This window comes from Bubalus bubalis, chromosome 6, assembly GCF_019923935.1.
Source record: "Bubalus bubalis isolate 160015118507 breed Murrah chromosome 6, NDDB_SH_1, whole genome shotgun sequence".
NCBI lineage: Eukaryota > Metazoa > Chordata > Mammalia > Artiodactyla > Bovidae > Bubalus > Bubalus bubalis.
In genome coordinates, this window is record NC_059162.1 from 32,002,045 (window position 1) to 32,145,458 (window position 143,414).

Sequence of the window (143,414 nt, forward strand, 5' to 3'; positions counted from 1 at the left end):
TATTCTGCCTGTCCAGCAGATTAATACCTTGTGGTAGGAACTTTTTATCTCTGTGTGACCATTGTAGGATAGTGCTTAGCAATTTTTCATTTAATGAATAATTTGGAACACCTACTGACCCTAGTAAACTCTCCTTTACGTAACATCTTAATAATGATGTCAATCTGATTTCTATAGAAGATGAATATATTAGTCATCAATACTGACCTAAATGATTGTTTTATCCATTTGTTCACAAGTAAATCCTTATAAAAGTATGAGAATTAAATGCAGACAAAGCTATGGAAAGGCAGAATTTTCTATCTGTTGGATTCTTGAGAGTAATTTTACGACACATTTGAGTCCATAGTATTTTCTGCAGAAATACTACTAAAGCAAAAATAAAGTCAATGATATATGATTTCCTTTAGCCATTTTAAGAATACTGAAAAGCTTTAGATTCCCCATAACCCAGCAGCAAGAAATAGCTTACCATTAATAATTATATAAATAAGATTATCAGTTCAGTGACATCTTTAATTTTTACCAATAAATGTTGAAATAATATTTCAGAAAATTATACATCTTGAAAAACTTTGTTTCAGTTGTCACTTTATTGTTAAGATGGCTGAATTAATTACAAATTTAAACTATAACTTGGACAATTTTTAGCCAGGTACCAAATTTTATTCAAACAAACTGCTTATTTAAAAGTGGTCACAGGACAACTCAAAATGTACAGCAAGATGAATTAGAGAAAGATCTTACTGGCCAATAGATTGTTTCAATTCTCTCATTGTATCAGACTCAAAACTTTTCATTTATAGGAAAGGTAAACTGTAACTTCAGTAGATAGCAATACAGAAAGATTTATCACATTGACTGGTTTCCATTTAGTCAGTCAACTGCTTCTAGCTGTCTTAATAGGGATAGATGTGTTTACATAACTGGCTGAGCTTGAGCCTTCTTTGCGAGCAGCTTTAGATCTGCAATACACTTGGCGATTGTTTCCTTCTCCTGTGATAAGGAAAGAGAAAGCTGGTTAGATCTTGTCTAATAACAGTCATTCTAAAAGATACCTCCTATAAGACACTAAGGTTACTACAGAATCTCAAGATGAATTACTGGCTTAAAGATCATCCTCTGTCGCCCCCTTCACCTCCTGCCTTCAATCTTTCCCAGCATCAGGGTCTTTTCTAATCAATCAGTTCTTTGTATCAGGTGGCCAAAATACTTGAGCTTCAGCTTCAGTCCTTACAGGGAATAATCAGGACTGATTTCCTTTAGGATTGACTGGTTTGGTCTCTTCGCAGTCCAAGGGACTCTAGAGAGTTGGATTCTCCAACATCACAGTTCAAAATCATCAATTCTTCGGCGCTCAGCTTCTTTTACAGTCCAACTCTCAAATCCAAACATAACTACTGGGAAAACAACAGCTTTGACTATATGGACCTTTGTTGGCAAAGTAATGTCTCTGTTTTTTAATATGCTGTCTAGGTTTGTCATTGCTTTTCTTCCAAGGAGCAAGCGTCTTTTAATTTCATGGCTACAGTCACCATCTGAGGTGATTCTGGAGCCCAAGAATATAAAGTCTGTCACTGTTTTCATTGCTTCCCTATCTATTTGCCATGAAGTGACGGGACCGGATGCCATGATCTTCGTTTTATGAATGTTGAGAGTTTTAAGCCAACTTTTTTACTCTCCTCTTTCACTTTCATCAAGAGGCTCTTTAGTTCCTCTTCGTTTTCTGCCATAAGGGTGGTGTCATCTGTATATGTGAAGTTATTGGTATTTCTCCAGAAATCTTGATTCCAGCTTTACAAAGGGGATAATCAATTATTTAATAAAGCAAAACCAGGGAATAGTTAAAGTGCCCTGGCTCATAGCTTTTATGAGTGAAACCTGTCTAGAGGTTGAAGCTAGATAATCCTGTAATCATGTGCCACTGATGTTATATTTTACAGCTAACAGTTGCTTAAAAAGGACCAACCTAACAAACATCAGTAATAAACAATGTTAAGAATAAAAATAATTCTTGTCTCTTTTGTACTTTCCAAATTTCTTAAACAAGTATATCACTTCCATATAAAAGCATATAATTTAAAAAAACAATTCATTAAATATTGATAGACCCTGTTTTTCTCCAGCCCTGCATGGTTATGCTGAAAGTGACCAGAAATGCCTAAGTATACTCTTTATTTGGGAAAGAAGAAATCAAGTGATAAACAAGTAAATAAAAATAAATAGATGAAAATAGAAAACATTCTGTTCAAGTTCAATGAATTTAGCAGCTGAGGAGAGGAAATGGAATGGACATCACAGAATTAGAAAATGGAAGAGGCTCAGAAATAGACTTGTCCAGTTTTTGTTTCACAGAGAAGTATGTTGGTCAGATATGCAGATGACACCACCCTTATGGCAGAAAGTGAAGAAGAACTAAAAAGCCTCTTGATGAAAGTGAAAGAGGAGAATGAAAAAGTTGGCTTAAAGCTCAACATTCAGAAAACTAAGACCATGGCATTTGGTCCCATCACTTCATGGGAAATGGATGGGGAGACAGTGGAAACATTGGCTGACTTTATTTTTTTGGGCTTCCAAATCACTGCAGATGGTGACTGAAGCCATGAAATTAAAAGATGCTTGCTCCTTGGAAGAAAAGTTAAGACCAACCTAGATAGCATATTGAAAAGCTGAGATACTACTTTGCCAACAAAGGTCCATCTAGTCAAGGCTATGGTTTTTCCAGTGCTCATGTATGGATGTTGAGAGTTGGACTGTGAAGAAAGCTGAGCGCTGAAGAATTGATTGCTTCTGAACTGCGGTGCTGGAGATGACTCTTGAGAGTCCCTTGGACTGCAAGGAGATCCAACCAGTCCATCCTAAAGGAGATCAGTCCTGGGTGTTGAATGGAAGGCCTGATGCTAAAGCTGAAACTCTAATACTTTGGCCACCTCACTGGAAAAGACCCTGATGCTGGGAGGGACTGGGGGCAGGAGAAGGGGACGACAGAGGATGAGATGGCTGGAAGGTATCACCGACTCGATGGACGTGAGTCTGAGTGAACTCCGGGAGTTGGTGACAGACAGGGAGGCCTGGCGTGCTGTGATTCATGGGGTCGCAAAGAGTCGGACATGACTGAGCGATTTAACTGAACTGATGTTGGTTAATGTTTCCCAGATGATGGAACCTGAACATAAGTGGGCCATAACGAGTGTTCTCAATGATCTTTCCACTATGAGTGAGAGTTCTTTTGGTAACCAAACTCTGAGGAAGGAGGAAACCTACCATGGCAGTTGTGCAGCACTTTCTAGGTTACCACTAACCAGAAAAATGAACCAGGGCTATCCCATTATTGCTAGGCTAAAGACTCCCTGCCAGCTATCCCTATACTATCAAAGTTATCAATACAACTCCAGAAGCTTTGAAATATCATGTACCTGCTGTGCAGAGATGCTCTGCACCACATGCTTCTCCACCCAGTTTATCATGTGCTCTTGTTCCTTCTGACGCATCATATTCTGCACAGAGATGTGATAGTCCAGGCGATTCTTTACCTCCCTGTATACTCTATGCAGCCGTTCCCGGTACGTAACCTCCAAGGCCATAGCAATGTTATTCTGAAGCAAAATTAGGAAGTGATGAAAACTGCTTACACAAAGGATTACTTCCATTCTGAGGATTCTGCCTCTTAGAACAGCTACCACTTAACTGTATTTTATGCAAAGTTCATTTGTTTAATATGAACAGGTAATACATGCATCTGGTTAAAAGAAAATCTAACAGCATATAGTAAAAATATATTTAAAAGTATACATAGTAAAAAATTAAGCCCTCTCCAGCCCCCTCATAGGCTATCATCTTCCTATATTTCTTGTTATTTTCTCCCAGAAATACTTAATAAACAAACATACATATATGTACACACATAAACATCACTTTTACTGGTTATGACATATTGACCCATCTCAGTTTTAAAACTTATATTGGATTCTACTATTTTTGTGTCTCACAACACATAATTTATTTAACTAAGCTCTATTAACAGATTAGGTTGCTTCTAATTCTTTCAACTACATATTACAGTTTACATCTTTGCATTTATGTCTGAATATCTGCTGGGTCAAATAATAGCTAACATCTGTTGAGTATCTACTATCTGCTAAACACTGTGTCAATTCAATTAAATCTTAAAATCACACCATAGGATAGTTACTATATTCATTTTACAGTGAGGAAAACTGAGGCAGAAACCAAGGAAATCTGTCTAAGGTTACAGGGTCACTGAATTATGAAGCCAAGGCCTGAATATGAGGGGTCAGGCTACAAAACCCATGCTCTTAAAGATCCATTTTAAATTGTGATTAACATTGTCAAATTCTACAGAAAAGTTGTATTGCTCCATTCTTTCATCAGCAACACAAACAGCCTGATCAACAGTGTTTATAAAACTTTTACTTTCTGCTATTCTGATAGGCAGAAAAAAATTATCAATTTTAATTGTTGTTATATAAGAAGAAAATTTATATACTTAGAAGTCATTTACATTTACTTATATCTTTATAAATTGTTCATGTCCTATGCCTAGTTTTCTACTGGAATGTTGGTCTATCCTAAGGTAACTACCCTTTTGTGTCACATGGAATGCAAGTGTCCTTTTATCTCTAACTTTGGTTTATGGTAATTTCTACATGCAAAATTTAAATTTTTAAAAATGAGATTAACTTAACAATTTTTCCTCCTATAGTTTCCTGGGTTTTTGAAAACTGAGGTATAATTGATATACAATATTATATTAATTTCAGGTATACAAACACAATGATTTGGTATTTGTATATATTGTGAAAGATCACCAGAATGAGTTTAGTTAACATCCATCACTACCCAAGTTTCTGGATTTTGTTGTCTTATTGGAAACATCTTGTCTTTCCAAAGGTATTGTATTGTTTTTCATGTTGTCTTTTTCTTCTCTTAAGGTTTCAATTTCTAGTTTTTATACCTCTTATTTCTTTTTCTTCTCTAATATTAGCTACTGTCTCCAGAATAATAATCAATAAAGTGACAGGGATATTGTCATTTTCTAGCTTGTAATGAGAATCCTTATACATCTCCCTGTTAAGTATAAAGGTTTGAGATATTAAGCTCAAGTAGGCCCTATCTCCTTTCTCCTCAAATCTCAAATACTGCCTTGACTACTTTCCTGTTCAGCAAATGACCTAACTTCCTATTTCACTGAGAAAAAGGAAACAAAGAACTTCACAAACTTGTACCACTCTATCAGCTAATCTACCTCAACCCATACATACTTTGCCTTCCTTTAACTATGGAACTGTTGATGCTCTTGAAGCCAACCCTTCCACCTGCGTACGCCAAGCCCTCTAGCCCTACCGAAGGACACTGCTCTAGCAAATTCCTCCCTATGCATACCCCTTTCTTGCATCAAATTTTCTCTCTACTAATTTCTATCAGATACTAACATGTAATTATACTTTCTATTGTTTAAAAAATCTCTTTTGGTTACTAAATCCTCTCCTCCGAGCTACTAATGTCTTTGCCCAACAATATTCTAACTCCTTCACAATTCTGACAGTGATTTACACCCAGACTCCAATTCTCCTCTTCCATTTTTTTCCTTTAATTTACTCCAACCACTTCACTGAAACAGCCCTTAACCAAGGTCTCCAACCTTCATACTGCTAAATCCAATGCCAAATTCTTAGGCCCTTTATTACTTGACCATTAAGCAGGGCAACTACAAATTAATCCTTGTTTCCACCAGTTATTTTCCTTCTTGTTCTGGTCTTACAGCTGTTAAGTGTCACTTGTAAGCTCATGATTTCCAAATTCTCGCTGGTGATTCCAGACTCTTGTATCTAATAACTCTTATCTGGCTAACTCACAGGCATTTCAAACCAACACACGCAAGACTGAAGGCTATTTACAACCAGGCCATCAGAGTGACTCTTTAAAACACCAGTGAGATCATATCACTCCTCTGCCTAAAAGATTCAATGACTTTCTCTCATCCTAAGTACAAGTCAAAGTTCTCACAGAAGCCTATGAGACTTCATATGATCCAGCCCTTGGCCACTCTCTGCCTTGCTTCCTCTTACCTTCCTCCTCACCCATTCTACTTCAGCTACGTTGGCCTTCTTACTTTCCTTGTCTATATCAAGCAAGCTTCCAGGGTTAGGGCCCTTGTGATTGTTCTTCCCTCTGTCTGCAATACTATTTCCTCAGACATCAGGTTCAAATATCACATCAGAAGCCTTTCTAAACTGCTGAAGAAAACAGTTTACTCCCTCCTTCTAAAATTTCTTTTCCTTTAACATAAGTTCATTATTCTACAGGTACTTCACACAAGTTGACATTCATATCTGCTTAATTTTTTTTCTTTTCCTTCTCTCAACCCTTGGCTAAGTAGGCACCAAGAAAGCAGACTTGGTTTTGTTCTCTGCTGTAATCCTAGCACCCTGCCTTGACCAGTGTCCACACTTAAAATATACCTATTAAGTATTTCATGAATAAATAAAAATTTTAATCACTATCATTTGATTCTTACAAAAAGCTACATCTTCAAAAGCCAGGTTTTGTGTGACGTATTAGTTATGATGCAGGAAGAATTCTCCGGCTATAACCTATGCATGAAGAGATTTCTGAGGATTTCAAACATAATGTGCCAAATATCTTTAGGGATCCTGTTATAAGACTTTCTTATAACATGCATGTTTGAAATGCATAGCATGTATTTCACCTACTGTATTTTACAGTGAATGTCATTTTCAAATTGGCTTTCTGTGTGGATTTAAAAATATGTTCTTTTATACTTTTTATTCTCTCTAGTTTTAGGGTAATAATTCTAATTATTTATCCACTTGAGGAGTCTTAGATATCTAAATAGCTTTAACAGTCAATCCCCACCCAAATATTCCTTTTTCCAAGTAAAATATGCTCAAATTATACAACCTTCATATGATTGTAAATTTTTGTTTTAAATATACACAAATGAGTAATTTCACTCCTCTGAGAAAGTTCTGAAACCTACCCTTTGAACATCAAAAAGGTAATGGCGCTTTTGAACCAGTGCCTGCTGTGACTTCTCCGTATCAATAGCATCCTGGATTTGTTTGATGGATGCCTGTTTCACCTCTTCCAGTTGGGCAATTTTTTGCTGCAATTATGATATTTACAACAAAGATCAGTGAAGGTATCAAGGGTAATAAAAAGATTCATTTTATACTTCTTCACATGTGAAAATACCCACACACAAGAACTGCACAAATACTTAGCAAGAGTTGCTCACAGTATCTATGCAGTATCTTGCTGAATGAACAAAACTACGGAAAAGCTGGAGAAAGTCTGGTAAAAAATTTATCTCAAATTAGTAATTGACTAACATTTATATTGAAATCATTATAATCAGATTCATTTTTATATCCTTTGTTCCTATCACTTGATATCTTTGATGTTTCTAGTACTGTCTAAAACAGGAAGTAAGATTTATGGTTCTTACCTCATTGAGTTTATCAGCAAATTCCCCAACAGAAGCACCATATTTTTTAACTATATAGACAAGGAATCCTATTGTTGATATGGCAGAGAAGGTCTCTGGAGTTATCACGTATATTTCCTTGGAGAGTAAATATAAGATAAGCCCAGTTCCAAGCACATAGGGTCCTAAAAGGAAGAAAAAATTATTTTATGATAGATATGCTATATCTAAAAGGTAAGACAGAGAGATATTTCTGCATTTAATTAGTTGAAGGCAAAGGTTTTTTTTTCCTATTTTATTCTTTTTTTAAACTTTTTATTTTGTATTGGGGTATAGGAAGAAGCACAAGCTGGAATCAAGATTGCCAGGAGAAATATCAATACCCTCAGATATGCAGATGACACCACCCTTATGGCAGAAAGTGAAGAGGAACTAAAAAGCCTCTTGATGAAAGTGAAAGGAGAGTGAAAAAGTTGGCTTAAACTTAGCTCAACATTCAGAAAACTAAGATCATGGCATCTGGTCCCATCACTTCATGGGAAATGGATGGGGAAACAGTGGAAACGGTGTCAGACTTTATTTTTTTGGGCTCCAAAATCACTGCAGATGGTGACTGAAGCCATGAAATTAAAAGACGCTTACTCCTTGGAAGAAAAGTTATGACCAACCTAGATAGCATATTGAAAAGCAGAGACATTACTTTGCCAACAAAGGTCGATCTAGTCAAGGCTATGGTTTTTCCAGTGGTCATGTATGGATGAGAGTTGGACTGTGAAGAAAGCTGAGCACCGAAGAATTGATGCATTTGAACTGTGGTGCTGGAGAAGACTCTTCAGAGTCCCTTGGACTGCAAGGAGATGCAACCAGTCCATTCTGAAGGAGATCAGTCCTGGGTATTCATTGGAAGGCCTGATGCTAAAGCTGAAACTCCAATACTTTGGCCACCTCACACGAAGAGTTGACTCATTGGAAAAGACTCTGATGCTTGGAGGGATTGGGGGCAAGAGGAGAAGGGGACAACAGAGCATGAGATGGCTGGATGGCATCACCGACTCAATGGACATGAATTTGAGTGAACTCCAGGAGCTGGTGATGGACAGGGAGGCCTTGCGTGCTGTGATTAATGGGGTTGCAAAGAGTTGGACACAACTGAGAGACTGAACTGAACTGATAGTCAATTAACAACAGCGTAATAGTTTCAAGTGAACAGAGAAGGGAATCGGCCATATACATACATGTATCCAGATAAGCAAAGTTAATAATGATTTTAAATAATCAGATTCAAAGATCAAAGCCTAGATGAGAACCAGTAAGGTACAACTGAAAGGACAATAATCTGGACTTAGGGAAATCTGACTTTGCAATTTAACAATGCTGGACAATACAGAAGATCTCTGAGCTTAGTTTCCTGAACTGTAAAGTGGGAATAGTACCTTCTTCACAGAATTGATGTAACTGAAAAACAATGTATATAGTGTCTAGTACAACTGCTTAACAAACAGGAAGTAGTTTATAAAAATGTCAAGTTACTTTGAGAATAATGTGTGTAGCAAAATACACTATTTATTAAGTGGGGGACACTCGTCAGAATAAAATTTATCCACTCTTGCCTATTTACTCAATGTGAATCTGACACTGGAAATAAACAATTAAAACAAAAGAGACAAAATTATAAAGCAGCATATAAGTAAAAGAACTAAGTAACAGGACTTTCACTTCCTGTAGCACCTTATTATAATGCTTCTATTATGGCCATCTTTTTCTTTAACCAGGTCATGAATTCTGAAAGGATACAAACCATCATGTACCTTTCTTTAGGATTTTCCTCTGTGACTCACAAGATGCCATGCAGGATTTAAGACAGGTCTTTAGGGGAAGCAGTTTACAGTGTTTCTATGCAATACAAGTACCAAAGGATGTTAGGACATACTATAAGAATAAAAGGGTTACATTCTTAAATGTGTTTTACCCAGTTTCCCACACAAAGTTTACACAGTTCACTTAAAAAAAAATCTGCCTTCAGTGTATACATTTTAAATGTGAATTTATTTAAAAAAAAAAAAAAAAAAAAAAAGGCCTATCACATGTAGCATTTTTATCACCTATGGAGATCTGATGTTTCTCACAATTTTAATTATGGAAAAGCTATTTTAGGTCATTCCTTGGAGAGATTAAAAAAAAAATCTTTGATATCCAGTGTTTCACAGTCATAGCTATATTTGGATACAGCAAGAGAAGGATACAGAAGAAAAGCAGCGTGTGTAATAAAAGTACACTAAACTTGACTGGAGGACCCATGTTTAAGTACTACTCAGTCACTAAAGAGAGAATAAACCTCAGCAAGTTGTCTTCTAGTTCTTCTGGGTAATAAAAATGTCTTCATAGAACTGTTATACGGATTAAATAAGGTGAAAGCATATGGCATTACAAAAATGAAAGACTTCAGGACAGTTTAGGCCTTTTTAAAAGGAAAAAACTGATAAGTCCGGTCCAGTTCTTTTTTCATAATTACACACACAATTATACAGTACATAGTCCCTATTGCCTTACCTGGCTTTATTTTTATCCATAGTTCTTTCCATCACTACCTGAAAGTATATTTTATGGTTATTCTTTTTGGGGGGGGGGGGGCACTCCACATGGCTTGAGGGATCTTAGTTGTCCAATCAGGGATTGAAACTGGGCCCCTGCTGTGAAAGCACAAGTTCTAACCACCGGATTGCCAAAAATTCCCCAGTTACTCTCATTTCTTTATTGTCTATCCTACAAAAGAAATGTTCCATGATGGCAGGCACTTTAGTTCACCACTGTATGCCTAGAACAGTGCCTAGGATAGGGCAGGCATTCAATAAATTTGGTGTATTACCAAATAGAGACTATGCTATAAAATCAAGTTAAAATCCCCAACAAAATTACTCCAAAGACAAGTTAAAGCAATCAAATCAATTGTTACACTGAATCACTCCCACATTTTACTTTTGAAAACAGCTGACTTGATTTTTCTGGTGTATGTGGAAAAGGTAAGAAGCCACTAAAATTCTAGATTAACATAAACCAGAGCATCCAAACATACTATCAAACACTGGGCAAATGCTCACCTGTTACACCAGTTTTAGGATAAAGGAACTGGAAGAATTCCTCAGGGATCAGCCCAAAACGAACTTTTCCTCCATGTTCAGGAAGAGGTGGTACAGGGGCAAGACTTGGCTGCCCTGTGTGAAAGATCCTCGTTGCCTGCAATACCCTATAGGTAGGAATTATACAAATTTAAAGCTTATTCTTTAAAGAGAACACAACATATGAACAACATATGTAGAAAGAATGGATAGGGATGAGGATAAGGTAGTTTCCCACTGTCCTGATGGAGAGAGAACAAACCAAGAATAGGAAGGCCAGGGTCCAATAATTAGCTGTGACAAGGGGAAACAACTTACTTAAAGCTTTATGTAATCCTCTACCCAATACTAGAATTCCTCTGTTAAATCTCATAGATAATCTGTCTAGCACCTTATACATCTATTACCAGCACTATAATATGTAAGAACACAGACTCTGCAGCCAGACTATTTGGGTTCAAATTCTAATTTACGCTTTTGTAATCTGTGATTTCTATAAGTAAAGTAAAACAAAGAATATGACCTTAGAAGGTTGTTTGTGAGGATTAACTGAGTTAAAAATGTAAAGTATATTGAATGGTGCTCAGCATATGTTAAGTTTTATGTAAATGGTTAGATATTACATAGCTACCATGTTGTGAGCTCCCTGATGGCAAGAACTTGGACCATTCTGAATATTCTGTGACGGGGTGCTAAACCACCACTAAGTGAAACAGGCTTTTGCATTGTTGGATATCTCTATGTTCATCCTTTGAACTGCTACGTACATCCTTAAAACTTCTATTGATTAGTTCTAATTTTATTCATTTATTATGTAAGATAACACCCATGTATCTGGGTTAAATAAACATCTCAGTTCTTTCACAAACCTGATTGTCCATTACAAGGAGCAATCTGGTTTTGTTTAAAAAAATGAAGTATACAGAACTGAACATGATACTCTAAGTACAATTTGACCAATCCATTCATTCTACAAACACATACTGAGAACTTGCTATTGCTGTTATTGGGCTTTAACTACTGTACTGTTATCATGAATTTGCAAACTATTCCAGTCTTAAAGTAACTTAAGATTAACAGTTACAGCATACTGGTGTCTTATTAAGATTCTAATGAAATAAAACCCTCCAGTCTTTTCATATCTGCTGTCAAGTTTAGTCTCTTTCAGATTATCAGTATGATTTTGTTCCTCACCTCCCCATTCTATCTCTTGTCTCCTTGCAATGTAAGAGTTTATATTATTTCACTGATTATGGTTCATTGCTTGTCTTCCAAATATTATTGCTGCTTCCTAATGTATTATGAGCTACCATACTGACTTTCGGAATCCTAGAGTCATGCTCGAGATTCTTAGGAAAATCAGGGTTTCTCAACCTCAGCATTATCAACATTTTGGACAACTGACAATTCTTTGCTGTGGAGAGCTGTTCTGTGCACTGGAATTAGCAGCATCCTTTATATGCCAGGTGCCAGTAGCATCCTTCCTCCTACCCAGTGCTGACAACCAAACACATCCCTAGACACTGTCAGAAGTCCCCTGGAGAGCAAAACTGCCCCCGGCTGAGTACAGACTTAAATCACAGCACTAAAGAACTTGCTTTATTGTGAATTTTACCTTTTATCATGAAAATATTCATCTTTTGTTTCATTTAAAAATAAACAATTTTTTTTAAAAAGAACTTGCTTTCAGTTCAGTTCAGTTGCTCGGTCATGTCCGACTCTTTGCGACCCCATGAAGCACAAAACATCAGGTCTCCCTGTCCATCACCAACTCCCGGAGTCTATCCAAACCCATGTCCATCGAGTCGGTGATGCCATCCAAACATCTCATCCTCTGTCGTCCCCTTCTCCTCCTGCCCTCAATCTTTCCCAGCATCAGGGTCTTTTCAAATGAGTCAGCTCTTTGCATCAGGTGGCCAAAGTACTGGAGCTTCAACTTCAACATTAGTCCTTCCATTGCACACCCAGGACTGATCTCCTTTAGGATGTACTGGTTGGATCTCCTTGCAGCCCAAGGGACTCTCAAGAGTCTTCTCCATCACCACAGTTCAAGAGCATCAATTCTTCAGCGCTCAGCTTTCTTTATAGTTCAACTCTCACATCCCTACATGACCTCTGGAAAAACCATAGCCTTGACTAGACGGACCTTTGTTGGCAAAGTAATGTCTCTGCTTTTTAATATGCCGTCTAGGTTGGTCTTAACTTTTCTTCCAAGGAGTAAGCGTCTTTTAATTTCATGGCTGCAGTCACCATCTGCAGTGATTTTGGAGCCCAGAAAAATAAAGTCTGACACCGTTTCCACAGTTTCCCCATCTACCTCCCATGAAGTGATGGGACCAGATGCCATGATCTTAGTCTTCTGAATGTTGAGCTTTAAGCCAACTTTTTCACTGTCCTCTTTCACTTTCATCAAGAGGCTCTTTAGTTCTTCTTCACTTTCTGCCATAAGGGTGGTGTCATCTGCATATCTGAGGTTATTGATATTTCTCCCGGCAATCTTGATTCCAGCTTGTGCTTCATCCAGCCCAGTGTTTCTCATGATGTACTCTGCACAGAAGTTAAATAAGCAGGGTGACAATATACCACCTTGATGTACTCCTTTTCCTATTTGGAACCAGTCTGTTGTTCCATGTCCAGTTCTAACTGTTGCTTCTTGACCTGCATACAGGTTTCTCAAGAGGCAGGTCAGGTGGTCTGGTATGCCCATCTCTTTCAGAATTTTCCACAGTTTATTGTGATCCACACAGTCAAAGGCTTTAGTCAATAAAGTCAATAAAGCAGAAACAGATGTTTTTCAGGAACTCTCTTGCTTTTTTGATGATCCACCAGATATTGGCAATTTGATCTCTGGTTCCTCTGCCTTTTCTAAATCCAGCTTGAACATCTCGAAGTTCATGGTTCACGTATTGCTAAAGCCTGGCTTGGAGAATTTTGAGCATTACTTTACTAGCGTGTGAGATGAGTGCAACTGTGTGGTAGTTTGAGTGTTCTTTGGCATTGCCTTTCTTTGGGACTGGAATGAAAACTGACCTTTTCCAGTCCTGTGGCCACTGCTGAGTATTCCAAATTTGCTGGCATATTGAGTGCAGCACTTTCACAGCGTCATCTTTCAGGATTTGAAATAGCTCAACTGGAATTCCATCACCTCCAGTAGCTTTGTTCATAGTGATGCTTCCTAAGGCCCACTTGACTTCACATTAGTTGGACACAAATCCTCTCCCTAACTGGCTGCCTTAGTTCAAGCCCTCAGCTACTCTTGCCTAAGAAAGCTAACAATCAAAACCTGGTCTCTTGGCTTCTCCTCAAATACCCCTTCAACCCAGTCCCTCACTGCTGCTTTTAAAGTTTTTAAAATACAAATGTGACTTTAAAACTCTCCAACAGGCTCTCTTCTGGCCATAGTAAACAAAGTACTTAATATAGTATACATGATTCAGCACCTGTTAAGTTTTATAGCCTCCTCTCCCTTCATTCTCCTACTTTCCAGCCATATGCAACTACTTACAGCTTTCCCAGATGTTCAACCTGGTTTTAGAAAAGGAACAAAGATCAAATTGCCAACATCTGCTTGATCATTGAAAAAGCAAGAGAGTTCCAGAAAAACATCTATTTCTGCTTTATTGACTATGCCAGAGCCTTTGACTGTGTGGATCACCAAAAACTGTGGAAAATTTTGAAGGAGATGGGAATACAGGATCACCTGATCTGCCTCTTGAGAAATTTGTATGCAGGTCATGAAGCAACAGTTAGAAATGGACATGGAACAACAGATTGGTTCCAAATAGGAAAAGGAGTAAGTCAAGGTTGTATATTGTCACCTTGCTTATTTAACTTCTATGCAGAGTACATCATGAGAAACACTGGGCTGGATGAAGCACAAGCTGGAATCAAGATTGCCAGGAGAAGTATCAATAACCTCAGATATGCAGATGACACCACCCTTATGGCAGAAAGTGAAGAAGAACTAAAGAGCCTCTTGATCAAAGTGAAAGAGGACAGTGAAAAAGTTGGCCTAAAGCTCAACATTCAGAAGACTAAGATCATGACATCTGGTCCCATCACTTCATAGCAAATAGATGGGGAAACATTGGCTGACTTTATTTTTCTGGGCTCCAAAATCATGCAGATGGTGACTGCAGCCATGAAATTAAAAGATGCTTACTCCTTGGAAGGAAAGTTATGATCAACCTAGACAGCATATTAAAAAGCAGAGACATTACTTTGCCAACAAAGGTCCGTCTAGTCAAGGTTATGGTTTTTCCAGTGGTCATGTAGGGATGTGAGAGTTGGACTATAAAGAAAGCTGAGTGCCAAAGAATTGATGCTTTTAAACTGTGGTGATGGAGAAGACTCTTGAGAGTCCCTTGGACTGCATGGAGATCCAACCAGTCCATCCTAAAGGAAATCAGTCCTGAATATTCATTGGAAGGATTGATGTTGAAGCTGAAACTCCCATACTTTGGCCACCTGATGCGAAGAACTGACTCATTTAAAGACCGTGATGCTGGGAAAGATTGAGAGCAGAAGGGAATGACAGAGAACTAGATAGTTGGATGGGACCACCGACTCGAGACATGAGTTTGAGTAAACTCTGGGAGTTGGTGATGGACAGGGAGGCCTGGCGTGCTGCAGTCCATGGCAAAGAGTCGGACATGACTGAGCAACTGAACTGAACTGACAGCTTTCTTTGGTGGCTCAGATGGTAATGAATCTGCCTGCAGTGCAGGAGACCTAGGTGTGATCCCTGGGTCAGGAAGGTCCCCTGAAGGAGGGAACAGCAACCGACTCCAGTATTCTTGCCTGGACAATCCCACGGACAGAGCCTGGTGTGCTACAGTCCATGGGGTTGCAGAGTCAGACACGACTGAAGAGACTGAACGTGCACAGTTTTCAAAATAAAAAAGACTGCCTCAAGCTGCTTCTACTTGGTATGCCTTTCACTTAAGGATTGCCAAGACCCACCAGCCTTTAGAATATCTCAAGTATATCCTTTACAAAGGCTTCTCCAACTGTGGGCCAACATTTATTCATTCAACGAAACACTTACAGACTCTCTACTTATGTTAGGCACCAACAGTATAACGATAAGCAAAGTCTCAGCCTTAGACATTCTAGTGGGGGTTTGGAGTGTGAGAATGTATATACACACACACAATTTCAGACAGCTGTAAATTCCATGTAAATTAGGAAGGGAAAGGGCTAAGGAGCAATGGGTCATGGGGAGAGAGGCTTTTCTGGGAGAGATTAGGTGACATCTGAGCTAATGACCGGGAAAAGAGAGATCAGCAAGTATAAAGATCCTGAGGCAACAATAAGCTTGGCAGTTTTTGGAAGAATGCAAGAACATCAGTATGGCTGAGAATGAGCTAAAAACAGAAGGTTTAATAAGACAAATGAAGAGGTAGGATGGGGTTAACTCATGTTGAACCTTCTGGGTTATTTTAAGTTTGGATTTTATTTCAAGTGGGACAGGCAGCTCTGGAGGGTTTTGCAAGGGAAGGGTGGGGAAAGGACATAATCCCTGGGACTCCTGTGAGAATGGCCTGTAATGGGAAAAGAATATAGATTCTAGGAGACAACTGAAATAGCTTAGGTGAAATGTGATGGTGGTTCATACTCCAGTAGTAATGGTAGTGAAAGAATGGTCAGAGTCTGGATATAAGAAGAAAGAAGTGCCTTATGAATGCATTAGAGAAATGTGAACGAGAAAAAAAGGATGTTCCTCACATCTTCTACATGTATTTATTACCTATGCTACAAAGAGTTGTTTGTCTGTATGGAATCTTTCTTCTTTGAAATGTTGGAAGCAACCAATTAGTCTTACTTTATTTAACTACAGATAAACCTAAACCACCTTTTCAAGACACAGGACTGTTATCAAATTTTGCAAGACTTAGGATGAAGTCCGGAAGTAAAAAGAAATTACAAAGAAAACTGACATGTTTTATGACATAATATTAGTAACAGGTTCTAACATTAAGCACATATTATCTACCAAGCACTGTTTTTAGAGTTCCCAGGAACCTCCCTTAATTCTCATAATCCATAACGTACTATTATCTCTATTTTGCCTATGGAGAAATTAAGGTCCCACAGCTTGTTAAGTAGAGGAGCCAAGTTTACTCTCAGCTTCGGAGTCCTCATTGTAAACTACTCCATAGCTATCTCCTCTGCTATGTGAAGGTAGGTACTTAACCATACTCATTTATTTATCTTTGGTTATGGAGGTGCAAGATAAATATTTGCTGAAACACTGAATAATTTCTCTGATCTGACAGTAAAATTTGAAATCTGGGAGAAAGATTAAAAACTATACGTTTCATTTTTTTATTTAACAAAACTTGCCCTTGGGTATGCAATCTAGTAACCCCGATACAGGCTGCGGCAGCTCTGTCTAGCTGAAGGTCACAAGGGAGAGGGGCGGGGCTTAGGAGACACCAAAAGCAGTTTCTAAACAGTTTAGTTAGAACACATTACTTTTTCTCTTAACCTCTACTATTAGATGATACAATGGTGTTCCAGCAGTTATAGGATCACACGTAAATTAGACGTTAAGCGTTCCAATATAACCAAAATAAAGGTAATTACTGGCCTAAAGCTAAAGGCAGATTAACCCAGAAGTGAAATGAGGTGATAAAGCAAGGACCAAAGGAAATATTACATCCCTCACACTTACCCTGGACCGAGGAGGGCTGCGTTCTTCACAGAGGGGGCTACAAAATTACAAAGCGTAGGTTAGCAAGGTCACGATGAAATCTGGTTTGCCCCTTCCTCGGCCCCAAGTCTCACTGCGCTTTTCTTCACGCCCTTTCCTCCCACCCGCTCCAAGCAACCACAGACGCCTTGTTTTACGATTACTCTGCTATCCAGGACCAGGGTGTGTACCTCTCACCTGCTGCGGCGGCGGCAGAAAGTACCACCCGGGACAGCATTGTCAGGTAGCGTTCACACAGCAATCTTCCCGCCCCAGTGACCCCGACAGAAGAATCTGTCAAGAACAGAAGCAAGATGGACGCTCACAAGTCTCGCGAGAAGAGAACTTCGTGCCCTCTCCGTCAACTTCCGGTCTTTTTTCCCCCTCGCGATAAGAAGCAGAGAGCCGCTTGCGGGAGGGTGCTGGCGGGAAAGCCGGCTGGGCGCTTAGAAGCAGATCTCGCGAGATGTAGGGAGGCTGTAGCTTGTCTAGAGGGGCGGAGGCCCGAGAGGAACCACGTGGGGACTCCTGGAGCTGAATCTCAGGCGGGCATCCAATTTGAGTCTAGATTAAAGTTGGAACCGTGGAGATGCGGAAGGAAACACCGCCTCCCCTAGTGCCCCCGGCAGCCCGGGAGTGGAACCTTCCCCCTAATGCTCCCGCCTGTATGGAGCGGCAATTGGAGGCTGCGCGGTACCGGTCTGGTGAGCCTGGGTCCTAGGCCGGGGAGTTTCCTTACCCCACCCCGGAGTGCCCCTTCCCGGGAATAAACCTTCCAGCCCGCACCTCGATTCCCCCGCTTGCCACCCTGACCCCTGCTTCGCTGAGCTCACCCCAACCGTGCCCCGCGTTCCCGGGCTCGGGTCCAGATCCAGTTAGCGGGCTGCTGGGCGGTTACCAGGGAAACGAGCCTCTCCACTCCTCATGCTGACATCTGGTATCTCCTTTAGATGGGGCGCTCCTGCTCGGGGCTTCTAGCCTGAGTGGCCGCTGCTGGGCTGGCTCTCTCTGGCTTTTCAAGGACCCTTGTGCCGCCCCCAACGAAGGTTTCTGCTCTGCTGGAGTCCAGACGGAGGCCGGAGTGGCTGACCTCACTTGGGTAGGGGACCGAGGTATCCTAGTGGCTTCTGATTCAGGTGAGTCACTTGCTCCTCATCTGTACAGGTGGAATGGAGGCTTGGGGTATAGGTCGGGCTGGGCTCAATTTTTCATGTTCCATACTCGGTGGAGGAATTCCAGGTGAGCTGCTTCAGATCCTAAAAGATGATGTAGTTAAAGTGCTGCACTCAATATGCTGGCAAATTTGGAAAACTCAGCAGTGGCCACAGGACTGAAAAGGTCAATTTTCATTCCAGTCCCAAAGAAGGGCAATGCCAAAGAATGTTCAGATTCACACGATTGCACTCATTTCACATGCTGGCAAGGTAATGCTCAAAATCCATCAAGCTAGGCTTCAACAGTATGTGAACTGAGAACTTCCAGACGTTCAAGCTGGATCTAGAAAAGACAGAGGAACCAGAGATCAAATTGTCAACATCCGCTGGATCATAGAAAAAGCTAGAGAATTTCAGAAAAACATCTACTGCTTCATTGACTATGCTAATGCCTTTGACTATGTGGATCACAGTAAACTGTGGAAAATTCTAAAGAGATGGGAATACCAGACCATTTTACCTGATAAACCTGTATGCAGATCAAGAAGCGACAGTTAGAACTGGATGTGGAAAATTAGAACTGGACAGGTTCCAAATTGGGAAAGGAGCATGTCAGGGCTGTTTATTGTTACCCTGCTTATTTAACTTATATGCAGAGTACATCATGGGAAATACCAGGCTGGATGAAGCACAAACTGGAATCAGGATTGCCAGGAGAGATATCAATAACCTCAGATACGCAGATGACACTACTCTTATGGCAGAAAGTGAAGAGTAACTAAAGAGCCTCTTGATGAAGGTGAAAGAGGAGAGTAAAAAAGCTGGCTTAAAACTCAACATTCAGAAAACAAAGATCATGGCATCCGGTCCCATCACTTCATGGCAGATAGATGGGGAAACAATGAAAACAGTGGCAGACTTTATTTTCTTGGGTTCCAAAATCACTGTGGATGGTGCCTGCAGCCATGAAATTAAAAGACGCTTGCTCCTTGGAAGAAAAGCTACAATAAACCGAGACAGAGTATTAAAAAGCAGAGACATCACTTTGCCCACAAAGGTCCAATATAGTCAAAATGACGTTTTTTTCTAGTCATGTATGGATGTGAGGGTTGAACCATAAAGCAGGCTGAGCACCAAAGAATTAATCTTTAGTAACTGCAGTGCTGGAGAAGACTTTTGAGAGATCAAACCAGTCAATGCAAAAGGAAATCAACCCTGAATATTCTGTGGAAGTGCTATTGCTGAAGCTGAAGCTCCAGTACATTGGCCAACTGATGCAAAGAGCCAACTCATTGGAAAAGACCCAGATGCTGGGAAAAACTGAAGGCAGGAGGAAAAGGGGACGACAGAAGATTAGATGGTTGGATGGCATCACTTACTCAAATGGACATGAGTTTGAACAAACTCAAGGAGTTAGTGAAGGACAAGGAAGCCTGGTGTGCTGTAGCCCTTGGGGTCACAGAGAGTTCGATGTGACTCAGAGACTGAACAGTAGCAACAACATACTTCGTGCTTGGGGGAGCTTGAAGGTTTTGGTCCCAAAGGAGAATAACTGTGTGGGTAGGATATACCTGTCCCAAGATTCTAAATTGGTGGAAATTTCTAGCAAAATTCATAACAAAATTAAGACATGAATGAAACTGTTTTTCTCTGTATCCACCCAAGATCAAGGATGATGTTGATCTTAAAGATGATGCTGAAACCAATCTATGCTCTTTCCATCTCTTCCCAGTTTCTTACATGTCTTTATTCTGCTTTCTTTGTTTTGAATGTCAGACTTAGTGGACAAACCAGTGGAGGGTTTCATGTTTTAAAAAAAAGAATAGAGGTGTTGGCAGGTATTGCATGGAAGGATAAAGGTGGGACAATTAATGTCCAAATAACTGGGACTATTTAATCATACTAAACTGTGTGCTATCCATATCATTGTGGAGATGTCATCCTTGTCTTTCGAGAACTTAGCGTCCTAGAAGTGAAGTGCTGTCTTGGTGTAACCCCAGCTTGTTTCCTTCACCGTCTTCCCCACCCTCAATAGGTGCTGTTGAATTGTGGGAGCTGGATGAGAATGAGACGCTCATTGTCAGCAAGTTTTGCAAGTATGAGCATGATGACATCGTGTCTACAGTCAGTGTCCTGAGCTCTGGCACACATGCTGTCAGTGGTAGCAAAGACTTCTGGTGGGTCCCCACTCTCATTGCTCCTGTTTCTGGGCCTTCTTTGGGTGTCTTAGATGTCACATTAGCCTCATTAAGTAATGTTTTGGGCTCATTGTAAGAACCCAGTGACTAATTATGGCATACCTATAAGGTTTCTTGGACTTCCCTGGTGGCTCAGATGGTAAAGCATCTTGTTTACAATGCGGGAGACCTGGGTTCAATCCCTGGGTCGGGAAGATCCTCTGGAGAAGGAAGTGGCAACCCACTCCAGTACTCTTGCCTGGAAAATCCCATGGACGGAGGAGCGTGGTGGGCTACAGTCCATGGGGTCTCAAAGAGTCGGACACGACTGAGCAACTTCACTTTCACTTTCATAAGGTTTCTTATAAGGTTTTCTTAGAGATTTTGCAGTCCATTGTAAAAGTAGACTGTACCAGAAGTCCAGTAGATGACAAAGATGTAGGAATATATGTTTGAATACATGTTTTTATATATATAGTATAGGTCAAATTAAGTCTCTGTTTCCTTTGCTTCTTAGCATCAAGGTTTGGGACCTTGCTCAGCAGATGGTTCTGAATTCATACCGAGGTGAGTGCATCTTCTTTCCTTTTTAGTTCCTGTCATAGCTATTTTGTTTTTATTCTCTCCTTTGTGCTCTTTGAGCTTTCCTTGGATGTCAGTGACACCAATTCTTTGCTCTCCTGCCTGGTAGTTTTCTTCCAAAACTATGGTCAAGTCCCAATGTTGACTCTAGCTCTTAATCTCCCTATATCTTTTTAATTGACAGGCTCATCACCTTCTTGATCACCTGAGGCCCAAACTCCCAGTCCTCTTCCACTCCTCCTTTTTCCTTCTATCAGTTGGTCCCCAAGTTCTTTGGAATTTTTTTCCATTTGGTCAGTGACCTTCCTTTTCATTTCTTATGCTCCCATTTACATTCAGTCTTTAGCTCACCTAGACCGTGGCACTCATTTCATCTCTTGACCTGTCATCTTTGGTCTTTCATTGGTTTCTTGTGGCTTGCAGGTTAATATCTCAGGTTCATGTCATGGCATTCAAGCCTTTTTACTGTCATTCCTCCTTCAAGCATATTATGCTATCTAAACAGTACATCTCAGGCATTCTTCAAGTATAAACTCTGATACTCATGAATCTTGAACTTTTTGATTATTCCCCTCCATAAAAATCTCATTTTTAGAAGATGAGAGCCATCATTTTCTATTAACTTTCCCCTTTTTGCTCACTTTCATTAACAGCACTAGCAGTTAACTTTGTTTGGGGAGCCATTCTTCATGAAGATACCAGATCTTAATGAAGATAATGTATAGGGCATTAATGTATGTGTGACTGAAAGACATAGATATAGGTGATAACTGGCTCCCTCACTGCCTATCTCTGCCAATTCTAACTGCAAAGTGTATGATTCAGATACGTGCAAAGCAAAACCACAGACTCACACGTCTCCTGGAGTTTCAGATAGTTAGACAATAATGTTAAAATGCCAGTGTTCAAAGTCTACTATATTAGCCTTTTGTTTCCTAGACATATATGTTTTTCTGGCCAATGCTAAATAAACACTTGCCCCTTTCAGCCTTTTTCATTAGTTCTTTTTTTTTTTTAATTTAAATTAAAAAAAATTGAAGTATAGTTGGTTTACAGCGTTGTGACAGTTCTTTGTGTTTATTCGTATTCCCCCCACTGATTTCAAATTCCCTAAAGGCAGAGGCCCCACGTAGTTTTTCATCTTTCGTCCTCCACCATGGTGTTTGCCCCAAAGCTTTCTTTGAAGTGAGCAGTATGTTCCTGTTCATAATGTTGGCTTTCCATGGATTCTATGGAGGGTGGCTTGAACCCACCCTTCTATCTCAAGGCAGAGCCACATCTATCTTAGAGTATGGTTAAATCACTTTGGAGAAGGTGGTTTCCACAGCCTGTAATTAACATTTAGAGTGACCTTTAACATTCTTAGCGTGCAGCCCTAAAAGAATTGTGAAAAACTGTACCCTTTCACATGTTTTTAAATTAGTACCTAAATACTTGTGTTCGTGGTGTGGCCAAGAAAGGTCAGCCTCCTTCACAGAATTACCCAGATGCGCTTTCTTTTGTTCTTTGGCTCTTAGAAAAACCCTCTTTTGTTTTATTTAGGTTTTTATGCTCTGAACACCACACCACGGTAAAGCTTGGGGTGGAGGAGAGGTGTGTGTTTCTTCTACACATGGGAGAAGGATGACTGTGAGAGTAGAGGTCTGCAGTGCTGGCAGACCACAGGCAGCCTCTTAGTTTGGTGTGGAGAGAAAACATTGGAGAAATGCCCTTAAAACTCCCGAGTGTCCAGGACTCCCTTGAAAGTCTTTGTATGCTACCTGGAGCCATGTGTGCTTGTGCTGTTTAGGCTGTCTTTACTGTAAATCCCTCCACCGATCGGACTCAGCCTTTATCATTCATGTCTATCAGTTCCATTCCGTTCAGTCCCTCAGTCATGTCCAACTCTGACCCCATGATAGTCAGGCTCCCCTGTCTATCATGAACTCTTGGAGCTTACTCAAACTCGTGTCTGTAGCTGTTCATTTTCCTGCAAGTCTACTGAGGTTTTATAATGCTATCAGCATTTCCTCTTAGGTTTTGTCTCATCCAGACTCTCACGGAATTTGTTCATTTGCATCATAAGACTAGCTAGGGCTAGTTCTTACAGCCTCCCTCCTACCCCTTCATAGTATCTGGGCTTTGTGATAAGATTGCTTTTATTTCCTCTGTCATACTTCTTGTTCCCTCTCCTCTACAGCTCATTCTGGGCAGGTCACCTGTGTTGCTGCCTCTCTCCACAAGGATTCTGTGTTTCTTTCATGCGGTGAGGTGAGATATAGCTGCTTTTCCCCACCCTTGACCACACCCAAACCCTTTAGACCTAAGTCTGGCACGGATGGCTTCTGGCCAGCAGCTGTTTTTGGATTGTGAAGCCTTTTTTCTATTCCTTCTTCTAGGACAATAGAATTTTACTGTGGGATACCCGCTGTCCAAAGCCAGCATCACAGATGGGTGAGTCTGAGAGCTGGTGGTGGGATGATGGTACTAGGAACCCACCTGGAAGAGACTTTCCTTGGCCAGAGTCAAAGGCAAAGTTACCAGATGTCCAGTCACTAACATGAATGATCTAATTGCTTTCTTTCCCACTGAGGTTCATGTTGTGCAGTGGGTCCCAAGAGGAGGGGCTAGTTCCTGAGGGTGGGGGTAATTGATACTTCCTGGATGGGCAAATAAAGGGGCCAGAGTTGTCAACTTCATGCTTTATGTTGAAACTCGCCTGTGACTCAGGTCTGGAAAGAGCAGGAGGCTGATAGGTTGTGAGGATCCAGTGTGAGGATGGGATTGCCTTAGCAGAACTTGGGAAACTGAATAAAGGTGCTCCTGGGATTTAGAGTGACTTCACCACCGAAGCTTCTTCTCAAAGCTGAGGTCAGAGTTTTGTTCCAGACCCTTCTTCTCTCCTTCACAGGCTGCAGTGCCTCTGGCTACCTTCCTACCTCCCTGACTTGGCATCCTCAGCAGAGTGAAGTCTTTGTCTTTGGTAAGGCAGCATATCCAACTGTGTGTTGACTCTGGGAAGGGGAGAATAAGCAAGAAAGCTCACTCCATAGTACACGAGGCTCTGGCTGCTCAGTCTGTCAGCACACTTGAGCACTCAGTGAATTATGCTAATGGGGATGTGTGAAGGTAGGATGATCCAAAACTAGTTTTAGTTTAGCTTTAAAGAACACGATAATTTTTATTCTAGAAGATTTGATTCCTGATTGGTGTGGCTCTTATATTCATGGCTAGAAGTCAGTGGGCCACAAAGCAGGAGGATTGTTACATAGGGAATCCTATTGTATAGTAGGCAATAGTTGTGCTAACATGGTGATTTGGCTGTGTATACTGTGATGTAGTTTGTGGTTAACACAACAGTTATCTCATCCAATAGTTTTAATTTCCACAACCCTCAAATGACTAAATATTTCTGCTTTACCAAAGAGGAAATGGATGCTCAGAACAGTTAACTTTTTCAAGATTGAAGAACCAGCATTCAAATATAGATCTGGCTGAGTCCAAAGCCCATTCTCTTAACCCCATTGACATACTCCCTCTTCTTCCTTCAGGTGATGAGAATGGGACTGTCTCTCTTGTGGACACCAAGAGTGCAGGCTGTGCCCTCAGCTCTGTTGTGCACTCCCAGTGTGTCACTGGGCTGGTGTTCTCCCCACACAGGTACTGCTCTTTGTCATCAAGGGCCTGGGAGATAGGAAAGGGAAGAGTGCGGGAGAATACTTGTGTTGGCATAGCATTAGCTGATTGGGTGGTTCCTTAAAACAGACACTGTTTTACCTAAAGACCTTAATAAGTGAAAAATCTCTTAAGACTGTAGTCCGTTTTTTGGGTTGTATGGTCTCTGACTGCAAATGGCTAAAACATGGTCTTGTTCCTGCTCAACACCCCAAATGACTTATACTATGGGCTTCTTGGGCTGTGTGGTTAGAAAGCCTGTGTTTCTAGGTTATTGCTGAAGCTACAGGGAGGGACCAGATGGAATGGTTAGTTGCAGGGATGGCTCTCTGCCCTAGCTTTGCTCCATTTTCCTCATCTTCCCTTGGAACTTATACTGTAGACTTGAGTAGTAGTCAGGCTTTAAACCAAAGTGGGGATCAAGCTACCTTCTCTGGTCACTTTAGAGTGGGGTTTGGGGACTGCCCAGTCAAATTTTGTCCTGATACCTATGGACTGATCTTTCGCAACCTTCTCCTTCTCTCCTAGTGCTCCCTTCCTGGCCTCTGTCAGTGAGGACTGCTCACTTGCTGTGCTGGACTCAGGCCTTTCCGAGGTGTAAGTGACACGGACCCTATGATCAGGAGTCATGGAGGGACCAGCAGATGGCTGGGTCTTTTTACCCTTCGGAAAAGCACGTTGTCTCTTTTCAGGGAGACTTGGTGATGGAAGCAGGCTAGCTGTTGACTGTCTCCCTGTTCCAGGGACTGACTCCCAAGCTTTGTGCCTGGTAGAGGAATGTGGTGTTGGGTGGGATTCCTGAGCCTGGCATTCCAGCGATCTCTCAGAAAGGAACACTGTGTGCTTTTTTGCACAAAGTACCACGTGTAGGAATGCAGCCTGCTATAGGATAAAAGGCCCCAGACACAAGATCTGAGGGTACTGCCTTCTTTGCCACAGGATGCTGTCTGACCCTGACTCACATCATACCCTTGCTCTAGCTGTCATTTCTTCTATGAAAATAGGGCACTGGATTGGATGATGGAGTCTTCTTTGTGTAGCTGCACTGCTGGCCTGATGACTAGGTCATATATGGTGAAGTGGAGTGTCTTTCCATTTCTTTTTTCTTCTGTCTCTTACCAAGCCCCCACTTTTCTTTGTTCTCTTGTAGGTTTAGAAGCCGAGCCCACAGAGACTTTGTGAGAGATGCTACTTGGTCTCCACTCAATCACTCCCTTCTTACCACAGTGGGCTGGGACCATCAGGTCATCCACCATATCCTGCCCACAGAACCTCTCCCAGAGCCTGGACCTAAGAGTGCTGCCGAGTAGATTGGATTTCAGACAAGAAGTGAATCCCCCATGAGTATCCACGCCCTTTGCCCTTGCCCTCTCAATTTATGAGACAACAGAGGAGCCTTTTGCAGTATGTTGGTACACGACATCTGTGCAGTTAAAAGGCGCTGTGTCTCAGCCTGGGGGAGGCTGGATCCTGGGGTCCTGTAGTCAGGGAAGAAAAATTCCCTTGAACATGGATGTGTGTGTGTGTGTAGATACGTAGTCTTTGTAGGTGGGGGGAGGGAGAAAAATATCCATCCTGTGTCTTTCCCAGAGCCCAATCCTCCCCATGCCCTAAAAATTAGCAAGGGATTTTTATGCTTCCCACTGTAGCTGTGCATTAGGAATTGGCCATGTCTGAGGTACGGGATGTGGGCATTCCTGGATTCTTGGAAACTGCTCATAGAGATAGGAGCAACTTTATTTTTTTATAGAGCTTAATTCAGCTTTATCATGAGCAGTACTTCCATTTACATCCAGTCCAGCCCACTTTAAGGAAGAGCCAGGACACTCACCACAGTTTTATGCATCTCCTTGTTATTAAACTGAGCCAGAAGTCCAGTTTCTGGCCGAATGAGAAGTTTGGCTGGTACCTGTGTAATGCCCTCTCACTACCGCCACCCCTGTGGAGCTGTGTTGATGAGGATGGATGTATTTCTGTCATAGATGCCATAGAAGAGGTTCCGGATGGAGAGCTTAAAAGCATTTCCGTTAAAAACTGACATAGACCTACATAGGAATGTCTGCCACCTTCCCACCTGAAAACAGCCTGGGTCCTGACCTCTTTTGCCTCTGGGTCCCTGTCTCTGGACATAGGAAACCTGATGCTATTTTGGGGGACTCTGAAGAGTTTAAATACAGCATCAGAGAGAGAAGTACCGGTCAGTGAAATAAAAAGTTGATTCATTTTTGGCTTGTCTTTTGAAGCATGTGTGTTATGTGCAGTTAGACATGTCACTTACGTGAGTCATCAAGGTATCTATCTTAGAGCCCGCTACTTTTTCGTGTGCTTCCTCAGCCCCCCAGAGTAGCTAGTTGAAACTTAAGGTAAATATTTGTTTACTGGATTGGTGGCTGCTGCCACTTAAAAGTTATGGATCAATTACTCATTGTATTGAAACTAAATTAAACCAATTATGTACTTTTGTGCTTTGCAAGTTTTGTTTAGCTAAAATCTCATGAAACTGGGGTAGTTTCATGGGCGAAGTATTTGTAAGTAAAGCTGCTGTGTTTCACCCTTGCTGAGCATGAGCTCTGGTCTCACAATTACCCTTAAGTAAAAACATGGGACTTTGTTACTAGATGGTCTACCTCTTGGGTTTGGGGAGAGATGAGAATGAAGCCTTCACTGTTTTTCACTGTGACTTTAGAGAGGTAATAGGGTTTGTTGATAGAAACTCTTCAAGTTCTTCCTGGAGATAAAAGCTTAAAATTTGTTATCTCTTAGAGAGAGTGAGGTAGGTAGGAATTAAATTTGCATAGGCCTGTTCCTCATGGACTTCGAATAGTGGAGAGAAAGAGATAATCCAGGGAAATGAATGTATTGTGTCAAGGTGGTTAAAATGACACCAAAGGAGAAAACCTAGAGTTTGAAGAACCACATTACTTAATGTAAAAAATGTTAGGATTCAGATAAACCTGTGCTGATGAGAATAATTCCATCCATGATCATCACCAAGACATTTGCAAATGTAATCAAAGTCATGTTAGAGATGATCGTTACAGTTTTGGTTGACTGTGTCTACTATGGTGAGAAAAAAGATTGTTCAAGATAGAAGGTGACCTCAGAATAATCAGAAATGTATTATCACATGTGGGGTTATTCACTAGTCATTTATTTGAGAATAGTTTCAGTAGCAGGAGCACAGGTTTGCTGATAACAGGTGGAAATAGGCTCATTTTGTTTTGTGTAAAACCATACAAGCATCTATTTTGTGTTTAATTTCACTGGTTCACATGTCTGAACACCTGCAGTAAACCTGTCTCCGTTTTCATTGTCCTCACTCAAGTCCACTAACCTGGCTGACCGTATACCACTGCTGATTTCTAGTGCTCAACAACAGACACAGGTTGGCTCAAGTACTGTTTCAGGTAGCTCCAGACATCAGGTTCATTCTCCAGGATCTGTCCTGCCCCACAAGACAGTGGGAGGCTTGTCTTTAATTATTAGCTTTGTAGGCATTACCTGCTGGTTCACAGTCTCACTGAGGCAGCAGAATGGGCTTCCAGTCATATGTCCTCTGGGCAGTGTGGTAGGGCACAAGATTGGGAGAGCAAGAGTGGGAAGGTGTATATAGTTATTTTCCAGTCACTCAGTTGAGGGCTTCAAAACTTCCTTGCCACATCTAGACCTAAAAATTGGCTCTGATTTGTGGCAGATTTGTGGCATTTGGACAGCATAAACAGTATTTCTGTGGTTGCTTGACTTGTATCTACAAATTAAAAGAATAGGAAAAGGAAAAGAAAAGCTCATTCCAAACTCTTAGGTAAGCATTTCTTTCAGTAAGATATACACCAAATATTTGTATGCAGTCTAGGGAAGTTTTAGGGCATCTAAGGAGAGCCAACATAGTGTGAAAAGCTGAAAGAATTCACGTCAAATTGCTGTTTATACATCTGGGTCACACTGAACTTGAGAACCACTTGTGCAGGGAACTGATTTTGTTTCCCAAAAGGGTAAGGAAGCTCTAATCTGATTTTTGAGGTGAGTAAAGTTTCTGATGAGTATCAGCAGTCTATATAGCTTGATTTTGGAAGAGTAAGCAGACCAACTTTGAACCCCAACATTTCCTTACTGAGTTCTCTATCACAAATGGATGGCTGCAGAGTTTTTCATCTTCATTATGTGGTTATAGGCCTCGTACTATCCAGAGAGTGAAGGAGGTGCAGAGATACGGACAGGAAATGTTAACTCATTTTAAGTTACAGAGGCATTTAAGGTACAATTGCTGATCCTAAAATCTGTATCATTGGGAGTAAGGTTTACTGTAGTCCTCAACGTATTCTGAAAACTCTGCTTGTCTTGTAAATGATGTTCTGCTGCTTCAGTATATAATAGATCATCAAAATTTGAAAGGTCAGTAATAAAGGGCTTCACCTCCAAACATCATCCTTTTAACTTTCTGGTGCGAGCTCAGCTGGCGCTGCTGGGTGAGAGTTCCTTCAGTGAATGTAGACGTCTCATTATCACTGTGATGTTGGGTATCAGATGCTGGTATACTTCACTTTGGGATGAACCACGTTATATGCATTAAGAGCTTCAGTTTCAAGCTAAAATTTTCCATTCCAATAGTAACCCTTATTTGGGATCTTAGGTGAAAGGAATGAAGCTTGTTTGAATCAGAAAACGTGCTTTACATGTACAAGCTAAATCCGCTTCAAGCTCTGCAGATTTTTAACAAGCAACTTGTGTCTCACAGAAGCCCTCTGATTAGGTCAGAAACTGTCTGATGTTCAGTCCCCTGACCATTATCCAATGTCAGTTTGCTTGGCAGAGTTTGCATTAATGCCACCCTTGACTTTGGCATCTAGAAACGCAATCTCGTGCCCAATGCCAACCCTGGGCCCCTGTTGCAGACTCCACTTGGCAAGATAAATGTGTGCCTTTTTGTTTTCTCTCAGTTGTTTTTTAAACAACATTAAGATAAAATACAAAATTTTAAGTATATAATTCATTGGCATTAAGTTCATTTATGTTGTGCAACCACCATCCCTCATCCCAAATTAAAACTTTGTATCCATTAAACAACTCTTCTCCCAGACCTTGGCAACCACGCTTCTACTTTCCTGTCCATGAATTTGACTGTCCTAGGTACTTCGTATAAATGGAATTATACAGTGTTTTTCCTATGTGTCTTATCATTTGATTTGCTAAGGTGTTGTCTTGCTCCTCAAAATGTCCATGGACCAAGTTTCTGTTGGCATCATCAGAAACTTGTTAGAAGGACCAAACATTCAGACCGCCGAAATCAGAATTTATATTTTCACAACTTCCCCAGTGACTCCTGCATGTTAAAGTTGGAGAAGGACCAACTTTGATTATGATCCACTGAGAATTTTAGATGGTCAGGAACCAGGCAGGGAAGTCACCAGTGATATGAGAGAACAGTTTGGTGTGTCAAGCTTTTGGGCATTGTGATGTGTGGTAGTGAGCAAGATAGACATGGTCAGCCCAGCCTCTAGCAGCTAAGTCTAGACAGAAAGAGACAGGATGGAATTAGTGTTTTAGTGTTAGCCAAAAAAAAAAAAAAATGAAGACTGCTGGAAAACAGAGATTGTAGCCAGTCATGAAGAAGTGGTAAATCTTCCCAGATGAAGTGACATTTGGATTGAGTCCTAAAGGTTGAATGTGGAGTCGCTGTTGCTTGGGGCTGGGGAAGAATTCCAGATATGTGAGTCTTGCTGTGGAAGGAGCTTGGAGTTCCCTAGAGAAGGAGGTATTGCAACTAGGGTTAAGTGGAGGTGGAGGGTGCAGGATAAAAGATGAGGCTAGTTGCCACTGGATGGTGGGTGCTGTGGGCCATACTGAGGATCTCAAAGCAGTAACACGGTGAAAGTGCTTTTGAAATGGATTCCATTGCTGTGCTTTGTGGAGGGGAGACTATGGAAGCTTAAAGGTGACGAGGTTTTTATGTATTTTTTTTCCTCTGATCTCAGCCAGTAGGGTATAGGCAGCTGAACTAGACTTGGCCATTTGGCTATTCCCATCTGGGACTTAAATCTGGAGGCAGAGCTGCAAAGATTTAAAGAATGGTTATCTGACAATGACGAGGACAGCTCAGTAGCAGCAGCACCAGTGCCATCATTGGAACTTCCTAACCAGACTTCCCATGGCAGGACTCTGGCAATGTTTGTGTTTGTTTGTTTGTTTGTTTTTTAAGTTGAAGGATAATTGCTTTACAGAATTTTGTTGTTTTCTGCCAAATTGCTTTTAATAAATATTCATTCTGGGATCCTGACTATGTTTTAAGATGGATTCTTGATATTGAGCTGTATGAACTTTTTATAAATTTTGGAAATTAACTCCATATTCATTTGCAAATATTTTCTCCCCTTCAGTAGGTTTTTGTTTCATATTGTTGATTTCCTTTGTTGTGGAAAAGCTTTTGATTAGGTCCTATTTATTTTTGCTTTTATTTCTTTTGCCTTAAGAGACAGATCTAAAAAAATATTGCCATTTATGTCAAAGAGTATTCTGTCTATTTCTCTTCTAGGAGTTCTGTGGTCTCAGGTCTCACATTTAGGTCTTTAATCCATTTTGAAGTTATGTTTGTATATCGTGTTTGAGAAAGTTCTAATTTCATTCTTTTACATGTAGCTGTCCAGTTTTCTCAGCACCATTTATTAAAGTGACTATCTTTTCTCCATTGTATATTCTTGACTCCTTTGTTGTAGATTGACAAAGTGTGTGGATTTATTTCTGGGCTGTCTATCCTGTTGCATGGATCTGTGTGTCTGTTTTTGTGCCAGAACTATACTACTTTGATTAATGTAGCTTTGTGGTATGGTCTGACATCATGGAGTATGATACCTCCAGCCTAGTTATTTTTTCTTAAGATTGCTTTGGCAACTTGGGTCATTTGTGGTTACTTGTTCTTAGTTCTGTGAAAAATGTCATTGGTATTTTGATAGGTATTACATTACTTCTTTAGATTCTCTTTGGTAATATGGACGTCTTAATGTGTTAATTCTTCTAGTCCAAGAACATGGGGTATCTTTCCATTTCTTTGTGTTGTTTTCAGATTCCTTCATCAGTGTTTTATAGTTTTCAGAATATATGTCTTTCACGTCCCTGGTTAAGTTTATTCCTAGTTATTAATACTTAATTATTTTTGATGTGATTGTAAATGGAATTGTTTCTCCTTAATTTTTCTTTACTTTTGTAATTTTCATTATTACAAACAAAGAACCCAATTAAAAGTGGGCAGAAGACCTGAAAAGACATTTTTACATAAAGATACTTATGTCACGCGAGTGTATGTTCCTTGGTTCTTTGTCTCGTCACAACAAAGATTTGGAGTGACGGACATTAAAGCCCCCTCGGCGGGTCACAACTCTCAGGTCTTGGATAGACCGTGTTATAGCTCTCAGGTCTCGAATGGACCATGTTATAGCTCTTAGACAAATCAGTGTTACAGCTCAGTGTTACAGCTCTATTTTATTTAGAAGATAGCAGGAAAATCCATCTTGGAGGCGTGAGGGCACATGGATCCAAAGACTGGAGGAGAAGAGCGCCCCAGTGCGCGGGAGAGAGAGAGAGCTAGAGAGAGCTAGCTTTGGCTCTTTTTTTTATATGTTTATCTCTCCCTAGGCCTGTTCTATGTAAATTGGGCCAGCCAGGAGTGTTGTTTGTTTTTCCTGAGGTCCTCACTCCGGTCCTTGGACCTTCTTTTGTTCTATTTTCGCGGGCTTTTCCCTTCCTTGTCTTTTAGCCACTGCCATTTTGGACTCTTTTTCCCTATTCTACCTACCTAACGTTTAGATGGCCAACAGGCACATGAAAAACAGCTCAACATCACTAATTATCAGAGAAATGCAAATAAAAACCACAATGAGATGCCACCTCACTCCTGTCAGAATGGTTATCCCCAAAAAGTCTACAAGTAACAAATGTTGGTGAGGATATGGAAGAAAGGAAATCCTAGTGTTGGTGGGATTGTGAATTGATGTAGCCGTTATGGAAGACAGTATGCAAGTGTCTCAAAAACTAAAAATAGAACTACAATAGGATCCAGGAATTCCACTCCTGGGTATGTATCCAAAGAAAACAAAAGCACTAATTTGAAAAGAATCTTGTGCCTTAATGATCATAGTAGCATTATTTACAATAGCCAAGGTATGGAAACAATCTAAATGTCCATCAAGTGAATCCGTCCATGGACTTTCCCAGGCAAGAATACTGGAGTGAGTTGCTGTTTCCTTCTCCACAGGATCTTCCTGATCCAGGGATTGAACCCGCGTCTACTGCAATGCATGCAGATTCTTTATAGTCTGAGCCATCAGAAAAGCCCGAATAGATAAAGAAGCTGTGATACATTTACATACAATGGAATTTTACTCAGTCATAAAATGAAATTCTGCCATTTACAACAATGTGATGGACCTGGAGAGAATAGTGCTTGGTGAAATGTTAGATGGATAAAAACAAATACTCTTTTGTTATCACTAACAGGTGTAATCTAAAAAATAAAACAAATGAATATCAAAACACAGACTTGCAGATATAAAGAACAAACTGGTGGCTACATGGAGAGGAGGAAGAGGGAGGGGCAAGATAGGGGTATGGGATTAACAGACACAAAATACTATGTAGAAAATCAATAATCAACAGGGACATATTAGCACAGGGACATAGAGCCATTCTTTTGTAATAACTTTAAATGGACTTGAACCTGTAAAAATATTGAACCACTGAAACTAATATTATAAATCAGCTATATCTTAATTAAAAAAAAAAAAAAAAAGACTGGTTGTACAACATGCCCATTGATTCCAACAGCCTTCCTTCGGAATTCCTGTCTGCAATGATTTAGCCAGAGCTGCTGTCTGTTGTTTGCAACTCCGCCACCCTGACAACTACTGTCTTGGTCAGTGGGGAACAACTGGCCCACATGAAGAGCAGCTCGTGCATGTTCTGTGAGGTTGGAAGTGAAGTAGCTGTTGCCAAGAGTTATGGAGTTGTTCTGCGAGCTCATCACTGTCATCAGGAATAACAGCCTCTCTCTGTTGGTTTCTGTGAGGGGTATTTTTTTTTCTTGTTTTGATTGTGCTCTGCTGATTCCACTTCCTCTTCCCCAAGAGTCGTTCTGGTCCCCTTCCTTTCTTGTGTGCTGGCAGAGAGGTTGGGTAGCTGCTTATTACCATGGACTTTACTAATAGTGTAGCAGGTGCATTTGGCTGTCTAACATCTATTTTCCCTCCTTCTTCCATTTTTACTAACAGAACTTTGATCTTATCCAGACACAGGTGGCCCTGTCCTATAGAGAAGAAACACATTAGAGAAGAATTTGGGTCTTGGATGATGCTGCTGAACAAATGAATTAAGCAGTGCTGATTAATCCACCTCTTCTGGGTTTCTGTTAATGTGAGTTCATAAGTTTTCATTTTGTTTGAATGCATCTAGTAAAGTTTTTGTTGCACCTAACAAATGTAAATAGTTAATGATGCATTATATTTTTGAGTATGTGTGTGCATGCGTAGTCACTTCACTTGTGTCTGACTCTTTACGACCCTGTGGACTGTAGCCCACCAGGCCTCTCTGTCTATGGGATTTTCCAGGCAAGAATACTGGAGTGGGTTGCCATTTCCTTCTCGAGAGGATCTTCCTGACCTAAGGATCAAACCCGTGTCTCCTGTGTCTCTTGCATTTCAGACAGATTCTTTACTACTGAGCTCTGGGGAAGCTCCATATTTTTGTGTATGTGTCCTTTAAACACTCTATTTAAAGTAAGAATTTTAATAATCTCAATACTCTGAAAGATAGTTATTATTTTAATGTTATAGAAAAAACAGGCTCATAAATAATAAGCAACATGATCGAAGTTATATGGTATATCAGGTGGTATCCTAAGGAAAACAGATGTACATTCAAATTAAGGTAATTTGAGGAGGGTTTATTTACAAAGAGACTAATTACAGAGTTTTGGGAGTGGTGTAGGGGAGCCACAGGCTTCCCAAGTGGCACAGTGGTAAAGAACCTGCCTGCCAATGTAGAGGACGCAGGAGACATGGGTTCGATTCCTGAGTTGAAAAGATCCTCTGGAGCAGGGCGTGGCAACCCACTCCAATATTCTTATCTGGGAAATTACATGAACAGAGGAGCCTGGCTGGCTACAGTCCATGGGGTCGCAGAGTCGGTCACGACTAAGACTGAACTTGCACGCACACACATAGGGGAACCACAGAGCTAGTGTAGGAAGCCAGGGCTAGAACAGGGGAGCTGTTCCAGGAAGAGGTTATCTGACGCTGGAAGAAGAGAGAGTCAGATAGAGCAGTCTTCCTCGAGAGGAGCAGTGACCCTCGATGGAGGGATATAGTCACCTTGATGGGACTTTACAGGGAAAGATCAGGGGAGTAAACACCCTGACCTCACTTTCCTTCTCACTCTACCCTCCAGTCAAGTAGAGCCTACTGAGCTAATTGGATGTAGTCCAAAGGGACTGACTTCCAGGGTCGGAGAGCAAGGTGGAGAAGGATGGGGAGGTAGAGGGATGATTGGGAAATATCTTATATTCCACCCTGTTTGCCCCTCGTGTCCTTTCTTGTCTGAGATGCAGGTAAAATTTCATGTCCTCAACACAGGAGATGCCCGAAGTTCCCTTAACTATTTATCATCATGGGACAGTGTTCATTTGTCCATACTTTCACCTTAAACCTAAAGCCGTCATTAGTGTCCTCAGATAAAGTAGCCAGAGGGAAATGGGGAGATAAAAACAAGTAATGTAAAATATACCTGTTACAACCCCTGCTTCTGTAACAATGCCAGTTGCCTCTTTCTAAGCCAGAGTGTGCTCCTTGGCTCCTTGGCTGTGCCTTTTCTTAGTTCATTCATTCTGAAAGAAGACCGCTTCATTGTTGGTTCTGGGGCTACAAAGTTAAATTGACCATGTATCCTCACTAAACGAGCTCGCTTTGCAACAGATGAAACTGTTGTTTAAATATAAGGTAATAAGGGATGCTGCTGCTGCTAAGTCACTTCAGTCGTGTCTGACTCTGTGCGACCCCATAGACGGCAGCCCACCAGGCTCCCCCGTCCCTGGGATTCTTCAGGCAATAACACTGGAGTGGGTTGCCATTTCCTTCTCCAATGCATGAAAGTGAAAAGTGAAAGTGAAGTCTCTCAGTCATGTCTGACGCTTTGCGACCCCATGGACTGCAGCCTACCAGGCTTCTCCATCCATGGGATTTTCCAGGCAAGAGTATTGGAGTGGGGTGCCATTGCCTTCTCCGAATAAGGGATTAGTAGATACCTAATCTCTGGTTTGTAATGGAATTAAAAGAATAAGAACAGGAACAAGAATGAAAGCAATTGTACTTTAACCAGGATGTTTCATCCTTGGGATTATTAATTATCAATATTAGATAATTCTTTGCTGTGGGGGTGCATTGTAGGATGACTAGCTGCATCCCTGGCTTTACCCACCTGGTCCTGGTAGCACTCCTGCCTCCACTGTGACAACCAAAAATTGTCTCCAGACATTGCCATATGTCCTATGGGGGCCAAATTATTGCCCAGTTGAGAACACTGGCTTAAAAGGCAAAGAAAGAGGCTATTGCATGGATGTGTAGAAACATGGATGTGCTCTAAATAGTCATTTTGTTTTGTTTTTTTCTTTGTTGTTATTAATAAACCTGCAGTGAACATACTTTCTTTGTCTACTTGGGGGCAGATATATGTATATGGCAAATTTCTAGAAATGAAGTTGCTAGGCTATAGGGTGTGTTTTGAATTATGGTGTTCTCAAAATGACTTCTAAGGAGATTGAATAGGTTTTACCTTTACTACTTTATTAAAATATTCCTTTTTGAATTGCTTCAATTTTTACACTTAAATAGTATCTATGAAATCATGGGACTTTGGGATAGTAAACATTTTCTAGTAGACATTAAAATAAATATATAAATATTAAACTAAAAAATTCTAATGCACAACCAAAAATCTTTTATATTAAATATTGGGAAACAATGCTTTAGTTCACCTCCTTCATTTTAGAGATGTGGTAAAGCTCTTTCAAGTTTATACTGACCTGGAGTCAACACTCTTTGTGTTCTTATATTATTCAACCAGTTGCTTTTGTTTAAGTCATATTTCTCTTAATTCTTCCACATGAGAATCATGAAAAATGTTGCCAAATGCTTTGTTAAACCCAAAGCCCTTCGTATCTGTGATCTTGCCTTCATCTAGTGGAGTGCTGTAGAACACGGGAGGGGCTGTTTACTGTGGAATTTCTTCAGCAGGTCAACTAAAAGACAGTTGTATGTGTCTTTTCTCATTTCATGAGAACAGGCTAAGCATTGGGAAGGAGTGTTTTCTAAGTATCTGGGTGGGTGTGTAAAAATACAAAGCAGTGGTTGTATTTTGATGACAAGAACTCAAGGAGGAGGATCGGGAGTGACTGGAGCGACATGGCACACTGGTTTTCAACATAGCCCAGCATTTCACCGTTCATCATCTGCTACACACAGAGCTTTAGCTGCCCACTCTTTGGCACAGTCACCCCTGAATGAAGCAAGGGTCACTCCTGGATGTCCATTGTTATATCTTGCCATTCTTCTCAGCATCATCAGTCACTTTTGAGGATATGGGACAGGCAGGTCTGGGATCCAGTCTTGCCCACTGCAGCAGAACAGGCTCCCAGAATATTGGCCCAGGTACAGATGAAGGAGCTTCAGCTGGCAGGCAGATTTGGCTCCATGGTGGGCAGGATTAACAGCCAGCCCCCCTGGCAGGAGTCTGGGTGGAAGAGCACAAACCTCATGGGAAATCTCAGTGATGTAGAATCTGGGTGGCAGGAGGTAGGTTGAGAGGAGGCTCAGAAGCAGAAAGAGGCAAGCATTCACATCAGGGAGGTCTTAAAGGCCAGCACTAAGGCCCCAGGAGCCTGGCAAGAGTGAGTCAGGATCCAGGCCCTAGAAACCAACTGTGGTGCCAGCAGTTTATAAACCAGGAAGAAAAACCCAAGGGGAGACCTAGAAATAAGATTTAGGGCACGAGGGCTAGGAATTAGGAAACAGTAGCTTGGTCACTAGAGTTAGGAACTACATCAGGGGTAATCCAACCAATCATGAAGGCTGTTGCTCTACCTGATCCAGTATTGCATTCAGGAGGCTTAATTATCTCCTGATTCAGGTTAATATGAGACCAAGGTTTGGAGTTCAGCATTGAACATGCAGGCGGGACCTAACAATACTGCAGAGCAGGAACCTGATCGCAAGGTTGTTTTGAAGCAAAACTTGTATGTCTCCTGTTGCACTTTTCCAAGAGATACAAGAGAGAAAACACACGCTCTGGGAGAGGTGATCCATGTAGTTACTAGACTGGAAGCTTCTTGATCAGAAACTGTCTTGATCAGCATGTACCTAGGGTGTCTATCAGGACCTGGCCTCTTCTCAACAAATATTGATTGAATACATAAAGGCAGGCAAAGAGGGATGAAAAAATGGAGACACAGCTTCTGTTGGGTGGAGTATTCCCTCAGGCTTTCCCAAATTTCAGTGAAATATCCTTACCCTAAACATTCTACACCACTTACTGTTTTTATTCCATGATACCAAGCAACCTTTACACATGGACATCACCAAACGATTAATATTGAAATCAAGTTGATTATATTTTTTTAACCAAAGGTGGATAAGCTGTATATAGTCAGCAAAAACAAGACCTGGAGCTGACTGTAGCTCAGATCATCAGCTTCTCATAGCAAAATTCAGGCTTAAACTAAAGAAAACAGGGAAAACTGCTAGGCCAGCCAGATACAACTTAAATCAAATCCCCTATTAGTATGCAGTGGAGATAATAAATAGATTCAATGGATTATATCTGGTAGACAGAGTCACTGAACTATAGATGGAAGTCCATAATATTGTGGTAATACAAAGGAGGTGGCAAACAAAACCGTCACAAAGAAAAAGAAAAGCAAGAAGGAAAAGTGGTTATCTCAGGAGGCCTTACAAATAGCTTAAAAAAGAAGAGAAGCAAAAAGTGAGGGAGAAAGGGAAAAGTATATTCAGCTAAACACAGATTTCCAAAGAACAGCACAGAGAGACAAGAAGGCCTTCTTCAATGAACAGTGTATAAAACTAGAAGAAAACAACAGAAGGGGAAAGACTGGAGATCTCTTCAGGAGAATTGGAGCTATCAAGGGAACATTTTGTCCAAAGATGAGTACAATAAAGGACATAAATGGTAGAGACCTAGGATGCTAAAGAGATCAAGAAGAGGTGGGACGAATACACAAAAGAACTGTACTAAAAAGATCCAAATGAACCGGATTGCTACGATAGTGTGGTCAGCCACCCAGAGCCAAATATTTGAGACAACAAAGTCAAGTGGGCCTTAGGAAGCGCTGCTGTTAATAAAGCTAGTGGATGTGATGGAATTCCACTAGAACTATTCACAGTCCTAAAGGATGATGCCATCAAGGTGTTGCATTCAATATGTCAGCAAATCTGGAAGACCTAGCTGTGGCCACAGGATTGAAAAAGGTCAAGCCTCATCCCAGTTCCCAGGAAAGGTAATACTAAAGAATGTGCTAACCATCAGACAGTTGCACTCATCTGCCATGCTAGTAAGGTCATGATTAAAATCCTTCATGCTAGGCTTTAGCCTTATGCGAACCAAGAACTTCTAGATGTCCAAACTGGATTTAGAAAAGGAAAGAGGAACCAGAGATCAAATTGCCAACATCTGTTGGATCACAGAGAAAGCTAGGAAATTCCAGAAAAACATCTATCTCTGTTTCAAAGCCAAAGTCTTTGTGTGGATCATAATAAACTGTGGAAAGCTCTTAAAGACATGGGAATACCAGACCATCTTACCTGTCTCCTTAGAAACCTGTATGCAGGTCAAGAAGCAACAGTCAGAACCCTGTATGGAAAAACTGATTGGTTCAAGATTGAGAAAGGAGCACAACAGAGCTGTCTGTTGTCACTGTGTTTGTTTAATCTATACACTGAGCACATCATGAGAAATGCCAGGCTGGATGAGTTACAAGCTGGAATCAAGATAGGTGGGACAAACATCAACAACCTCAAATGTGTGGATAATGCCACTCTAATGGCAGAAAGCAAAGAGGAACTAAAGAGCCTCTTGATGAGGGTAAAGGAGGAGAGTGAAAGAGCCAGCTTAAAACTAAATATTAAGAAAAACTAAGATCATAACATCTGGCCCCATTCAGTTCAGTTCAGTCGCTCAGTCGTGTCCGACTCTTTGTGACCTGTGGACCACAGTACGCCAGGCCTCCCTGTCCATCACCAACTCCCAGAGTTTACCCAAACTCATGTCCATTGAGTCGGTGATGCCATCCAACCATCTCATCCTCTGACATCCCCTTCTCCTCCTGCATTCAATCTTTCCCAGCAGCAGGGTCTTTTCAAATGAGTTCGCTCTTCGCATGAGGTGGCCAAAGTATTGGAGTTTCAGCTTCAATATCAGTCCTTCCAATGAACACCCAGGACTGAGCTCCTTTAGGATGGACTGATTGGATCTCCTTGCAGTCCAAGGGACTCTCAAGAGTCTTCTCCAACACCACAGTTCAAAAGCATCAATTCTTCAGCACCCAGCTTTCTTTATAGTCCAACTCTCACATCCATACATGACTCCTGGAAAAACCATAGCATTGGCTAGATGGACCTTTGTTAGAAAAGTAATGTCTTTGCTTTTTAATATGCTATCTAGGTTGGTCATAACTTTCCTTCCAAGAAGTAATCATCTTTTAATTTCATGGCTGCAATCACAATCTGCAGTGATTTTTGAGCCCCCCAAAATAAAATCAGCCACTGTTTCCACTGTTTCCCCATCTATTTGCCATGAAGTGATGGGACCAGATGCTGTGATCTTAGTTTTCTGAATGTTGAATTTTAAGCCAACCTTTTCACTCTCCTGTTTCACTTTCATCAAGAGGCTCTTTAGCTCTTCTTCACTTTCTGCCATAAGGGTGGTGTCATCTGCATATCTGAGGTTATTGATATTTCTCCCAGCAATCTTGATTCCAGCTTGTGCTTCCTCCAGCCCAGTGTTTCTCATGATGTACTCTGCATAGAAGTTAAATAAGCAGGGTGACAATATACAGCCTTAATGTACTCCTTTTCCTGTTTGGAACTAGCCTGTTGTTCCATGTCCAGATCTATCTGTTGCTTCCTGACCTGCATACAGATTTCTGAAGAGGCAGGTCAGGTGATCTGGTATTCCCATCTCTTGAAGAATTTTCCACAGTTTATTGTGATCCACATAGTCAAAGGCTTTGCCATAGTCAATAAAGCAGAAATAGATGTATTTCTGGCCCCATTACTTGATGGCAAATAGAGGGGGAAAAGCTGGAAGCAGTGACAGATCAAACTAGTCAATCCTAAAGGAAATCAGTCCTGAATATTCATTGGAAGGACTGATGCTGAAGCTTCAGCTTTAATACTTTGGCCACCTGATGAGAAGAACTGACTCATTAGAAAAGACCCTGATGCTGGAAAATATTGAAGGCAGGAGAAGGGGATGACAGAGGCTGAGATGGTTGGATGGCATCACCAACTTGATGGACATGAGTTTGTGCACACTCCCTGAGGTAGTGAAGGACAGGGAAGCCTGGTGTTCTGCAGTCCATGGAGTCGAAAAGAGTTGGACATGACTGAGCAACTAAAGTGACCTGAGTGACAGATAACCTCTTCTTGGGCTCTAAAATCCCTGCAGAAGGTGACTGCAGCTATGAAATCAGAAGACGTTTGGTTCTTGGCAGGAAAGGAAAGCTATGACAAACCTAGACAGTGTTTTGAAAAGCAGAGGCATTACTCTGCCAACAAAGGTCCATATAGTCAAGGCAGTGATCTTCCAAGTGGTCATGTACCGTTTTGAGAGCTGGACCATAAAGAGCTGGAGCACCAAAAAATTGAGGCCTTTGCACTGTGGTGCTGGAGAAGACTCCTGAGAGTTCCTAGGATGTGAACATGAACTCGGGCCACTTCAGGAGATGGTGAGGGATAGGGAGGACTGGCATGCTGCAGTCCATGGGATCGCAAAGAGTCAGACATGACTGGGGAATTGAACAGCAACCAAGCAACCTGCTGATACAAATTAAACTTTCCTGGTCTTCATACTGGAAAGGAAGTGAATTCAACCACTAGCCATTGTTACTTTGCAGTGTCGTTTATTTATTGACATCTAGTTAATCCCTCAGTGGCATGTGGATTAGGTGAGCAGTAGTCTGAGTCTCTGAGAAGATAAGCATAGTGGATACACTGAGAATATCCAATTTTTGGTCCTTGTGATTGAGTTCAGACACTGAAATATGGGACCTACTCATGGTTAGAACCTTTTTAGCAGAAAAGTAAACTGGTGGATAATGAAATCATTGATTTATATACCTATTTTATTTATCCTTAATATTTTTAAAAGATTGGCTCTTAGGTGTCCAGAATTGCATTCAGTTTACTCCTTAGGTTCATGACCCCTCTCATGACAGTGTCATCATCGGCTCATATACTGGCTCAGACTTTGTTGACTCATACAAATATTCAGATTTTTGTCTTCTCTCGAGAAACTGAAGAATCCTCCAATTGGTTCTGTTTCACTGCAAGGCAAAAGTTAGTGGCTGTTCATGCTAATCTCTGATGTCTCCTAACAGAGAGGCTTCGTGTTAGCTGAAGTGTGTTACTAGACTTGGACTATTTTTCTTCAAATCCACTGGAGAGTGAACTATTGTGTCCACTTCACTGATTTACATTACCTGCCTGTCAGCATTTGAGTTTGAGAACCCTGCTCTGGGGGCGACTCTTATGCCATCTCTAATAACTTCTGCCATTCACTGAGTCCTCATATATGCAAAGCACTGAACTCACAGTTTTTCATACAATTTTTATCTCTTTAAATCATATAAAACCCTATGAGGTGAGATCAGGTGTTACCTCCATTATACAAGTGTGGAAGCTAAAGCTCAAAGAGCTGACTAACTGCTCAAGATGCTAGAACTTATGCTTTTTGACAGTGAGATTCAAACTTTGGCCTGGGAGAGTCCATAGCTGAGACTTTTTAACATTACACTATGCAACCCTCCAAATCACTAATCTCATAACAGTAGGATTCCTGCTGCCCTTCAGTGTTTCTTCCTCATACTCAGTCCATGTGGGGCTGAGTTCCAGGAAGAGGGGCTGAGCACTGCCCTGCCCTCACCAGGGCTGGTGGTGGACACCTCATCTATGCCAGTGTCAGAGGGAGTTGTCCCTTTGTTGGATCTGAGAACTATGGCTCTGCTGGGCGGGACGACAGGAGATGCTGGGGTCACTGTGACTCTGGGCAGCTGCCTATTAATCACTGGTTTTGTGTGTGTGTGGCTGGGCTGTCTCAGCGCTGTCCCACGGTTGTACCTGGGGAATCTCATATAAAGGGGCTCCAGCCCTAGGCCTGCAGCTGTCAGACCACAGAGATGGGGAAGCTGCTGCTGTGTGTTGGTGAGTGTGGTGGGTCCCAGCCCCTCAATGTCTCTTAGATCAGGAGGTGCCGGGCTTCATAAGCTTGTTGTCTCACTGGTACCCAAGGAGCACCCTGGGACTTGGGGGCCTGGATTAGGTAGAGGTGGATAGGACACAGTGAAAGGAGAAGTGATCAGAGCAGTGGGTCTCAACCTTTCTCACCTTTGACCAATTAATCAGAATCTCTGAGGGAGGAACCAGGATATCACTACTTTTAAATTAGCATCCAGGGTTGAGAACTTCCCTGATGGCCCAGACAGTAAAAAATCTGACTGTAATGCAGGAGACTTGAAGTCAATCCCTGAATGAGAAAGATCCCCTGAAGAAGGGAATGGCTACCCACTCGAGTATTCTTACCTGAAGAATTCCATGGGCAGAGGACCTGGTGGGCTACAGTCCATGGGGTCACAAAGATTTGGACACGACTGAGTGACTAACACTTTCAGGGTTGAGAACCACAGGTCTGAACCTTGCTGGGACTTTCAGTGTCATGGTTGTCCCTATGCAAAGCCTGTGTGTCTACACGTAGAGTATATTGGAGTGGAAAGGAACTTAGATAGATCTGGCTTCACCCACTCAGTGTAGAGAAGAGGGAGGGAGGGGTGTGTGTATCTGCATTTGTGGAAGCTGGAGGGTGAGCTGGGGTGTGTCACTCTGGGTGTACCCGTGAATCTGCGTGTGTTTCTTCCTTTGTCTCCTGCAGGGCTGCTCCTTGTGCTGAAACACCATGATGGTGAGGAAACTGGTCCTCTCCAGAGCCGGGGAGAGTGTCCACTGAGAACTGCTCCAAGTCCAGTGTCCTCTGTGCCCACCCTAGCTCTGCGTTGGGGATCATTGACCCAGTGCAGCTCAGCAGCAAATTCTCAGTCACTGTTGGGTCTTCTCTGCCAGGATCCAGACTCTTGGATCCATTCTGACCAGGGTTTCATGAGGTGTTCTTTCCCCAGGGGACCCCAACAGTGGGGGATGGAGCTCCCCACAGTGTAGCTTTGGGGGGATGTGTTTGGTGGGGGTTACAGTGGACTGGCCTCTAGAGAAGTGTCCATGCCGCTGTGGATGCTGAGCTCCATCCCCACTTGGTTTCTATCAATAATGCCTGCTGTCCCCTGCCAGGTGCTGCCCACAAGCTGGTGTGTTATTTCACCAACTGGGCATTCAGTCGGCCCGGCCCTGCCTCGATCCTGCCTCGGGATCTGGACCCGTTTCTCTGCACCCACCTGGTATTTGCCTTTGCCTCGATGAGCAACAATCAGATTGTTCCTAAGGATCCCCAGGATGAGAAAATCCTCTACCCAGAGTTCAACAAGCTCAAGGAGAGGTGTGTTCACTGTGTCTGTGGGGCTGTATTTTACAGGTAAAGAGGAGTAAGTCTTTTCTTCTGTTAGTCATCACCTTTCCTCTGATCCTTGGGTCCCTCCTTCTGTCAAGGGCTCTCTGTAGTGTCCCTGCTCTGGGAGCTCCTCGTTGATCAGCACTTTGAGCTCGTCCTTGCCTCCCTGCCCTTGTGGCTGCTGTGCCCCTGCCTAGGATATTCTCCTCTCTCTTCTCTGCCTTGCACCCCAACTCACCCTTCAAGCCCAGTGCTCAGGATTCTATTTTCAAATGCTTCGGTGAGAGCTGCGTCTCACAAAAGCTTCACAAGTGCTAGTGTTTCATTATCATTTGTCACCTGCAAATGAACCCCAAGGGAAGGGCTGGTGTCTATGGTCTTTGTACACCAGTGGCTGGGTCAGCGCCCAGCAGAGAGCTGGTGCTCAGTGTTCTCTCCCCAGGAGTCTGTCGCTGTGTGCTTGGTTGTAGAACGGCGGAGAAAATCCATGTCACTAGAGCACAGCCTCTGGAGAGGAGAGCAGGGAGCTTGTCCGTCTCTTCACTGCTGTGTTTCAAGCACCTAAAGCAGTCGGAAAGTGAAAGTGAAGTCGCTCAGTTGTGTCTGACTCTTTGCGACCCCATGGACTGAGGCCTGTCAGGTTCCTCTGTCCATGGGATTTTCCCAGCAAGAATACTGGAATGGGTTGCCATTTCCTTCATCAGGGGATCTTCCCGACCCAGGAATCGAACCTGGGTCTCCCACTCTGCGGGCAGACTGTTTACCATTTGAGCTACCAGAGAGGCCCAAAGCAGTCAGAGGCCCATATTAATTGTTCAATAAATGTTTGTTGACCAAGAAAGTGAGTGAAGAGAAAATTTAGGCTGCTTTTTCTTTTCCTTTTTCTGGGAATGTCATGGGAGTGGGGAGTTTGGGGGGCTTAGACAGCCTGGGATCCTGGGTGTGATGATGTATATGTGGACTGGTTGCTGTCTCTTTTATCCTTCTTCCCCATCTTGGGCTCCACTCCTTTCTCCCTTAGGTTACTCCACCTGCTGCCCCCTTTCTCTCCCCCTCCTCCCATCCCCACTACTTCCCACTGTTTCCCAAATGACTGATGAGAACCCAGCTCACCGACTCTGTCCCCCCTCACAGGAACAGAGGGCTGAAAACGCTGCTGTCCATCGGAGGGTGGAACTTCGGCACCTCGAGGTGAGTCTGTGCTATTGGGTCTTCTCTCTGGGGTTGGGGTATGGTGATGGGGGTGGGGAGCAGGCCAGCTTTACTCATTATCTCATGATTGATAGGGGAAAGGATTAAAGTGGCTGTTTGCATTCCAAATTTGTAGGAAAAAAACTACAAGTGAGAGCTTAGGGAACTTACCATATTTCACCCAGGTGTCCCTGTGAGATGACCAGCTGGGGTGATGATCAGGTAATGGAACCAGGCATGCCTAAGTCTGAATCTGGTTAATCATTGCATGTAGGACTAGCTCCAAATTACTTAAAGTTCTGTTTTACTATACTAAAGATTTTCCAATAGGGTTTTCATTATGGAAGAGAAAATACTACAAAAAATAGAAATCAGTCAAACAGCAAGTGAATAGAAGAGCAGAGACTCTTGAACCCCTGGTCAGAGCCTGGCCCTCTGCCACCTTATGGGCCCATTAGCTCAGAGATCTTTATGGAAATACTTGCCTTTGGCTTATTTTCCCTCCCCTCATCTATTTAGGCAGAGGGTCAGTGCTTGGCCAGGAGTAACCAGGTTTTCAAAGGCAGAGCTGTTCTGAACCACTGTCTCCACCCCGGGCTGAGTGTTGTTTCCATCTGGCAGGGGCAGGGGTGGTTTGTAAATCCTCCCTGAAGCCTGAAGTCCAGGACTTGGTAGAGCTTTAAGAGGGTTTGAGAGTTTCAAAGCTCTGCCTTCCTTTCCTCAGTCACATATGAACCAAAGAGCCTTTCAGGGGAGTGGTTGCGGGGAGCATGGTTGTGCAGAAAGCACTCCTAGCCTCGGCCCTGATCCCCCTGCAGGTTCACCACAATGCTGTCCACATTTTCCAACCGGGAAAGGTTTGTCAATTCAGTGATTGCCCTCCTGAGGACACATGGCTTTGATGGTCTGGACCTCTTCTTCTTGTACCCTGGACTCAGAGGCAGCCCTGCGCGTGACCGCTGGACCTTTGTCTTCTTACTTGAAGTAAGGTTGGCTTGGCAGATCCTGAATCCAGAAGTGATTCTATTTTGACCATGTCTGGGCCCCGGGCACAGGAGGAGCCTAAGACCAGGGGTGGACAGAAGAGTGGTGTGGACAGAGGCTGCTGAGCAGGGGCCCTGTGGAGGCCTTTCCCTCTGTCATCACTGGCCTGGCCCCAGCCCTCCAGCCTGAGTGACACTTTCTCCATGCATCTACTGGACTCCCTCAGGCAGGCTGTCTGAACTCTGTTCCTGGGCCTGCAGCCAGCCCTCTGCTCAGCGACTTACCACCCTGGCTCATGTCCCCCTTTCTTGGGAACCTGTGGGCAGGGCCTGTGTCTGACTCTCCTGGCTCCAGGGGCTCTGTTATTGCAGAAGACTGTTTCCTGGATGACTCCTGCTTTCCCCAGCTTGACTCTGCTTTGTCCGTTTCTCTCATCTGCCTCTCTCTTCCCAGGAGCTCCTGCAGGCCTTCAAGAATGAGGCCCAGCTCACCATGCGTCCAAGGCTGCTGCTGTCTGCTGCTGTCTCTGGGGACCCCCATGTCATCCAGAAAGCGTATGAAGCACGCCTTCTGGGCAGGTGAGTGGGTCCTCCTTTGTTGAGGGGAGGGCATTGGAGGGAAGAAGGCTCAGAACCCAGAGGTGCCCAGCACTGTCCTGGAGCTTCGATTTCCTGTCTTGCTGTGAGAACACCTGTGGGAGGTGGGCCTAGCAGGAGGGTAGGTGGGGACAAGGATTATTCCTTATAGCCCAGGCTTTCCTGGGGAGATCAGAGGGAAGTGATGGAGCATCAGGCCACACCACAGCATCCTCTTGGGTAGAGATCTGCATTACCCATAGCTGGGCCTCAAGGAGTGAATCCAGGGGCCTGGCTTCTGTTTTCCTGGAGTCCCCTGTGGATGTACACCAAGTGCCAGATGGCTGGCATCAGAGACATTTGTGAATTACCAACTACTGCCTCTGAAACAAAAACAGGAATGCCAAGTCAGGGCCTGTTTTCAGAGCAGAGATCTTCATGCCAAAATCACAAAATCAGTCAAGGAACGCTCATGCGTGCTAAGTCGCTTCAGTCGTGTCCATCTCTTTGCAACCCTATGGACTATACAGCCTGCCAGGCTCCTCTGTCCATAGGATTCTCCAGACAATAATACTGGAGTGGGTTGCCATACTCTCCTCCAGGGGATCTTCCTGACCCAGGGATCGAACCCATGTCTTTTATGTCTCCTGCATTGGCAGGCAGTTTCTTTACCACTGACGCCACCTGGAAAGCCCCAAGAAAGCACATAACTTTCTGGAAATGCCAGTTCTATACTAATTTTCTCAAAGCTCAAGAATCAGGTTATTTACAGATAAGAAATCTGAGTTAGATGCAGAACACAAGAGGTGAAGCGGGGTGTTTCTGAATGTGATTTTATTTAGGGAGCGTGGTTTCAATGGAGTGCGGTTAGGCAGGAAAGGTGGACCCCAGTGGAGTGAATTGCCTAGTGTTGGTCGTAGAGCCATGCGGGATTAAGGGAGTTCATCTTCACCAAGCTGGGTCACCTTAGACAAATTAGGTAACTGTCTGAGTTTTAACTTCTTTATTTTATGTGTTTATTTGTGGCTGCCCTGGGTATTTGTTGCTGTGCAGGCTTTTCTCTAGTTGTGGCAATTGGGGCTACACCTTAATTTCAGCGCACAGGCTTCTCATTGTAGTGGGTGTCTCTTGTTGCAAAACACGGGGCCTAGGTGCTTGGGCTTCAGTAGTTGTGGTGCATGGGCTTGTGGCACGTGGAATCTTCCCAGACCAGGGATTGAATCCATGTCTCCTGCGTTGGCAGGCAGATTCTTAACCACTTGACCACCAGGGAAGTCCTTCAATTTCTTCATTTTAAAATAGAGACAATTGTGGTACTTAGGGCATTGGTGAAATTAAAATTAAATTAGATGATCCATGCTAACCTCCACACATGCCCTGATAAGGCTCAACTGCACTTTGCCATCTGGAAAGCTTTCTGGAAGAGGTGGGTTCCAGTGGCTCCTGGAATGGTAGAAAGATGGATGCACTTATATGCTGTCTGATTACACGTGTTATTTACACAGACTTCTGCTGCACTTGTATCAGCCAGAACGCCTTTGTTTCCTGGTCTGATCCCATCCACTTTGTTTCCTGGTCTGACCCCTTGGATACTGTCCGGAGGGCATAGGTCCTGACACACTGCTGTCCCTCACTGGCTGTGTGTTCTAGGGCAGCCTCTCACATGCTGGGCACAGCTTGGGTAGTCCCTGTGGGCAGAGACGGCAGTGGTGTTGGGTGGCCGACGTTCAGCTAGTTAGCTAGTTGGTGCTGTGAAAGTCTAGCTAGCATGATCTTCATACCTCCTCTTCTTGCCCTTTACAGACTCCTGGATTTCATCAGCATCTTGTCTTACGACTTACATGGAAGCTGGGAAAAGGTCACAGGACACAATAGCCCTCTGTTCTCTCTTCCTGGAGACCCCAAATCTTCGGTAAGAAAAGAAAAGCTGTCAGGCAGCCCAGACCTGCACCCCTGAGCCAGGCCAGTGGCTCTTGGTAACAAGGAGGGGTTGTGTTCTTCCTCCCTGCAGGCATATGCCATGAATTACTGGCGACAGCTTGGGGTCCCCCCTGAGAAGCTCCTCATGGGGCTCCCCACCTATGGACGTACTTTTCACCTCCTCAAAGCTTCTCAGAATGAGCTGAGGGCAGAAGCTGTGGGACCAGCATCTCCAGGGAAGTACACCAAGCAAGCTGGCTTCTTGGCTTATTATGAGGTGACGGAAATGGGAACCTCTGTCTGTGAGTTAGGGCTCCCCCACCTGAGCCCAGGGCCAAATCAGGGACAAGGGACCAAGGCAAGACTGAGGGTTAGACATAGGACAAGGAGGTGGTTTGCTGTGGTAAGGGACATCCAGTCTCTGGGATGCTCTCTTTTCCTTTGAGAAAGTTATTTGAGCCCTTTGTAAGAGGTGAGGGACTGGGTGAAGTCTGAATGGAGGGGGAACAGATATTTCACTCCTTAGAAGATTCTTTTTTTTTTTTTTTTTTTTTTTTTTTGTGTTTCTCTTTTTTTTTTTTTTTTCTTTAATTTTTTTTTTTTTATATATATTTTTTTTAATTTTATTTTATTTTTAAACTTTACATAACTGTATTAGATTTGCCAAATATCAAAATGAATCCGCCACAGGTTTACATGTGTTCCCCATCCTGAACCCTCCTCCCTCCTCCCTCCCCATTCCATCCCTCTGGGTCGTCCCAGTGCACCAGCCCCAAGCATCCAGTATCGTGCATCGAACCTGGACTGGCAGTTCATTTCATACATGATATTTTACATGTTTCAATGCCATTCTCCCAAATCTTCCCACCCTCTCCCTCTCCACAGAGTCCATAAGACTGTTCTATACATCAGTGTCTCTTTTGCTGTCTCGTACACAGGGTTATTGTTACCATCTTTCTAAATTCCATATATATGCGTTAGTATACTGTATTGGTGTTTTTCTTTCTGGCTTACTTCACTCTGTATAATAGGCTCCAGTTTCATCCACCTCATTAGAACTGATTCAAATGTATTCTTTTTAATGGCTGAATAATACTCCATTGTGTATATGTACCACAGCTTTCTTATCCATTCATCTGCTGATGGACATCTAGGTTGCTTCCATGTCCTGGCTATTATAAACAGTGCTGCGATGAACATTGGGGTACTCGTGTCTCTTTCCCTTCTGGTTTTCTCAGTGTGTATGCCCAGCAGTGGGATTGCTGGATCATAAGGCATGTCTATTTCCAGTTTTTTAAGGAATCTCCACACTGTTCTCCATAGTGGCTGTACTAGTTTGCATTCCCACCAACAGTGTAAGAGGGTTCCCTTTTCTCCACACCCTCTCCAGCATTTATTACTTGTAGACTTTTGGATTGCAGCCATTCTGACTGGCGTGAAATGGTACCTCATAGTGGTTTGATTTGCATTTCTCTGATAATGAGTGATGCTGAGCATCTTTTCATGTGTTTGTTAGCCATCTGTATGTCTTCTTTGGAGAAATGTCTATTTAGTTCTTTGGCCCATTTTTGATTGGGTCATTTATTTTTCTGGAGTTGAGCTGTAGGAGTTGCTTGTATATTCTCGAGATTAGTTGTTTGTCAGTTGCTTCATTTGCTATTATCTTCTCCCATTCTGAAGGCTGTCTTTTCACCTTGCTAATAGTTTCCTTTGATGTGCAGAAGCTTTTAAGGTTAATTAGGTCCCATTTGTTTATTTTTGCTTTTATTTCCAATATTCTGGGAGGTGGGTCATAGAGTAGAAGATTCTTAAATAATATTTAAGTCAATCCTGAATTACTCTATGGCCTAAATAAACCTAATTAATATTTGCAAGATATATATATATATATATATATATATATATTTTTTTTTTTTTTTTTTTCCCCCAAAAGTTCAAACATTTTCAAAAGTAAAAGGATAGTATAACATCCTCTCATTCCCTGATTCCCAAATGCCCTTCACCCAGCTTGAGTCATTAACCACTCTTGGCCAGTCTTGTTTTTTCTCAATATTGTTTCTTCTCCCTGATTCCTTCCTTCTCACTAGTAGATTATTCTGAAATGATTCAAAGACATCCCCCATGACAGATTCTTTCTCCTCTACCTCAATTCCACCCCCTAATCCCCATCTCAACAAAGCTTGCTCTAGTGGAGGAAAGAGCCATGGACCCAGGGCAATGTGAAACACAAGGGAAGATAGTACGAGGCATGGATTGCATGGCTGTAGGATCTAGATTAGGTGAATTCTGTGCAGAGCTGCGATGGACAATCGGAATCCTGATGGGTGGGAAGGACCTTCTAGGCAGAGGACAGCAGACGCCAGGGGGCGAGCTGTATCTTTGCCTGTGGTGGTAGTGGAGGTGCTGGTGTCTCTCCAATCTCTGCTCTGTCCTGGCTACTGAAGATGTTTTCCTGCTAATCCAGTGAAGCGTAGTTATGAGTGATGAGGGAGTGTTCTTGAAGGACATTATGTGAAAGAGATTTTGATAAACTTTTAATGACCACCCCCACCCCCAAAGGAAAAACTTTTACACCTTAACTTCCACAGCCCAAGTTGAACATGTCTACATCTTTGTAGCATATGGTCTCCAGCTCAGGCCTGGGTACCCAATCCACACTCAGTGCTTTCTTGATTATAATAACCTAGTTCTCCCTGCATTCTAGGCCTTTACAGTTATTATAGATTCTAAAGTTAGTTTGATAACTGCCTAGATGGGGCAGTTTATGTTGGTTTTAGTGAACAGAGGAGATACTTATTCATAAAAAGTCTTTGAGAAAGGAACAGGTTTGGTCAAAGGTCAGGTTTGTGCCTGTAGTAGTTTGGTATTGATTTTACCAAACCCTGGTTTGTTTTCTTAAGGCTATCCCCTCCTCCTTAGTGTTCTTTCTGTGTATGACATCACAGATATCATGGAAGGAATGTGCAGTAGTAGGGCTTTTTTGGAGTAGACAGGAGGTCCTTTGTGAGTGGCTTCCACACCCCCTCTTTGGTCTGCCTTCCTGTCACCCCCTGGTGAGGGATTCCTGGCTTCTTTTTCCTTGCTGTTGCTTCCCTCCATGGCACTTCACAGAACTACCCTGGTGATCTTCCTGGCAGATTTGCTCCTTTGTCCGGAGAGCGAAGAAGCGCTGGATTAATGATCAGTATGTCCCATATGCCTTCAAGGGGAAGGAGTGGGTTGGCTATGATGATGCCATCAGCTTCGGTTACAAGGTGAGACCTTGGTCCTTTCTTGCTCCAGCATAGTTTTCCTCTGGCTTCCGTGAGGCCCTTGTCTGTACTGTGTGTGTGTGTGTGTGGGTGTGGGTGTGGGTGTGGGTGTGTGTGTGTACTGCATGGAGAATGAAGGTGAGAATGACTATATTAGATGAGTTTTAGGCATACCAGATCTGACTGGAGCTTCCTAATCAAACCTGCCCCAATCATCTTATTTTAAAAAGGAGGATTCATGGAGACACTTGAATGCTGATGAAGGTGTTTGGCCTTCATCCTGTATGCATTTTTGGGCAAAATCAGGTTTCTGAGCCAGGTATATGATTTGTGAGTTTGAAATCTTTAGACTTTAGTAATTGTGACCACCACTGCACCTCATATCAACAGTGGTCTGTGATGTTGAACTTGGCAAGTTTTTTTTAAAAATGGTGAATTAAAACAGAAAAGACATGTTCCAGTGTTTCTAACCTGCCTCTGCTTGGAATCACCTAGATTAGATGTAGATTTAATAGATGTAGAAATTCTTAGTTCCAACCCTGAGTATTCATTAGGTCTTAGAAAGAATCTGGAAACTGTTTACAGTGTATCCCCTTGTGATCCTACTGTAATCTGTGTGGCACTGCAGGTGTGCGTGTGTGAGATGATAAGGGTCTGGACTAGGGAGTTTGGGAGGAGAGGCCATTGATGAGTGAGCAGTTGTCAGAAGTCTGCCACTGCCTGGATGTCGAGGCTTATAAGTAGAGGCATGTCACAGTGTCTCCTCTATCTCATAAGTGATGTGGAAGTGACTGGTGGTGTTCTTTGGGGAACATTTGCGGTAGAAAGCAGAGATAATATGGCAGTTATCATGAAGAGTCACTGTGACTTCCTCTAATCCTGGGTGAGACCCGCTGTGGGGAGAGAGGTAGAGAGCATGACTTTCAGCTTCCAGGATCTTACTCTGTGGTTTGGAAACAGAAGACACAAAAAAGGCCAGTGACCCTGGAATTAAATATATGATCCACAGGACACAGAAGAGGGGGTTGGACCCCATTCTTGGGGAAAGCCGGAAGCCAGCAGCACAGGGTGGCCTTGCTTTGAGGGGCAGTTACAGAGCCTTACCAAGCTAGAGGTGGACATGAGCCCAGTGTGAGCATAATTAAGAGCTCTCATCACAGAATCTCAGCTGAAAGAAACCTTGCAGGTAATCACCGGGAGGCAGGAATCCCTGGATCTCTCAGTGTTCCAGCACTGTCCAGGCATTCTGAGTAAAGCAAACAGACCAGCTGTAAGTAAACAGAAAGTTTCCCCTCCCCTCTCCCCAAGAGTCATCGCCTTACCTGCATGGATTGTAAAATCTCCTTCCCGGAGAGGCCTTATTTATTTTCCAGAGCCAAGCTCTTGGTCTCTCTAGAGGGGAGGAGGGCAAGATGTGCCTGCTTCCTGTGTCAGCTTGAGAGTTGTAACTGTGGGATTCTTCTCCTGTGGTGCAGACTCTGCTGCACATGCAGGTGAATATCTGGTTGCCTTCACATCACTTTTTGGATAATTGGGGAATGGAGAGCAAACTCCAGGTGCTAATCTGACTTTTTACTGTGAGTAGAAATGGTCACTTTTTTGATCTGGAGATCTGGTGTGTGTGTGTGTGTATGTACATATAAAAAGGTTTATTTAGCCTATGCGTGCATTGTAAGTTGCTTCAATCATGTCTGATTCTTTGTGACCCTATGAACTGTAGCCTGCCAGGCTCCTCTATCCATGGGATTCTCCAGGCGAGAATACTGGAGTGGGTTGCCATTTCCTCCTCCAGGGGATCTTCCCAACCCAGGGATCAAACCCAAGTCTCTTACGTGTCCCGCATCGGCAGGCAGGTTCTTTACCACTAGTGCCACTTTGGAAGCCCAGTTTAGCTTAGAAGTAGGATAAAATCTCAGAATCGTCACAGTTTCAAACCTAATAATTAGGCTTTGCTGACTTATTTTACATTTGGGGAAATTAAACCTCAGAAAGGAGCCAACCGATTTGACCAAGTCGTTACCAAGTCACGCAGATGTTTGCATATGAGTCTGCCTTTTCCGCCAGCACAGAGAGTGCTGGCAAAGTAATAATAAAACCTGGTTTGGGGTCTAAACTCTGCCTTTTAGTTATATCTGTGATTTAAAAAATCATGGACAAAAGACTATGTTACTTATCTGTGAAAAGGATATGATATTATCTGTTCTAATCCTCTTTTATAACATCATTTTGGCATGAGGTATGTTGAGGTGATTTTTTAAAAATATAAAGCAATATCTACTGTTTAGTATGATGATAATGGTAATTAGCAGTTTGGGAAGTCAGACAGTACTTAACATTTATGAACATTTACTATGTGCAAAGTATTGCTCCAAATATTTTACATGTGAGAATTAAAAAAATTTTTTTTCAAGTTGTGGCAAAATATACACAACATAAAATTCACCATTTTACTTACTTTTTGTTACAGTTCAATAGCATTAAGTACATTGACGCTATTGTGTAACTATCACACTTATCCCTCTCCAGAACTTTCTTGTCTTCCCAAACGGAAACTCCATACACATTAAATAGCTCCTCACTCTTCCCTCACACACCTCCTCTTAATCTCCACTCTACCTTCCATCTGTATGAATCTGACTACTCTAAGAGCCTCTATGTGTGGAATCTTAGTATTTGTTCTTTTGTAACTGGCTTATTTCACTTAGCATGATGTCTTCCACTTCCATCCATGTTGTAACATGTGCATGTAGGAATTCTTTGGATCCTAAAAATGTTGGAAGTATTATTATACATTTTTTTTTTTACACAGAAGGCAACTAAGACACATAGAGTTTATGTAACTTTTTTTCAAGATGCCATAGCTAATAAGCAATAGAGGCTAGATTCAAAGACAGGCTATGTGGCTAACCATCCTGCTATATTGCCTTCTGAGAGTCCATCTGATTTTGCCATTGTACTCAGTCTGGAGGATGGTTAGAACAGCAGGTTGACTGACCACTCCTTTTTTTCAGGCATTTTTCATAAAGAGAGAGCATTTTGGGGGGGCCATGGTGTGGACATTGGACCTGGATGACTTCAGGGGCTATTTCTGCGGCACTGGCCCTTTCCCCCTTGTCCACACGTTGAATAATCTCCTGGTGAATGATGGTGAGTAGCTATGACTTGGAAGCTGGGGTTGGCCGTTGCACAAGCAGCCACTGAGTGGGTCCCTTCTGTAAGATCTAAAGGCTTTGTTGTGGCAAAACAACAGTGAAGGAAGAGAATAAGCTTTGATGGCCAGACCAGTCTGCTTTCTAATCTTGGTTTGGATGCTTGCTCCATTTGATCTCTCTGAGCTTTGTTTTCCCATCTACAAAATGGGAATAATCCTTATACTCATGTCAGTATTATACAAACTAAATGAGATGTGAAATGAAAGCATGCTGGCTCATGGTGAACACTCAATACATATCAGTTTATTTCTGTATTTCTTTTCCTTGCTTTCACGCAACAAACACCAGAAAAAGAAATTAAGTTTCTTTTTGATATTTCTTTGATAGTAGAGACTTCCCTGGCAGTTCGGAGATGGAACCTGGCATGCTAGAGCTGCAGCATCCTTGGAGACAGTCTATGACCCTCATTTTGTGGGAGACCAGGGCTCAGAAACATAATTCAGCTAGTCAGAAGTGGAAATGAGACTCCAACTTAATTCTTTACAACATGCTTTCTAGGGCAACCTCCTTGCCCTCAGCCTGGACTTTGTGCTTCCCAAAAGGGGGACACAAAAGGATTCTTCCTGTGGATTCCACAGGTTAGGAATAGGCTTCGGGGTAAGGTCTTGCTCAAGGTGCAAAGGTCAAAGCAAAGGCTTAAGCTTAGAGAACTGGCAGACTTCTGCTTGGGGTCCCTCAACAGAAATGTGGCAAACCCCACTGAGTGTCCATGGGTGCCTGGGATCATGTTGATATATTGAAGTAGGGGAGCCAGGCTTCTGTGTGCGGAGACTTTATTTGTATCGACAAGTGGATATGTTCGGAAATCCTCCAATTCTGGTTTGGGAGCTGGTACTTCAGCCCTGGAGCAGCTCTAGTTCTGCCAGTGACAGGACAGAAAGGAAGAGGTAGGAGTCTCACACTTTTCTGTTGATTTCTTCTAGAGTTCAGCTCAACTCCTTCACCAAAATTTTGGTTCTCAACTGCTGTGAATTCTTCAAGAATTGGCCCTGAAATGCCAACTATGACCAGGGATTTGACCACTGGTTTGGGCATTTTGCCCCCAGGAGGAGAGGCTGTGGCCACTGAGACTCATAGAAAGTCTGAAACTATGACCATAACCCCCAGAGGTGAGATTGCAACCCCTACAAGGACCCCTCTATCCTTTGGAAGGCACACTGCTGCTCCAGAAGGGAAGACTGAGAGCCCTGGAGAGAAGCCCCTGACCACTGTGGGCCATCTGGTGGTGAGCCCTGGAGGCATAGCTGTGGGTCCCGTGCACCTTCAGACTGGACAGAAGGTCATGCCCCCAGGAAGGAAGGCTGGAGTCCCTGAGAAGGTGACCACCTCCTCCGGAAAGATGACAGTCACCCCTGATGGGCAGGCTGAGACTCTGGAGAGGAGACTTTGACCTCTGAGGTGGACCCTGAGACCTGGTGGGTTACTTTGGTCTTCAGACAGAAGCTGAAAAGTGGATGCTGCCCTCTGGCCCCAGGATACACTCCTGCTTTTGACAACCCCTTTGTTCCCACTGATGGACTTATTTTTTGGATGACTTGATTACCCTTCCAATGAGTCCTCTCTGGAAAGAAACTTGGAAAACTCTGCTGTGAATAAAGGATCCCAAATCTGTTCTTGGCAGAAGCTGGGGGAAGCCCTTATCTTTTCTTCTTGGTCCCCTGACAGAAGCTGCCTGTGCCCAGCCATTCATGCATCATTCTTGGGGCAAACAGGCCCCAGGTCATAGTGAGTTAATCTCTTCTCTCTTGAATAAACTGAAAGCATAAGAAGCCAACTGAGTTCTCTGAAGTTCTTTTCTTGAACTGACCCATGGTCGTGAATTGTCAATTTCTTTCTTTCAAGGTCATTTTCCCCTCCTGTAATTTTTGGAAGGAAGGAATTTGTGTCTGTCCCACCCTGATATTTTCCAGTGTTGATTATGTGCTTCTGTCTCTGCAGTGAACACTGCTGACTTCACTGATGATCAGAGCCAAAATTTCCTCTAGAGTTTTCCCTATTGCTGAAGGGTGCTGAGAAAAGGAGGAGGGAGTTGTATCTTCCCGTTATATTCCCTACTTTGGAAGTCTTAGTTATCTCTGATAAAACACCTTCACCTATTCTCTGTGCAAGAAGTAGTGGAGGGGGGACTTCCCTTGTGGTCCAGTGGTTAAGAGTCTGCCTTCCAGTGCAGGGGACATAGGTTTGATCCCTGGTTGGGAAACTAAGATCCTACATGGAAGGCCAAAAAAAAAGAAAAGAGATGGTGGAGGGAAAGACACAATCAGTATATTTTAAGTTACCTGCATACTCCTCCTGGGTCTCCTCCCCAAACCCCAGTTCCTGTACTCCATACTGTTGTCCACCTATGGAGTATTTTTCTGGAAATGATTGACCCTCATAAGTCAGTATAGACACAGGATCAATTTCTTGCCCTCCCCTTCTGGGAAACAATGATGCTAGTGAGTGTCAGATCTGTCATCGGTGTTATCTTTTATTTTGGAAGTGCACCAGTGCACCTCCTAGACTTTAAAGGTCTCATGAAAATATGTCCACACATGTGTGGACACATGGCCCTAGGACCATGTTGCCACAGCATATATCACAAATCAGTTAAGCTGTGAAACAAACCAACTGCAAAACTTAGTATCTTACAAAGCAGCTATTATATTTATTTAGCTCATAATTCTAGAGGTTAGTAATTTAGGCTGTGTTTAGGTTTTTTTTTTTTTTTTTTTTTTAAGAATTCATTTTTTAAAAAATTGAAGAGCTAGGTGGTTTGTATGTTCTGAACTGGTCTTAGCTGGTCCTGGTTGGAATGGCTCAGGCATCTACAGTTAGCTAGTGGGTTGGGGTGGGCTAGGCTGGTTTATCATGGCCTCAGCTGTGCTGACTGAGGTCTCTTTTTACGAGACCTCCCGTTCTTCATCTGGCTAGTTTATAAGATTGTGGTCTCATTGTTACTAGAAAGCAACAGAGAAAGCTCCAACAGGCAATTGATTTTTAAATCTTTTCATGAAACGTATTTACTATTGTTGCATTGGCCAAAGCAAGTCAAATGCCCAAGCCCAGAGGTAGAATGGTAGGAAATTATCCAAGTGGATACATGGAGGCATAAATAATTGGAGGATATTACTGCAATAACAAATTCAATATTACTTTGTTTAAGAAAAGCTAAAACATACAAAATTAGATGTTTGTGTTTGTGTGTATGTGTGTGCGCGCATGCATGCATGTGCTTTGATAGGGCAGTTGGATGAAAGGGTTCCATGTTTGCAGTAAGGTCTGATGGAATAGAGATGGATTACATTCCATTCTGGACACTGAATTGTCAGAGTTTTTCTCCTACTTGTTGTATAAACCCTACCCTCATCTCCTTAAAGATTAGGGATTATATATTTAATTGGAGATTCTTACAGTAGAAAAGAGATAGAGGTGAAGATTTTCCCACTAGCTCCTATATGGACAACAAATATTTCTGATGAATCTTTGTGATTTTTTTCTGTCCCCTTTTCTACATGTACCTTATTCAAAGAAAATGTGCCTGGAAGTTATACTTATCTATGTGTTTAAAAGAATTCTAATTTATAAGCTTCCTGGTACTTATCTTTTAGCTATGAATTGGTTGGGACTTCCAGCTTCATCATCTGTCTCACAACATAGACCAGTGGACAGTCAAGGTTTACCTGTACTGGTTACAGGTAAAAGGGCAGAGGAGAGTTCAGTCTTAAAGTTACATGTTCTATTGTGAATTTATTCTGAAAGTGAACTCACTCTGACATGAAACCTGAGAAATACTGGTTTTATCTGAGGTAACAATTAGGATTTTTATACTTATGAAATACATAATAGTAAGGCCAGGTATTGGGGGTAAACAGCTCTTTGCCATACATTTGCCCTTTTGGCCATTCACATATCTGTGCAAACCCTTCTTTTATGTTTAGAAACCACATATTATCTTCCTGGAAAATGTCTCCAAAGTCCTTTCCATTACTACATCCACCTCAAAGGGTTTTGGGGTGGTACACGGTCCTTGGGGAATTGCATGGCAGGGATAGAAATTTATGAAAGAATCAAAATTTAAAGTAAGATGCTAATAATTGTCAGACTGAGAAGTCAGAGCCTGAGGAAATAATGTTCATTTTCTGTTTTACTCCACTGTACCTGCCTTGGGGTGGTCAGTAGAGTTGGATCTCTCTCTCTTTTACACACACACAAACACACACACACACTCACACACACTCAATCTCTGCTTGCTTTTATTTGCTTTAATTTTGCAAATAGTCTTCTTCATCTGATCAAGTCAATTGCTGATGCAATTCTCAAAACAATATCTTCCCAGTGTAAAGAATACTTCTTTCATATGATAACTCCATGTCAATCTCAAGAAACACTCTGGTGGCCTCATGAGGGTCAGGTGCCAATCCTGATATCAGACACTGTTTCTGGGGAATGAGGCTCCAAAACTAGGTCTAAGTAATGTGCCCACACTGAAACCAGAAGTGGGGGAGGAAACACACAGTATGCCTCTCTAGAAGGAAATGGAAGTACAAGAAGTGTGAATTCCTAAGAAAGGCTGCCGGAGCTGACAAAATCTAATATAACTCATGGTATTATCGTGCAGGCTTGTTGAACTACCGTGTGCAAAGCACCTGGTATTTTGCACTCTCTGACTTAACAGATGGAGGTATGGATTTATTTTTTGACATTTCTTGAGGATAGAGGCTAAGTTAACAGTGAGAAGGAATACTTAGAATGTTGGAGCTGAACTTAGACCCCCATCTCTTAAGTCTTTTATTTAAAAAAAATATTTATTTGCCCGTGTCGGGTCTCAGTTATGGCAGGCAGAATCTTTAGTTGTGGCGTGTGAACTTAATTGTGGGGTGTGGGATCCAGTTCTCTGACCAAGGATTGAACCTGGGCCCCCTGCATCAGGAGCAGGAAATCTTAGCCACTGGACTACCAGGGAAGTAGCCCTGTCTCTAGAGTCGATGGAGCATGCTGTCCTCCAGAGTACAGTGCTGCCCCATGCCTTCCCTGGATCTGGCTCAGTGCCTAGCACAACATGGACCATGAGAAGAGCTTTCTTTGGGATGCAGCAAGCAGCAATTCAAATTCAGTAATTTGGCTCCTGAATTTAGAGCAGGTCTTCAAGTTGGGGAAATTTTACTCTAAAAATTAGCTGGGAGTTTATTGGAAATGTCTGCAGGTGACATACTCATGTCCCTAGTCTTAAGCACCATCAATTGGGGACCTCCTTTGTGGGAATAAGGGGCTATTTTCTGTTGATTGTCTTTGATGCTCACCCTTAATTCTTCACTGCAGTATAGCTTCAACCTACTTCTAATTTTTTCATTAATGTCTTTAGAAAGAAAACTAATCTCTGGAGAGTGGAGATTGTGACTTTGGAGAAGGGATTGTATTGATCTCTGCATGTAGGATGATACAACACATCAAAAGAGGGCAGAATAACTGAGTTCTAAAGTTATAGCCTTTCCAGACCTTACTTCCCCCTGCCCAGTATCCGTGGTTTGTAAGTACTTCATTAACTTAAATACTTATAATTGTACCCTACTAACTATACATGATTATGAATTAACAACTGAAGAGTTATGTTGTACATGAAGTTCTAGAGTCAGTCTTGAAATGTCCACTCTGAATGGGCTAAATTTCATGATTTCACGATTGTATAGTCAGTTCATTGCTGGCAAAATAAAAGCTTCACCCTTGCATCTTCCTCACACATCTGTTTGCAATCCCTCAAAAATGGCAACATATAATAATCAAAGGACTTAGTGGTAACAAATACTTAGATAAGCAGTACATCAAAGCCTCCAATGCCTAATTGCAAGCTTTCCCCTAATGATTCCCTAAAGGTCAGGGAGCCCTAGAACCCAACACCTCCCTCTAATTCCTTGTCTTCTTTGCACTTTTCCAGATGGGTGCTGTCACTCAGACTGGATAAACCTGAGCTAAGAAATGGAGGAATTTTTCAGTTTTTGAATGATGCTTCATAAGAATTATAGCACCTGCTGAATATGCCCCACCTGACTCTTCAAACTCTTCATACTTATTGTGATAAGAACAACTGGCCATGCCCATGTCTTTTTAGACACTGTGATCAGTTCCCACAGGGATATGGCTCATCATACAAATTTACTTAAGTCTGAAAGATCTGCAGTTGTCAAGGAGCAATGTTAGTGCTTGTCTCCTAGCAGACCCATTGCCATGAAGAGAAGGTGATGTGCAACTTTTGCCTAACAGGGAACAGAAGCCTGTGTAATGTTCCCCTCTTTGGTGGAAAATTCTGAGTGATTTTTCTGAGTGGAAGCCACTGTGCTATGGGCAGTAGGTGGTATGTCAGGAATCAAGTCCCTACAAGACTTTAATGCCAGTGAGAGAGACAAGTCAATCATTCAAATGATTATCTGAGAGAACTCAAGAGATCACACTGTGCTTTGCAGACATTGTTTTACTTGTGTGAGAAAGCAGACAGCTTAGGTACTAATATCATTCAGCAAAGATTTTTGAAGTGCAGTAATAGAGCCTGGACAGGGAGGCCTGGCGTGCTGCGATTCATGGGGTCGCAAAGAGTCGGACATGACTGAGCGACCGAACTGACTGAACTGAATAGAGCCTGGAGTGTGTGGGTTGACAAGAAGCCAGAGACAGAGCTGTGTCCTGGGAGAAGTCTTAGGAACTGCTGGCAAGCAGATAGTTTGTCTGTCTAACGTGGGTAGGAAGGGGGCAGGGTGCAGGCTAACAGGGGCATGACTAATAACCAGGTACCAGTTGTATCTACCTAGGAAAGTGACCTGTGGATGCTATGTACTTTGCTCACTTTCTATTTGAATTTTGAAGTCACATAAAAGCTTCCTTTCAAGATTTCTAAAAATTTTTCTTAATTAGAAATATTGCCACTAGGTGGCAGCAGCATCAGTTCAGTTCAGTTCAGTCGCTCAGTCGTGTCCGACTCTGCGACCCCATGAATCGCAGCACACCAGGCCTCCCTGTCCATCACCAACTCCCGGAGTTCACTCAAATTCACGTCCATTGAGTCGGTGATGTCATCCAGCCATCTCATCCTCTGTCGTCCCCTTCTCCTCCTGCCCCCAATCCCTCCCAGCATCAGGGTCTTTTCCAATGAGTCAACTCTTCGTATGAGGTGGTCAAAGTACTGGAGTTTCAGCTTTAGCATCATTCCTTCCAAAGAACACCCAGGACTGATCTCCTTCAGAATGGACTGGTTGGATCTCCTTGCAGTCCATGATTGCATTTATTTTTTTTAAATGGAGGCAAGAAGAAAACTAGGAGAGTATGAGAAAAGAATTAGACTGTTAAATCAAATATAAATATCTTTGTTATTATCATTCAGGTTGATGCTTACATGCACACTGAAGCAGAGACTGCACACAGAGGCCCTATGAAAGGAAGTCATGGTTAGACAGAAGTTGAGTTCAGACAAACCAGACTTGAAATCCTCAGTTCAGTTCAGTCGCTCAGTTATGTCTGACTCTTTGCGACCCCATGGACTGCAGCACGCCAGGCTTCTCTGTCCATCACCAACTCCCAGAGCCTACTCAAACTCATGTCCAGCACGTCGGTGATGTCATCCAATCATTTCGTCCTTTGTCGTCCCCTTCTCCTCCCGCCTTCAATCTTTTCCAGCATCTGGGTCTTTTCCAATGAGTCGGTTCTTTGCATCAGGTGGCCGAAGTGTTGGAGTTTCAGCTTCAGCATCAGTCCTTCCAATGAATATTCAGGACTGATTTCCTTTAGGATTGACTGATTGGATCTCCTTGCAGTCCAAGGGACTCTCAAGAGTTCTCCAGCACCACAGTTCAAAAGCATCAATTCTTTGGTGCTCATCTTTCTTTATAGTCCAACTCTCACATCCATACATGACTACTGGAAAAACCGTAGCTTTGACTAAACGGACCTTTGTTGGTTGAAATCCTAGCTTTGCCTTTTATTGACTATATGATCATGGGGAAGCTAAATTAACCTCATAAATTTGTTACAATGGTTAGAGAAAATATGTGCTTGGTATAAAGTTAATGTTCAGTGAGAGTTATTACTATAAGCATAACTTCTATAGCTGTTGAGTTTTCCTTTAAGAATTTATTTCTATAAAGAAACATTAAAGCATACAAGTGAAATTGGAAACTTCTTTGGGTTTGTGCATTGGTGAAAAGCTTTAGGGTAGAAGCATGACAAGGTTCCAGCAACTTCCCTCTGCCAACTGCAACTTCACTAGAGAATCATTTTAGTAACTGGCTTCTTTCACTAAATCCTTCCAAAAGGCTACAATCTAAAAAAACTGTAAGGACTTTATAGGGACTTCCTTGGTGGTCTGGTGTTTAAGAATCTGCCCTTAATGCAGGGGACGAGGGTTTCATCCTTATTTGGGGAACTAAGATCCCACAAGCTTCAGAGCAACTAAACCCATATGCTACAACTACTGAACCCACATGCCACAACTAGAGAGAAGCCTGCTCACTGCAACAAAAATCCTGCATGTTACAACTAAGACCTGACACAGCCAAATAGATAAATTAAGAAGAAAATAAATAAAAATACATTTAAAAAATAAAAATAAAAAAGTATGCATAAGTGACATATACAAGGTATTACATGTATTATACTCTAGATTAATAAAACTTTAATGTCCTCTTTCCATGTGCAGAATAAAGTCAGTACTGCTTCATGTGGCATAAAGGCATTTAAAAAAAAATTATATTTCAAACTCAGAACCAAGGTATGTGAAGACAAAAAAATGTTTGTAGCAAAAATACATGGTGAACAATGCATATATTTACATTTTCCAGTTATAATATACTTAATATATTATTGTTTGGTCAATTCAGGTCAAGAAGCAACAGTTAGAACTGGACATGGAACAACAGACTGGTTCCAAATCAGGAAAGGAGTATGTCAAGACTGTATATTGTCACCCTGCTTATTTAACTTCTATGCAGAGTACATCATGCAAAATTCCAGGCTGGATGAAGCACAAGCTGGAATCAAGATTTCTGGGAAAAATATCAATAACCTCAGATATGCAGATGACACCACCCTTACAGCAGAAAGAGAAGAAGAACTAAAGAGCTTCTTGATGAAAGTGAAAGAGGAGAGTGAAAAAGTTGGCTTAAAGCTCAACATTTAGAAAACTAAGATCATGGCATCTAGTCCCATCACTTCATGGCAAATAGATGGGGAAACAACAGAAACAGTGAGAGACTTTATTTTTTTGGGCTCCAAAATCACTGCAGATGGTGACTACAGCCATGAAATTAAAAGACGCTTGCTCCTTGGAAGAAAAGCTATGACCAACCTAGACAGCATATTAAAAAGCAGAGACATTACTTTGCCAACAAAGGCCCATCTAGTCAAAGCTATGGTTTTTGTAGCAGTCATGTATGAATGTGAGAGTTGGACTATAAAGAAAGATGAGCGCCAAAGAATTTATGCTTTTGAACTGTGGTGTTGGAGAAGACTCTTGAGAGTCCCGTGGACTGCAAGGAGATCCAACCAGTCAATCCTAAAGGAAATCAGTCCTGAATATTCATTGGAAGGACTGATGTTGAAGCTCAAACTCCAGTATTTTGGACCCCTGATGTGAAGAACCAACTCATTGGAAAAGACCATGATGCTGGGAAAGACTGAAGGTGGGAGAAGGGGATGACAGAGGATGAGATGGTTGGATGGCATCACCGATGTGCTGGACATGAGTTTGAGTAGGCTCTGGGAGTTGGTGATGGACAGGGAAGCCTGATGTGCTGTGGTCCATGGTGTCACAAAGAGTTGGACACGACTGAGTGACTGAACTGAACTGAGTCAATTCATTAAATTTTCACATACTTTTAAAAAAGTAAATAACTTTGGACTAGAAATCAACTATAATTTAAAATAACAATAGAAAAGATAGATGAAACTAAAAACTGATTCTTTGAAAAGATAAAGAAAATGGGTAAACCTTTAGCTTGGCTCATCAAGAAAAGAATGGAGAAGCCCCAAACCAATAGAAACAGAAATGAAAAAAGAGATGTTACAAGCAACACCACAGAAATGCAAAGGCTCATAAAAGACGACCATGAACAATTATATGCCAATAAAATGGACAACCCGGAAGAAATGGACACATTTTTAGAAAAGTGCAATCTCCCAAGACTGAACTGGAAATAAACAGAAACTATGAATAAATCAATTAACATTAATGAAATTGAATCCATAAGAAAAAAAACACCCAGCAAAAAAAGCCCAGGAGCAGTTGGCTTCATAGGTGACTCTGCCAAATATTTAGAGAAGAGTTAATACCTATCCTGTTCAAACTATTTCAAAAAACTGAGAGCAAAGAATGCTTCCAAACTCATTCTATGAGGCTAGTGTTACACTGATACCAAAGCCAGACAAAGATACCATAAAAAAAGAAAATTACAGGTCAATATCACTGATGAACACAAACACAAAAATTCTCAACAAAGTACTAGTAAACCAAATCCAGTAATACTTTAAAAGGATCAGATACCATGATCAAGAAGGAGTTATCCCAAGGATATAAGGATTTTTCATTATCTGCAAACCAATCAATGTGATACATCATATTAACAAATTGAAGAATAAAAAAATCATATGATCATCTCAAAAGATATAGAAAAAGCTTTTGACAAAATTCAACATACATTTTTTGATAAAGACTTTCCAGAGAGTAGGCATAGAGGGATGACCTCAATGTAATAAAGGCCATCTATGAAAAACCCATAGCTAATATCATATTCAATAGTGAAAACTGAAAGCATTTCCTCTAAGATCAGGAACAAGATAAGAATGCCCTCTCTCGCCAGTTTTATCCAACATACTTTTGGAAGCCCTCTAGGCACAGCAGTCAGAGAAGAAGAAGAAAAGTAATCCAAAGTGGAAAAGCAGAAGTAAAACTGTCACTGTTTGCAGATGGCCTGATACTGCACATAGAGAATCCTAAAGATGCTACCAGAAAACTGCTAGAGCTCATCAATGAACTTGGTTAAGTTGCAGATACAAAATTAACACCCCAAAATTTGTCGCATTTCTATACATTAACAATGAAAGATCAGAAAGAAAAATTAAGCAAGAAATCTTATTTACCATTTCAATAAAAAGTATAAAACACCTAGGAATAAATCTACCTAAGGAGACTAAAGACATGTACTCTGAAAAATAGAAGATGCTGATGAAGAAATTGAAGATTACACAGATAGAAAGATATACCATGTTCTTGGATTGGAAGAATCAGTATTGTTAAAATGACCATAACACCCAAGGCTGTTAGGGGAAGCACACTGATTGAAACCGCCCACCCTGGCCAGGCACCATAGTAACCATTTGCATGAGTTGTTTTATGACAGGTGATCCTGATAAGGAATAGGAAACTAATAAGCCACCACCAACCGGAAGAGTTTGGGAAAGGTCAAAAGGAGACACTGCGTGTCTGTCCACTTCCCAAAATCCCTCCCGCTAGCATCCATCTTGGCTGAGCAATGCGTGTGCCACCAGGAAAGACTCTGAATTAGAATGATTGGCCAAAGACCACCCGGAAACTAATTCCATCACTGTAAAACCCGAGACTGTGAGCCACGTGGCGGAGCAGTTCTCCTGGGTTCCCTTACCCTACTGCTCTCCACCCGGGTGCCCTTTCCCAATAAAATCTCTTGCTTTGTTAGCACACGTGTCTCCTCGGACAATTCATTTCCAAGTGTTAGACAAGAGCCCAGTTTTGGGCCCTGGAAGGGGGTCCGCCTTCCTGCAACAAGGCTATCTAAGGATTCAATGCATTCACTATGAAAATACCAATGGTGTTTTTCTCAAAACTAGAACAAATAATTTAAAAATTTGTATGGAAACACAAAAGACCCCAAATAGTCAAAGTGATCTTGAGAAAAAAGAACAGAGCTGGAGGAATCGGACTCCCTGACTTCAGACTATCTACAAAGCTACAGTAATCAAAACAGGATGGTTCTGGCACAAAATTAGACACATAGATCTATGGAACAGGACAGAGCCCAGAAATAAACCCATGCACCTACGGTCAGTTAACCTATGACAAAGGAGGCAAGACTATGCAGTGGAGAAAAGACAATTTCTTTAATATATGGTGCTGGGGAAAACTGGATAGCTTCATGTAAAAGAATGAAATTAGAACTTTTCTAATACCATATATAAAAATAAACTAAAAATGGATTGAAGACTTAAATGTAAGACTGGATACTATACTATACTGGATACTAGAAGAAAACATAGAACACTGTTTGACACAAATCATAGAAATAGTTTCTGGATCTGTCTCCTAAATAAAGGAAATAAAAAACAAAGATAAGCAAGTGGGAACTAGTTACACTTAAAAGCTTTTGCACAACAAAGTAAACCATTGACAAAACGGAAAGACAACCTACTGAATGGGAGAAAATGTCCATCATTGCAAATGATGGACAGATAAGGGATTAATATCCAAACTATTTAAACAGCTCATACAACTCAGCATAAAAAAAAAAGATTTAAAAAATGGACAGAAGCACTAAATAGACATTTTTTCAAAGAGTAAATGCAGATAGCCAACAGGCACAGGAAAAGATGCTCGACATTGCTAATCATCAGGGAAATGCAAATCAAGACCTCAATGAGATATTACCTCACATCTCTCAGAATGGCTACCATCAAAAAGAACCCAAATAACAAATGTAGGCAAGAAGATATGGAGAAAAGGGACCCGTTATACACTGTTGAGGAGAATGTAAATTTGCATAGCCACTCTGGAAAACAGAATGGAGATTTCTCAAAAAACTAAAATAGAACTACCATATGACCTATCAATTCCACTCCTGCGTATTTATCTGGAAAAAACCCCACTAATTTGAAAAGAATTATAAACATGTATCCCAATGTTCATAGCAGCATTTACAATTGCCTAGATATGAAAACAATCTAAGTGTCCATCAACAGATTAATGGATAAAGAAGATGTGCTATATATATGTATGTATACACACAACACACACAGAAACCCACACAGTGGAATACTACTCAGCCATAAAAAAGAATAAAATGTTGCCATCTATAGCACTATAGATGGGTGTGGAGGTAAGTAAGATATCACTCATATGTGGAATCTAAAAGAATAAAATATAATAATATAACAAAAGTGAAGCAGATTCACAGTTTTAGAGAACAAACCAGTGGTTACCAGTTGGGGGTGAGGGGCAATTTAGGGGTAGGAGAGTGGAGATACAAACTATTGGCTTGAGGATGTATTTATATAATGGGGGAAATACAGCCAGTATTTTACAATAACTGTAAGTGGAAAGTAACCTTTAAAAATTGTATAAACAATTTAAAAATATTTAAAAAATTTTAAAAGTAAAGAGTTAAGGAGAGCAATCAATTAAATACTTTTTAACTACACTTAATATATGAAAAAGATATGAATTATAAAAATACTTTACAAAGGCTATAGGTTATACAATCATGCTGGTCTATAAAGAAAATTAACATAGTTGATCCAATTGTATGTAAAAATATGTAGAATATGTAGAAAAAATACCCTTAGAATTCTGAAAATAAATATTTTAGCTGTCCTCCAGATAGTCATTTATTAACAGCTGAGGCAATAACAGAATGCTTTAAGTAAATATTCATCAACATGCCTTACAATCATGCTTATATTGGTACCAAGTACTGTAGTCTAGTAGTTCCACTCATGGTCCTCTGGTGTGGTGTAATCAGAGGCATACCATAAATAATTTGATAGGATAATAGTTAAAATACTGAAGGTACTACTTTAATATAATTATAGACTGGAGACTATTCCTATTTTACCTTTATAGTCCTTTTCATTTCAAAAATGGTTTCTTGAGTAGAAAATAATTTTCTGAGCTACAATTAGCATGATGAGAATTGTGCAGATCCAGCGCAGGTCCTTTAGATGTGTCTTGGCTGGTGAGGAACCATATTAGGAATTGCTCTTCTTGGCTACATTCATTCATCCTAATGTTCTTTGAACTCCTCGCACAACTTCACTCTTCTTTGCTATTGCTCAAGCTTTTCTTCTGCCTCCAATGGCATTTCCACTTCCCTTACTTCTTCGTCTAGCTTCCTGTAAGATTGTTACTCAAATGTTACCTCTTCTGTGAAGCCTTTTAATCCTACCAGGATCTATCACTTCTTCTCTGCTTGTTTTATGAATACTGTTATTTTCATTCTCATTCATTCAACATCCATTTGAATGCCTGGAGTGATAACATTCAAGCCACATAGCTTCATGATTTGAATGTGTGTCAGTCATTCCAGCAGGAATGTGGATGTTTACATACAACGACCGTTTCTTAATTATCTTTGTACTCCCAGAGCTCAGTGAGAAGTGACAAGAGTAGGCATTCAGTAAATTCATGAACTAAAAAAATAAAGAGCATATTGTGTCATGGACTATTAGAATCTTATATGGAAGGCTATAGATGAGACTGATCAAGGGAAGAGGAAGGAAAAGGAGCAGAAAAAGTAGAGAGTAGGCTGTAAATCTCAAAAAAGCACGTCACTTAGAGCCAAAGAGCAAACTGTTCCATTGTTCCAACTGAAGTTGCCAGCAGCCATTTCCCAGTGGACAAGAGTACCAGGATCCTTTGTTCACCATGCATTTTATTTATTTATTTTTTTTAAGTTTATTTTTAAATTTTATTTTTTAATTTTACAATATTGTATTGGTTTTGGATTCCCTCAGCAAAGCCATTAATTGCTTTTTAAGTTGACTACAAAGTGGATATTAAAGTCCTTGATACTTGCCAGAGGGAAAAACAAACAGGATCCATGAATGTGCAGGGGCACAGGCTGGTACAAAGATAGGAAAGCCCATGTGCCCAGAAATGAAAAGTACAAGGTAAATCAGGGCATAAGAGAGAGACCCAACCTCTTTCTGTGCATCCCAACCCTTGGGTCCGCCACTGTGTTCTGTGTGCTGGTAGACAGTGGAAATCAGCACCATGAAGATCCTGGTCTTGGTCTTGGTTTGTCTACAGTTCTCAGAGGGCGTGGTAAGGTGTGTACTGGGATTTCGTTTCATCATGAATTTGTGTGAATGAGCATGACAATCTAGGGAAGAACAAAGGACTTCTTTCATAAGTCTCTTGGAAAGGCAGTCAGATTGTTCCTTGATATCATGAACCAGTGTTGGGCCACTGCTGTGGGTCAAGACTTAAATGAATGGTATGTGTGTGTGTGTGTGTGAGAAAGAGAGAGAGAGAGAGAGATTGTGTGTTGGGTGTTTTGTTGCTTAAGAAGAAAGGACGCATGATCCCTGCCTCAGCTTACAGGAGGGACTGGGGAGAAACAGACATTTCTTCTCTGGAAACAATTTATAAGTACAAAACAAAATATATGGTGCAGTGTATTTCCATGCTGGAAATGCTTGAGTGACTGTGGTGGTCAGAAATTGCTCTGGGAGCACTTTCTAAAAGAGGCTTTTTGGGTAGAGTACTGAAGAAGTTTGGAGGACCTAGGTTAGGTCCTTGAAGGGACTGCTGTGATGGGATGTGTGAAGCTCATTCGTTTGGTTTACCCTATGTTCTGCAGAATCATCCTGAGGAAAGGCAAGTCTATCTGAGAGGCAAAGGAGGAGTAGGGTATACTGGAGAAATTCCTAAAGAACCTCCCAAATGTTGGTCCGGTTGCTAAGTATCATTTTGGTATTACAAGCCCTTACTTGCTTACAAGCCCTCCACCAACTACCTGGATGTAAGTGAAGTGGGATGTGGTGTTCATGACCCTCAGCTAATAACCATTGTTAAATACTTATTTGTGCCTCTCGTTAGCTTTGATTTTGTTCTAGTTATTGAACCTAAGTTTCACATTCCTGTGGAAAGTATCTGAAAGTTACAAGTTGGTGCTAATAGTATGGGCTTCTCAGGTGGCTCAGTGGTAAAGAATCTGCCTGCCAGTGCGGGAACTGCAGGAGACACAGATTTGATCCCTGGGTCAGGAAGATCCCCTAGAAAATGAAATGGCAACCCACTCCCATATTCTTGCTTGGAAAATCCCATGGACAGAGGAGCTGATGGGCTACAGTCCATTGGGTCTCAAAGAGTCAGAAGCAACTGAGCTCGCACGCAGGACTGCTAATAGCATAGTAGCTCCCTTTCTTTCTTTCTTTCTTTCCTCTCTTCTTTATTCCTCTTTTCCTCCCTCCTTTTCTCTTATTACTGGCTCATCTCTCTACAGCCTTGTCTTTGTAGTAAAGTGATTCATAGTGGGAGTGTTCGAGTCAATTGAGAGACTGAAAGAACATCCTAACAATGAGCTGCAGGGAAAGAAGGAAAACACAGGCAAGTCCACCAGCCAAAATATCCAGTGGCTCCACACACTGTATACAATCTCCCTTTTCTGAAAAGATTCACAGGAACCTAGAGCAATTGTTTGAATGTTCTTGAGGCTACAATATCGGCATAGGCATCTTAACGTACATAGAGTCTCAGAGCTGGAAGGTACTTTAATGGATCTCCTATTTCAAATCCCACATTTTACAGATAGAGGAGCTAGAGGCAGGTAAATGATACAATGGACCCCAATTCACCTAGAACTAAAACTATCTCTTCTTTTCTCTCCATGCTACCTTTCACTCAAGACTCTCTAGCTCCCTTTGCAAGTATGTGACCAGGAAGGAGGAGAATGGTGGTGGAAGTATCTCACACTGGAAGAGAAGGGGAGACTAGTATGTATGTGTGCATGTGTGAATGTAGGCGTGTGTCTGTAAAGCTGGACAGTGGATAGACACTGGGAAAAGAGAAAAAAGTGATTCTTCTCCTTCTTTGGGTAGTCTGATATTACAAACCAGAAAACACTTTTGGAAGAGGATATTGTCTTTCCAGACCAGGTCTTAGCTGGTCAAAGGTTTGCAATTAGGGATAAAAAAGTGGAATACTGAGAACATTTGACTCCAGGTGGAAAGGAGAATTGGAGGCAGAAGCCTCTTATTCCCCAAGGGAATCATTTGGGCAAAATGTGACTTCAAGTGGGCCAACTTCTTCCCCATCCTTTGGACAAGGCTTGGCTGCTTAATGAGGGCGACATACCTTTCTTTGCAGTCTTTCTACTTTGGGGCGATCAGCATTGGGGCACCACCCCAAATTTCCTGGTCCTCTTTGACACAGGCTCCTCCAACCTGTGGCTGCTGTCCACCTACTGCCAGACCGAGGCCTGCTGTGAGCACACCACCATCACTACCACCCCTGAGTGGGAGGGGCAGCGTCCAAATTGAGCACAGGCTTATACTGCTAAGTCCAGAGTTCTTGCTGCATAAACATTATCTCTTTCTGCTAAAGTTGGGAACATCTGGACGTCTTGCCTTTGGTCTACGTTTCAGAAGTGCTGACAGTTCTGGGAAGAGACAGCAGACACAGACTGAGGCTTCCATTCCTTTCTACTTTGTTTTTTCCCTCAGCTCTCTCCCATGGGCTGGAATGCCTGGCATTTTTGAAGAGATCCATCCCTCAGGGATGGTGGGTTGGAGAGAATTTTGGCAATGTATGTTATCCATGGGGACAGGCTTTGCTGTGGCCAACATAGTGTGTCTACAGCACAAAATTGCTGAGGCTGAGGCCCTATCACATCTGTGGTCTGATGATCCTAGGTTGTCAAGGGTAAGTTGTCTCCAAGTATTTTGGGAATTAATGATTGACACTAGTATTTCATCTTCCTATAGCCACTCACAATAGGTTCAACCCCAGCAAGTCCTCCACCTTCAGTCTCAGTGGACAAACCTTTATGCTGTCCTATGGGAGTGGAAGCCTGAGTATGGTCCTGGGATATGACACTGTGACTGTGAGTGATAGTCTCATAGCTGTGGAGGCTCTGTGGTTTGCCTCCTAGTTTCTAGAGCCTCAAGCTTCCAGAAAAATCCATAATTACCAATTTAGTACAACCTCCATGGAAGCTAAGAGTTGGAAAGGATGTCAAAGGCCATGTAATTCAATCTTCCTCCCAAGACAGGCTTCCACAGCAGTCCTGACTGCAGAAAGCTCTTTATGGGATGCTAAGGTTGCAGTGTCTTGTGACTTTGTTTCCTAGTCTTAACTCTGCCCCCTGGAACCACCTAGAATAAATCCTCTATCTCCTCCACACCATTTCAATTTGGATATTTGATGACTTGTTCTTTCACTATTTTCTTATTTCCTCATGTCTAATTCTCAAAGTTCTCTGTTGTTCTTGCACATGGACTGTTGAGCATAAAACCAGTTTTATGGTTTTATAAATAGAAAAATAAATAGAAGAATAGAAAAAAACTATTCTTTCACTGTAAATGGATGTGGAAACTATAACCCCAGAAAATGATTGCCTCTGCTTCCCCAAGACCTAGCTATTTTTTTCTGGGATACACATGGTTGAGTGATACTGTTGCCCTTTCCCCTTTCACCCTTCCCCTCATGTTTGAGCTCAGCATGAAAAAAGCCAACTTCCTCTCCTGGGAGGGGTTCTACATCCCAGACCCTGGGTACCTAAGTCTGGAAGAATTTACCCACCTGAACTCTGAAGCTCTCTGTCTGCTCACTCCAGGTTCAGAACATTGTCATTGATAACCATGAATTTGGCCTGAGTGAGAATGAGCCCAGCGACTCTTTCTACTATTCAAACTTTGATGGGATTATGGAAATGGCCTACCCCAGCTTGGCGGTCTGGGGCACCCCAGCAGCCATGCAGAACATGCTGCAGCAGGACAAGCTGACCCAACCCTTCTTCAGCTTCTACTTCTCTTGGTAAGAACCCTTGTCCAGGGAAGGACCCATCAAATGAGGCTCTGTGGGGGCTTTGGACAACTCAACATCAGACAGAGCCCAGGTCAAAAAAGTTTCCTGATACAATGGGTATAATGTGCTATATACAACCCCACATATATTTCTGAAAATTTGTAATTACATTTTGGGGGGAATTTTATTTTAAATGCACTGGAAGAATTTTTAACAATGGCCATACTAGCCATATGATGACTCTCTTCTTAAAAATGGGCAATGCTCCTTCAACATTTGTTCAGTAAATCCAGAGATTGCTGTGTTAGATATGCACAGCTGTAGAGTGATTGAATAAGCTCCATGAGCATTTACTATAAAGAGAACAGAAGTGAAGTGATAACGATAATAACACCTCCAGCTTTATATTGAGTGCAGCACTTTCACAGCATCATCTTTCAGGATTTGAAATAGCTCAACTGGAATTCCATCACCTCCACTAGCAGTCCATCCTAAAGGAGCTCAGTCCTAGGTGTTCATTGGAAAGACTGATGCTGAAGCTGAAACTCCAATACTTTGGCCACCTCATGCGAAGAGTTGACTCATTGGAAAAGACCCTGATGCTGGGAGGGATTGGGGCAGGAGGAGAAGGGGACGACAGAGGATGAGATGGCTGGATGGCATCACCGACTTGATGCACAAGAGTAGGACACAACTGAGCGACTGAACTGAACTGGCTTTATAAAATATTCTTGTAGCAATAACTTCAAATGACATCTGAAAAATCCTATTAGCCCCATTTTGCCAATGAGGAAATGGAGGCTTAAACATGTTGTGAATGTTAAACAAGTTCAGTCTTTGGTAGGCATGAAACCAAGACTCCAGCTCAAAAATCTTGATCAGAAATCAAGTACCTTTCATCTGGACTCAAACTTCATGGCAAACTTTATTCCCTGACCCTTTATTCCTAAACACATGGTCCTCAGGGTATCTGATCCAAATGGCTTACTGTGATGACTGGCAGGCCAAGATAGTAAACACAGGAGACCTAGAAACTCTTCAGATTATCTAGTTATCAAATTGACCCTGATAGGAGCATCTCCATCATGGCCCGCTTGGGGTCTCTGTCAGGCCCCATCCCAGGCACTCTCAGTGGGGTTTCTTCTTATCCTCTCCCTGTCCGGGGAAGGCCTCTCTGGGATATGCTTATAGTCTGTTTTCAGGTTCCTGTCCTCTCTGTTATGATGCAGTCTGTGTTTCCAAGTCTCTGACATTTTGGGTGTTTCTCTGAGAATTCTCTTGATTGTACCTTGAGCAAGGTGGTGTCTGAGGAGCAGCTGAGAGGATAGCACACCCTTGTTCTGCAGTTCCTCTGTGTCTGAAGGAGAGAGGAAAGGGGGGAGGAGAGAGAGAGGAAATGCTTGACCCATCTGTGCTGCAGGACTCATGCACTTGGCCTTTCTCCCCAGACAGCTGACTTATCAGTATGGTGGAGAGCTTATCCTAGGAGACGAGGACACTCAGCTCTATTCTGGTGAGATCGTCAGAACCCCTGTCACTTGGGAGCTGTACTGGCAGATTGTCATCCAGGAGTAAGTATAGTGGACAGTTTCTGGGATTATGGGCACTCCCATAGTCCCCCAGCATGACAGTATTGCCGGTTCCTCTCAAGACATGAATTTCTTAAAGAATCACCAAACCCCCGGCTGAAGTCGTCCTGGAGCCCAGTAGATGCTGGCGTCTAGCTCTTGACTGAACCTTTAGAACTGGCCACTGAGCTTTGCCATGCCAGCAGATTGGTCATTCCTAGGCCCTGTGAATTCACAGCTTTGTTCTTAAAACTTCATTATACCATCAGCATAATCTCTACCCACTTCCATCATCAGTAACAGTAATGCTGTCACTTTTTCTTGGGGATGGTCTTGATCACCGCCTCTTGTACAATGTCACGAATCTCCGTCCATAGTTCTTCAGGCACTCTGTCAATCAGATCTAATTCCTTGAATCAGTTTGTCACTTCTACTGTATAATGTAAGGGATTTGATTTGGTCGTACCTGAATGGTTTAGTGGTTTTCCCTACTTTCTTCAATTTAAGTCTGAATTTTGCAATAAGGAGTTCATGATCTGAGCCACAGTCAGCTCCCAGCCTTGTTTTGCTGACTGTATAGAGCTTCTCCATTTTTGGCTTCAAAGAATATAATCAGTCTGATTTTGGTATTGACCATTTGGCTTTTGAACTGTGGCATTGGAGAAGACTCTTGAGAGTTTCTTGGACTGCAAGGAGATCCAACCAGTCCATCCTAAAGGAAATCAGTCCTGAATATACATTGGAAGGACTGATGTTGAAGCTGAAACTCCAATACTTTGGCCACCTGATGTGAAGAACTGACTTTTTGGAAAAGACTCTGATGCTGGGAAAGATTGAAGGCGGGAGGAGAAGGGGACAACAGAAGATGAGGTGGTTGTATGGAATCACCGACTCGATGGACATGAGTTTGAATAAGCTCTGGGAGTTGGACAGGGAAGCCTGGTGTGCTGTGGTCAACAGGGTTGCAAAGAGTCAGACATGACTGAGAGGCTGAACCAAACTGAATTGAATGCGGTCACTGGTGTTTTCCACATTCCAGATATGCTAAATATTTTACTATACCATTGCATATAAGAATATACACTATAAGGATGTCAGCATCATATTGCATTCTATAGATAAAAAGAAATCAAGGCTGGGAGGTTAGTAAGTTAACCAAAGTCACACATTTCAAGAATTTTAAAATTTGAGCACAAGCTTATCAGATCTCCAATTCATGATCATGAGTCTGTTACTTCTACACTTAAAGCCGCCAAGTATTTTCCATCACATGCAAGTTTAAAGACAAAATGCCTTGGCCTTGTACTCAAGACCATACAAAACCTAGGCCTTACCTATCAATACAGCCTTCCCACTACTTCCTGATCTGAAGCATAGATGTCATCAAGTCCTTGCACCTTGTCATAACTTTCTGGCTTCTTTTGCTTGTATCACCTGGTGTACCCCTCTTCTCCTCTGTGCTTATTTGAACTTTAGGCAAACTTCAGAGCCTGGATTAATTCCTATCTCCTCCAAAACCTCTCCTGGAGGCCCAGTCTATGGTGATCTCTCTTTGAATCCCTCTTCTAGAAGCCCAGTCTATGGTGATCTCTCTTTGAATCCGTCTCCTGGAGGCCCAGTCTATGGTGATGTCTCTTTGAATCCCTCTCCTGGAGGTCCAGTCTATGGTGATCTCTCTTTGAATCCAAGAGTATTTACCTGTGCTCGTATCACAGGTTGTACGTCCTAATCGCTACGTAAGCACTGGAAAAACCTGGCACAAGTAGATTAAAGAAGACATGCACAGTTTTTGCTTTCCAAGGACTGGAGAGGTCACCAGTCCAAGACTGAGGTTATTATTCCAGTAATTACAAAGGCCCAGTAGCATCACGTGGGCAGATGTGTCATAGAGTGGCCCTGCTTCCTGGAAGATGCAGAATGTTAGAGCTCCTGAACTGGTGGGTGATAAGAGGAGGACAAGGCTCATGTTTGCAGAAGAGGCACCTGACTTTTTCTTTGTACTGGTGTCTCTGTCAGGTTTGCAGTTGTGACCAGGCCACTGGTTGTTGTTCCGAAGGCTGCCAGGCCATTGTGGATACAGGGACTTTCCTGCTGGCTGTTCCCCAGCAGTTCATGACCTCCTTCCTGCAGGCAATGGGAGCCCAGGATAATGAGGATGGTGATGTGAATAACTAGAAGCCAAAGGTTTCTCTGCACATCCAGGTAGCCTCAGGACAGGAGCCCAACAGCATGAGTTCATGAGAGGAAGGAGGAAGCATTGCAGGGGACCCAAACCCCTGGCAGGACAGATCCGGTGGAAACAAAGCTTGAAACTCCAATGCAAAAAAAGGAAAGGGGAGGGAGTAATACTAACTCCATCCAGACTGTGAGGTTGCACTGAGTGGTTGTCAGGAGGTGCTGCTTGTCCACTGTAGGTTCTAGGGGCACATTTCAGCTCAGTCTGGCTGCTGTCATTTGCATGAAATAGAGTCAGGGCACAATGTACTTCTCCATTCCACTTGGTTTTCTTCCTTCACTAAGAATGTACCTTTGGGCTTTACTCTAAATAGCATTCTGTCCCCTTCTGTCTGCTCCCCTTGGTACCCATATCTTGTTTGCTTTTCCTTGCATGCAAATATCTGTGTGTGTGTGTGTGTGTGAGAGAGAGAGAGAGAGAGAGAGAGAGAGAGATGAATACATGGACTGGTGCATACACACATGGACATGAGAGGGTGTGACTGTACTTGTACAAATGTGTGCCCATGCCTTTTCTCTATGATTTGAGGTTAGAATTTGGTCCTGGAAAAGCCTAACTCCTTATGACTATCTGTACTCCCAAAATCTAAGAGCTGAGATGTGTTTAAGGGAGGAGTCAAGAAGCCAGAGGGTTGGTCAGTGTTGCCCATGGGAGTCAGGCCTGGTCTTCCAGTTTCTGCAACAGTCTCTGCTGGACGATGGGGAAGAGAGTCCCACAGGAAAAGGGGGCCTTGGGCCCTTTTCTGGGCCCACAGCCCCAGGCGTTCTGCAGCGTTGTCTCTTCTCTCTCAGTTTGTGGTAAGCTGCGACTCTGTGCAGAGCCTGCCTACCATCACCTTCACCATCGGCAGGCCCCAGCTCCCACTGCCGCCCTCCACCTATGTCTTCAATGTACATATTCGCCCCAGGGTTCCTGCATGTGTGCCCAGATGGGTCCAGAGGCTGTTCTGTGTCCCAGCTCGCATCTGGGCACCTATGGGCGATTCCCAGGGGCAGGATTGAGGGTGAACAAGAAGTCAGGGACCCCCAGGTGTTGTGGGACATAGAGTGGGGGACATTTCCATGGGGCAAGGCCTCTGCAATGCCCCTGGTGATGGCCTGTCCACTGTCTCTTCAGAACGATGACTACTGCGCGTTGGGGATTGAGGCCACTTACCTGTCCTCCTCCAGCAGGGAGCCCCTGTGGATTCTGGTTGATGTCTTCTTCAAGGAGTTTTACTGTCTTTGACATGGCCCACAGCTAGGTGGGCTTTGCCCTCTCCACCTAGAGGAGTGCGAGGCAGCCATCTCCACTCTCCCTGAGGACTCTGCGGTTGCCCTGATGCCTCTGGGGTGAGGGCAATGTTTCAAACAACCCTGATTCCTTCAGCTCACAAGAACCTTTCTTCATGAAACTAATAAACTCAAAAATCTTCAAACGTCTTTGAGGTTCCTTCCAATAAACAACTTAGTATTTAATTCTAATTTGAAAGTTAGCAACAGCTGTTGGGGGATCTGTTAATTGATGGACGAGAACAGGAGGCATGGTATCTGACTGCATGTAGCATGGGTGTCAAGGACACGGTGGTTTCTGCATGAGGGTCCCTGGTTAGAGGTTTTCACCACACCTAGCACTCTCTTCTCCATCACTATTTTCTCTCCATTCTTAAAAAAGAAAGTGAACCAGAGCAATTGATGACTCAAGAATTTTTAAGTAAACAGAAACCTAAGATAGCTTTTTAAACAGGTGCTCTGATGGCCAAATCTGATCAGAAAACAGTTTTTGTGTGTGTTTGTTATTGAGAAGAGCAGTACAGTTTTAATGAATCTGAATACTCTCTGACTTTTTTGCCATTATACCCTACATGCACTCTCAGGCTGCCTAACAGATTCACGTTACCTGCCTGGGCCTGAAAGCATTTGAGTTTAACACCCCAATCTTATTTTACAGTGGAAAGAACTGAGGCATTGAATGACAATTACGTGGTTAGTGTTAAAATCAGATCCAGACATATTTATCATATTGCTATGTAATGAAACTGGTTGTGTGCAAGTTACCGGGGCATGTAAATATAGGTGAGGCTTGGCTCTGGCCCTCTAGTAATTTTCAGTCAAGTGGAGCATATTGCTTGTTTTCTTTTTAAAAAAAATTTTTAATTTTGTATTTAAAAATTTTTAAGTTTTTTATTTACTTTTATTTTTTCTTCCAGTTTTATTGAGATATAATTGACATACAGCATCATCTATGATTAAGGGCTTCCCTGGTGGCTCAGATGGTAAAGAATCTGCCTACAATGCAAGAGACCCAGGTTCAATCCCTGGGTCAGGAAGATCCCCTCAAGAAGGGAATGGCACCCCACGCCAGTATTCTTGCTTGGAGAATTTCATGGACAGAAGGAGTCTGGCGAGCTACAGTCCACAGGGTTGCGAAGAGGTGGATACAACCTAGCAACTAACACTTTCATAATGATTTGACTCACATACATCACGAAATGATTACCACAATAAGTTTAGTGAACATCCAGTCATCTCATATAGACACAAAAGAAAAAGAAAAAAAATATTTTTCCTTGTGATGAGAACTCTTAGGATTTATTTCCTTAACAACTTTCATATATAGTTGTTTAGTCACTCAGTCATGTCCAACTCTTTGCAACACAACTATAGAACATAAAGCAGTGTTAATCATATTTATCATGTTGTACATTACATCCCTAGTACTTACTTACAACTAAAAGTATATCTTTTCACCACCTTCATCCAATTCCCCCATCCCTCCACACTTTGTCTCTGGTAACCACAAATCTGGCCTCTTTTCCTGATGAGTTTTTTTTTGTCTGTTCATTTGTTTTTGAAGTATAATGGACCTACAACACTGCGTTAGTTCCTGGTGCACAATATAGTGATTTGATGTGACTGGCTGATGGGCAGGTAGGCTGCCAGCTCTAGTAGACTTGAGTAAGGATTCCAAAGGGTCACTTTCCAGTACTAGAGTTCTCATGCTGGAAGGAATTCCCCTGATGGCTACTGCCAGTGTCTGTGTCCACAGGGAACGTCCCAGTTCCCTCCTGCCTCTACAAGAGGTCTCCAAGATCAGCAAGTGGGTCAGACCGGAATCCCTTCAAATTATTGCCTCTGCACTGGGTCTCAGAGTGGGTGAGATTTGCATGTGTCTTTTAGGAGTGCAGTCTCTGCTTCCTACAGCCCTTTGGTTCTCCTGTAGGCAAGTCCCACTCACCTTTAAAGTCAGACATTCTTGTCATCCTAGTTACAGGATCCCCAGGCTAGGGAGCTCAATGTGGAGCTTGAATCCCTCACTTTTGGGGAAGAATTTCTGCATCTGTGATTATCTTCCTGTTTGTGGGCCACTTACCTGGGTGTGTGAGTCTAGACTATACCACATCTCTGTTTTTCCTACCCATCTCATTGTGATTCCTTCTTTATATTGCTAAATGTGGGAAATCTTTTCAACTAGTTTTCAGGTCATTCTCATCAATAGTTACTCTATAAATAACTGTAATTTTGATGTGTCCATAGGATGAGGTGAGCTGAGGGTCTTCCTACTCTGCCATCTCGGCCACTCCCCTTGATAGGACATTTTACTTTTGGGGCACCTTTTCTGTTTGAAGTAAGCTCACTAGCTGAATTTGCATTACCTCATTATCAGTGATCATCTGAAGCGGTTCTTCTCACACAGAAATGCTGCCTCCAGGAAATTAAAGACAGTTATTGCTCTGGGACCTCAAAACTACTTCAACCAATGTAATTAGGACATATCTGGAAAGGAAGATGTAAAGTATTATCAGTCCAGATATATGTAAGTTGTTGATGGTGGATGTAGGTATGTATTTTTCTAGGGGCTTCCCTGGTAGCTCAGCTGGTAAAGAATCTGCCTGCAATGCAGAAGACCCTGGTTTGATTCCTGGGTTGGGAAGATCCCCTGGAGAAGGGATAGGAACTGCAGTATTCTCGCCTGGAGAGTGTTATGGACAGAGGAATCTGGCAGGCTACATAACACATAATGCATTGATTTTATTGAACTGAGTTGTGTCTACCTTATTTCTTTTCTGTTGCATTTCTCTGATGAAAGAAGTAGAGTCTTTGTGTCAAAGGGAAGGGAGCTGCACGTTAGCCCCAGTTCACTTCCATCCTCATCCCCTGGCCTGTCAGCCACTGTCCCTGCCTCAGTTTCTCCTTTATTCATGCTCTGGCCTCTGGGATCAACTACATAGAGCAAAGATCTTGAGTTAGAGATGTAATTTCTGGGAATTTCTCAATACCTAGATACAACCAGATGCAAGCTATCATGAGTCACCTGAAATTCATCGGCAAGCACAAACCTGCTGGGACAACATAGGATAGTACTGGTAAAGCCAGAGCTAGAGAATTCTATTTGCTTCTGGATTCTAGAAAATAACACCCAACAGAAACTGCTCCACAGATTAAGCTCTGTTCTGCCTTGACTATCACTGTGGGACATGGACTCGATTTACTAATATGAGACTATTCCTTCATATTTCACTAGCACCCCTTTGGCTCCACCATGCTAAATAAGATCTTGACTGACCAATTATCATATTTTCTGCTATAGAGAATTAGAGGAGTGAAAGGAGAGAGAGAACTTGTCTAGAGAAGTAGGAAGATAGAGGAAAATATTTAGTTGAAAGAGCTGACAGAGAATGTGGAAGTGAAAATAGTGGTAATTGTGGAAGGTGGAGAAGATAGAGATCTGGAATCTGTTGGGGAAAATGTTGCAGAGCAACATCTCTGAAGGGGGATGTATGATGGAGATTTTGAGAAACGTTGCTTATGCTTACAAATTCTAATTTTTATCAGTCTTCAAGTGATATAAGATTGGAATCCTCTTTAATTATCATTGGCAGCTGTAATGTGCTTTTAAAACTGAATTCATGCAGACAGTGGCCATATGGGACCCTAGCCAATAGTTTGAATGTATTTGTTAGTAGGAATTGATCAGGTAGGAAAAGTTAAAGGCATCTCATGCAGCAAAAAAAAAAAAAAAAAAGCAAAGAACAGTCCAGAGGCTCAGAAGAGTTTGTGCCATTGTAGACCAGCAAGGAATCTGAACTGACTGCAGCACCCAGTACCTGGAAATGATGGCAGGGAACGAGGCTGCCAGGTGGATTGGATCAGATGAGCCTTGATAAAGTTTGGAGTTTATTATCCAATCAATGGGAACCACCGTGGGTTTAGAGGAAGAGAGAGACATGATCAGATCTTTGTTTTAGGTAGAGAGTCCTACTGGCAGAGCCCCATCTGCTCCACAGCTTCAGTCGGGATTCCCTGGGTTTCTACTCCTGTGGGAGACACAGCTCCAGATAGCTGCATATGCTTCACTCCTGGTAGAGCTTCTGCTGCAGGACCCTGGCCACTTTCCTAGCCAGGAGAGACCATGACTGAGAACCCGAAACAGCAGTGAAGGACCCCAAACCTAGAATTTACAGCCAACCCAAAACAGGGAGCACTCACATCCCTCTATCTTAGTTCCACTCTGACTCTCCTTTTTACTACCCCAAAGTCACAGGAACCACAAAAAGAACTCCCCACAGTTCTGGTGGAACATTTTGACAAGGCCTCCTTCCCTTTCCCTGTCATGGTCAAAGATATGGCAAAGGGATTTTTATCTTGAGAAGATTTGATGTGTAATGAGTTCTCTGACCTTGGCCACAGCATGTGAGAGGTCTGACAACACCTGCCCAAGTGGGCTGCCCAAGGCCCTGGGGAATGTGACAAGTGTGGAGCTGGATGCAGGCCCTGCAGATGGATTCCGGTACAATGCCCTGTGCAGCTCTTCTCCTGCCATGGAAATAACGAGGTCCTTCTCAGCTCAGCATTTCAAGGGCTTAGTAGATGTGTCCTAGCAAGTCAGGCATTCTCTGAATTCATCTAACCCCAAACGCTATGTATGTAGTTTCCAATCCAAATTTCACTTGTCTCTTTCTGCAATATCCCACTTAATAGAATGACTTTTACAATGATTCTACTCCTTCATCCATCACCTTTCTCACCACTCATAACTTTCCCAGTGCCACACTTTGTAATGAAGAACTAACACTGTCCTCAGTGCTTAGCTCTGAAACCTGGCACCACCCCACTCCTAAAGAGCCTTGGAAGTCTGTGGTCCATGAGCACCTGTGGATGCTGAACACCACCCATGGGAGCAGTACAAGAGGCTCTGGGGCATCCTGGGCCTCAGCAAGAATACAGCTGTTCAGATGTTGCCCTCGCTGAACATGCAGCCAAGTTAAGGCAAGATCAGATAAACTGGACCCTGGCTTGAGGTAATTATTGAGAGGTGAGAATCCAGTCCATTGGAGCCTTGATGGATGCAACAGGTAGATGGGCCAATGGTTTAATTAACATGCATTTATTTGATTCTGACTGTACATTAATTAGGTGGGGCTTCCCAAGTGGCGCAATGGTAAAGAATCTGCCTGGCAATGTGGAGGTGCAAAACATGCAGGTTTGATCCCTGGGTTGGGAAGATCCCCTGGAGAAGGAAATGGCAACCCACTCCAGTACTCTTCCCTGGAGAATTCCATGGAAAAAAAGTCTGGCGGGCTACTGTCCATGGGATCACAAAGAGTCAGACATAACTGAGCAACTGAGCATGCACGCACACACATATATTAGGTAATGTCACTTCAATTATCCCATCTAATACTTACAACAAAAATTTAAAGTAGGTTTTACTCTCCCCACTTGTCAGGAAGCAAATTGAGGTTAGGAGTCATGTGACAAGGTATTCAGGATCTTGAACCTGGAAGGAGAAGAGCTTATCTTCAAGCACAACAGTGTCTGCTCAGAGCCCATGCTGCTTCTACTCACCACTCATTAGGTGGTGGGGACCCAGCTCCAGGCCCCCCTCCTCTCCAGGGTGGCTTTGGCACAGCAGTGAAGAGGAAGACCTGTGCAGGACTCACTGCAGGACTTACTAGGAGCTGACTGTTCATTGTTAGGTACCCAGCAGTGGAACAGGTCTGTAGCTTCGCAGGAAGCCCTGAGCTGAGTCATGGGTTTGTTTCTTGCCTTGTTACAGGTCTGGCTGTGTTACAGCAGTTGCAGCTTGCTAAGCATCATGAGGAATCCTTTGAAAATCTAAGACAGCCAGAGTCTCCACCTCCTATAGCACAGTCAAAATTGTTACAAGAAAGAGGGAAAAAGAGAAAGGAAGTTATGAGGGAAGGAAGGCAGAAAGGTGAAAAGAAAGGAAATGTGAAAGAGAGCTTCTTTAACCTCACCTCCCGCACCACTGTATCCATATTCCTTTAAAGTAATGAGAATGAGCTTGCTAAGGATAATGATGACCCTTATCAAAGTAAAGAAGACAGTACTTGAATATATTAGTTTAGAGAGGATCAGTCATTAATTCCATAGAAATTAGAAATCTTCAGTGGGAAATGGTCCATTTTTATCCTATACCTGCTCTGACTCCACTCCCAGGTCCTTGAGAGGGAAATTTAGCTTTTAGCCTTACCTGCGCAATATACAGCCTTGACGTACTTCTTTCCTGATTTGGAACCAGTCTGTTGTTCCATGTCCAGTCCTAACTGTTGCTTCATGACCTGCATAGAGATTTCTCAAGAAGCAGGTCAGGTGGTCTGGTATTCCCATCTCTTTCAGAATTTTCCACAGTTTATTGTGATCCACACAGTCAAAGGCTTTGGCATAGTCAATAAAGCAGAGTTTATTGACTAGAGGAGTTTAGCATTGCTGTTTTTAAAAAATGAGACACTAGAGCTTTAAAAAGGAGTGTGAAGTCACAGTAAGCTCCCAGACCCTCTACCAGGAGTTCCTGGGCTTTTTCTTCAGAAGTGTCAATAAATATGACTTAGATTCAAGGAATATTATTGTCCTGTATCTCTTTGGTCAAGGTTACACCTTACCAGCACCTATCCCTGTATTTCAGGAGCTATTTCCAGAAATAAGGGAATAGCTATAAGTTGGAAAGTAGCCCCAAGCAATGCAGGATACCCTGGTTTGATTACTGGGTTGGGAAGATCCACTGGAGAAGGAATAGGCTACCCATTCCAGTATTCTGGCCTTGGTGAATTCTATACAGTCCATGGGGTCGCAAAGAGTCAGACACAACTGAGCAACTTTCACTTTCACTTGGAAAAAGAAGCTAAAGAAACAGAATATCCCAGACTGCTGATCACAGCAGCTGATTCTGCTGGCAAGGGACCACTGATAACAGGATATAAAATTGCAACAACTGGGAAGTGAGTGTGATGAGCCTTCCAGGGCCCCCAAATCCTAGAACAGAGATTCCTAATCTTTTTGGTGGCGAGCACCCCAAGTAGTTATGTAATGTTTAAAAAGTTGATACCTTCAATTGCCAAAGAAATTTGGGTAATGAGTGGCTCTGGAATAAAGTGCTGACTTGTTTAAATTGCCACTATGATGGATCTTGGGGAAAAGAGGAACAAGGTTCAAGACCTTGCCAAATTGATATATATAATAGAAATCCTCATTAGCAGTTTCTTTTGGAAAAGTTTGTGAAATATGGAAAACTATTATTGACAAAGTTACTCACTTATGATTCCCATGATCCTGGAGATGTGTGTTTCTGAAACACATACCCTTCTAACAACATTTGCTTGACTTCTTTTTGGGTTTGCCTTTAATCTTTTAAGGAAGTAAAGGAGACTTTCTGTCTAGGCCCATGGGAGTCACAGAAGATAACAGGAAGGCGCTCAGGAAGCCATATTAGTGGGCCCATATGGATATCTATCTGACATCATGAATTTTCCATGCTATCTTTTCTTGCTCTTAAATTGTCTACAAGAAAAAGCTCCCAGGATCTTGATGGCTCAAATCTCTTATTCCAGGCTCCTTGATTTCATAAGCATGAAGACCTATGACTTCCATGGTAGCTGGGACAGATGTACAGGTACAAAAGTCTCCTGTATGTAGGAACCAAGGATTGATATGACATGGGCTATTTCAACTGCGTAAGAAAGAGAAGACTCAAATATGCCGAAAGAAGATGAGGAAGGGATTTGGAGCCTTGGTTGTGGGAAAACAGACTTTCTCTTTGGGGGACAATTAGCTAGACTTTGTTAATCATGTGGGACAAACAATGGTGACGAATAATGTCTGTTCTGCTTCTGCAGGGATATGCTGTGAAGTACTGGAGAGACAACGGCATCCCTTTGGAGAAACTCATCATGGAGTTCACCACCTATGGGAGGACCTTCCGGCTCAGCACTTCTGACACCTCAGTCTGTGCCCCAGTCTCTGGAGCAGGGTCATCTGGTCCTTACACACATGAGGCTGGCTTCTGGGCTTACTATGAGGTAACCACCATGGCTAATTCAGGCTAAAATGCCCTGGGGAAAATTCAACCCTCCAAGTCATCTTGCTATTCTTATATTCTTGAGATTTTATACCCTGGCTTTCACAGGTCTGTGGAAAGGAAGGTTGATGGCTGTGGAATACTTTTCACTTAAAAAAACTATCTGAATTGTCTTTTGGTGTTTTGAAGTGTATGGTACCATCTTTCCCACAGTCCAAAGCTATACTGAATTTCATTGCTGCTGCTGCTGCTGCTAAGTCGCTTCAGTCGTCACATCCATGTAAATAGGTGGAGAAGGATTTCAACAGACTAGCCTGGAGAGGGCAAATATTATGATTTCTCCACCAACCTGAATTGAATGAATTTACTCAAAATTTACGCTGAAAATACACAGAATGATTAGCAGTGTTCATTACTCAAGTGTTTGTGGAAGAATGATCTCAGCATGCGTGGTCATGCTTACCATTTCTCAATCTCTCCTATGTACAGAATTAAAATTTCACTTGCTTGCTGCCTGTTTTCATAAAGATTTGTGTTCATTTTATGGAACAAAATCACTTTTGAGATACATATGTGAAATTAATGTAGATATTTCACAATGTCCCCTTTTCCATCCCCTTCCCATTTCTTACTATTTTTCTTCCAGTTAAAGTCCTTTCTCCTCCAACACATGACATAATCTGACATGTTCAGTGTTGCCTTCCTCATTCCTCCATAGAGCTGTACATTCCTAAGTAAAGCCACAATTGAAGACCAAAAAGTCCTATATGCTTATAAAAATACTGAGTGGTTTGGTTGTGACAATATTAAGAGCTGTAGATATGTTATGAACAATGTAAAAAAAAATACAATTCTAGCTTTGAATCCTAAGCTTATCAGGAGCCCATTTCACCAAGATCTATGGTTTGAAAGTTTTAAATATTCACAGAGTGGGGTACACAGGAGGCAGTGTCTAGATAAGTACTTTGAATGCAGCTTCTATGAGGTCTGACCTTGGCACACCTAGAGTAACTTGTGAGACTTCAGGACATCACTAAAATGGGGAGAGGAGGGTAGCCAATTCACTGACCTCCCTGGGAAGTGCTTCTCGTACTTCAGTCCAGGCCCAAGGAGTCAGTAGATGAGTTTAATTCCTTTTGTGACCCCAGTGCTTGCCACTCTGCCTGATTTGCATGGTAGGAACTCAGCATGATGATGACTGACAGACTAAATAGATGATGTAATGGGAAAGGGGGGTTTTTGACTTGGTTTTACATGAATCTAGGACAGGCTATCAAATTGGGACATTCCCACTCCACACCAGGGAACTCGGACACTTGGAAGAGCTCCTTTTCAGGTATTGTATTCTTCAACTCTGTTCTCTATATTTTCTCTTTGTTAAAAAACTTCTTGTTACTTCTCACTCTGTGCATCCATTCTTTTCCCAAGTTCTTGGATCTATTTTATAATCATTACTTTGAACTCTTTCTCAGGTACACTGGCTCTTTCTACTTCGTTTAGTTGTTCTGGGGTTTTATCTGATTTCAAGTGAAGCCTATTTCTCTGTCATCTCATTTTGTCTAAACTATTTGTATTTTTATGTAGGCGTAATGTTAGTTATTAGTTATATTTCTCAGCCTTGGAGAAGTGGCTCTCTGTAGGGTATGTTTTATGTAACCTAGGAGTACACTCCCCATTCATCTCCCAAGGACTAGGGACCAGTGGTTGCCAGTAGCAGGAGCTCCGCCCATGGCAAAGGTCATGAGGAAGGAGGCTCGGCATACGCAAAGGTGGGACCGAGCCTCAGGAGTCCCCCTGGAAATTCTTGAGCATCTACCCCCAAAGCCAGAGTCTGCCTACTTTCTGCTTTGTGCTCTCACCTACACCTCTGACTTTACGGGGGGGGGGGGGGGGGGGGGGGCGGCTGTCCCCCACTACCTCTCTCTGAAAAAAGAGTTAACTTACAGCTCCAGTTAATAAAGTTCCTGGGTGTGATAGTGTTTCAACCTACAAACTCCTTTGGAAGTCCTCTAGCCTGCCTGAATAGGTTTTTCCAGCCACATGTGATTGCTCAGAGCCTCCCAACTGTGAGAGGCATGAGATGTTCTAAACTGTCTGAATACAGATTCCTTTGAACAGTTAAAAGATTGATTAGAAATTGTATTGGTGAAGGGTTTTTCACTTGTTGGGCCAATGTTTGCTGCTAAGTCTCCATATCCCTTACCTGCTGTGTCCCTGGCAGTGTTTGTAACCTTGGACCCTTGAGTTAATTCTTTTACTTGTTATAGCCCACCACACCTTTGCTCTGTAGGAATTCAATTTTATCTAATGCTTTTGGAGGGTGGCGCTTGACTAATCACCTTCAGAAAAATAAGTTTTCTGAAGAAAGGGTCTTAAAATGTTAACAGGCCTCCGGGCCAGAAGATGATGCAAATCACCTAAGCTTTTGCATATGATAAGTTTGCAGGAAGAAAGCCTGGCTTACTGCATGACTCTACCCCTTCCCCCATTATCCTCTATGCATAACTTAAGGTATAAAAACTACTTCGGAAAATAAAGTGCGGGCCTTGTTCACCGAAACTGGGTCTCCCCATGTCGTTCTTTCTCTCACCTTCTGGCTGAATTATTCAGCCTCTTTTCTCCACTGAATTTCCTCACTGAGCTATCCTTATTTAACCACTCTTTATATCCTTAATTAACATTTAATTAAGCAGTTGTTTCCTGATCCTCGCCGATGCCGTCCCCGCTTCGAATTCCCTGGATCCATCAGGGCTGGACCCTGGCAAGTGGTCTCAGGGTAAGTTCTTACCTGTTTACAGACTGAGTTCCTCAGGCTGCAGGATTATAGTTTTCTGCCTTATGATGCTTGCCCTCTGGTGGGTGAGGCTAGACTAGAGGTTTGTCAGGCTTCTTGGTTTGTCTGGCCCCTGGAGGAGCCAGTGTCTGCCCAGTGGTGAGTGGAGCTGGAGGTCTTGGTCCTCCAGCAGGCAGGGCCATGTCAAGGGACATGTTTAAAGGTGGCTGTGGGCTCAGGAACTCTTTTGACAGGCTGTCTGGTGATGGATGGGGCTGCATCCCCACCCAGTTTGTTGTTTGACCTGAGACATCCCAGCTCTGGAGCCTAGAGTCTGTTGGATGGGGCCAGGTCTTGCTGCTAATGACCCAAGCAAGATGTCTACCTCCAGTCAGAGTTCATGCAGATGACCCTCCCCCCAATATTTTTACCACCAATATCTTTGTCCCCAGGATGAGCCACCACTCTCCTCACCTTCTGAGGAGACCCTCAAAACCCCAACAGATAGGTCTTTCTCAGGCTTCTATGAAGTTACTGCTTTTGCCCTGAGTGTTGGTGTGCATGAAATTTTGTGTGTAGCTTTTAAGAGTGGAGTCTCTATTTCCTCCAGTTCTGTGAAGCTCCTGCCATTAAGCCCCACTGGCCTTCAAAGTCAAAGGGTCTGGAGGCTGTTCTTCTCAATGTCCAATATGAGGGTGACATGGAGCTCAGAACTTTCACACCTGTGGAAGAACTTCTGTCATATTATTCTTCAGTTTGTGAGATCTGATCATATCACAAGTGCACCCCTCCTAGTGTCTCATTGTGGTTACTTCTTTCTGTCTTTGGATGCAGGATATTTTTTGGCAGGTTCCAGTCTTTTTTTAATCAATAGTTGTTTAGCAGTGAGTTGTGATTTTGGTGTGCTTGTGAGAAGAGGTGAGCTCACGAAGTTTTTTCTACTCTGCCACCTTGTCTAGGAATTGGAAGAGCCCCTAAAACATTTACTCTGCCTTAAGTATCCTCTACATCTAGCAAGCCCAAATACAAAGTCAAGCAAGCCATCCAAATCCTTGATATGTATAGACCAACAATCTCCTATCACCAGGACTAGCAGTAGAAAACATAAAACTCATTCCTGGGACTTATAGCTAGAGGGCGGGGATGCACAAGTATAATATTTCAGTAAAATGAAGCCACTCTACTGAGCACTCAGTTAGGAAACCCTCGGACCCTTCTACATTTTTACAGAACAAACCAGCACGTGGAGGGAGCACCCTCTGTACAATGAGTCTTTATGCAGTCATATAGTAATTATGAGCCCTTTGCCCCTCCCTGCACCCCATGATGGCAGACAGGAGGGTCAGAGCAATGCAGAAGGACAAGAGCAGCTCTGTCCTCAGTCCTGCAGAGTCTGTGGTCAGGAGGAGCATGTGAAGGTAGTCACAGCTTTTCAGTTGTAGTACAAGCTTAGGTAGGCCAAACGGTTCCGATGCATTCTAAAGTCCTTGTCTGTGGACAGCTGCAATGAAAAATACTGTCAAAGTCAATATTCACATGAGAACTCTCTGCCTCTGGTCTTCCTGGATGTGTGAAATAGACCTGTATTGTTGGAGCTGTTTTAGCCTACCTGAGCCCCAACCACACAGTAACCTAACCTAGTGAATCTCTCAACATTGCTCTGTATATCTACTCTTTGTCATCTTTTTCTGGAATATATAATGCTAGGAATTATTTTCTACTTGGCAAATCATCAAGTATAGCTGGTAAATGTCTTGAAAACAAAGATTATATGTTTAATTCTTGAATGTTACCTGTAGGCCCTAGCACAATGATGTTAGTACATTTGGCATTTAATAAACACTTGCAGAATTAATACAAAGTTCCACCAGGGGGGAAAAGGACACCTCTGGAATTATTACAAGTGACACGAGCTGACCGTTTATTATGCTACAGGTCTGGTGTTATAATATCTCAATCTTTACAACTTCATCAGATCAAGTCTAGTTTATATCCATTTTAAAGATAAGCAAATTGAGGCTTAGAAAAGTTAGAGGATACATAGCAAACAAATATGGAACTAGTGTTTGAACCCAGGCAGTCTGTTCCTAAAATCCATGTTCTTGCCAGAATGATCCACTGCACTTTGATGATCTAATACTAAGTGATGTGATGGGAAGAGCACTGGCTTAGAAGTCACACAATCTATATTCTAGCTGAGAAACTTCAACAAGCCATTTAATCGAAGCCTCAGTTTGGACTTCCCTGGTAGCACAGCTGGTCAAGAATCCGCCTGCAATGTGGGAGACCTGGGTTTGATCCTTGGGTTGAGAAGAGCCCCTGGAGGAGTGCGTGGCAACCCACTCCAATATTCTAGTCTGGAGAATTCCCACAGACAGAGGAGCCTGGCAGGCTGCAGTCCATGGGGTTGCAGAGTCAAATGTGAAAGTGTTAGTCACTTCAGTCGTGTCTATTTGCGACCCCATGGTCTGTAGCCTGCCAGGTTCCTCTGTTCATGGGATTCTCCAGGCGAGAATACTGGAGTGGGTTGCCATGGCCTTCTCCAAGAGTCGGATGCAATTGAGTGACTAAGCACAGCACAGCACAATCCTCAGTTTCCTTCTCAATCATAGAGGATAATTATCTCAGACTACCACTAAAATTATTTGAGGACTAAATAAGAAACTGTGACTTATGTTCAGTCACATACACCTCTAGAAATCTAGTGAAATTGTGTAACTCTTCAAAATTTCCCATAAGTATATATTACACAAAATTGTGCAAGTACTTTCAGGGGATCAAGGATTTCTTGAAGTTTATTCACAAACCCCTGGTTAAGAATCACTGATACATGTGGAAGTATTAGGTAAAGGCTCCACAGAAGTCCAATCGTATTACCTCAGTTTTCAGGGTTCTTTTCTGTAGACATGGAACCTGAGCCCAGTCTGGAGATCCAAATTTCATTGGCCAGGTGACTTTCTGGGGTTCCTTTTTCTCTAGTTTATATGTGCCAGGGCTAGAAATAAAAATATAAAACCTTATGTTGAAGAGTTAGTGACCACCACAATTCTAGTTTGGAGAAATCCCACAGACAGAGGAGCCTGGCAGGCTACAGTCCATGGGGTCGCAAAGAGGTGGATGTGAAAGTGTTAGTCACTTCAGTCGTGTCTGACTCTCTGTGACCTCATGGACTGTAGCCTGTCAGATTCTTCTGTCCATGGGATTCTCCAGGCAGGAATACTGGAGTGGGTTGTAGTGACCACAAACTTCATCAGTACTACCTGTGTACCTGAACTAGTCCTAACTCTTTTGGAAAAGGCAACAGACTGATTAGATCTTAATGTCAGGCAAGTGTAGGGTGCCTTTGCCTGCTAATGTGTTTCTAAATAGGTGTTAGTGTTCAAGATTTTTAGTCCTGACATTTCAGTGAAAGTAAAAATCAACTCTAGTTTAAACTATTTCTGCAACCTCACTCTTCTTAACCGAGAAACCAAGAGATCCCAGCAGTGGTGGATGATAATAGAGATTTGCCACAGTGATGCTAATCAGTACACATGATGTGAAATTTCTCAACAACAGGGTATTTTGTCTTGCTTTTGTTCATATCATTTTGTCTTTTGGTGTAGACACTTAACTGTGGAAATAAGATGTAGAGTGGACATGGGAAACAAGCTTCATCATCTCCACTTCTTTACTAGAACCTTAAGAAAGTTATATTTTCTCTCTGATCCTTGGAATTCTCACTAGTAAAAGAAAGACCTTGACCACACCCTATAATTTTCAATGGCTTCCTAAAGCACTGAGACTGCCTCCCTTGGTCTATGAGGTTTATGGACTCTAGCCCTTATTCCTCCTCTGTTCTCATTTTCTCTTTGCCCACTATACTGTAGTCACACTAGCCTTCTTTCTTTTTTCTGCACACCTCCCAACTACAGCCTTTGTACTTGCAGTTCCTTCTGCCTGGGAAGCTCTCGGCCTAGATCTTCACAGGGTTAGTTCCGTCTTGTCATTGTGCTTTCAGATAAAGTGTCATTTCCCAGAAAGACCAATCCTTGCCAAAGTAGATTCCAGCCATCACTCCATATCACATCATCTTTGTAAAAAATATTACTATTTTTATTTACTTATTTATTTTAGGCTGTACTGGGTCTTTGTTGGTTCACAAGCTTTCTCTCTAGGTGCAAGGAGCAGGGGCTACTCTCCAGTTGCAGTATGTGGGCTTCTCATTGCGGCAGCGCCTCTTGCTGTGAAGTGCCGGCTTCACTAGTTGTGGCTCCCAGGCTCTAGAGAACAGGCTCAGTAGTTGTGGTGCATGGGCTTAGTTGCTCCAAGGCATGCCAGATCTTTCCAGATCAGGGATCCAACCCATTTCTCCTGCATTTCCAGGCAGATTCTTTACCACTAAGTCACCAGGGAAGCCCCCTGCCTATTATATCATCTTGTTTGGTGTTATTCAGCACTCCACCAGGTCACCATACTTCCTGGTGGCCCTGTGGTAGCTCCAGCTCATGGCTACTATCTTGGTATAATTATTAATAATGCCCGCTTTAAAGTCTAAGAAGTGTCATGTGCTGACTAATAAATTATATGGTCACTATCACCACTGATTATTTTCTTGTTTATTTGCTTCTCATCTGTCTGGACTCTAGAATGTAAGCTCCAAGAAATGATGATGGGTGTAATGCAAAATCTTTGGAACCTACACGACTTCTTGGCCTTTTATAAATATTTATTGAATGAATCACCACACTCTACTATTTTATAATTCTAGAGACCTGGAAGGCAAGAGTTGAATCTTTAAAGATAGATGGTTTCTTATTTACAGGGCGTGGTTGGGATGTAGCCCCTTTTTGTACTTCCTTTCCTATGGCTCTTTGTTGAAGTGCACCAGAAGAAGGGGCACATACCCAGGATAACAAGGGTCCTTTGAGTATGTCCGAAAGCGAGGTGACAAGGTATTAAATGGAGCAAAATTTGGTTTGTATGTTTGCTCCTGAAGATTGACTGTCTGGTACATGCCTGGGTAAGGTGTCACATCCTGTTTCCAAGAAAAAGATCAATATGTCAGAGGGTGATGTATATATATGTAAAGACTTTTAAGTAGAAAAAACAAAGTCATCCTCCCCCTCTTCATGTATCAGCTATGGTTTAACTATCTCAAGCTATAGAATTAGGCCCACAGTAGGTTGAAAACCAAGATAAGAGTATTGTTCAGCTACCTAAAGGTACCTAATGTTTTGGCTATAGAAATAAACCTATGGGGGCAGACAGTCAAGGTAACCTATTGTAGCTACTATCCCCACCATCCCACCATCCCACCATCCCACCATCCCACTCAAATTTTCTTTTGGAGCCAGTATCCCTCTCCCTCAGCTTAAGTGTCAAGAAAATGTCCAACAAGAGATTAGAAACCTATACTGAAGACTTGAAATCCAATCACACAAAAAGGTTAAGAAGTTAGAACTGGTTTTTTAACTGATAAGATATTATACAATATATTACATATAATTATATGATGCATATAAACAAAGCTTCCAGTATTTTATGAGCAGGTGTCTCAGGACTGAAGCTCTGCCTTGGTACCATTTCTTCTGAGAATTATTTTCCACTCTCCCAGGACACTCACACACACATTTCCCACATTAACACCCAAGTTTTCATGTAGACTCCTTAGTAGCTTTTGTCCAGATGACTTTCATCTTGAATTACAGGACATACTCTAGGTAACCTCCAACTGTGCTCCTCAATGAAAATACATGCAGCAACATGGATCACACTGAAATCTAAGCACGTTCAGCCATTTCTAACCTTGTTCTTTGGCTTAAACCTCACAGCTGTTCTGGTTCCAAAACCATATCCTTTTACACTGGTTGGGATCTTAGCGAGGTTGTATGCCAAGTCTTTACTCTTCATGTGTTATGTAGAAAACAAACAAAGACAAAACATGCATAGAGAACATTATAGTTATTAAAACAGAGTGATCTCAGAGTATCCCTGAATCTTCTCTGCTCAAGTTGCCCTTTCTTTCTTGATTCCTCTGAATCAAGACCAAACAATTACATATGTAACACAGGCTTCTCTACAAAGAAATGTGGCTGGATAGGTAGAGTGAATGACATTTGAATCCAGTGAATCCACTATTCTGAGCCCCACAGAGCTGAATCAGCTTTATATGGTTTCAACTGAATCTGATTATGATTTTATAAACTACCTACCAGCACAGACACAGTAGGTTTGGACTAAGAGGAAATGTTTAGTCACCGGCCTTTGTAGGTATGAATGATGAAGGAACACTTACTGGGGATGGCATGAGGCCAAGACTTGCATTTAGTGGGGATGGCAAAGGTGAGTAATGGCCCTTTACTTTCTGATATTGGCCCTGACAGCTGGTTGCAGACAGAGGACCAGAGAGCACTTTCTCATGCCGGGACCCGGAAGGTCACAAATCGCCCAGGGCTTTTCTTCCAGAAAACTTGGGTATCCTTGGATAGTCTGGGAACTGACACCCACCTGAGGTAAGGTGAATACTCACTTCTTCTGCTATATAACATCCAGGCCCTCTGTGGGGCACTCCCCTAATAGGGAGAAACTTGTTCCCCAACAAGTCTGAGGGATAGAAGTGAGGAAAGATCTTCCTATGTTGACATGTTCCAAAGGAGTAGTTAACCAGCGTCTCTGGAGAACGAGAAAGAGAAACTCCACATGAAGGAAGTCCCTGTGGTCCAAATGAGGGTGGGGGCAGGGGCGGTGTGGGGAAGGGTGGCCGAGACCTGAGCAGACTGCACTCTTAACGAAACCGTGACCAATCCAAGGAGACAGGCAAGCCACATTTCCCTCCTTTCCCGCTTGGTCTTTCCCAGTCTCCCCATCTTCCTTCTGCCTCTACCCTGACTCAGCCGTCCTCACCTGCTTTGCTGAAGCACATCTCGCCAGTGCCTCTAGGGCGAGCGTTTTGAACCGCGTTGCCTAGGGAACAAACAGGCTGGCAGACAACCCCAGCTCTGGTGCGCCTGCGTGGCAAGGGGGCCTGCCACGGAGCCACGTCGGGCCACGTTGGGTGGGAACCTGCACCGCTAGGGCCAGGAGCCCAGGAAGGTGTGAACTAACAAAAACAAAATAAGTGTATGTGTACCAAAGAAATGAGGGACATAAGAAGGTTGAGGAGTTACTTCAGATTTAGGCATATTGATGAAGCATGAAAATCTAATGTGGCATATGTTCCTAGATTGGATCTTGAATGAGATAAGAAAGCTACGTTGTTGGGAAAGTTATTTAGAGGTTTTTTTTTTCTACTTAGCCAGTCACTGAAAAGACACTGAATTATTATTCAACGTATTTTTTTATGACTGTGTAAGACATTTATTCAAGTTATTCAACAGATATTTATTAGTGTCCAAATAATGGTAAAAATTTAACCATACTGGACCATGTGCTACTTAGATCGTTTTGGAGATTTATCTTTGTCTCCTAAGAACTTAATTTCCAATGTTTTCTCACTGGAAGCAGAATGATGGATTTTACCAGCCAGCCCAACTCCCCCTGTCTTTTTCTGGAAGCTTTCCCCACCTAGTTTTCTGGACTGTTAGTAGGACAACAATAATGCCAGAATAAAGCTAAATGGCCTGTTAGTTAAACCCTCTAAAGATGTGGACTTTCCTTTTACAGAAATAATTTTGTTAGTTTAGTGACAATAGACTAATTGGATCCTAGAAGTGAATTGCTGTCCTGGTGTAAACCAAGCTTGTTTCACTCAGCCTCCTCCCTACCACCAACAGGTGCTGTTGAATTGTGGGAGCTGGATGAGAACACACCACTCGTCAGCAAGTTTTGCAAGTATGAGGTTTGTTCAAAATTATTATATTTACATAAACCTTTCTTTCAGTAAGTCACACACTTAGTGCTTCTATGCATTCTGAGGAAGCTTTAGAGCATCTAAGGAGAGCCAACAAACACGGAAGAAGCTGAGAGAATTTATATACAATCACCCTTTGCAGGGAGTTTCTTAGGGTTAAACTCTGGGTCACACTGAACATTATTAGAACCACTTGTGCAGAAACTGGTTTTGTTTGGATAAAGGGTAAGCAAGCTCTAGTCTCAATTTTGAGTTGAAGTTTCCCTAGAGCATCAGCAACCTATATAGATCAATTTTGGGAAAACAAAATAAGCAGAACAGTCTTGGACCCAAAACACATTGTTTTGTTGTGTTCTCCATCAAAAATGGGCATCTATGGAATTTTTCATCTTCATTATATGGTCACAAGACTCATTCAATCCAGAAAGACTCAAGCAGGCACAGAGATGGGGAGAGAAATTTAACTTATTTTAAGTTACAGAGGCATATAACACATAATCCATGATCCTAAAATCTTTTGTCATCTTGTGTAAGGTTTAGTACCCTCCTCAACTTATTGTGGAAAATTTCCTCATCTTGTATGTGATATGCCATAGTTTCAATATATAATATATCATCAAAATCCAAAAGATCATCTGATCTCTATTCCTGCCCTGCAAATATGTGTTAATATACAATATTTGTTTTTTTCTCTTTCTAACTTACTTCATTCTAACAGTAAAAGAGTGACAGTCTCTAGGCCCATTCAGGTATCTACAAGTGAAGCAATTTCATTCTTTTTAATGGGAGATTGGGATTGACATATATACTTTACCATGTGTAAAATAGATAGCTGGTGGGTATCTGCTATACAGTACAGGGAGCTCAGCTTGGTGCTCTGTGATGACCTAGATGGGTGGCATGGGAATGGTGGAAGAAAAGTCCAAGAGAGAGGGGATATACAGAGGAGCCAGGCGGCCTACAGTCCATAGGGTCATGCAGAGTCAGACATGACTGAAGCGACTTAGTACAACACAACACATAGCTGATCACTTTGTTGTACAGCAGAAACTAACACAACATCGTAAAGCAACTATACTCCAGTAAAAAATAAATGAAAGGAAGAGTAGACAGAGTTTACACCAACCTTTTAACTTTCTGGTGGGAGCCCAGCCACTGCCACTTGTTACAAGTTCCCTCAGTAAATAGAGTCATATTTCAATATCACCATAATGTTGAGGGTCAGATTCTAGTAAAGCATTTTACTTTGGGAGGCACCATGTTATATGCATTAGGAACTTCAGTTTCAAGATAAAATTTTCCACTCCAATAGTAACTTTTATCTGGGATCTCAGCTGAAAAAATGAAACTTGTTTAGATCAGAAAATGTGCTTTACATGTACAAGCAAATCAGCTTCAGGTTCTGCCAGATCTTTTTTTTTTTTTTAATTTTTTTAAATTTAATTTTATTTATTTTAATTAGAGGCTACTTACTTTACAATATTGTATTGGTTTTGCCATATATCAACATGAATCTGCCACGGGTGTACACATGTTCCCAATCCTGAACTCCCCTCCCACCACCCTCCCCATACCATCCCTCTGGGTCATCCCAGTGCACCAGCCCCAAGCTTCCTGTATCCTGCATCGAACCTGGACTGGCAATTAATTTCTTATATGATATTATACATGTTTCAATGCCATTCTCCCAAATCATTCCCCCCTCCCTCTCCCACAGAGCCCAATCTTTAACAAGCACTTTGTCTCTCACAAAAGCCCTCTGATTAGGTCAGAAACTGCCTGATGTACAGGCCTGTGACCATTATTCAATGTCAACTTGCCTGGCAGTGTTAGCATAAATTCTTCATTTGACCTTGGCACCTGAGACACAGACTCCGCCCAGCACCATCCCTGGGCCCAGTAGATTCCTCATAGCAAGACCAATTTGGGTTTCATTTGTGTAGTTATTTTTACAAATTATAGTAAGATGTAATATACAAATTACCATTTTAATCATTTTTAAGTTGGCAATTAGGTGGCATTAAGTACTTTCACATTATTGTACAACATCAGCACCATCCATCATCCCAAAATGGAACTCTGTAATCATTAAACAACAACTCTCTCCTCCCGGATCTTGGCAACCAACCTAGTACTTTCAGGTTTGTGGGTTTGACTATTCTAGGTACCTCATATGAGTAGAATCACATTGTGTTTGTCCTATGTGACTGGATTGTCATTTGATTTTATAAGGTGTTGCCTTGCTCCTCAAAGTGTGGGGCCAGCAGCATTGGTATCACCTGGAACTTGTGAGAAGGGCAGAATGTTCAGATCTCTTAAATCATAATTTATACTTTCCTGGTGACTAGTGCCTGTTGAAAGTTGAGAAACACTGACTTTGATTATCCTTGGAGAATTCTAACTGGCTCAGGAACCAGGCAGGGAAGTGTCCAGCCATTCACAAGTGAGCCACTCTGATGTGTCAGGAGCTTTTGGGGATTGTGATGTGTGGTAGTGAGCAAGACAGATGTGGTCAGCCCAGCCTCCAGCAGCTTAGTCTAGAGAGAAAGAGATCAGATCAGATCAGGTCAGTCGCTCAGTCATGTCCAACTCTTCGCAACCCCATGAATCGCAGCACGCCAGGCCTCCCTGTCCATCACCAACTCCCGGAGTTCACTGAGACTCAAGTCCATCGAGTCAGTGATGCCACCCAGCCATCTCATCCTCTGTCGTCCCCTTTTCCTCTTGCCCCCAATCCCTCCCAGCATCAGAGTCTTTTTCCAATGAGTCAGCTCTTCGCATGAGGTGGCCATACTGGAGTTTCAGCTTTAGCATCATTCCTTCCAAAGAAATCCCAGGGCTGATCTCCTTCAGAATGGACTGGTTGGATCTCCTTGCAGTCCAAGGGACTCTCAAGAGTCTTTTCCAACACCACAGTTCAAAAGCATCAATTCTTCAGCACTCAGCCTTCTTTGCAGTCCAACTCTCACATCCATACATGACCACAGGAAAAACAGCCTTGACTAGATGAACCTTTGTTGGCAAAGTAATGTCTCTGCTTTTGAATATGCTATCTAGGTTGGTCATAACTTTCCTTCCAAGGAGTAAGTGTCTTTTAATTTCATGGCTGCAATCTATCAGTCAGCATCCTAAGGAAAATAGATAGTACAGTCAAGATAATTTGAGGCGGATTTATTTGCAAAGAGACTACAAAGATTAGTGTTGTAGGGGAACCACAGGGTTAGTCCATGAAGCCAGGGCTAGAACAGTGGAGCTGGTACAGGGAGAGGTTTCTAGAAGCTGGAAGAAGAGAGAGTCAGGTATATCAGTCCTCCTTGAGAGGAGCAGTGACCCTTGATGGAGGGATGTAGTCACCTTGATGTGACTTCATAGGGAGAGATCAGGGGAGTAAACACCCTGACCTCATTCTCCTCCTTACTGTACCCTTCTTTCAAGCAGAGCCTACTGAGCTATTGGATGTAGTCCAAACAGACTTCCAGGGTCAGAGAGAAAGGTGGAGAAGGATGGGGAGGTAGAGGGACAACTGGAAAATATTTGTTACAATCCACCCTGCTTGCCTCTAGTGTCCTCTCTTGTCTGAAATGCAGGTAAAATTTCATGTCCTCAACACAGGAGATGCCCGAAGTTCCCTCAACTACTTATCATCATGGGACAGTGTTCATTTGTTCATAATCGCCTTAAACTAAACAGCTATCCAAAAACAGATGAACTAGCAGGAGGGAAATGGGAAGGTAAACACAAGTAATGTAAAATATACCTGTTACAACCCCTGTTTCTGTAACAATGCCAGTTGCCTCTTTCTAAGCCAGAGTGTACTCTTAGCTGTGTATTTTCCTATCTCATGCATTCCAAACACAGACTACTTAATTGTTCTGGGGCTAAAAAGGTAAATTAATCATGTATCCTCACTAAAAGAGCTCACTTTGCAATAGATGAAACAGTTTTTTAGGGGGGCGGTCCTAAGATGGCAGAGGAATAGAATTGGGAGACCACTTTCTCCCCCCCCAAATTCATTGAAAGAACATATAAACACTGAGCAAATTCCAGAAAACAACTTCTGAATGCTGGCAGAGGACATCAGGCATCCAGAAAGTCAGCCCATTGTCTTCAAAAAGAGGTAGGACAAAATATAAAAGATAAAAAGAGAGACAAAAGAGTTAGGGATGGAGATCTGTCCCGGGAAGAAAGTCTTAAAAGAGGAGAAGTTTTCAAACACTAGGAAAGCCTCTCACCGGCTGGTCTGTGGGGAGTTTTGGAATCTTAGAGGGCAACATAACCAGAAGGAAAAATAAATAAATAAATAAAACCCACAGGTTATGTGCCTAATGGCAACTTCCAGCAGAGAAGTAGCCCAGATGCTCGCATCCGCCACCAGAAAGTGGGGGCTGAACAGGGAGGTGCAGGCTACATTGCTTAAGGTAAGGAATGGGCCTGAATGCCCTGAGGGCAATCTGAGGGAACTAACATGAGATAGCAACCCAAACTATGGGATAACCAGAGAGAGAGAGAGAGAGAGAGAGAACGCGTGCGAGAGAACTATCCTGCAAAAAGCCCTAACCTAAGGCACTGCCAAGCCTGCTCACAGAACAAAGGACTGAGCGAATACCAGAGGAGAGCTAGCCAGCTGTGGACTGGCCCATCTCCCACCAGAGGCAGGGAAGCAGGAGGGGGATAGCCAGAGCCGGAAAGGGGCAATCTCAGCCCCAGAGACAGCATCCTCTACCAAACTGCAACTGGCTCCCAGTTGCTAACCAAGACTTCTGGGGATTCTGGATGGTTGACATCTGCCGGGGGGGTCGCAACCAGAGATCAGCTCCCCAGAAGAACCACACGGCACACCTAAGACAGGCACTCCCGCTGCCACCCAGGAAACTGAGCGGCTGGGACCGGGGAGGTGATAAGATGCACCCCCCACCTGGGGAGACTGCACTCACCAAGCACTGGTTGCCTAAGCTGCACAGACCTGGGAAGGGCACAAAACACATGCCCAACCGAGTCTGTGCCTTTGTGGAGTGCCTGAGAACCTGAACCTGAGTGGCTTAGACCTGGGAAGTGCACACAACTCAGAGCCCGCCTTAGACAGTTCTCCGGCAGAGCAATCTAGAGCCTGAGAAGTGTAGACTGGGAAAGAACACATGCCATGAGCAGGGGCAAACCCAGTGCGGCTGACACTGTGAGCACTCCCCACACACGCCAGTGATATTTGTTTACAGTGTTTCTCACTCCCAACAGCATGACTGAACAAGTGAGCCTACATAAGTGACCACCTTCACCCCCTTGTGTCAGGGCGGAAATTAGACACTGAAGAGACCAGCAAACAGAAGAAGCTAAAATAAACAGAGGGAACCACTTTGGAAGTGACAGGTGCAACAGATTAAAACCCTGTAGTTAGCATCGACTACACTGGAAGGGGCCTATAGATCTTGAGAAGTATAAGCCGGATCAAGGAACTATCTGAAACTGAACTGACCCCACACTGCCCACAACAGCTCCAGAGAAATTCCTAGATATATTTTTACTATTATCATTTTTCAAATTAAAAATTAAAAAAATTTTAAGTCCTTTATTATTCCTTTAATTTTCATTTTTATAACCTACTATTACCTTGCAAAGAAAAGACCCTATTTTTAAAGCAAACTTCATATATATATTTTATAATTTTTGTGACTTTGTTTGGTTTTTTTAAGATTGTATTTTTGAGAGTCTAACCTCTACTCTAGATTTTTAATCTTTGCTTTTTGGTATTTGTTATCAATTCTGTACCTTTAAGAATCCAATCTTCATTACCCATTTTTACTTAGGAGTGTGATTCCTGGGTTGATTACTCTCTCTCCCTTTGACTCTCCTTTTTCTCCCCCAGGTCACCTCTATCTCCTCCCCCATCTCTTCTCTTCTCTACCCAACTCTGTGAATCTCTTTGTGTGTTCCGAGCTGTGGAGAACACTTAGGGAACTGATTACTGGCTAGATCTGTCTTTCTCCTTTTGATTCCCCCTTTTCTCTTCCTGGTCACCTCTATCTCCTTCCTCCCTCTTCTCTTCTCTATGTAACTCCATGAACCTCTCTGAGGGGTCCAGACTGTGGAAAGCACATACGAAATTGATTACTGGCTAGCTTGCTCTCTCCCCTTTTGATTCCTCCTCTTCTCCTCCTGGTCACCTCTATCTCCCTCATCCCTCTTCTCTTCTTGATGTAACTCTGTGAACCTCTCTGGGTGTCTCTCACTGTGGAGAATCTTTTCATCATTAACCTAGATGTTTTATCATCAGTGCTGTATGGATGGAGAAGTCTTGAGGCTACTCTAAAAATAAGACTGAAAACCAGAGGCAGGAGGCTTAAGTTCAAAACCTGAGAACATCAGAGAACTCCTGACTCCAGGAAACATTAATTGATAAGAGCTCATCCAAAAGCTTCCATACCTACACTGAAACCAAGCACCACCCAAGAGCCAAAAAGTTCCAAAGCAAGACATACCACACAAATTCTCCAGCAATGCAAGAACATACCCTGAGCTTAAATATACAGGCTGCTCAAAGTCACACCAAACCAATAGATATCTCAAAACTCACTACTGAACACTTCATTGCACTCCAGAGAGAAGAAATCCAGCTCCACCCACCAGAACACCAAAGCAAGCTTCCCTAACCAGGAAACCTTGACAAGCCACACGTACAACCCAACCCACAGTGAGGAACCTCCACAATAAAGAGGAACCACAAACTGCCAGAATACAAAAAGGCCACCCCAAACACAGCAATCTAAACAAGATTCAAAGGCAGAAAAATACTCAGCAGGTAAAGGAACATGATAAATGCCCACCAAACCAAACAAAAGAGGGGGAGATAGCGAGTCTACCTGAAAAAGAATTCAGAATAATGATAGTAAAAATGATCCAACATCTTGAAAACAAAATGGAGTTACAGATAAATAGCCTGGAGACAAGGATTGAGAAGATGCAAGGAATGTTTAACAAGGACCTAGAAGAAATAAAAAAAGAGTCAATCAATGATGAATAATGCAATAAATGAGATCAAAAATACTCTAGAGGGAACCAACAGTAGAATAATGGAGGCAGAAGATAGGATAAGCGAGGTAGAAGATAGAATGGTAGAAATAAATGAAGCAGAGAGGAAAAAAGAAAAAAGAATTAGAAGAAATGAGGACTAACTCAGAGACCTCTGGGACAATGTTAAATGCCTCAACATTCGAATCATAGGATTCCCAGAAGGACAGGACAAAAAAAAAAAAAAAAGGCCATGAGAAAATACTTGAGGAGATAATAGTTGAAAAATTCCCTAAAATGGGAAAGGAAATAGTCATCCAAGTCCAAGAAACCCAGAGAGTCCCAAACAGGATAAATTCAAGGCAAAACACCCCAAGACACTTATTAATCAAATTAACACAGATCAAACACAAAGAACAAATATTAAAAGCAGCAAGGGGAAAACAACAAATAACACACAAGGGGATTCCCATAAGGTTAACAGCTGATCTTTCAATGGAAACTCTTCAGGCCAGGAGGGAATGGCAGGACATACTTAAAGTGATGAAAGAGAAAAACCTACAACCCAGATTACTGTACCCAGCAAGGATCTCATTCAAATATGAAGGAGAAATCAAAAGCTTTACAGATAAGCAAAAGCTCAGAGAATTCAGCACCACCAAACCAGCTCTTCAACAAATGCTAAAGATCTTCTCTAGACAAGAAACACAGAAAGGGTGTATAACTTCGAACCCAAAACAACAAAATAAATGGCAATGGGATCATCAGTTCAGTTCAGTTCAGTCACTCAGTTGTGTCTGACTCTTTGCGACCCCATGAATTGCAGCATGCCAGGCCTCCATACCATCACCAACTCCCGGAGTTCACTCAAACTCATGTCCATCGAGTCAGTGATGACATCCAGTCATCTCATCCTCTGTCATCCCCTTTTCCTCCTGTCCCCAATCCCTCCCAGCATCAGGGTCTTTTCCAATGAGTCAACTCTTCGCATGAGGTGGTCAAAGTACTGGAGTTTCAGCTTTAACATCATTCCTTCCAAAGAACACCCAGGACTGATCTCCTTTAGAATGGACTGGTTGGATCTCCTTGCAGTCCAAGGGACTCTCAAGAGTCTTCTCCAACACCACAGTTCGAAAGCATCAATTCTTTGGCACTCAGCTTTCTTCACAGTCCAACTCTCACGTCCATACATGACTACTGGAAGAACCATAACCTTGACTAGATGGACCTTTGTTGGCAAAGTAATGTCTCTGCTTTTGAATATGCTATCTAGGTTGGTCATAACATTCCTTCCAAGGAGTAAGCATCTTTTAATTTCATGGCTGCAATCACCATCTGCAGTGATTTTGGGGCCCCAAAAGATAAAGTCTGACACTGTTTTCATTGTTTCCCCATCTATTTGCCATGAAATGGTGGGACCAGATGCCATGATCTTCGTTTTCTGAATGTTGAGCTTTAAGCCAACTTTTTCACTCTCTTCTTTCACTTTCATCAAGAGGGTTTTTAGTTCCTCTTCACTTTCTGCCATAAGAGTGGTGTCATCTGCATATCTGAGGTTATTGATATTTCTCCCAAAAATCTTGATTCCAGCTTGTGCTTCTTCCAGCCCAGTGTTTCTCATGATGTACTCTGCATAGAAGTTAAATAAGCAGGGTGACAATATACAGCCTTGACGTACTCCTTTTCCTATTTGGAACCAGTCTGTTGTTCCATGTCCAGTTCTAACTGTTGCTTCCTGACCTGAATACAGGTTTCTCAAGAAGCAGGTCAGGTGGCCTGGTATTCCCATCTCTTTCAGAATTTTCCACAGTTTATTGTGATCCACACAGTCAAAGGCTTTAGCATAGTCAATAAAGCAGAAATAGATGTTTTTCTGGAACTCTCTTGCTTTTTTGATGATCCAGTGGATGTTGGCAATTTGGTCTCTGGTTCCTCTGCCTTTTCTAAAACCAGCTTGAACATCTGGAAGTTCACAGTTCACGTATTGCTGAAGCCTGGCTTGGAGAATTTTGAGCATTACTTTACTAGCGTGTGAAAGTGAAAGTGAAGTCGCTCAGTCGTGTCCAACCCTCAGTGACCCCATGGACTGCAGCCTACTAGGCTCCTCTGTCCATGGGATTTTCCAGGCAAGAGTACTGGAGTGGGGTGCCATTGCGTGTGAGATGAGTGCGATTGTGCAATAGTTTGAGCAGTCTTTGGCATTGCCTTTCTTTGGGATTGGAATGAAAACTGACCTTTTCCAGTCCTGTGGCCACTGCTGAGTTTTCCAAATTTGCTGGCATATTGAGTGCAGCACTTTCACAGCATCATCTTTCAGGATTTGAAATAGCTCCACTGGAATTCCATCACCTCCACTAACTTTGTTCATAGTGATGGTTTCTATCAATAATTACCTTCAATGTAAATGGGTTGAATGCCCCAACCAAAAGACAAAGACTGGCTGAATGGATACAAAACAAGACCCCTATATATGTTGTCTACAAGAGACCCACCTCAAAACAAGGGACACATACAGACTGAAAGTGAAGGGCTGGAAAAAGATATTCCACGCAAAGAGAGACCAGTAGAAAGCAGGAGTAGCAATACTCATATCAGATAAAATAGACTTTAAAATAAAGGCTGTGAAAAGAGACCAAGAAGGACACTACATAATGATCAAAGGATCAAGCCAAGAAGAAGATATAACAATTATAAATATATATGCACCCAATATAGGAGCACCACAATATGTAAGGCAAATGCTAACAAGTATGAAAGGAGAAATTAACAATAACACAATAATAGTGGGAGATTTTAATACCCCACTCACATCTATGGATAGATCAACTAAACAGAAAATTAACAAGGAAACACAAACTTTAAATGATACAATGGACCAGTTAAACCTAATTGATATCTGTAGGACATTTCATCTCAAAACAATGAATTTCACCTTTTTCTCAAGTGCACATGGAACCTTCTCCAGGATAGATCACATCCTGGGCCATAAATCTAGCCTTGGTAAATTCAATAAAACTGAAATCATTCCAAGCATCTTTTCTGACCACAATGCAGTAAGATTAGATCTCAATTACAGGAGAAAAACTATTAAAAATTCCAACATATGGAGGCTGAACAACACGCTTATGAATAAGCAACAAATCACAGAATAAATCAAAAAAGAAATAAAAATATGCATAGAAATGAATGAAAATGAAAACATAGCAACCCAAAACCTATGAGATTCAATAAAAGCAGTGCTAAGGGGAAGTTTCATAGCAATATAGGCTTATCTCAAGAAACAATAAAAAAAGTCAAATAAATAACCCAACTCTACACCTAAAGCAACTAGAAAAGGAAGAAATGAAGTACCCCAGGGTTAGTAGAAGGAAAGAAATCATAAAAATTAGGCCAGAAATAAATGCAGAGAAACAAAAGAGACCGTAGTAAAAATTAACAAAGCTAAAAGTTGGTTCTTTGAGAAGATAAATAAAATTGACAAACCATTAGCCAGACTCATCAAGAAACAAAGGGAGAAGAATCAAACCAACAACATTAGAAATGAAAATGGAGAAATCACAACAGACAACACAGAAATACAAAGGATCATAAGAGACTACTATCAGCAACCATATGCCAATAAAATGGACAACTTAGAAGAAATGGACAAATTCTTGGAAAAGTATAACTTTCCAAAACTGAACCAGGAAGAAATAGAAAATCTTAACAGGCCCATCACAAGCATGGAAATCGAAACTGTAATCAGAAATCTTCCAGCAAACAAAAGTCCAGGACCAGACGGCTTCACAGCTGAATTCTACCAAAAATTTAGAGAAGAGCTAACACCTATCCTACTCAAACTCTTCCAGAAAATTGCAGAGGAAGGTAAACTTCCAAACTCATTCTATGAGGCCACCATCACCCTAATACCAAAACCTGACAGAGATGCCACAAAAAAAGAAAACTACAAGGCAATATCACTGATGAACATAGATGCAAAAATCCTTAACAAAATTCTAGCAAACCAAATCCAACAACATATTAAAAGATCATTCATCATGATCAAGTGGGCTTTATCCCAAGGATTCAAGGATTCTTCAATATCCACAAATGAATCAATGTAATACACCACATTAACATTAAACATTAAACACCACATAAAACATTAAAACATTAACATTATTATTGAAAGATAAAAACCATTTGATTATCTCAATAGATGCAGAGAAAGCCTTAGACAAAATTCAACATCCATTTATAATAAAAACCCTCCAGAAAGCAGGGATAGAAGGAACATACCTCAACATAATAAAAGCTATATATAACAAACCCACAGCAAACATTATCCTCAATGGTGAAAAATTGAAAGCATTTCCCCTAAAGTCAGGAACAAGACAAGGGGGCCCACTCTCACCACTACTATTCAACATAGTTTTGGAAGTTTTGGCCATAGAAATCAGAGCAGAAAAAGAAATAGAAGGAATCCAGATTGGAAATGAAGAAGTAAAACTCTCCCTGTTTTGCAGATGACATGATCCTCTACATAGAAAACCCTAAAGACTCCACCAGAAAATTACTAGAGCTTATCAATGAATATAGTAAAGTTGCAGGATATTAAATTAACACACAGAAATCCCTTGCATTCCTATACACTAACAATGAGAAAACAGAAAGAGAAATTAAGGAAACAATTCCATCCACCATTGCAACGAAAAGAATAAAATACTTAGGACCAAATCTACCTAAAGAAACAAAAGACCTATGTATAGAAAACTATAAAACACTCATAAAAGAAATCAAAGAGGACACAAATAGATGGAGAAATATACCATGTTCATGGATCAGAAGAATCAATATAGTGAAAATGAGTATACTACCCAAAGCAATCTATAGATTCAATGCAATCCCTATCAAGCTACCAATGGTATTTTTCACAGAACTAGAACAAATAATTTCACAATTTGTATGGAAATACAAAAAAACCCTAGAATATCCAAAGCAATCTTGAAAAAGAAGAATGGAACTGGAGGAATCAACCTTCCTGACTTCAGGCTATACTACAAAGCAACTGGTCATCAAGACCAGTATGGTACTGGCACAAAGACAGAGATATAGATCAATGGAATAAAATAGAAAGCCCAGAGATAAATCCACAAACCTATGGACACCTTATCTTTGACAAAGGAGGCAAGAATATACAATGGAGAAGACAGTCTCTTTAACAAGTGGTGCTGGGAACACTGGTCAACCACTTGTAAAAGAATGAAACTAGAACACTTTCTAACACCATACACAAAAATAAACTCAAAATGGATTAAAGATCTAAATGTAAGACCAGAAACTATAAAACTCCTAGAGGAAAATATAGGCAAAACACTCTCTGACATAAATCACAGCAGGATCCTCTATGACCCACCTCCCAGAATATTGGAAATAAAAGCAAAAATAAACAAATGGGACCTAATTAAACTTAAAAGCTTTTGCACAACGAAGGAAACTATAAGCAAGGTGAAAAGACAGCCTTCAGAATGGGAGAAAATAATAGCAAATGAAGCAACTGGCAAAGAATTAATCTCCAAAATTTACGAGCAACTCCTGCAGCTCAATTCCAGAAAAATAAACGACCCAATCAAAAAATGGGCCAAAGAACTTCCCCAAAGAAGACATACAGATGGCTCACAAACACATGAAAAGATGCTCAACACTACTCATTATCAGTTCAGTTCAGTCGCTCGGTCGTGTCCGACTCCTTGCGACCCCATGAATCACAGCACGCCAGTGAAATGCAAATCAAAACCACAATGAGGTACCATCTTACGCTGGTCAGGATGGCTGCTATCCAAAAGTCTACAAGCAATAAATTCTGGAGAGGGTGTGGAGAAAAGGGAACCCTCTTACACTGTTGGTAGGAATGCAAACTAGTACAGCCACTATGGAGAAAAGTGTGGAGATTCCTTAAAAAACTGGAAACAGACCTGCCATATGACCCAGCAATCCCACTGCTGGGCATACACACAGAGGAAATCAGAATTGAAAGAGACACGTGTACCCCAATGTTCATTGCAGCACTGTTTATAATAGCCAGAACATGGAAGCAATCTAGATGTCCATCAGCAGACGAATGGATAAGAAAGCTGTGGTACATATACAGAATGATGTATATGTGAATATATGAAACATAATGATGGGAATATTCAGTTCAGTTCAGTTCAGTTGCTCAGTCGTGTCCGACTCTTTGCGACCCCATGAATTGCAGCATGCCAGGCCTCCCTGTCCATCACCAACTCCTGGAGTTCACTCAAACTCATGTCCATCGAGGCGGTGATGCCATCCAGCCATCTCATCCTCTGTCGTCCCCCTTTCCTTCTGCCCCCAATCCCTCCCAGAATCAGGGTCTTTTCCAATAAGCCAACTCTTCGCATGAGGTGGCCAAAGTATTGGAGTTTCAGCTTCAGCATCAGTCCTTCCAATGAACACCCAGGACTGATCTCCTTTAGGATGGACTGGTTAGATCTCCTTGCAGTCCAAGGGACTCTCAAGAGTCTTCTCCAACACAACAGTTCAAAAGCATCAATTCTTCGACACTCAGCTTTCTTCACAGTCCAACTCTCACATCCATACATGACCACTGGAAGAACCATAGCCTTGGCTAGATGGACCTTTGTTGGCAAGGTAATATTTCTGCTTTTCAATATGCTATCTAGGTTGGTCATAACTTTCCTTCCAAGGAGTAAGCATCTTTTAATTTCATGGCGGCAATCACCATCTGCAATAATTTTTGAGCCCCCCAAAATAAAGTCTGACACTGTTTCCACTGTTTCCCCATCTATTTCCCATGAAGTGATGGGACCAGATGTCATGATCTTCGTTTTCTGAATGTTGAGCTTTAAGCCAACTTTTTCACTCTCCTCTTTCACTTTCATCAAGAGGCTCTTTAGTTCCTCTTCACTTTCTGCCATAAGAGTGGTGTCATCTGCATATCTGAAGTTATTGATATTTCTCCCGGCAATCTTGATGACAGCTTGTGCTTCTTCCAGCCCAGCGTGTCTCATGATGTACTCTGCATAGAAGTTAAATAAGCAGGGTGACAATATACAGCCTTGACGTACTCCGTTTCCTATTTGGAACCTATTTGCCATTAAAAAGAATATATTTGAATCAGTTGGAATGAGGTGGATGAAACTGGAGCCTATTATACGAGTGAAGTAAGCCAGAAAGAAAAACACCAATACAGTATACTAATGCATATATATGGAATTTAGAAAGACAGTAACAATAACCCTGTAAGCGAGACAGCAAAAGAAATACAGATGTATTGAACAGTCTTTTGAACTCTGTGGGAGAGGGCGAGGGTGGGATGATATGGGAGAATGGCATTGAAACATGTAAATTATCATATGTGAAATGAATCGCCAGTCCAGGTTCAATGCATGATACAGGGTGCTTGGGGCTGGTGCACTGGGATGACCCGGAGGGATGGGATGGGGAAGGAGGTGGGAGGGGGTTCAGGATGGGGAACACATGTACACCCATGGCAGATTCAAGTCAATGTATCACAAAACCAATACAATATTGTAAAGTAAAATAAATAAATAAATTTAAAAAATAATAAAGAAATGAGCACCTAAACACACACACACACACACACACACACACACACACACACACAGAGATACAACAGTCTTTTGGACTCTGTGGAAGAAGGCAAGGGTGGGATGATCTGAGCACTGAAACATGTATATTATCATATGTGAAACAGATCGCAAGTCCAGGTTTGATGCATGAGACAGGGTGCTCAAGGCTGGTGCACTGGGATGACCCAGAGGGATGGGATAGGGAGGGAGGTGGGAGGGGGGGCTCAGGATGAGGAACACATGTACACCCATGGCTGATTCATGTCAGTGTATGGCAAAAAGCACTACAATATTGTAAAGTAATTAGCCTCCAATTAAAATGAATTAAAAAAGAAACAGTTGTTTAATTTAAAATCTAAGGTAATAAGAGGTAAGTATATATACGATCTCAAGTTTGTGATAGAATTAAAAGAACAACAATGAAAATAACTCAAGTTTAACCAGGATATTTCACCTTTTTGATTATTCATTATCAATACTGGGTAATTCTTTGTTATGAGGGGCTGTCTTGTGCAATGTAGGATGTTTAGCAGCATCCCTGGCTTTTATCCGTCTTGTACTAGTACCACCCCTGCCTCCACTGTGACAATGAAAAATGTCTCCAGACATTGCCATATGTCCGATGGGGGGCAGAGTATTGCCCAGTTGAGAATCGCTGGCTTAAAAGGTAAAGAAAGAGGCCATTCAGTGGATAACAATGTGTAATAACATGTTTATATATCTCTCAATAATGGTCATTTAGTCAGCTGAGATTTGCCTGTTGTTTTTTGTTGCTATTGTTGTTACAAATAAACCTGCAGTGAACATACTTTCTTTGTATAATTGGGCAGATATCTCTGTATGGCAAATTTCTTAAAGGGAAGTTGCTGGGTTATAGGATTGTGGTGTTCTCAAAATGACTTCTGAGGAGATTGAATAGTTTTTACCTTTACTACTTTATTAAAATATTTCTTTTTGAGTTGCCTCAATTTTTACACTTTAATATATGAAATCATGGGATTTGGGGGTAGTATACATTTTCTAATACACATTAAAATAAATGCATAAATGTGAAAATAAAAAATCATAATACACAGCCAAAAATCATCTTTTATATTAAATACTGGGAAACAACACTCTAGTCCATCTCCTTCATTTTAGAGACATGGAAACCTCTCCAAGTTTATACTGATCTGTAGTTGATTCTCTTTGTGTTCTTATGTTAGTCAACCAGTTGCTTTTGTTCAAATCAAACTTCTCCATTTCTTCCACATGAGAATCATGAAAAATTTGGTCAAATGCTTTGTTAAACCCAAAGCCTTTTGCATCTGTGATCTTGCCCTCATTTAGTGGAGTGCTGTAGAATATGGGAGGGGCTGTTTGCTGTGGAATTTCTTCAGCGGGTCAACTAAAAGACATTTGTACATGTCTTTTCTCATTTCATGAGAACAGGCTAAGCATTGGGAAGGAGTGTTTTCTAAGTATCTGGTGGGTGTGTAAAAATACAAAGCAGTGGTTGTATTTTGACAGCAAGAACTCAAGAAGGAGGATCGGGAGTGACCGGAGCGACATGGCACACTGGTTTTCAACATAGCCCAGCGTTTCACTGTTCATCATCTGCTACACACAGAGCTTTAGTTGCCCACTCTTTGGCACAGTCACCCCTGAATGAAGCAAGGGTCACTCCTGGGCATCCATTGTTATATCTTGCCATTCTTCTCAGTATCAGTCACTTTTGAAGGTATGGGACAGGTAGGTCTGGGATAGGAGTCCAGAGCACTGACCCAGGTACAGATGAAGTAGGTTCAGCTGGCCAACAGATTTGTCTCTGTGATGGGCACAGCATTAACAACCAGCTCCCTTGGCAGGAGAAGAGAACAAACCTTGGGTGGAAGAGAACAAACCTTGTGGGAAATCTCAGTGATGCAGAGTCTGGGTGGCAGGAGGTGGGGTGAGAGAAGGCTCAGAAGCAGAGAGAGGTAAGCATTCACATCAGGGAGGTCTTAAAAAGGCAGGCAGTTAAGCCCCAGGAGCTTGGCAAGAATGAGTCAGGATCCAGGCCCCAGAAACCAAGTGTGGTACCTACAGTTTATAAACCAGGCAGAGAAATCAAAGCAGAGACCTAGAAACAAGACTTAGGGCACAAGGGCTAGGAACTGGGAAGCAAATAAGAGATTGGTCATTAGAGTTAGAAACCACACTAGGGGTGACCTAACCAATGGTGTGAGTTGTTGCCAAACATGATCCAGTGTTGCATTCAGGAATCTCTTGATTCAGGTTCACATTAACCCAAGGTATGGAAGGTGGCATTGAGCATGCAGGTGGACCTAATGATACTACAGAGCAGGTATTGGATCTCAAGGTTTTTTGGAAACAAAACTCATGTATCTCCCACTGCACTTAATCCAAGAGACTAAGATAGAGACACGCTTTAACTCTGGGAGATGTGATCCATGTGTTCACTATACTAGAGGTTCCTTGAGCAGAAACTGTTTCTTGGTTAACACATACCTAGGGTGTCTATCAGGGCCTGTGTGCATGTGCCTAGTCGTGTCTGACTCTTTGTGACCCATGGACTGTAGCCCTCCGGGTTCCTCTGTCCATGGGATTCTCCAGGCAAGAAATACTGGAGTGGGTTGCCATTTCTTTCTCCAGGGAATCTTCCCTGATGCAGGGATCAAACCCTCATCTCTTTCATCTCCTGAATTGGCAGATGGATTCTTTATGACTTGCACTATGTGGGAAGCCCATTAGGGCCTGGCCTATGCTCAATGAAATATTCATTGAATACGTAAAGGAAGACAAAGAGGGATGAACAAATGGAGACACAGCCTCTGCTGGGTAGAGTATTTCCTCAGGCTTTCCCAGGTTTCAGTGAAATATTCTGACTCTAAACATTCTATACCACTTATTGTTTTTGTTCCATGATACCAAACAACTTACTGATACAAGTTACACTTTCCTGGTGTTCATACTAGAAATGAAGCAAATTAAACCACTAGTCATTGTTATTTCCCAGTGGCATTTATTATATTGACGTCTGATTAGTCCCTCCATTGTGTGTGGATTAAGTGAGCAGTCTGAATCTCTAAGAAGACAGGTGTATTGGATACACTGATAACAAAATTTCTGTCCCTATGATGGAGGGTCACACTCTGAAATATGGGACCTACTCAAGGTTTGAGAACCTTGGTAGCAGAAAAGAAAACTGGTGGATCATGCAAACATTTGCTTATATACTTATTTTATTTATCCTTCATATTATTATTGTGTTTTAAAAAAATTGACAATTAGGTGTCCAGAACTGCATTCATTATATTTCTTAGGTTTATGATACCTCTCATGACAGTGTCACCATTGGCTCATATATTGGCTCAAACACTATTGACTCATTCAAAAATTCAGATTTTTGTCTTCTCTTGAGAAACTGAAGAATCCTCCAAAGTATTGGTTCTATTTCACTGCAAGGCAAACATTAGTGGCACTAATGTTTGGCACTCAGAGTGCTGTCCCTATTAATACTGATCTTTGATGTCTCCCAGCTGAGAGACTTCATGTTAGCTGAAATGTATCACTGGGCTTGCATTGTTATTCTTTTTTGTAAACTTTTCATTTTATACTGGAGTATAGCTGATTAACAATGTTGTGATAGTTTCAAGTGCATAGTAAAGGGACTCAGCCATACATATCATGTATCCACTGTCCCCTAAATGCCCTTCCCATCTAGGCTGTCACATAACATTGAGCAGTTCCCTGTGCTATACACTGTTATTCTTCTAATCAATTGGAGCGTGAGCTATTCTATTGTGTCCACTTCACCAATTTACATTACCTGCCTGTCAGCACTTGAGTTTGAGAACCCTGCTCTGGGGGCAAACTCTTGTGGCTTCTCTAATAACTGCTATCTTTCGCTGAGCCCTTGTTGTTGTTCAGTTGCTCTGTTGTGTCTGACTCTTTGTGACCCCATGGACTGCAGGACACCAAGCTTCCCTGTCCTACACTATGTCCCGGAGTTTGCTCAAACTTATGTCCATTGAGTCGGTGATGCAATCCAACCATCTCATCTTGTTTCACCCTCTTCTCCTTCCACCCTCAACTTTCCCAGCATTAGGGTCTTTTCCAATGAGTAGGATCTTTGCATCAGGTAGCAAAAGTATTGGAGCTTCAGCTTCAGCATCAGTCCTTCCAGTGAATATTCAGGGTTGATTTCCTTTAGGATTGACTGGTTTGGTCTCCTTGCAGCTCAAGGGACTCTCAAGAGTCTTCTCCAGCACCACAATTCAAAGCACTGAACTAAGTTTTTCACATGCTATGTCTTTAATCAGTATAAAATGCTATGAAGTAAGTTCAAGTGTTATCTCCATTTTACAAGTGTAGAAACTAAAGCTCAAAGAGCTAACTAACTGGCCCCAGATGCTAAAACTAATTTTTGACACTGGGATTCAAACTTTGCCCTTCCTGAGTCCATAGTTGGGAATTTTTAGCTTTACATTACACAATTTTCCTAACCACTAATATAACAACAGAATCACTGCTGCCCTTCAGTGTTTCTTCCTTGTACTCAGTCCATGTGGGGCTGAATTCCAGGAAGAGGGGCTGAACACGGCCCTGCCCTCACTAGGGCCGGTCACGGACACCTCCTCTGTGCCAGTGTCAGAGGGAGTTGTTGTTTTGTTGGATCTCAGAGCTATGGCTCTGCTGGGTGGGAGGACAGAAGATGCTGGGGTCACTGTGACTCTGGGGCGGCCATGCATTAATCACTGGTTTTGTGTGTGTGTGGCTGGGCTGTCTCAGCGCTGTCCCACAGTTGTACCTGGGGAATCTCATATAAAGGGGCTCCAGCCCTAGGCCTGCAGCTGTCAGACCACAGAGATGGGGAAGCTGCTACCGTGGGTTGGTGAGTGTGGTGGGTCCCAGCCCCCAAATGTCTCTTAGTTCAGGAGGTGCTGGGCTTCATCAGCTTGTTGTCTCTGTGGTACCCAAGAAGCATCCTGGGCCTCAGGGGCCTGGATTAGGTAGAGGTGGACAGGACACAGTGAAACAAGAAGTGATCAGAGCAGTGGTTCTCACCGGCTGCACATTAAGTATTTTTATGCCTGGCCTCCACTTCAGACCCATTGATCAAAATGTCTGTGGGAGGAACCAGGAAATCACTATGTTTACATATCTTCCAAGGTTGAGAACCACTGGCCCCGAACCTTTGCTGGGACTTCTCAGTGTCATGGTCGTCCCAAAGCCTGTGTGTCTACACGTAGAGTATATTGGAGTGGAAAGGAGCTTAGATAGATCTGGCTTCACCCACTCAGTGTAGAGAAGAGGAAGGAGGGAAGGGTGTGTGTGTCTGCATTTGTGGGAGCTGGAGGGTGAGCTGGGGTGTGCGTGTGAATCTGCCTGTGTTTCTTCCTTTGTCTCCTGCAGGGCTGCTCCTTGTGCTGAAACACCATGATGGTGAGGAAATGTCCTCTCCAGAGCCGAGGAGAGTGTCTACTGAGAACTGCTCCAAGTCCAGTGTCTCCTGTACCCGCCTTGGCTCTGCGTCGAGGATCATTGACCCAAATTGGCTCAACAGTGGATTCTCAGTCACTGTTGGGTCTTCTCTGTGCCAGGATCCAGACTCTTGGATCCATTCTGACCAGGGTTCCAGGAGGTGTTCTTTCCCTGGGGGACCCCAGCAGTGGGGGAAGGACCTGCCCTCCTTGTAGCTCTGGAGTGTGTGTGTGTGAGGGAGCAGTTACAGTAGCCTAGCCTCTCGAGCAGTGTCAACACTGCTCTGTGGATGCTGAGCTCCATCCCCACTTGGTTTCTATCAATAATGCCTGCTGTCCCCTGCCAGGTGCTGCCCACAAGCTGGTGTGTTATTTCACCAACTGGGCATTCAGTCGGCCCGGCCCTGCCTCGATCCTGCCTCGGGATCTGGACCCATTTCTCTGCACCCACCTGGTATTTGCCTTTGCCTCGATGAGCAACAATCAGATTGTTCCTAAGGATCCCCAGGATGAGAAAATCCTCTACCCAGAGTTCAACAAGCTCAAGGAGAGGTGTGTTCACTGTGTCTGTGGGGCTATATTTTACAGGTAAAGAGGAGTAAGTCTTTTCTTCTGTTAGTCATCACCTTTCCTCTGATCCTTGGGTCCCTCCTTCTGTCAAGGGCTCTCTGTAGTGTCCCTGCTATGGGAGCTCCCTGTTGATCAGCACTTTGAGCTCGTCCTTGCCTCCCTGCCCTTGTGGCTGCTGTGCCCCTGCCTAGGATATGCTCCTCTCTCTTCTCTGCCTTGCACCCAAACTCAGCCTTCAAGCCCAGTGCTCAGGATTCTATTTTCAAATGCTTCAGAAAGAGCTGCGTATCACAAAAGCTTCACAAATGCTAGCGTTTCATTATCATTTGTCACCTGCAAATGAACCCCAAGGGAAGGGCTGGTGTCTATGGTCTTTGTACACCAGTGTCTGGGTCAGCGCCCAGCAGAGAACTGGTGCTCAGTGTTCTCTCTCCAGGCTTCCTGGGCTGTCCTCTGTGGGGAGTGGTCTGTCGCTGTGTGCATGGTTGTAGAAGGGCAGAGAAAATCCATGTCACTAGAGCACAGCCTCCAGAGAGGAGAGCAGGGAGCTTGTCCATCTGTTCACTGCTGTGTTTCAAGCACCTAAAGCAGTCAGAGGCACATATTAATTGCTCAGTAAATGTTTGTTGACCAAAAAAGTGAGTGAAGAGAAAATTTAGGCTGCTTTTTCTTTTCCTTTTTCTGGGAATGTCATGGGAGTGGGGAGTTTGGGGGGCTTAGACAGCCTGGGATCCTGGGTGTGATGATGTATATGTGGACTGGTTGCTGTCTTTTTTATCCTTCTTCCCCGTCTTGGGCTCCACTCCTTTCTCCCTTAGGTTACTCCACCTGCTGCCCCCTTTCTCTCCCCCTCCTCCCATCCCCACTACTTCCCACTATTCCCCAAATGACTGATGAGAACCCAGCTCACCGACTCTGTCCCCCCTCACAGGAACAGAAGGCTGAAAACACTGCTGTCCATCGGGGGGTGGAACTTCGGCACCTCGAGGTGAGTCTGTGCTATTGGGTCTTCTCTCTGGGGTGGGGTTGAGGTGATAGGTCAGGGGAGCAGGCCAGCTTTACACTCATTATCTCATGATTGCTAGGAGAAAGGATTACAAAGTGGCTGTTTGCATTCCAAATTTGTAGGAAAAAAGCACGAATGAGGGCTTTGGTGATTTACTGTATTTCACCCAGGTGTTCCTGAGAGATGATCAGCTAGGGATGATGATCAGGTAATGGAACCAAGCCTGACAAAGTCTGAATCTGGTTAATCATTGCATGTAGGACTAGCCCCAAATTACTTAAAGTTAAGCTTTACTATTCTAAAGGTTTTCCAATAATGTCTTCACTATGGAAGAGAAAATACTAGAAAAAATGGAGAACAGTCAAACAGCTAATAAACAGAATAGCAAAGACTCTAGAACCCCTGGTCAGAGCTTGGCCCTCTTGTGCCATGTTATGAGGCCCATTAGCTCAGAGATCTTTCTGGAAATGCTGGCCCTTTTCTCATGTTCCCTCCCCTTATCTGTTTAGACAAAGAGTCAGTGCCTGGCCAGGGGTGACCATTTTAAAGGCAGAGCTGTTCTGAGCCACTGTCTCCACCCCAGGCTGAGTGTTGCTTCCATCTGGCAGGGGGAGGGGTGGTTTGCAAATCCTCCCTGGAGCCTGAAGTTCAGGGCTGGGAAGGGACTTAAGAAGGTTTGAGAGTTTCAAAGTTCCACCTTCCTTTCCTCAGTCACATATGAACTAAAGAGCCTTGCAGGGGAGTGGTTTGGGGGAGCATGGTTATACAGAAAGCACTCCTGGCCTCACCCCTGGTCCCCCTGCAGGTTCACCACGATGCTGTCCACATTTTCCAACCGGGAAAGGTTTGTCAGTTCAGTGATCCCCCTCCTGAGGACACATGGCTTTGATGGTCTGGACCTCTTCTTCTTGTACCCTGGACTCAGAGGCAGCCCTATGCGTGACCGCTGGACCTTTCTCTCCTTACTTGAAGTAAGTCCAGCTTTGTTGTTGTTGTCCAGTGGCTAAGTCATGTGCGACTCTTTTGCCACCCCATGGAGTTGCTGGCTTCCCTGTGCTTCATGATGAAAAGGCCAGCATGCTGCTGCTGCTGCTGCTAAGTCACTTCAGTCATGTCCGACACTGTGTGACCCCATAGACGGCAGCCCATGAGGCTTCCCTGTCCCCGGGATTCTCCAGGCAAGAACACTGGAGTGGGTTGCCATTTCCTTCTCCAATGCATGAAAGTGAAAAGTGAAAGTGAAGTCGCTCCGTTGTGTCCGACCCTTAGCGACCCCATGGACTGCAGCCTACCAGGATCCTCTGCCATGGGATTCTCCAAGCAAGAGTACTCGAGTGGGGTGCCATTGCCTTCTCCAAAAGGCCAGCATGGCAGCTCCCAAATCCAAAAGTGATTCTGTTTTGACCATGTCTGGGCTCCAGGCACAGGAGGAGCCTAGGGCCAGGGGCAGGGCAGGAGAGTGGTCACAGAAGGTTCTTTTACTGCTGTCATCTGCAGGTGTGGACAGAGGGCTGCTGAGCAGGGGCCCTGTGGAGGCCTTTCCCTCTGTCACCACTGGCCTGGCCCCAGCCCTCCAGCCTGAGTGACACTTTCTCCATGCATCTGCTGGATTCCCTCAGGCAGGCTGTCTGAACTCTGCTCCTGGGCCTGCAGCCAGCCCCCTGCTCAATGCCTTACTGCACTGGCTCACGTCCCCCTTTCTTGGGAACCTGTGGGCAGGGCCTGTGTCTGACTCTCCTGGCTCCAGGGGCTCTGTTATTGTGGAAGATTGTTTCCCGGATGACTCCTGCTTTCCCCAACTCGACTCTATTTTGTCCATTTCTCTCATCTGCCTCTCTCTTCCCAGGAGCTCCTGCAGGCCTTCAAGAATGAGGCCCAGCTCACCATGCGTCCAAGGCTGCTGCTGTCTGCTGCTGTCTCTGGGGACCCCCATGTCATCCAGAAAGCATATGATGCACGCCTTCTGGGCAGGTGAGTGGGTGCTCCTTTGGTGTTTGGTGGGGGGCACTGGAGGGAAGAAGGCATCTTGGGCTCAGAACCCAGAGGTGCCCAGCACTGTCCTGGAGCTTTGACTTCCTGCCCTGCTGTGAGAGCACCTGTGGGAAGTGGGCTAAGCACAAATGTAGGTGGGGACAAGGATTATTCCTTATAGCCTGGACTTTCCTGAGGAGATCAGAGGGGAGTAATGGAGCATCTGGCCACACCACAGCATCCCTTTGGGTAGGTATCAGCATCGTCCATAGCTGGGCCTCAAGGAGTGAATCCAGGGGCTTGACCTCTGTTCTGCTGGAGTCCCCTGTGGGTGTGCACTGGGTGCCAGAGGGCTGGCATCAGAGACATGGGTCAATTACCAACTACTGCCTCTGAAACAAAAATAGGAATGCCCAGTCAGGGCCCATTTTCAGAGCAGAGGTCTTCATGCCAAAGTCACAAAACCAGATGGAGGGAGCCCATATCTCTCTGGACATGCCAGTTCTGGACTAATTCTATCAAAGTTCAAGAATCAAGTGTTTCCTGATGTTAAAAGTGAGGCAGATGCAACATACAAGAGATGATGCTATTGCTGTATGTGATGACACTTAGGGAGAGTGGGTTCCGTGTGTCAGGAGAGAGGTGAGAGATCCAGTGAGCTGAGTTGGCTAGTGTTGGTCTTACAGCCAAGCAGGATTGAGGACTCCACCTTCATCCAGCCGGGTCACCTTAGCCAAATTAGGTAACTGCGTGAGTTTCAATTTTTTCATTTTAAAATGGAGACAATTATGATAATTAGGACATTAACCAGATTAAAATTAAATTAGATAATCCATGTTAACCTCTACACTGTGACTTGGTAAGGCTCAATTACACTTCACCATCTGGAAAGCTTTCTGGAAGAGATGGGTTTCACTGGCTCCTCAAACAGCAGAAAGATGGATGCACTTTTATGCTGTCTGATTACACATGTCATTTATGCAGACCTCTGCTACACTTATATCAGCCTGAATGCCTTTGTTTCCTGGTCTGATCCCATCGACTCCCTTGGATACTCTCCAGAGGGCATAGGTCCTGACACACCACTGTCCCTCACCAGCTGTGTGTTCCAGGGCAGGCTCTCACAAGCGGGGCACGGCTCAGGCAGTCCCTAGCCCCCATCTCAGTGGGCAGAGATGGCAGGGGTGTTGGGTGGTCGATGTTCAGCTAGTTAGCTAGTTGGTGCTGTGAAAGTCTAGCTAGCATGGTCTTTATACCTCCTGTTCCTGCCCCTTATAGACTCCTGGATTTCATCAGTGTCTTGTCTTACGACTTACATGGAAGCTGGGAAAAGGTCACAGGACACAATAGCCCTCTGTTCTCTCTTCCTGGAGACCCCAAATCTTTGGTAAGAAAAGGAAAGCTGTCAGGCAGCCCAGACCTGCACCCCTGAGCCAGGCCAGTGGCTCTTGGTAACAAGGAGGGGTTGTGTTCTTCCTCCCTGCAGGCATATGCCATGAATTACTGGCAACAGCTTGGGGCCCCCCCTGAGAAGCTCCTCATGGGGCTCCCCACCTATGGACATACTTTTCACCTCCTCAAAGCTTCTCAGAATGAGCTGAGGGCAGAAGCTGTGGGACCAGCATCTCCAGGGAAGTACACCATGCAAGCTGGCTTCTTGGCTTATTATGAGGTAATGGGAGCGGGAACCTCTGTCTGTGAACCTCTGTCTGTGAGTTAGGGCTCCCCGACCCAAGCCCAGGGCCAAAGTAGGAACAAGGGACCAAGGCAAGACTGAGGGCTAGAGACAGGACAAGGAGGTGGCTTGCTGTGGTAAGGGACATCCAGTCTCTGGGATATTCTCTTTTCTTTTGGGGAAGTTATTTGAACCCTTTGTAAGAGGTGAGGGACTGGGTGAAGTCTGAATGGAGGGGGAACAGATATTTCACTCCTTAGAAGATTCTTAAATAATATTTAAGTCAATCCTGAATTACTATATGGCCTAAATAGACATAATTAATATTTGAAAGATATATATATATATATTTTCAAAAGTTCAAATATTTTCAAAAGTAAGAGAATAGTATAGCATCCTCTCATTCCCTGAAAAAGCCATGGACCCAGGGCAGATATTTCACCCCTTAGAAGATTCTTAAATGGCAGTTAAGTCAATCCTCACTTACTATATATCCTAAATAAACATAATTAATATTTACCATATGTATATAATCAGACATATGCAAACATAAAAGAATAGTATAACGTCCTCTCACTCCCTGGTGCCCAAATGCCCTTCACCCAGCTTCAGTCATTAACCGCTCATGGCCAGTCTTTTTTTTTCTCTGCTCCTGACTCCTTCCTTCTCACTAGTCAATTATTTTGAGACAATTCTATGACATCCCCCATCACAGATTCTTTCTCCTCTACCTCGATTCCATACCCGAATCCCCATCTCAACAAAGCTTGCTGTTGAGTTGGGGGAAGAGACATGGATCCAAGGGAATGTGGAACACAAGAGAAGACAGTAAGAGGCACCAAGTGCATGACTGTAGGGTGTGGAGTTGGTGGATTTTGAGCAGAACTGTGAAGCACAGTAGAATCCTGATGGGTGGGCAGGACCTCCTAGGCAAAGAACAGCAGGCACCAGAGGGAGAGTTGCATCTTTGCCTGAGGTGGTAATGGAGATGCTGTTGTCTCTCCAATCTCTGCACTGTGCCTGCTCCTGGAGATGTTTCCCTGCTAATCCATTGAAGCCTGATTATGAGTGATGACATAGTCAAGGGAGCATAATGTTAATGAGGTTTTGATAACACCTTTAATGAACAAAAAAATAATAACTTCCGTATTAGCTTCTGCAGCCCAAATGGAACATTTCTATATCTTGGCAGCATACCGTCTCCAGCACAGTGTTGGGTACCCAGTCTATAGTCAGTGGTTTTTTGATGTAATAACCTAGTTCTCCCTGCCTTCCAGGTCTTTAAATTTATTATAGATTCAAAAGTTAGTTTGATAAATACCTGGATGGATCAGTTTATGTTGGTTTAATGAGCAAAGTAGATACTTGTTTATGAAAAGTCTTTGAGAAAGGTACAGGTTTGGTCTAGACTCAGGTTTGTTATGTAGTAGTTTGATATTGACATTATTTACAAAGTCTAGTTTGATTTCTTAAAGGCTGCCACTCACTCCTTGGTTCTCTACCTGTTTATCCATCATGGATATTAGAGAAAGGAATAAGCAATAGTAAGAATTCATCCAAAATAGAGAGGAAGTCTTTACCCCTGGGTGTGAACAGTTTGTCTGTTGGTGCTTCTCTTCATGGAACGCCACACAGCTGATCACTGTTCTGATGCTCCTGCAGATTTGTTCCTTCACTGAGGGAATGAATAAACGCTGGATTGATGATCAGTACGTACTATATGCCTTCAAGGGGAAAGTGTGGGTTGGCTATGATGATGCCATCAGCTTTAGTTACAAAGTGAGAGCTTTCTCCTTTATCGCTCCAACATAGTTTCCCTCTGGCTTCTATGAGACCCTTGTGTGTACAGCGTGTGTGTGTGTGTGTGTGTGTGTGTGTGCGTCTGTGTGTGCACTCACGTGAGCGTGTGTGTGTGTGCCTATAAAACTGCCAGAGGGATGGGATGGGGAGGGAGGTGGGAGGGGGGTTCAGGATGGGGAACACATGTACACCCATGGTGGATTCATGTCAATGTATGGCAAAACCAATACAATATTGTAAAGTAAAAATAAATAAAACTGGAAAAAAAAAACTGACAGGTTAACTTGTTAGCCTAAAAGTAGGAAAAAAAAAGTCAGAATCTTCACAGTTTCCAACTTAGCAATAATTGGTTCCTCCTTATTTTACATTTGGGGAAATTAAACCCCAGAAAGAAACCAATTGATTTGGCCAAATCATGTATTTATTTGCATATGACAATCTTTTCCATCAGTCTTACAAGAGAACTCTGGTAAAGTAATAATAAAATCTGGATTCAATGCTAAACAACTTCCATTTAGTTATATCTGAGGTTTTAAAAATCATGGATAAAATGCTTCATTTTCTTTTATGTGTAAAGGGCATGATATTATCCGTTCTATTCCTCTTTTATGGCATCACTATGTCATAGGATATGTTGAAATGATTTTTTAAAAATAAAACAATATCTCCAATTTAATATGATGATAATGGTGATTAGCAGGCTGGGGAACCAAGCAATATTTAATATTTATGAACATATACTATGTGCAAAATATTGCTCCAAATATCTTACATGTATGAATTAAAAAATCTTTTTAAAATTATGGCAAAATATACGTAACATAAAATTCACCATTTTATTCATTTTTTAGTCACCATTCAGTAGCATTATGGAGAAGACAGTGGCACCCCACTCCAGTACTCTTGCCTGGAAAATCCCATGGATGAAGGAGCCTGGTAGGCTGCAGTCCATGGGGTCGCTAGGAGTCGGACACGACTGAACGACTTCACTTTCACTTTTCACTTTCATGCATTGGAGAAGGAAATAGCCACCCACTCCAGTGTTCTTGCCTGGAGAATTCCAGGGACAGAGGAGCCTGGTGGCTGCCATCTATGTGGTCACATAGAGTTGGACACGACTGAAGTGACTTAGCAGCAGCAGTAGCATTAAGTAATTCACATTGCTGTGCAGCTATCATATCTACCTCCTCTTTCCAAACTGAAATGACTCCCCACTCTTTCCTCACTCAGCTCCTGGTAATCACCACTCTACCTTCCATCTGTATGAATTTGACTACTCTAAGCACCTCAATGAGTGTAATCATAGTGTTCTTTTGTAATTGGCTTATTTCACTTAGCATTTTATCTTCCACTTCCACCTATGTTGTAAAATGTGCATATAGGAACTCTGGATCCTAAAAATGTTGGAAATGTTATCCATTTTTTTTTTTTTTTACATAGAAGGCAATTAAAACCCACAAGGCTTATGTATCTTTTTTTTTTTTTCAAGATCCCATAGCTAATAAGCAATAGAGGCTAGAGTCAAATACAGGCTACATGGCTAAGCATCCTACCATATTGCATTCTGAGAGTCCATCTGATTTTGCCATTGTACTCAGTCTGGAGGATGGTCAGAACAGCAGGTTGACTGACCACTGCTTTTTCAGGCATTTTTCATAAAGAGAGAGCATTTTGGGGGGGCTATGGTGTGGACATTGGACCTGGATGATGTCATGGGTGCTTTCTGTGGCACTGGCCCTTTCCCCCTTGTCTACACATTGAATTATCTTCTGGTGAAGGACGGTGAGTAGCTATGACCTGGAAGCTGGGTTGGCAGTTGCAAAACCACTGGGTGGGTCCCTTCTGTGATATTTAAAGGCTTTGTTGGGGCAAAATGACAATGAAAGAAGAGAATAAGCTTTGATGCCAGGCCAGTCTGCTTTCTAATCTTGGTTTTGATGCTTGCTCCATTTGACCTCTCTAAGCTTTGTTTTCCCATCTACAAAATGGGAATAATCCTTATACTCATGACATTATTATACACACTGGCAGTTAGGAGATGGAACCTGGCATGCTAAATCTGCAACATCCTTGGAGATGGTCTATAACCCCCGTTTTGTGAGGAGACCTGGACTCAGAAAGATAATACAGCTAGTCAGGGGTGGAAATGAAACTGCAACTTAATTCTTTACAACATGCTTTCTAGGGCAACCTCCTTGCACTCAGCCTTGTTCCTTGTGCCTCCCAAGTAGAGGACACAAAAGGATTCTTCCTGAGGATTCCATAAGTTAGGAAATAGGCCTCAGGGTCCATGTCTTGTGCAAAGTGTGATGGCCAAAGTGAGGGGCTGAGCACAGAGAACTGACAGACCTGCTTGGGGTCACTCAACTGGAAATGTAGCAAACCCACTGACTGTCCATGTGTGCCTGGGATCATGTTGATATGGTTAAGTGGGGAAGCTGGGCTTCTGTGTGTGGAGACTTTATCTGTGTTGACAAGTGGGTGCATTCAGAAATCCTCTGCTTCTGGTTTGGGAGCTGGTACTTCATCCCTGGAGCAGCTCTAGTTCTGCCAGTGACAGGATGGGAAGGAAGAGGTAGGAGTCTCACCCTCTTCTGTTGATTTCTTCTAGAGTTCAGCTCAACTCCTTCACCAAAATTGTGGTTTTCAACTGCTGTGAATTCTTCAAGAATTGGCCCTGAAATGCCAACTATGACCAGGGATTTGACCACTAGTTTGGGCATTTTGCCCCCAGGAGGAGAGGCTGTGGCCACTGAGATCAAAGGAAAGTCTGCAACAATGGCCACAACCACCAGAAGTGAGATTATGACCCCTACAAGGACCCCTATGACCTTTGAAAGGCACACTGCTGCTCCAGAAGGGAAGACTGAGAGCCCTGGAGAGAAGCCTGCGCTCCCTGTGGGCCATCTGGTGGTGAGCCCAGGAGGGATAGCTGTGGGTCCCGTGCACCTTCAGATTGGACAGAAGGTCACACCCCCAGGAAGAAAGGCTGGAGTCCCTGAGAAGGTGACCACCTCCTCCGGAAAGATGACAGTCACCCCTGATGGGAGGGCTGAGACACTGGAGAGGAGACTTTGACCTCTGAGGTGGACCCTGAGACCTGGTGGGTTACTTTGGTCTTCAGACAGAAGCTGAAAAGTGGATGCTGCTCTCTGGCTCTGTCATCTCACCTCCTTGGACAACTCCTCTTGCTTTTGACAACCACTTTGTTCCCACTGATGGACTCATTCTTTGGATGACTTGATAACCCTTCTAATGAGTCCTCTCTTTAAAGAAACTTGGAAAACTCTGCTGTGAATAAAAGATCTCAAAATCTGTTGTGGGCAAAATCTGGGGGAAACCCTTATCTCTTCGTCTAGGTCCCCTGATAGAAGCTGCCTGTGCCCAGCCATTCATGCATCATTTTTGGGGCAAACAGGCCCCAGATCATAGTGAGTTAATCTCTTCTCTCTCGAATAAACTAAAAGCATAAGAAGCCGTCTGAGTTCTCTGAAGCTCTTTTCTTGAAATGACCAGTGATAGTCAATTGTTATCTTCTTCCTTCCAAGATCACTTCCCCTTGCTAATTTTGGAAAGAGGGAGTTTGTGTCTGTCCCACGCTGATGTTTTCCAGTGTTGATTATGTGTTTCTCTCTCTGCAATGAACACTGCTGACTTCACCGATGGTCAGAGCCAGAATCTCCTCTACGGAAGTTTTTCCTACTGCTGAAGGGGCCTGAGAGAAGGAGGAGGGAGTTGTCTCTTCTAGTTATATTCCCTACTTTGGAAAGTCTTAGTTGTCTTTGGAAAGTCTGATAAAACACCTCCAGCCCCACCTGTTCTCTCCATAAGGAGTGGTGGAGGGGAAGACAAAATCAACATATTTTGGTTATCTGCACACTTCTCCCAGGTCTATACTACACACTGCAGTCTATCTATGGTGTATTTTCCTAAGCATGATTCACCCTTATAAGTCAGTATAGACATAGGACCAACTTCTAGCCCTCCCTTCCTGGGAAGCAATGATAGTGAGTGTCCGATCTACCATCAATGTTACCTTTTCTTTTGGAAGTGCAGTCTCTAAGGCTTGAAAATTAAGGTTCATTAAAATACCTATGGCAGGAGGCATTTATCATAAATGATAAAGCAGGTGAAGGCTGTATCCACACATGGGTGGGCACATGGCCTTGGGACCATGTTGCCACAGCATAAATCACAAATCAGTTAAGCTACAAAACAAATCAACCTCAAAACCAGTTTACAAAACAACCATTCATTTAGCTGATAATTCTAGAGGTTAATCATTTAAGCTGTGTTCAGTTAGGTAGTTTTTATGATCTGGACTGGTCTTGACTGATCATGGCTGCGGTGACTCAAGCATCTGCTGTTAGCTAGTGGGTTGGGTTGGGGTGGGCTGGTTTATTATGGCCTCAGCTGGGCTGCCTGAGGTCTCTTTCCATGAGACCTCCCATTCTTCAATGGGCTACTTTACAAGGTTGCAGTCTCTTTGTTACTAGAAAACAAGAGAGAAATCTCCAATGGGCAATTTATTTTTAAATCTCTGCTTGAATTGCATTTACTATTGTTCCATTGGTCAAAGCAAGTCAAATGACCAAGCACGAAATTAGAATGGTTGCTAATTATGCAAATGAATATGGGGAAGCATAAATAAGTTGGTAGTTATTACTGCTAATCTGTTTCACAAACTCAATCTTCCAGTATTTAAGAAAAGCTGAAATTAGGGGTGTGTGCATGTGTGTGTGCATGTGTGTGTGTGTGTTTAGTAGAAACCTATTGGCTTCAAAGCATTGGCTAAAATGTCTGTGACTGGATATGCCTGTGGGTGGCAGTCATGCCCCCTGGACCAGGGTGCTTCTCCTAGTTGTTGTATAGACCCTACTCTCATCTACTTAAAGGTTAGGGATTATACATTTAATTGGACATTCTTAGAGTATAGGAAAGAAATAGAGGTGAAGCTTTTCCCACTAGCTCTTATGTGGACAATAAGTATTTCTGAGAATCTTTCTAAGTTTTTTTTCTGTCACCTTTTCTGGATGTGCTTTATTCATGGATAATGCATCTAAAAGTTTCTATTTATCTATATATAAATAGATAAGTGTCTAGAAGTTTCTATTTTATCTATTTTTAAAATCTAACTTATAAGCTTCCTGGAACTTATCTTTTTGCTGTAAATTGATTGGGACTTCCAACTTCATCATCTACCTCAAAATATACATTAGTGGGCAATCAACATAAGTTGATACAGCCCCTGTAGAAAACAGTATGGGGCTTCTTCAAAAGTAAAAATAGTACTACCATAGTATCTAGGAATCCCACTTCTGGGTATCTTTCCAAAGGAAACAAGAGCACTAATTCAAAAAGATGTGTGCACCCCTATGTTCACTGAAGCATTATTTATAATAGCCAGTACGTTCATCAGTAGATAGAGCCAACCCAAAGCAGGGAGCTTGCACTTCTCTCTTTCTTAGCTCCTTTCTGACACTACTCTTTACTATCCAAAATTTGTGGGAGCCACAAAAAATTCCCTACAGTCCTGGTGGAACGTTTTGACTAAGATCTCCTTCCCTGTCCCTCTCATGGTCAAAGACATGGCAAAGGGATTTTTACCTTGAGAAGATTTGATGTGCAGTGAGTTCTCTCAACTTGGCCACAGCAGGTGAGGGGTCTGACAACACAGTGGGCTGCCCAGGGCCCTGGGGAATGGGACAAATGTGGAGCTGGATGCAGGCCCTGCAGCTGGATTCTGGTACAATGCTTTGTGCAGCTGTTCTCCTGTCACAGAGATAACAAGCCTCCCCTCAGCTCAGATCTTACACAGAGAGACAGGGCCCCAGGCCTTTGTGTGAGGCCTGCAGCAGAGATGGGGAGGATGCTACTTTGGGCTAGTAAGTTACACAGTCTCACTCCCCTCTTCACTTCTAAACCCAGAAAATCCTCTCCATCAAGCATCAGAAGGCAGGGACCCAGCCCCTAGGCTCTGTTTGGATTTTTCTGCATCATTTCTCTCTTGTTTGGGCATGTGCCATCCCATCAGGCCCCTGCTTTGTCAGGCTGCTGACCTTTTCTTTCTCTTGCACATGCTCAGGGTCCAGAATGAAAAGAGTGATGCCATCTGTACATTGATAGGAAGTGCTAAGTCACAAAGTACTGCATTTCAAAGAGCTTAGCAGGTGTGTCCTAGCAAGTCAGGCATTCTCTGAAGGCGTCTAACCTAAAATGCTGCTTCTGTAGTTTCCAGTCCAAATCTCAGTGCCTCTGTCTGCAATATCCCACTTAAATAGCATGGCTTTTACAACAATTCTACACCTTGATCCATCATCTTTCTCACCACCCATAACTTGCCCAGTGCCACCCTTTGTAATGAAGAACTAATGCTGCCTTCAGTGCTCAGATCTGCGACCTGGCACTACCCTACTCCTAGAGAGCCTTAGAAGGCTGTGGTCCATGAGCCCCTGAGGATGCTGAACACCATCCATGGGAGTAGCTGATACAAGATGCTCTGGGGCATCTCAGGCCTCAGTGAGACTGCAGAGCTGTTCAGCTTTTGCCTTCACTGAACATGCAGCTGAGTTAAGACAAGGACAGGTAAGCTGGATCTTGGTTTAAAGTCATTGTCAAAGGGTGAGAATCCAATCCGTTGGAGACTTAATGACTGTACCAGGTAGACAGTCCAATGGTTTAATCAACATGCATTTATTTGATTTTGACTGTATGTTATGTAATGTCACTTTCATTATTTCATCTAATCTTCACAATATATTTTGAAGTAGGTTTTAATCTCCCCATTGTGTCAGTAAGCAAAGCAAGGTTAGGAGTTCTATAACAAGGTATCTAGCACCCTGCAGCTGGAAGGAGAAGAGCCAGGTTTCAAGCACAACAGTGACTGCTCAGACCCCAGGCTCCTTCTACTCACCACTCACTAAGTATGGGGTGGACCCAGCTCCAGTTCCATTCATCCCCAGGGTAGCTGGGGAATATGTAGAGAGGAAGATGTGTGCAGGACTCACCAGGGGCTGACTGTTCATCATTAGCAGTGCAACAGGTCTGTAGCTTCCATGGGAAGCCCTGAGCTGAGCCATGGGTTTATCTCTTGCCTTGTTGTAGGTCTGGCTGTGTGCTTCAAGCACCATGACTCTTCTTCATTTTGACAGAGGAGTTTCCACCATCAGCAAACTTACATGCTTGAAAATCTGAGACAGCTGGAGTCTCCATCTACTATGGCACAGTCAAATTTGTTACAAACAAAGAAAGAAAGAGAGAAAAAAAGAAGGATGGAAGGGAGAGAGGGAAGAAGGGAGGAAGAAAGAAAGAAAAGGAAAATGAGAAAGAGAGCGTTCTCAGCTCAACCTCCTGCATGCTTGTATCCACATTCCTTTGAACTCATGGAAATGAAATTGCTAAGGATCATGAAGACCCTTATCAGAATAAGAAATTAAGATAGCAGTAGAGTGTGTTAGTTTAGAGAGGATCAGTCATTAATTCCCTAGAAATTAGAACTCTTCAAAGGGAAAAGGTCTACTTTATCCTACATCCGCTATGACTCTTATTCACCAATATGAACCTTCCTCATATCTCCAAGCCTAGGTCTAGAGGAAGAACCAAGATATTCAGAGTGTTTCTGCTGCTCCTCCTACAGGAACCAGTGAAAGAAGCATTGAGATAACAGGTCTCAAGGCCTCTAAGTTCTAGCCCCTGTTCTTCCCACCTGAGTATACTACAAAGCTTATGTGTTACTACCAACTGGTCTCAATATCACCTAGGCCCTGTCAAATTCGTACCAGAGAATGTTAGCCTATGTCTGTGTACAGGCCATCTATGCCTTCACCACTATGGTCAATAAAAAGATGGCACCCTATGAGTGGAACAATGATGTCATCTACCCCCAGTTCCAGAACGTCAAGCAGCAGTCAGCACCTTGTTCTGGAATATCTGGGAGAGTCAGATATTGAGTGAATTTGAAACTCAGAGCTAGTTTTGGGAGCCAGCTCCCCACTCAGGGCTAAAGTACGCCATATAGACAGTTCAGTTCAGTTCAGTCACTCAGTTGTGTCTGACTCTTTGTGACCCCATGGACTGCAGCACACCAGGCTTCCCTGTCTATCACCAACTGCCAGAGCTTACTCAAACTTATGTCCAAGGAGTCAGTGATGCCATCCAACCATCTCATCTTGTCGTCCCCATCTCCTCCTGCCCTCAATTTTTCCCAGCATCAGGGTCTTTTCAAATGAGTCAGTTCTTCGCATCAGGTGGCCAAAGTATTGGAGTTTCAGCTTCAGCATCAGTCCTTCCATGGAACACCCAGGACTGATTTCCTTTAGGATGGACTGGTTGTATCTCCTTGTAGTCCAAGAGAAGCTCAAGAGTCTTTTCCAACACCACAGTTCAAAAGCATCAGTTCTTCGGCACTCGGCTTTCTTTATAGTCCAACTCTCACATCCATACATGACCACTGGAAAAACCACAGCCTTGACTAGACAGACCTTTATTGGCAAAGTAATGTCTCTCTTTTTTAATATGCTGTCCATGTTGGTCAGTTTTTCTTCCAAGGGGCAAGCATCTTTTTTTTTTTTTCAGTAATAGGTTTTTATTTTATTTTTTAACTTTACAATATTGTATTGGTTTTGCCATATATCAAAATGAATCTGCCACAGGTATACATGTGTTCCCCATCCTGAAGCCTCCTCCCTCCTCCCTTCCCATGCCATCCCTCTGGGTCGTCCCAGTGCACCAGCCCCAAGCATCCAGTATCGTGCATCGAACCTGGACTGGTGACTCATTTCATATATGATATTATACATGTTTCAATGCCATTCTCCCAAATCATCCCACCCTCTCCCTCTCCCACAGAGTCCAAAAGACTGTTCTCTACATCAGTGTCTCTTTTGCTGTCTCGTACACAGGGTTATTGTTACCATCTTTCTAAACTCCATATATATGCGTTAGTATACTGTATTGGTGTTTTTCTTTCTGGCTTACTCCGCTCTATATAATAGGCTCCAGTTTCATCCACCTCATTAGAACTGATTCAAATGTATTCTTTTAATGGCTGAGTAACACTCCATTGTGTATATGTACCACAGCTTTCTTATCCATTCATCTGCTGATGGACATCTAGGTTGCTTCCATGTCCTGGCTATTATAAACAGTGCTGCGATGAACATTGGGGTACACGTGTCTCTTTCCCTTCTGGTTTTCTCAGTGTGTATGCCCAGCAGTAGGATTGCTGGATCATAAGGCAGTTCTACTTCCAGTTTTTTAAGGAATCTCCACACTGTTCTCCATAGTGGCTGTACTAGTTTGCATTCCCACCAACAGTGTAAGAGGGTTCCCTTTTCTCCACACCCTCTCCAGCATTTATTGCTTGTAGACTTTTGGATCGCAGCCATTCTGACTGGTGTGAAATGGTACCTCATAGTGGTTTTGATTTGCATTTCTCTGATAATGAGTGATGTTGAGCATCTTTTCATGTGTTTGTTAGCCATCTGTATGTCTTCTTTGGAGAAATGGAGCATCTTTTAATTTCATGACTGCAGTCACCATCTGCAGTGATTTTGGAGCCCAAGAAAATAAAGTCTGTCACTGTTTCCATTGTTTCCCCATTTATTTGCCATGACATGATGGGACCGGATGCCACTCAGTTTTCTGAATGTTGAGTTTTAAGCCAACTTTTTCACCCTTCTCTTTCATCAAGAGGCTCTTTAGTTCTTCTTCACTTTCTGCCATAAGGGTGGTGTTATCTGAGTATCGGTGGTTATTAATATTTCCCCCAGCAATCTTGATTCCAGCTTGTGCTTCATCCAGCCTGGCATTTCACATGATGTACTATGCATATAAGTTAAATAAACAGGGTGACAATATACAGCCTTGACGTACTTCTTTCCTGATTTGGAACCAGTCTGTTGTTCCATGTCCAGTCCTAACTGTTGCTTCTTGACATGCATACAGATTTCTCAGGAGGCATGTTAGGTGGTCTGGTATTCCCATCTCCTTTAGAATTTTTCACAGTTTATTGTGATCCACACAGTCAAAGGCTTTGGTGTAGTCAATAAACAGAAGTAGATGTTCACTGGAACTCTCTTGCTTTTTTGATGATCTAGCATATGTTGGCAATTAGATCTCTGGTTCCTCTGCCTTATCTAAAACTAGCTTGAACATCTGGAAGTTCTCTGCTCATGTACTGTTAAACCTCGCTTGGAGAATTTTGAGCGTGATTTTGCTAGTGTGTGAAATGAGTGCAACTGTGCAGTGGTTTGAGCATTCTTTGGCATTGCCTTTCTTTGGAATTGGAATTACAACCGACCTTTTCCAGTCCTGTGGCTACTGCTGAGTTTTCCAAATTTGTTGGCACATTGAATGCAGTACTTTCACAGCATCATCTTTCAGGATTTGAAATAGTTCAACTGGAATTCCATCACCTCCACTAGCTTTGTTTGTAGTGATGCTTCCAAGGCTGACTTGATTTTGCATTCCAGGATGTATGGCTCTAGGAGAGTGATCACACCATTGTGATTATCTGGGTCATGAAAATCAATTTTTGTATAGTTCTTCTGTGTATTCTTGCCACCTCTTCTTAATATCTTCTGCTTCTCTTAGGTCCATACCATTTCTGTCCTTTATTGTGCCCATCTTTGCATGAAATGTTCCCTTGGTATCTCTAATATTCTTGAAGTGATCTCTAGTCTTTCCCATTCTATTGTTTTCCTCTATTTCTTTGCATTGATCACTGTGGAAGGCTTTCTTATCTCTCCTTGCTATTCTTTGGAACAATGCATTCAAATGGGTATATCTTTCCTTTTCTCCTTTGTCTTTAGCTTATCTTCTTTTCTCAGTTACTTGTAAGGCCTCCTCAGACAACCATTTTGCTTTTTTGCATTTCTTTTTCTTGGGGAGGGTCTTGATCACTGCCTCCTGAACAATGTCATGAACCTCTGTCCATAGTTCTTCAGACTCTGTCTATCAGATCTAATCCACTGAATCTATTTGTCACTTCTACTATATAATCATAAGAGATTTGATTTAGATCATATCTGAATGGTCTAGTGGGTTTCCCTACTTTCTTCAATTTAAGTCTGAATTTGACAATAAGGAATTCATGATCTGAGTCACAGTCAGCACTTGCTCCTATTTTTAAAGGCTGTATAGAGCTACTCCACCTTTGGCTTCAAAGAATATAATCAATCTGATTCTTGTATTGACCATCTGGTGATGTCCATGTGTAGAGTCTTCTCTTGTGTTGGTGGAAGTATGTGTTTGCTATGACCAGTTCGTTCTCCTGGTAAAACTCTTAGGCTTTGCCCAGCTTCATTTTGTACTCCAAGGCCAAATTTGCCTGTTACTCCAGGTATCTCTTGACTTCCTACTTTTGCATTCCAACTGCCTATGATGAAAAGAACATCTTTTTGGGGTGTTAATGAACCCTTCAACTTCAGCTTCTTCAGCACTACTGGTTGGGGCACAGACTTGGATTACTGTAATACCAAATAGTTTGTCTTGGAAATGAACAGAGATCATTCTGTTGTTTCTGAGATTGCACCCAAGTACTGCATTTCAGACTCTTGTTGTCTATGAGGGCTACTCCATTTCTTCTAAGGAATTCTTGCCCACAGCAGTAGATATAATGATCATCTGAGTTAAATTCACCCATTCCAGTCCATTTTAGTTCACTGATTCTTAAAATGTTGATGTTCACTCTTGCCATCTCCTGTTTGACCACTTCCAATTTACTTTGATTCATGGACCTAACATTCCAGGTTCCTATGCAATATTGTTCTTTACAGCATCGGACTTTCCTTCCATCACCCGTCACACCCACAACTGGGTGTTGTTTTTTCTTGGGCTCCATCTCTTCTTTCTTCCTGGAGTTATTTCTCCACTGATCTCCAGTAGCATATTGGGCACCTACTGACCTGGGGAGTTCATCTTTCAGTGTCCTATTTTTTTGCCTTTTCATACTGTTCATGGGGTTCTCAAGATAAAAATACTGAAGTGGTTTGTCATTCCTTTCTACAAACAGACAGAGTGGCTCCCCAAAGGAAAGGAATGAAAATCACAAGCCATCCTGACATGAATCAAAATGGCTTCCCTTTCCTCAGCAGTAATTTTCTGTGCCACAATGACTGACTTCATTGCTCTAATCCTGTTTCCCTTCTCCTACCCTTACTTCTATTTGGAAGCACCCAGCGTGCACCATAATGTGTCTTTCTGTATTTATTTAGCTGAAGGAAGTGAGAAGATTCAGAATTACCAGAGGGGTTTAAAAGGAAAGTAGCTTACCTAAAGAAACTAAAGACCTATATATAGAAAACTATAAAACACTGGTGAAAGAAATCAAAGAGGACACTAACAGATGGAGAAATATACCATGTTCATGGATTGGAAGAATCAATATAGTGAAAATGAGTATACTACCCAAAGCAATTTATAGATTCAATGCAATCCCTATCAAGCTACCAACAGTATTCTTCACAGAGCTAGAACAAATAATTTCACAGTTTGTATGGAAATACAAAAAACCTCGAATAGCCAAAGCTATCTTGAGAAAGAAGAATGGAACTGGAGGAATCAACCTACCTGACTTCAGGCTCTACTACAAAGCCACAGTTATCAAGACAGTATGGTACTGGCACAAAGACAGAAATATAGATCAATGGAACAAAATAGAAGGCCCAGAGATAAATCCATGCACATATGGATACCTTATCTTTGACAAAGGAGGCAAGAATATACAATGGATTAAGACAATCTCTTTAACAAGTGGTGCTGGGAAAACTGGTCAGCCACTTGTAAAAGAATGAAACTAGAACACTTTCTAACACCATACACAAAAATAAACTCAAAATGGATTAAAGATCTAAACATAAGACCAGAAACTATAAAACTCCTAGAGGAGAACATAGGCAAAACACTCTCTGACATACATCACAGCAGGATCCTCTATGACCCACCTCCCAGAATATTGGAAATAAAAGCAAAAATAAACAAATGGGACCTAATTAACCTTAAAAGCTTCTGCACATCAAAGGAAACTATTAGCAAGGTGAAAAGACAGCCTTCAGAATGGGAGAGAATAATAGCAAATGAAGCAACTGACAAACAACTAATCTCAAAAATATACAAGCAACTCCTACAGCTCAACTCCAGAAAAATAAATGACCCAATCAAAAAATGGGCCAAAGAACTAAATAGACATTTCTCCAAAGAAGACATACAGATGGCTAACAAACACATGAAAAGATGCTCAACATCACTCATTATCAGAGAAATGCAAATCAAAACCACTATGAGGTACCATTTCACACCAGTCAGAATGGCTGTGATCCAAAAGTCTACAAGCAATAAATGCTGGAGAGGGTGTGGAGAAAAGGGAACCCTCTTACACTGTTGGTGGGAATGCAAACTAGTACAGCCACTATGGAGAACAGTGTGGAGTTTCCTTAAAAAACTGGAAGTAGAACTGCCTTATGATCCAGCAATCCTACTGCTGGGCATACACACTGAGAAAACCAGAAGGGAAAGAGACACGTGTACCCCAATGTTCATCGCAGCACTGTTTATAATAGCCAGGACATGGAAGCAACCTAGATGTCCATCAGCAGATGAATGGATAAGAAAGCTGTGGTACATATACACAATGGAGTATTACTCAGCCATTAAAAAGAATACATTTGAATCAGTTCTAATGAGGTGGATGAAACTGGAGCCTATTATACAGAGTGGAGTAAGCCAGAAAGAAAAACACCAATACAGTATACTAACACATATATATGGAGTTTAGAAAGATGGTAACAATAACCCTGTGTACGAGACAGCAAAAGAGACACTGATATAGAGAACAGTCTTTTGGACTCTGTGGGAGAGGGAGAGGGTGGGATGATTTGGGAGAATGGCATTGAAACATGTATAATATCATATATGAAATGAGTCACCAGTCCAGGTTCGATGCACGATACTGGATGCTTGGGGCTAGTGCACTGGGACGACCCAGAGGGATAGCATGGGAAGGGAGGAGGGAGGAGGCTTCAGGATGGGGAACACATGTATACCTGTGGCGGATTCATTTTGATATTTGGCAAAACTAATACACTTTTGTAAAGTTAAAAAAAAAAAAAAGTAGCCTTAGAGACTGACTGAATTTAGCCTCAGTTCAGTTAAAGAACTTCTAGGAGAAGTTCTTTAATTCTAGGAAAATTACCTTTCTATTGAGATCAAGATAGGAGTCAACCCTATTTGGAAAAATTCCCTCTTTTCTATTTTCAAATTATTGATGTAGTTGACATTTTGGCTGGTGATACAGTGGTGGCAAGGATAGCCTCCACAGTCTCATGGTGTCTTTGGCTAAACATTCACGCTTCCCTCCATGAGAGTGTCTCCAGTCAGAGAGCAAATCTGTCTGCAAGATCCCATACACATGTGTGACTGTAGTTTGAGGGAAGGGCTCTCATCCACTTGATCTGTCCCTTTCTTGTGCTCCAGAAAGGACTAAGGTGGCTTATTAAGATCAGAACTCAAGTGTGGGTGAAAGTGAAAGTCGCTCAGTCATGTCCAACTCTTTGTGACCCTCATGGACTATACAGTCCATGGAATTCTCCAGGCCAGAATACTGGAGTGGGTAGCCTTTCCGTTCTCCAGGGTATCTTTCCAACCCAGGGATCAAACCCAGGTCTCCCACATTGCAGGTGGATTCTTTACCAGCTGAGCTACAAGGGAAGCCCAAGAATACTGGAGTGGGTAGCCTATCCCTTCTCCAGTGGATCTTCCTCACCCAGGAATTGAACTGGGGTCTCCTGCATTGCAGGTGGATTCTTTATCTACTGAGAAAGCGTGGGTGGTTCAATCTAAATGCTTAGCATAAAGTTGATTCTTAGAGAAGCAGGAAGTGGATACCACAGCCAGAGTTCTTGGGTTTCTGCTGTTTTAGTGCTAGTACCATGAGTCTGAGAGGCCACTTTGACTCTATCAAGCAGCTTCCACATATTTGGCTTAAACAGACTTCACTCTGTCATTTCCTCATGCTTCTTCATTAGTAATGGAAACCTGCTTACACCCCAGGTGATTGGCTGGTGAACTTCAGCATTCAGAAGTAGAAACTCTTCTACTTCTGGGGAATAAGACTACAGGCTGATCTCAGGAGAGGCTAAAGCTAATAGGTTTTCTTGTTTATTTGTTTTATTTATTTTTTTATTGATGTATAATTGATTTATGACCTAAATCAAATCCCTTATGATTATACAGTGGAAGTGAGAAATAGATTTAAGGGCCTAGATCTGATAGATAGAGTGCCTGATGAACTATGGAATGAGGTTCATGACATTGTATAGGAGACAGGGATCAAGACCATCCCCATGGAAAAGAAATGCAAAAAAGCAAAATGGCTGTCTGGGGAGGCCTTACTAATAGCTGTGAAAAGAAGAGAAGCAAAAAGCAAAGGAGAAAAGGAAAGATATAAACATCTGAATGCAGAGTTCCAAAGAATAGCAAGAAGAGATAAGAAAGCCTTCCTCAGCGATCAATGCAAAGAAATAGAGGGAAACAACAGAATGGGAAAGACTAGAGATCTCTTCAAGAAAATCAGAGATACCAAGGGAACATTTCATGCAAAGATGGGCTCGATAAAGGACAGAAATGGTATGGACCTAACAGAAGCAGAAGATATTAAGAAGAGATGGCAAGAATACACAGAAGAACTGTACAAAAAAGATCTTCACGACCCAGATAATCACGATGGTGTGATTACTGACCTAGAGCCAGACATCCTGGAATGTGAAGTCAAGTGGGTCTTAGAAAGCATCACTATGAACAAAGCTAGTGGAGGTGATAGAATTCCAGTTGAGCTATCCCAAATCCTGAAAGATGATGATGTGAAAGTGCTGCACTCAATATGTCAGCAAATTTGGAAAACTCAGCAGTGGCCACAGGACTGGAAAAGGTCAGTTTTCATTCCAATCCCAAAGAAAGGCAATACCAAAGAATGCTCAAACTACCACACAATTGCACTCATCTCACACGCTAGTAAAGTAACGCTCAAAATTCCCCAAGCCCGCTTTCAGCAATACATGAACCATGAACTTCCTGATGTTCAAGCTGGTTTTCGAAAAGGCAGAGGAACCAGAGATCAAATTGCCAACATCTGCTGGATCATCGAAAAAGCAAGAGAGTTCCAGAAAAGCATCGATTTCTGCTTTATTGACTATGCCAAAGCCTTTGACTTGTGGATCACAATAATCTGTGGAAAATTCTGAAAGAGATGGGAATACCAGACCACCTGATCTGCCTCTTGAGAAATTTGTATGCAGGTCAGGAAGCAACAGTTAGAACTGGACATGGAACAACAGACTGGTTCCAAATAGGAAAAGGAGTACATCAAGGCTGTATATTGTCACCCTGTTTATTTAACTTATATGCAGAGTACATCATGAGAAACGCTGGACTGGAAGAAATACAAGCTGGAATCAAGATTGCCGGGAGAAATATCAATAACCTCAGATATACAGATGACACCACCCTTATGGCAGAAAGTGAAGAGTAACTAAAAAGCCTCTTGATGAAGGTGAAAGAGGAGAGTGAAAAAGTTGGCTTAAAGCTCAACATTCAGAAAACGAAGATCATGGCATCTGGTCTCATCACTTCATGGGAAACAGATGGGGAAACAGTGAAAACAGTGGCAGACTTTATTCTTCTGGGCTCCAAAATCACTGCAGGTGGTGACTGCAGCCATGAAATTAAAAGACGCTTACTCCTTGGAAGGAATGTTATGACCAACCTAGATAGCATATTCAAAAGCAGAGACATTACTTTGTCAACAAAGGTCCGTCTAGTCAAGGCTACAGTTTTTCCAGTGTTCATGTATGGATGTGAGAGTTGGACTGTAAAGAAATCTGAATGCCTATAAAGGAAACTGAGTGCCGAAGAATTGATGCTTTTGAACTGTGGTGTTGGAGAAGACTCTTGAGATTCCCTTGGACTGTAAGGAGATCCAACAAGTCCATCCTCATGGAAATGAGTCCTGAGTATTCATTGGAAAGACTGATGTTGAAGCTGAAACTCCGGTACTTTGGCCACCTGATGCGAAGAGCTGACTCATTGGAAAAGACCCTGATGCTGGGAAAGATTGCGGGCAGGAGGAGAAGGGGACGACAGAGTATGAGATGGTTGGATGGCATCACCGACTCAATGGACATGGGTTTGGGGGACTCTGCGAGGTGGTGATGGACAGGGAGGGCTGGCATGCTGTGGTTCATGAAGTCACAAAGAGTTGGACATGACTGAGAGACTGAACTGAACTGAAGCACACCCTTAAACATTATTAAGAGGGTGAATAGTACAGCAGGTGTTTTCTACAATTCAAAAAATTTTAAATTAAAAAAAAAAAAAACAAAACACCCAGAAACATTGAATTTAGTTCTCAATTCTATGAATCAACAATTTGGGCTAGGATGGGCTGGGTATTCTTCTGGTCTTGGCTAGGCTGACATATGCCTCTATGGTCAGCTGACACTCAGTGGACTCGCACTGTTGCTGGCATTGCCTGGCTATCAGCTAGAGCCAGTAAAGGGACAGACCACGTGTTTCTCTTCTTTCTTGAGGCTAGCCCTCCTCACATGGCAGTCTTAGCATTCTAAGACTGTGAGAGCAAAACCTAAAAGGCCTCTTTAAAACTAGACCAGGAATTTGTACAATGTCATCTCTATAGCTGCTTTCTATCAATCAAAACAAATAGCAAGGCCAACTCAGATTCAGCTCCTAATGCAACGAGCTAAAGAGCACTATGGCTATTTTTACAATGGTCTATACTTGTCCTGTAGTCCCATTTTCCAGAATAATCCATTATTATCTGTTTCTTATAGTTTATATATACAGAAGCATACTCTTTTGTATTTCACAAAATATTTTCACTCTCTCAGACACATATCAACAGCAGATTAGAGCTATTTTATTTTTTTAGTGGTGAATTTTTGCATTATCATTTTGTTAGGCTTCCCTTGCACCCATCTTTCCTGAATCTCAGTACTAAATGCAGGATATTCTCAAAATGGTCTTTTCCAAATACATTTTATTGATTCCCTCTATCTACCT

General features: G+C 42.5%; 5 protein-coding genes and 1 pseudogene across 6 annotated transcripts; 4 read left to right on the forward strand and 2 right to left on the reverse strand.

Annotated features, from left to right (window-relative positions):
* Positions 1-574: 574 nt before the first annotated feature.
* On the reverse strand, positions 575-17,629 carry ATP5PB (ATP synthase peripheral stalk-membrane subunit b). Its single transcript, XM_006069477.4, has 7 exons — positions 17,477-17,629; positions 17,261-17,297; positions 10,567-10,712; positions 7,490-7,653; positions 7,022-7,147; positions 3,417-3,596; positions 575-996 (listed from the first exon to the last, which is right to left on the reverse strand). The coding sequence occupies exons 1-7, from the start codon at positions 17,514-17,516 to the stop codon at positions 919-921; spliced, it is 771 nt and encodes a 256-aa protein (XP_006069539.2). The 5' UTR covers positions 17,517-17,629; the 3' UTR covers positions 575-918.
* A 75-nt stretch (positions 17,630-17,704) lies between these two features.
* WDR77 (WD repeat domain 77) lies at positions 17,705-44,453 on the forward strand. Of its 2 annotated transcripts, XR_006551757.2 has the most exons (12): positions 17,705-17,982; positions 18,229-18,414; positions 20,468-20,609; positions 21,127-21,176; positions 23,371-23,441; positions 23,570-23,624; positions 24,082-24,153; positions 24,722-24,830; positions 25,374-25,442; positions 25,996-26,174; positions 34,121-34,244; positions 44,040-44,453. XR_006551757.2 is itself a non-coding variant. In XM_006069476.4 (10 exons), exons 1-10 carry the CDS (start codon positions 17,868-17,870, stop codon positions 26,153-26,155), a joined length of 1,029 nt encoding a protein of 342 aa, XP_006069538.1. In that variant the 5' UTR covers positions 17,705-17,867; the 3' UTR covers positions 26,156-27,307. The 2 variants fall into 2 exon arrangements, 1 of the variants encoding a protein (XP_006069538.1); XM_006069476.4 differs by lacking the exons at positions 34,121-34,244; positions 44,040-44,453 and having other exon boundaries at positions 25,996-27,307.
* On the forward strand, positions 41,630-57,573 carry OVGP1 (oviductal glycoprotein 1). The gene is made up of 11 exons (XM_006069475.4): positions 41,630-43,315; positions 44,040-44,069; positions 44,450-44,654; positions 45,801-45,857; positions 46,676-46,841; positions 47,295-47,419; positions 49,220-49,328; positions 49,428-49,613; positions 52,474-52,590; positions 55,599-55,734; positions 56,723-57,573. The coding sequence occupies exons 1-11, from the start codon at positions 43,291-43,293 to the stop codon at positions 57,187-57,189; spliced, it is 1,623 nt and encodes a 540-aa protein (XP_006069537.2). The 5' UTR covers positions 41,630-43,290; the 3' UTR covers positions 57,190-57,573.
* Positions 57,574-70,779: 13,206 nt separating this feature from the next.
* On the forward strand, positions 70,780-79,606 carry LOC102398861 (annotated as a pseudogene).
* Positions 79,607-91,670: 12,064 nt separating this feature from the next.
* Positions 91,671-97,367, reverse strand: LOC102399181 (protein pitchfork). Its single transcript, XM_025288106.3, has 6 exons — positions 97,295-97,367; positions 96,921-97,063; positions 96,197-96,295; positions 95,296-95,426; positions 93,287-93,404; positions 91,671-91,910 (listed from the first exon to the last, which is right to left on the reverse strand). The coding sequence occupies exons 1-6, from the start codon at positions 97,311-97,313 to the stop codon at positions 91,842-91,844; spliced, it is 579 nt and encodes a 192-aa protein (XP_025143891.2). The 5' UTR covers positions 97,314-97,367; the 3' UTR covers positions 91,671-91,841.
* Positions 97,368-115,974: 18,607 nt separating this feature from the next.
* Positions 115,975-128,915, forward strand: LOC102399512 (oviduct-specific glycoprotein-like). Its single transcript, XM_045166220.1, has 12 exons — positions 115,975-116,026; positions 118,253-118,282; positions 118,668-118,872; positions 119,822-119,878; positions 120,702-120,867; positions 121,743-121,867; positions 123,146-123,254; positions 123,354-123,539; positions 125,205-125,321; positions 126,989-127,124; positions 127,954-128,403; positions 128,441-128,915. Exons 1-12 carry the CDS (start codon positions 115,975-115,977, stop codon positions 128,584-128,586), a joined length of 1,779 nt encoding a protein of 592 aa, XP_045022155.1. The 3' UTR covers positions 128,587-128,915.
* Positions 128,916-143,414: the final 14,499 nt, after the last annotated feature.

What these genes read in the sequence shown, in the direction of transcription:
- ATP5PB (XM_006069477.4), bottom strand. Translation starts at nt 17,516, where the DNA reads ATGCTGTCCCGGGTGGTACTTTCTGCCGCCGCCGCAGCAG. An exon ending in GCAGCCCTCCTCGGTCCAGG is followed by an intron (nt 10,713 to 17,260) that starts GTAAGTGTGAGG and finishes TCCTACCTATAG; the next exon opens with GGTATTGCAGGCAACGAGGA. An exon ending in TCCTAAAACTGGTGTAACAG is followed by an intron (nt 7,654 to 10,566) that starts GTGAGCATTTGC and finishes TCTTCCTTTTAG; the next exon opens with GACCCTATGTGCTTGGAACT.
- OVGP1 (XM_006069475.4), top strand. Translation starts at nt 43,291, where the DNA reads ATGGGGAAGCTGCTGCTGTGTGTTG. An exon ending in TTCAACAAGCTCAAGGAGAG is followed by an intron (nt 44,655 to 45,800) that starts GTGTGTTCACTG and finishes CCCCCCTCACAG; the next exon opens with GAACAGAGGGCTGAAAACGC. An exon ending in TGGAACTTCGGCACCTCGAG is followed by an intron (nt 45,858 to 46,675) that starts GTGAGTCTGTGC and finishes ATCCCCCTGCAG; the next exon opens with GTTCACCACAATGCTGTCCA.
- LOC102399181 (XM_025288106.3), bottom strand. An exon ending in GATGTTATATAGCAGAAGAA is followed by an intron (nt 96,296 to 96,920) that starts GTGAGTATTCAC and finishes TAACACATGAAG; the next exon opens with AGTAAAGACTTGGCATACAA. An exon ending in GGTTTAAGCCAAAGAACAAG is followed by an intron (nt 95,427 to 96,196) that starts GTTAGAAATGGC and finishes TCTTGGAAACAG; the next exon opens with GATGTGACACCTTACCCAGG.
- LOC102399512 (XM_045166220.1), top strand. Translation starts at nt 115,975, where the DNA reads ATGGAGGGTCACACTCTGAAATATGGGACCTACTCAAGGTTTGAGAAC. An exon ending in CTCAAGGTTTGAGAACCTTG is followed by an intron (nt 116,027 to 118,252) that starts GTAGCAGAAAAG and finishes TGTCTCCTGCAG; the next exon opens with GGCTGCTCCTTGTGCTGAAA. An exon ending in CCTTTCTCTCCTTACTTGAA is followed by an intron (nt 120,868 to 121,742) that starts GTAAGTCCAGCT and finishes CTCTCTTCCCAG; the next exon opens with GAGCTCCTGCAGGCCTTCAA.
- WDR77 (XM_006069476.4), top strand. Translation starts at nt 17,868, where the DNA reads ATGCGGAAGGAAACACCGCCTCCCCTAGTGCCCCCGGCAGCCCGGGAG. An exon ending in AGTGGTAGCAAAGACTTCTG is followed by an intron (nt 20,610 to 21,126) that starts GTGGGTCCCCAC and finishes TTTGCTTCTTAG; the next exon opens with CATCAAGGTTTGGGACCTTG. An exon ending in GAGTGAAGTCTTTGTCTTTG is followed by an intron (nt 24,154 to 24,721) that starts GTAAGGCAGCAT and finishes TTCTTCCTTCAG; the next exon opens with GTGATGAGAATGGGACTGTC.